At 43.3% G+C, this 106,478-nt stretch overlaps 3 protein-coding genes and 1 long non-coding RNA gene across 17 annotated transcripts; 2 read left to right on the top strand and 2 right to left on the bottom strand.

Annotated features, from left to right (window-relative positions):
• Positions 1-946: 946 nt before the first annotated feature.
• On the bottom strand, positions 947-26,167 carry LOC102936608 (fibrinogen-like protein 1). 2 transcript variants are annotated; one of them, XM_027830233.3, is made up of 8 exons: positions 26,025-26,167; positions 15,360-15,444; positions 11,392-11,602; positions 10,304-10,463; positions 7,121-7,218; positions 6,936-7,024; positions 2,694-2,884; positions 947-2,102 (listed from the first exon to the last, which is right to left on the bottom strand). In XM_027830233.3, exons 1-8 carry the CDS (start codon positions 26,048-26,050, stop codon positions 1,922-1,924), a joined length of 1,041 nt encoding a protein of 346 aa, XP_027686034.1. In that variant the 5' UTR covers positions 26,051-26,167; the 3' UTR covers positions 947-1,921. The 2 variants fall into 2 exon arrangements, with proteins under 2 accessions (XP_027686034.1, XP_043388377.1); XM_043532442.1 differs by lacking the exon at positions 26,025-26,167 and adding an exon at positions 24,685-24,760.
• Positions 26,168-28,993: 2,826 nt separating this feature from the next.
• Positions 28,994-71,110, top strand: LOC102936385 (phosphatidylinositol 3,4,5-trisphosphate 3-phosphatase TPTE2). Of its 10 annotated transcripts, none has more exons than XM_043532402.1 (20): positions 29,120-29,497; positions 33,154-33,244; positions 47,299-47,376; positions 48,875-48,922; positions 49,955-50,116; positions 51,067-51,186; positions 53,892-53,987; positions 56,605-56,704; positions 58,731-58,794; positions 59,830-59,894; positions 60,579-60,639; positions 61,595-61,676; positions 61,772-61,860; positions 63,551-63,612; positions 64,844-64,924; positions 65,888-65,993; positions 66,865-66,962; positions 67,445-67,540; positions 68,162-68,232; positions 70,838-71,110. In XM_043532402.1, exons 2-20 carry the CDS (start codon positions 33,195-33,197, stop codon positions 70,938-70,940), a joined length of 1,632 nt encoding a protein of 543 aa, XP_043388337.1. In that variant the 5' UTR covers positions 29,120-29,497; positions 33,154-33,194; the 3' UTR covers positions 70,941-71,110. The 10 variants fall into 10 exon arrangements, with proteins under 10 accessions (XP_007068117.2, XP_027686024.2, XP_043388368.1 ...); XM_043532409.1 differs by having other exon boundaries at positions 29,121-29,406; positions 53,895-53,987; XM_043532401.1 differs by having other exon boundaries at positions 29,121-29,406.
• Positions 71,111-78,949: 7,839 nt separating this feature from the next.
• On the bottom strand, positions 78,950-99,654 carry SLC25A15 (solute carrier family 25 member 15). 4 transcript variants are annotated; one of them, XM_037892896.2, is made up of 8 exons: positions 99,525-99,654; positions 98,203-98,349; positions 95,817-95,942; positions 91,631-91,889; positions 83,851-83,988; positions 82,770-82,939; positions 80,945-81,103; positions 78,950-79,987 (listed from the first exon to the last, which is right to left on the bottom strand). In XM_037892896.2, exons 3-8 carry the CDS (start codon positions 95,869-95,871, stop codon positions 79,863-79,865), a joined length of 906 nt encoding a protein of 301 aa, XP_037748824.1. In that variant the 5' UTR covers positions 95,872-95,942; positions 98,203-98,349; positions 99,525-99,654; the 3' UTR covers positions 78,950-79,862. The 4 variants fall into 4 exon arrangements, with proteins under 4 accessions (XP_037748824.1, XP_027686031.1, XP_027686032.1 ...); XM_027830230.3 differs by having other exon boundaries at positions 99,085-99,526; XM_027830231.3 differs by lacking the exon at positions 99,525-99,654 and adding an exon at positions 99,060-99,081.
• LOC122463350 lies at positions 83,984-91,636 on the top strand. Its single transcript, XR_006286615.1, has 3 exons — positions 83,984-84,216; positions 85,674-85,928; positions 87,758-91,636. It is a non-coding gene; the product is annotated as an uncharacterized LOC122463350 (long non-coding RNA).
• Positions 99,655-106,478: the final 6,824 nt, after the last annotated feature.

The following is a 106,478-nucleotide window of genomic DNA, read 5'->3' as shown; positions in this document are numbered from 1 at the left end:
CGTGACTTTCTGGGCCAGGATAGCACTGGCTTTTTGGCACTGAAATTGATTTTCAGCTTCTTGATGTGTGCAAGCACCTGCTGGTAGCTTTGTCCTGGAGCATGTCCCCAGCAGGATGTTGCCAAAGCAATAATGTTTATAAGAAGTGCCAGCATCAGCCTGAGTAGATTGGAAGCAATTGTTCCACCTTAACTAGTCTCCATGCCTATACATTGACAGAAGTTTCCTTATTGCTACTGGATTTTGTGCCAAGGGCTACACTGTTATAGGGTTGTACTATATGGTAAATCAGGGTTGGTAGGTGCCACCAGGTTAGCACTGATTTCTTCTGGTAACTTTTCATTTAATAAAATGCTCTAGATACATAATTATGGCCCCGTTGTAAGGCTTACTGGTGTGTAGTACAAATAAAGTGAGTTAGACGAGAGGAAGTTCTGGTGTTGGACTCCACTCCACTCCCTTTGGTGACAAGCATGACTCTCGTTCCAAAGACATAGGTGTAGTTCTCATTTCTTATGGGCACGTGTTACCTCTTGGACCGAGGGCATCCATGCATTCTTCCTGGGCTGCAGCCCTTGAGGCTGTGTCTCACTGGTGCACTAGCACAGTGGGAGCAAAAGTGGACATCGGTCAGCATTTTAACTGATGGGTTGTCTACACTCAAAAGAGGTGCAATGGAGAGCAGGATTTGATCCTTGTGTCTCTAGGCAGATGAGCCATCAGGAAGCAGAGCATGTAAAATTTCACACTGAACATCCAGCTTCCCCAGTGTTGCTTGATTCAAGAAAATTAAGCTTGCCTTATAGGTCCTGAAAATGTGACTAGAACCAGTGATAAAAGTGTGAGTGTAATGTCTTGGAGCATCATCTCTCGCAAACCATTTCTGATTTTCCAACCAAATCTTTGTCCATCTCCCAGTATTGTTTAAGAACAAAAACAATGTAAGTTTCCATTCAAATGATTTTTAATTCACATGTGTACGAATATATAATACAAATTACAATGTGTATTTATCTAAAGGAAAAGTAAAATAAATGGAAAAGAACGCCTAATTTAAAAGAGCATATTTATAATACACAAAGTGTAGGCTCATTTTGCAGCATGGAGGTTAAAGGATTTATGTCAAGCCCAAGTCTTTTGTTACTAACAACTTAAGAGAATTAATTGTTGGCATTACATTTCTTGTTGTTATTCTATACTCATTCATTTGTGCTGTATACTTTTCTCATTTCACTTGGCTAATATAATGAAGTGGAAGTGAACAGTGAACTAGCAGAGAACTTTCTAGTTCTCATTCACTAGCACAAAGTTGTCTGTTGCAGAACACTGACAAGAACATATAAATAAACAAATAGCAACTGAAATAAAGAATTCTCCAGAATACTGAACCTTCATATTAGGCTTTGCAAAGTCCACTTCAAAACAAAATCGAAATCTGAGACCTAGATCTAGCTGACAGCTTTAAGGGCCAAATCCTTATTCCCCTGTTTGTTCTATTTCTGTGTTCTTATATTGCTTACCACATTCACTGACCGTTGAAATCAAAGTGAGAAGAATTTGGCCATTATAAGGTACAAATGGCTAAGAGGAGTAAGGGCCTGATTCTGCAAGGTGCAGAGAGTTTCCTGTGAACTGCTGAGTACTCTCCTCTCCACTAAAGATCGTTGGAAAACAAACTTGTGGCATTTCCATTGGTTTTAGCAAGAATGAGAGACCCTTACATCCTCCATTAGGCCATACGATAGGAGTATTCTAGTACTCTACCCTGGGGATGGATCCTCAAATAATATAAACTGATCAAATGCCAATTACTACAGTGTAACTGTGCTGATTTACACCAGCAGAGGGTTTGGCCCTTGATTTCTAAAATCCTTTCTATCCTGTACTCTCTCTGTCTCCAATGATGTGGATTCTAGCTGTCCTAGCTGCTTTCACCATGTCCACTCCCTACGTCGACAAAAGATGGAAGCCTGATTTTCATGGCTGTGTATTTCAGGGAGTACCACAACCCACGCCAGGTTGACCAAACCACTCCATTGTCATGGCGTCCGGTGTAGTTTCCTGTTTTATAATATTGTCCATTGAGATTTGCTGCATGGCATCTTGTAGGGACAAAAGGGGGTGGAAAAAAGGAGACTCAGTTTAACGTAAGATGGCATTGCATCATTACAGCAAAATACAAAGTATTTTTATTGATATACATTTGAATTCAATGGATCTATGCCAGTTTACACCTGATGAGGACCTGGCTTATAAAGGCTTAATATGAAACAAAGGGCTTAGTCTTACAAACTGTCCACATGCAGAACTATTGACTTCAGTGTGCATTCCCTGCACAGAGGGCCTGTGAGACCAGACCCAGTAATTGCTAACATACCGGTAATACCCACCAATGAAATATAACATCAGTGAAATATAATTATGGCCAACTGTGATAGAAAGCTCAAAAATTAATCACCCCAAACTAGAGAAATGCCCTTAACATACACTCTAACTGCCAAGCTAGAGCCTCAGGCCCTTGGTACACAGGACACTTCTCTTATGCTTTTACTCTGAAAGTCATCATGAAAGCTATTTTAACTTCTCTGTCTTGAATGGTAATGAAAAAACACTGTTGCTGCACATCCACCCACAGCCCTAGTCCCATGTGCGTCACTCTTTGCGTAATGGATACAGTCAACTTCTTCCCATACCTGTTAAACCACCAGCCACACTTGTTCTCTTGTGCACAGTTGCCTGCTAGGAATCTATCATGATCCTTGTCTGATGTGGAGAACGGCATTCCACTGAGAGATGCTGACCACTGCTCTTCAAAGTTACTCCCGCCAGACAGAGCATCACCAGCATTACCAGAATAGGTGCCAACCCATAACCTGTAATTGTCCTGCAAGAGTTAAATGTAAACATTTCTCTGTTAGCAGCAGCCTTTTATTTCTTTTTGAAAGCTCATGATTGTTTTCTGCAATATACTGTGGGCCAAATTAATCCCTGGTATAACTCCACTGAAGTCAAAGATGATTTTGGCCTTATGCTTTTTGATATTAGCCCTAGGCCAAAACCCCATCTAATATACCAAATATACTGCCAAGTTGTTCTCCTGCTACTAAAGGCTACAAGTATTATTCTCTTTCAACACCTACATGATACAAATTGGCTGATCCTGGCAGGAATGCCTAGACATTAGAAGAGTGGCTCCAGGGGCAATGGTGGTGAAATACCCCAGACTTCTCATCTTGGAAGATTTCAACATACACACTGACAAAGGCTGCAGATGCAAAAGTCTAAAAATTCATCTCCTCTCTTGCCTCCCTAGGACTTTCACAGATCATCTCTGGTCCAGCCTCACAGCCAGTCATGCTCTGGACCTGATTTGCAGCCTAGATGTCAAGATAGAGGACATCACAACCCAGCCACTGTTTTGGACAACCCATCACCTCATTAGGGCAGTGGCCAGAGAACCTTCCAGCATCTAGGCAACAAGAAAGACCAGTAAGTCTGATTTGACCATAAAAAATCATGGACTCCAACAAATTGCAGAGTTTGCTGAAGGACAACGGCACCCCACGCACAGCACGAGGCGTCAAGGACCTGGTGAACCATTACCATTCTACACTGGCCTTGGCCACTGTTATGCTGGCTTCTATGCAGCCCCTTCCTTCCCATTGCCCACACAGATCTCCTTGGTTTTCTGATACCTTGCAGTGGTTGAAGAGGGGCAGAAACTTGAGTGCCAGTGATGGAAGACAAAGGCTGATTCAGACAGGATGAAATAACAAATTCCTCAAAGCCTGTACTAAGACATGTTGTGCTGCCCATCAGTACCCGGTCCAAGGAAGCTAATGATCCAACCAGCAGATCAAATTTGGTGATGAATCCTGATCACGTGCCACCCGAGGCACGTTGCGCATATGCTAAGAAGAAGAACAGGTCAAGAGAATCTTCCTATCAGTCTCTATTGAGTCTGCCAAATCCTGCCCCAAGGAGTCATCCAGGGTGATAAACCTCTTAGTCAGCTCTGAGTGCCTATAGCCTGCATCAAAACAGAGCACCAAGTATAGCAAAAATCTATCATCCTACTTCTCTGAAAAGATCATACACATTCAGGAAGGCTTCTTAAACAGTATGGATCTACTCTGCCTATACCCACTAACCAACAGCCCTCCTGCATTCCCAGAGTTCAGTACATTCACTCCTGAAGAAGTTATGGACACCTAAAGTAGTCTTGACCCATGCCCCTTCTGGCTTGTGAAAGAAAATCATGAACAATTGGTGCCACTCCTGAACGAAATAGTCAATGTATCATTTAGAGAAAGAATCTTCTCTTCCTCCTTCAAACACACAATAGTCTAACCAACACTGAAGAAACTCACCCCAGATACTTCAGTCTTAGCCATCACCCGGTGTCAAAGCTCCCATTCCTGAGCAAGCTCACAGAGAAGGGTTCAAAAAAGAATTAGATAATTTCATGGAGTGTAGGTCCATCAATGACTATTAGCCAAGATGGTCACAGGTGCTCCGAGTGTCCTAAACCACTGACTGACAGAAACTGGGACTGGAAGACAGGGGATTGATGCACTCAATAATTGCCATGTTCTGATCATTCCCTCTGAAGCATCTGTCACTGGCCACTGTCAGAAGATAGGATAGATGGACCACTGGTCTGATCCTGTATGGCCATTCTTATTCTCTTAAACTAGCAAAAGGCCAACTACAAGCTCATCTAACGGAAGCTAACATTCTACATCCAGCACAATCTGGATTCAGGCCAGGACCTGGAACCAAAACCGCCTTAGTGGCACAGATGGATAATCTCCTGCTGTCGATGGATAGAAGACATATCCGTTCCTATCCTTCTGGACCTCTGCGCAGCATTCAACACATGAGATTCTGCTGACTTGCCTGCGAGAGGTGGCCGGGGTCCAGAGTAATGTGCTAAAATGGTTTGAGTCTTTACTGAGAGGACACACCAAAGAGTAGTGATGGGAAACTGCACTTTATTGATTTGTGTTATGCTGATAGTATGCTCAACATTTTACTGCACCTCCATCACTAGACCACTCACTTGTAGCATCCCACAAGGATCAGTTCTCTCTCCAGTCGTATTCAACATCTATATGCAGTCATACGATATGGACTCAAGTGCCAGCAATATGCATATGACACACAGCTCTATCCTTCACCACAAACGACCACACCACCAAGATGCCCCAGTGGTTGGATGAGATCAGCTCTTGGATGAAAAACAGTTGGCTGAAGCTGAACCCATGCAAGACAGAGGTGATGCTGGTGGGCAGAATAAAGCATTCTGAAGAGTTTGAGCCTTGATGCAATCTCCACTGGTCGAAGATAGACACCCACAACTGTTCAATTCAGTCTATAGTCTAGAAGTTTAGCAAAATCCATTAATAATGCTTTCTACCATCTCCACTTGGGTAGAAACTCCATCCCGTCCTGGCAGATAAAGACCTGGCCTCAGTTGTTCATACCTTTACCACCTCTTGGCTGGATTACAGCAATGCAATATACTTGTTCATGAAGCCTTCAGCATTTGGAAACTTCAGTTAATTCAGAACACTGCAGTGCATCTCCTCAGCACACCAACTACCAAGATCATAGCAAACCTGTCCTTCATTCTCTACCCTGGCTGCTAACAGGAGTTCAAATTAAGTTGAAGGTCTTGATCCTTATGTTCAAAGTGCTCCAAGGTGTGGGCCCAGTATACTTAAAAGATCATATAATGCTCCAGGACAAAAACTGTGGTCTGCAGCTATGCTCCTTTGGCACAACAGAACTCTCAATAATAAGAGTAAATCTTGTCTCTGTGGGAGACAGAGCCTTCTCCATGGGCCAGTCCAAGACTGTGGAATAAACTCCCCTAGGAACTATGGAGCATCACAAACTCACCACCATTCATTCCAACTGCCAGGCACATCTCTTTGATCTTGCCTTCTCTAACATAACGCACAAAACCAGGTATATTTATGTAAAAAAATAAACGGAACCCAAAAATACTCAACAACCACATCCTACCAAAACAAATCACTCCACTGAACATGCTTCTCCCTCTAGGGAGAGGATGGGAAAACAAACAACCCATGATATATGTGTGGCCACGTCGTTTAATGCACCACTGGAAAGTGCTCAGATACTACAGTGATGAACACAGTAGATCCGGAACAAGACTGATAATAGATGTGTAATAATTGTAGGTTCTCTCTTTCATAACATTTGCTTTTATCACTGATTGAAATGGAGTTGTCCAAAACTTTCATAACAAAACTTGAAATGTGGACAGGTTCTCCAGAATGTCTAGTGAGGTTGGCAAAACTTTTGGTGAACTTGGGCCAAGTTACAAGCAAACCTATATCAAACTCCAACAAAACTGAACCAAATCTGGAGTGAACGTTGGCCTATTTCAGGTTTTCAGGTGTGAACCATGCGAAATGTTATGTTTTCATATTCTGACCCCAAACCAGACAAAACTTGGCAGTTTTGGTTGAATTTTGCTTTGAGTTTCTGCAATCATTCAAATCTGAAGCCCAAACAAAACTCACTGGGTAAAAACCTATATGAAATTAACCTTAAAGAAAGATGCACAGTTGAGATGAATCAATGCCCCACATCTGAATACCTCCAAGCTTTGGAAAATTTCAGCTTCTGATCTGCTATCAAGCTTCTCTGCTGTCCCTTCTCTCTATAATGGGCCAAACCAAAATACCGAATCTAACTGCAACTGAACTTTTCAAAAGTTCTCATTTAGGCTCTTTGTGGCTTGGTCCTGTCTCTAGTTGATATGGACCCCTGTGAACAAAATGGATGAGTTTTTCAGAACTTTATTATTAAGATCTCAGCAGGACTCAAGCAGAAGTACTAAAAGTCAAAGAGAACCCTCTCCCTGCAATAACAAACAAATCACTACTGTCTTCATTTCTTACCTGCTCATTCTTGATCTGGAAGTTTTCATAGATTGCATATCGTCTTTCTCCTTGCCAGTCCATCAGGTCAATTTTCAGTGAGTTTTTCTCTGGATTATAATGCAGTATCTTGTTAGATTAGTACTTCACAGTGAACCATACAATGCAACTAGTAAGAAATTGTGCAGATGAAATAATACCCTTACCTCTAACCAGCAGATCATAAATGTGCTCATTGCCCAGCCAGTATTCATCATTCTTGCCCTGGAACTGTCCAAATCCTTGTTTGTAATCAGCCCATTTCCTGAAGCGAGATACAACTATCAATTTCAGTGCTCTATCGAGAATGCTGAAATTAGGGAGTTTGTATCTGACGATCTCAGTCGCCCTATTATTGTGAAATCTCTTGATAAGTGAATCTTTGGCTTTATCTAAAGAAACATTTTTCCTACGTATCCTATTCAAAGCATAAGAGACGACAGATTTATAGCAGCTCATTACAAATAAATACTAAACAATGTTGACTGCTTTACATATTACTCTCACTTGCTCGCAGTGGGTTCAATCCTGCTAACACTGCCAGGTGTAGTGTTTGCAGAATCAGGACAAACGGTACTGGACAAATGGAATGCAGTAGATATCCTAGATTAGTCTTTTAGTAAAGCAGCTGACACTGAGCCTTGCAAAATCTTAATTAAGTAATTAATTCAAATTGTCTCCTTACAAGTTACAAGAATTCTGTCTTGCACTCTCAAGCACCCTGCAAACTCAGGGCTACTATGCAATATAATAATGAATTGAAAACTGGCAAAAAGCTGCAAACAAAAGGTAGTGATGTCTCAAGCTATTATTAATCAATCACATTTATTATGGCAGTGCCTCCGGGCCAATCAGAATTGGGTCCCCATTGTGCTAGGCACCATACAAAGAAAGAAGTAGACAGGCCCTTCCCTGAAGAGTTTATAATCTAAATAGACAAGACAGACACAGGGTAGGGGAAGAAGTAGAACACACAAATGGGGTGATCAGTGTGATGGTGGCAAATGGCATGTTAATCCCACTTTTTGGGGGGGTGAGTGGGCTGAGTTAGGAGTGGATCAGCTAAGTGGAAAGAAAAAGGGCAGGGGAGAAGAGGGTAAGAGAGGGAGGTGAGGAGATTGAGGGGGTATGGGGAATGTTGGAGCCAACAGCCAATCAGCACAGGGCAGAGAAAGTTGGAGTACATTCCAGTTTTGAATGGAGTGTCCAAAGGTCCCAGCTTTGGCTGCTTCTGGTCCCACCACCAGGAGTCTCTGGTCACTTGACAAGGAGGAGGAGAAGCACTGCCTGGATCCTAGTACCCCAAGCGTGTGTATATGTGGGGGTGTCTCCCTGCACAGTTCTTGCTCTGGAGGGGAAACTGGCTGGGGGAAAAGGTGGCCCTGGCGGGGCCTCATTTTACCCCCCTCCCCCAAAGTGCTTCTCTGCTTTGGTGGAGGTATGGGTGGAATACATTGGCCTGTTTTGTATCCATATCCGATTTCAAACCCATGTGTGATTTTCTGTCCACTGTACCCCTATATGTCTTGCAGCTTCACTGCTTGCCTGGCCTGTCCCTCCCTTCAAATATATGTGTTTTTAATTATTTTTCATCAGATTATGTAGGCTGCATTTTTTCAAGATGAATCTCTTTCTGTTACTTTCTGCCCCTGTTTTTTCTCTCTCTAGACTCCTCTGTGTTGTTTCTATATCCCCATCCGTATTCAAAGATCCTTCCAATTTAGTATTCCTTTCAGATTTCATTAACATACTGTTAAGTAGAGCTGGGCAATTTTTTTTCAGCCAATAATTTATTCTCTGAAAAATGCAGTTTTGGGTCGAATTTGGTGAATAATTTCAGCAGAATAAAAATGGAGGGGAAAAAATTCTGAAAAAGTCAAAGTTTCATTTCTACATTATCAATATGAAACATTCTGACTTTTCATTTTGAAATGACATTTAATTGAAATTTAACTAGATTTATCTTAAAAGAGGATGGGTAAAAAAAATCCCAAACCTAAACAAAATATTTTGTTTTAGGACAAAATAACCATTCATTCATGCCCCCTCTCCTCCCCCCCGAAAATTAGTTTTTCATTTTGTCAAGAAAAAAACAAAAAATTGTGATTTGGGTCAACCCGGAATGAAAATATTTTCAGATATTTTGGTTCAGGCATTGAACCAAAACCTCAGCTATCCCTCTAGCTCTACTGTTTATTTCCTCTTCCACATCATGAATGAGGATGTTAAATAAGACTGATCAAAACACCAATCAATGGACCAGTTTGCCAGGTTGAAAGTGGCAGGAGGAAGCTTTTTGGGTAGAAATCTCCATGTAAGAGCCACCTTCCCATGGCTTTAAGCCAAGACAATCTGGACCAGTCTTATTTTGCATCTTCATTAACATTCTGGAAGAGGGAGTAAATAGTACACTGTAATAGTTTTCATGATATGAGAGAGGATATATCATTTAATCGGTTGATAGCAGATGGTGGCAGAATCAAAATCATTACCAGATAATGAAATGTCTCCTATCATAATAACCAAAAAGACTTAAACAGACAAAGACCAACCAATGAAAAAGTATCACAAGTTCATTCTAACTTCATTCTAAATCATTAAAAAGGGCCCGATCCTGCCAGCCCTTACTCCCATGAGTTGTCCTTATTTGTGCAAATAGTTCTAATCAGTAAGGACTAGAACTGAACGAATTTTTTTCAACAAATTGTTTTTCCATTGAAAAGTGAAATTTTTGGTCCCTGAAACTATTAATTGAATTTGGGTTGAATTCGACAAATAGATTTGGTTGAAAACACCTTTTTTTAATGAGTTGAAATGTTCTGTTTTAACTTTTAGAGTCCAAACAGCATTTTGATTTAAAATTTGGCCAATTTCAAAAACAAAATGTAACACAATAAAAAGGGTGAAGTGCACCGGAAACAGCAGAATCAAAACAAAAACTAGGAAAAAAATTCATGTGGAGACAGCCCCAATATTTCGATTGACTCAAAACAAATTGAAAAATTGGAAAACAATAATTCTGAGTTGAGTTGAAATGTTTGTCAATTCAAAATCATATTTTTTGTGTTCTTCAATTGGATGAAAAAATTTGAAAAAATTTTTTTTTGGTTTGAATTGAACCAGAATTTTTTTTTCCAGATTTTTCGGTTCAGCCCCAGAACAGAAAAACTCATTGTTCCCTCATCTCTATGAATGACTAAACACATGAGTGCACATTTGTAGGACTGTAGCCTAAAATAGCAGCCTTTGATAGTAAGGTGCCATCAGAGATTGAATGGAATTTAAAAATCACAGCAATCCTTAAAGGAATAATTTAAATCCCCACTGAAATATTAATTAACAGCACATACCTGTCAAAATTTTCTTTGCCATTACTGCGTCGCTGTATTACAGTCCATCCCCCTCCATCAGACATGTCACAGTACACCAGGAAAGGTTCTCGGTCTGCTCTAGGCCTGATTCGGTAGTATCCATTTTCGATTTTTCTGCTGTTAAACACTGCAGAGCAATCTGAGCAGAATAGTATTGCTTCATAAAACAGTGGTCATGGAAGAGCAAATAGCTGACTGTAGTCAAGAGAAAACATCCATAGAAGTTTGTCTTAGGACAATGATTTCTGGCTCTTCTGTATGGTCCCACCCTGGCTGAGCTGGGGGTTGTATTTGTAAAACAATGTTTAAATATGGTTCTAGCAAAAATTGTAACACAGTTTGGCCAGCCAGGATGCATCTAGATGAGCAAATTTGGGACCCATCTTTTGCAGCCCCACCAATGGTAACAGCAGTAGAAGCTGTAGTGCAGAAAGGACTCAGAAGAATTTACCACCATCATCTCAACCTAAGACAGCATTAACTTAGATTCTTCCCACTGAAGTCCCTGAAATCAGGCCACTGATTTAAGAATTGAAATCAAGATTTCAGACTCTAATTTAAGGCCCCCTAGTTTTGAAAATTTTAGTGTAGGGTGAAAAGATTTGATGTTGTGACAATTGCAAAGCAATATCATTCTGTCATAGCGTGCTTCTGCACTATTGAACTGTTGCACAACAGGAACCATGCCCATGGACCATTGTGCCAGGTGCTGTACAAAAACATTGGGGCAAGGACTGTCTTTCACTAAGAGCTAAGTGGACGAGACGGGCAGAGTGTAGGTGAGGAAGAGAGGTGCAGGGAAATAAAGTGACTTGCCTGAGATGACGCACTAGGTCAGTGGCCTTGGGCCATGGATCTACCCTTAACCCTCCTATGCATATAATAAATAGTACATATTCTAGATTAAGCATTTTTAAAGATATAAACTTCCTGTGTTGATTTTGTTAAGGTAATTGGATAAGATATAAATATGCCTATCTGTTTATAAATGGAATGTTGCAGCAAGAAATAAATATTTTGATATGCTGAAGTGACAGTGTCTATTATATTCTTCCACAACATCCTACCTTGATCGTAGACTATCAAGTTTCCACTAGTTGTGGGTAAAAGTATTTCAGGCTGTATGCTCCTCCTGCCTGAGAAGAACTTGCTCTTTGCTCCATGATAGTTGTTCCCTAAGATGTCCTTCAGCTGTAATTCACACAACTGAAGCAAGTCTTGGAGCAGTTTTAGCCTCTGTTGTAATTTAGTGTTGTCTAACAGGCAGATGTCCTTATCCTAAGGGGGAAAAAAGAGGTATGATGTAATTAAAGTGATAACAACAGGGAGAACGTCTGTAGCTCTTAATGATCCAAACACATACATCTATGTTGAGGAGGCAAGGGGATTCAAATTTAAAACATCTAACTGGGTAAAGAGGGCTATTATTTTTTTGTCTCTAAATCGTTACAGCACAGTCTACATGGCAGATGAATTGAGGCCAATGGGAAGAGTTTTTTGTGCTGATTTTGGCAAAGAGATTCCAGCAGTGCAGCATTAACTTTTTAACTGGCCCATCAGAAAGTGACTTTGGACGACTTGTGCTCAACTCTGCTATCTTTTAATGAAATCAGTGGACTTATTTGCAGAGGAAGGTACTGAGTGGCAAAATCTGGATCTTACAAAGGTCCTGTAAGGATGCAGAATTCTCAGACCTCTTATTGTAAAAGTGAAAGATAAAGGGAAAGAATCCGCTCACAGTTACTCTGGTATAAATCTGCAGTAACGCCATTGAAATCAGTAGTTCCACAGATATCAGTGGAGTTACTCCAGATTTACACTGGCATCACTGAAAGCAGAAACTCACTAGGAAAAACATTTTTTGCGAGAATCAAACCAGAAGCTCATATTGCTATATTCCTTAAGAAGTCTTAGCCAACTAAAGTGGCAACGGAGTCTTATTTATGTGGATTTGTATAGCCTGAAGTTTGTGTGGAGTAGTGGGCTTGAATGACTTGAAAAATACCAAGTGAAACTGAGTCTAGTTTTGTTTCAAAGCTATGCCAAGCCTTTAGATTTCACCTGAAACCATACATTGATTTAGGTGGGCTAAAAACTTGACGCAGACTCATGTCACAGAAACCACCAGAGAAACCTGTTGATATTGTTGATGACAGAACTACCTTCCTACCACTACCAAAAATGGTTGCTTCAAGTCAGGGCTGAGGCAGAGTGGGGAAGTTTATCCTACCCACTGGGTGCACAAACAGAGGGTTTAAGCCTCCAGTGACATGAATACCCTCTAAGTTCTTGATGTGCCTTCTAGATATCACAAAAGTTTATGAAAAAAACAAATGGTCTAAAGAAGGTAGATCAGGAGCTTCTGCTCTCTTTGTCCCATAACACAAGAACAAGGGGACCTTCAATGAAATTAAAAGATGACGAATTCAGAACTGATAAAAGGAAATTCTTTTTCTCCTGTAATTAGATTACAGAACTCACTGCCACAGGAAGTCATTGGGCCCAAGAATTTAACAAGATTCAAAAAGGGACTGGACATTGATATGAGTGTTAAGACTATTCAGTGTTAGTGCTAACAACATTATGGAAGGGATATTAAACCTCACGCTTCAGGACGTAAACCAATCTCTAACAATTTGAGATCAGGATAAGACCTCGTGTGTGTGTGAGCGGGCAGATCACCCCACATCTGCCTGCTGCAGGGTTCTTACACTTTCCTCTGAAGCATCTGGAGTGGTCACTATCTGAGACAGGGTCCTGATCCAGTCTGGCTATTCCTGTTTCCTATGTAAATTCTCACTCCTGCCACTGGAGGAGCCAGTGGCCAGTCAAGAGGGAATAACCGACAGTTGCTGGCCAACTGTCCTTTCAGAGAATTCCAGGCATGTGAATTTGGACTATGGGCTGGACGACAGAGTAATATGCTCCCCCTGTTGACGTTGCCTTGAGTAAGAGACAGCAAATTGTTCCGAGACCGTCTGTGAGGTGACATTTACTATTTTGTAAGGAAAATTTACTGTACACAAAGGTCAAATGTAGAGGCTGGCTATGCTCAGGTCCTTTCTTGTTTTCCTTATTATTCACATTGCAGTTGCACCCACCGGGGAGAGGTGCCATCCAAACACAGAAGCAGGCAAAGAGCCTGGCCCAAACCGTGAACAGTCTAGGAAGATAAAGGACACAAGCAGTTTTTAATTTGCCAGCTAATAGTTTATTTGTGCCAGTCTTAAGTATGTAATGCAGGTGGCGTCATGTGTTTAGTGCTAGTCTAGGACAGCCTTTCTGTGGTTTATTGAAAGCAGGTTGTGAGTACTTAAGGTTCCTATGCCACATTTGGAAGGAAAGCCCTTGGGTTATTTCCACAATACAGTCATTCCTTATTGTGGTCTGTAGGAACGTAACTTGCCGCTTACACTTACCCAGAGACTGCCTGGGCTACCTGTAGCTATGTTTCCTCCTCCTGCCTTTTTACCCCCAGTGGGGAAAAAAAAGAAGTAATCAGTTTGTTCCAGTTGGTTTTCTGTTTCTTCCCTGACCACAGAGCTGTTGTTTACTCTTCAAAAGGCTATTTTCACACTATCCTCAGGAACATCAAGTCAACTTAGTTTATGAAAACAAGCTGTGGTTACTTGTGCCTATTCCAACAGGCCTCCGTTCCAAAACAGGGATTTAAGGGATTGTTTTGAGTTAGAGCCAATAGAATACACATGGAAAGGCAGCATGACAGAGACACAATGTGTTACTTATTTAGATTTTTCTCTCATATTATCATAAAAATGGCAATTTTGACAGTTATTATTTTAAATGCATTTGTTTTCCCTATGTGTGTAAAGACTACTCAAGCGAGTAAGGGCATGCAGGACTAGGCCTGACGTTTTTCTGGAGCTATGATTCATACCACCTTCCAGGATCAGTTCTGATAGCTTTAGTCAGGTTGAATAGTATTTGTCTCCAGACGCAGGGCCATTGAGGCTGCCCATGTAATGCAATACCATTCTGCCCGAGTAAGGGATTCTGAATCTGACCCTAAATGTTATGGAAAGTTAGAGGAGCCTTTCTTGAGCTAAGAAAACACATTTAAAATATTAATGGCCAAACATTCGTATCATAACAAACTAGGTGAGAAAGTACATTCTATGTAAATAACATGCATTCGTCTTTATTGTGGAAAAATCAAAGTCAATGGGAGTTATGGCAACTCATAGGACTGAGCACTTTGTTAGCGGAAATGCTCTGGTATCAGATAATGCTTCCCATTCAAAGCACCTTCCATCTCAAAGCAGTTTCCAAAGAGTTAGCTTCACTAGCCCTCTATCTGTGAGGTAAGGGGATATTGTTATCCCAATTTTACGCTCCGTGAAATTGAGCCACAAAGAGGTGAAGTGATTTGCCTGAGGTCACACGGAGAATACAGGCATGAAGAAAATGCAGATCTGGCAATGCTATTCTGTAACCTTATGGCCATCCTTCCTCTCCAGCTACCTTTATGGAATTTGAATGCTTGGCACTCTGAGAAAAACACTACAAATACATCACTAAATGGGAGTTGCAGGTGCTTCGCACCTCTCACGACTGGGCCCCAAAAGAGCGATTTGTGGATCTCATCTACAAAACTATTCCTCCCTCTGCTTTCAAATACATCCTGAAGACCATCTTCCACTAGTGATGCCTGCAAGAAACTAACTGACTGATTTCTGGCACAGTTGTGGGCATAGTCTATAAATCTTACAATATAATGTCCCCGCACACACCAACCGACCACAGTGAAACCCAACCCCCTATATTATGTAAACACTCTATTATCCGGATGCAGCCAATTCTCACCTGACTGTTTTGCCTGCAGGCTGTAATACCTCCTCCTCCACTCCTATATCCCTCTGTCTGATTTATCTTTTTAGGGAGTGAGTTATTTAGGAGAGAGGCCATGTCTTTTTTTGTGTATTTGCCATACCTAGCACACTGTGGATGCTCCTGGAAACAATCAGTAGTAATCAGCTAACAGGGATGATACAAACTACAGTCAAGTGATACGTACCGAAAGTCTAGGTGCAGGTGAACACAAGTTCACAAGCAGAAGTAGCAACAGCAACCAGGATCTCATTGTATTCATTTCATGTAGCCTGGGGAGAATAATGAATTTACTGTACTATGTGCTTTTTTAACTCCACCAAAAACACAACCACAATTAAGTCCTCATATAAGTGTGACAGGACTTATTAAAGAAGGTACATGAAATGACATGGAGTACAAAATGAAAAGAAGATGCATCTTAGAAAGGGTTGGGACTCACTGGTCCAGACGCAGTGCCATGGGGAGACCTAAGTTTGGGTTCCAAGCTCAGTACCTCCCTGATGGGATGAGTGACATGCTAGCAAGCCCCTCTGGCTCCCACAGACAGGCACATGCACCATTTACAGTACATGTCATTTTACTGGTAATAGCTCTTTATAGAGTTCCTTACAAACTAGTTGGCTGAAATCTTGTAGTCAGGCAAAACTTTCATTAACTTCACTGGGTTTTGCTGGAGTAAAGACGGCAAGATTTGGCCTTATATTCCATATACACTTCACCCACCACTGAAATGCAGTTCAGCTCTGAGGTGGGGAACAGCAGTCAGACAAGCAACTGGTGCACCTTCCTGCCAAAGGGGGCAGGGAGGGATACATTTGGGCAGGGCCCCAGGGTGAAGCCTCAGCTCTGACAAATTGTGCCAAGGCTGTTCAGTTACCACACTGAGCAGACAAGACAGTGTGGTAACTAAAGTCTCATCTGAAATAAATGTAAACAGATTAAAGTCAAGCACATGGAGATGAACATGAGTCAAATGGCAAAACTGTCCACAATGCTTTGCATAACAACATTTTGTATAAATAAAAAAGCAAATATGCAAAAACAACAAAAAACCCAACCCCTCCCCCAACATCTTAAACCCCATAGTTTTCCACAACTGTGGAAATTTAAATTGATAAAAATTGGGAGGGGGGGGGAATGCTTAACACCCATAATTCTGCACAATTGTGAAAAGTTAAATAAATAAAATAAATGCTTAAAAATAAACATCAATATTATTCATTGAAATTATAAAAACATAACAATAAAATTCTGCCAAACCTAAAAATATATCCGATGAAGTGAGCTGTAGCTCACAAAAGCTTATGCTCAAATATATTTGTTAGTCTCTAAGGTGCCACAAGTCCTCCTTTTCTTTTTGTGGATACAGACTAACACGGCTGCTACTCTGAAACTGGCATTAAACAGTTGCTCAAATCCTAATCATTTGGCTTGATTGTTACCTAATGTTAATCCTACTTGTTCCGAGTATGAGGAGACTAAAATCATGTTTATATCAGTGATGTTCCTTAAAAGGGAAAGGTTCCATTACCATGCATCATTATTCACATTATTTAACTATGAAATGCAATAAAGAATGATTTGTTTAAGCATTTAAATGAATCACTGAAGCTAACTTTCCCCATGGGTGTTCCCCTACAACAGCGTTTCCCAAACTTGTGTTCCACGGAACACTGGTGTTCCACACGATGTGAGTAGGTGTTCCACGAAAGAATCTAGAATTTAATTTTAACTCTTGCACTTGATTTTTGTACTACTTTATATGCGCTTTCCAGTTAGAAATTGTTAGTTCAAGTTATTTTAAATTTGTATTTTTGCTTTGTTTTATAAAATAAAATATATTTGAGCATAAATAACGCAATTTTTTATTTGAAAACCAAACGACTACAAAATAATATTACTAAGTGTTCCGTAATAGGCTAAAAAGTGTTCCGTGGCCAAAAAAGTTTGGAAAACACTGCCCTACAAATTTAATACAGCCATGCTAATTACAATAAATTCCATAAGATAGTATGAAGGCAGACTTTTGGACTCAGTGTTTATTTGCATTGTTGTTTAATTTGGTTTATGTCTAAAAAAATAGAAAACAGAAATTCGAATGCCAAAGGACAGGAAATCTGAACTGGAGAGTAGAAAATGAGGATATTAAGCAAGATTCTATTACACTGAAGCCTCAGAAGGGTTGTGGTTGTGTAACTAACCTCAAAATGGGAAGATTGGGTTTCTAGTTAACAAAAACAAGAAGGTTTGTGATGAATGGAGCAAAAAATAATAGAGACAGGCCACTCCCTCTGCATTATGGCCAAATGATTAATATTTATTTTCAGGAGAATAGGAGGAATTCTCCATTTTACAAGGCAATTGTTTGGTCACTCGAGAGGATAGCTAATGAGGCCAAATGACAAGTCATTCAGTCTCTGCATAGCCCCCATATTATTACTGAAAAAAATCCTGTTACAAAAGTGCAATAATACCATTTTATTAATAAAAATAGCGTTCCCCTTTCTCCTCTAACAGATCAGCACTCTGCACCCATTTCTCAGCCACAAATATTATTTATTATCAAATTAATGCTTTTCCTTCCGCTTTGGAGGTAGCCCTGTTTTAATAGCCAGTTTTTTAAACTTTGAAATTAAATGAACGAAACTTCTTCTCCTCCTCTCTTTTCGCTTTCTGGGTTCTACCCTGCAGAGTGCTTCACTTTCTTCCCCAGCCCTCACTGACTTCAAAAAGCCCAGCTCTTCAAAGGTATTTAGACTCCTAACTTCCATTGAAATCAGTGGAAGTTAAGTGCCTAAATACCTTTGTGAATCTGGCCAAAGAGGCTAAGCTAATGGTTCCCAGATGTTGAATTATTAGCATTCCTGACTTTTCATCTGTTAACAATCTCTCTTTTTAGTTAGATCTAGTCAGCCAATACTTACAATTGCTGTTCTCGCCTATTGCTTGTTGATGTCAATGGGGCTGCCTGGGTGTAACCGAGAGCACAATCTTAAGAGTCACACATTACCCAACTCCTTTTAAAAACATACACACAAATAAAGGCCACCATCTTGCAGGTACGTAAGCACATGCTTAACTTTACATGTGTGAATAGGGCCTTTGGAGCCAATTAAACTATTCCTGTGTATAAAGTTCAGTATGTGCATACGTGCTTGCAGGATCAGGGTTTAATATCCTATCCCTTCCTGAAGGACACTCCAAGCCCTTCACAGAACCCAAAAGTCTCTGATCTTTGTACTTTCTCCCCTTCTCTACTTCCCTGTCTGCACAGGGCTCCCACCTCTGCTAGCCTGACAATTGGCTTGAGACCCACAATCAGATGCTCCCACAGAGGATCTTAGTGTGCTTCCAACAGACGCTTGGTTTGGTCTCTAAAAGCTGCCATTTATTAGCCCTGGGACAAATCGTGACCTCCTAGTTGACTTTTAACCCCCTCCTTATTGAGGCAAAACTCATGCGGAAGTGTGAGACTAGTCTAGACTGGGTAGATAAGTCATGTTTGAAAACATGTTAACTCTTCCCTATGCAGGAGTCTAGGGTTGATCGTGACCAGCTAATAGGCTTTTAAACATGACCTGCTCTGTCTACACTAGGTTCCAACGCTCAGAATCTCAAAGGGGTTTATGAATCTCTCTCTCATTGAAATCAATGGGAGTTAAGCACCTAAGTACCATCTGGGCCCAAGTCATGTTTATAATCATATTAGTTAAAAGATATTTGTTTAGACATTTTCAGACATGACTTATTTTCCCAGTTTAGACAAAACCTTAGGGATAGCAGAGATGTGAGGCAAGGACCTGGTGTGGAGATCACGTGAAGCAGATGTAGCAGAAGAGTGTGTCTGTGTACAGCTCCATTTGGCTTCTACTTAAAAATAATTGAGTCATCTTAAGCAAATATGAACATTGCGTTTTCTCTAATGATACCTCCTCACAGATGTTGAAATCCCTTGACAGCACGTTAGCAAAAGCATTTTCTTTTCCAGGAATATGTATGGCGGATACATGAACTGCAATATTAATGCCCATTCAGCTTTTTAGAATGAGGTCAGATTCACTCTTTGTAAAATGTTCAGCCCTACAGTCATATTGTCTGCAAATATTAACTGTTTTACACATTGCCCCCATTTTTACATCACTTCCAGGGGGACTCAGAAGAACCAGCTGTTCCTACCTCTGCCACTCATGTTCTGGGTGACCATGGATAAGTCACTTCATCTCTCTAGGCCTCAGTTTCACCCTCTGTAAAATGGGGATAATGATACTGCCCTCTTTAGTAAAGTGCTTTGTGATCTACACCTGAAAAGTGCTGCGTAAAGCACTGCACACTTTTTTTTGGAGGTATGTATTATTATTGGTATTTGTAAATATATGCACAGTATCTTGCATGTTTGATTTGTTGCTAGTAAACTGGATTTTCATGAACTGCATGTGACTGGTTCCCCCCGCATGGTGCCCCCTGGAAGGGAGGTACAGCTGAGCCCTCTGTCTCACTCTGATTCCCCCTTGCACTGTGATGTTGTGACAAGCTGCGAAGCCCTCCAGGCTTACGCTGACACCAACATCCACTGGCAGGGACCACACCCAGCTTTGTTCATGAATGCTCTGGTCAGCCACTCATGAGCCCATAATAGAGAAGCTACAGCCAAAATGCTCCCAGGGCTGGCTCAAGGCACCAGCAAAACAAGCAGGTGCTTGGGGTGGCACATTTCTAGGGGCGGCATTTGAGCGCTGGCCATACCGCCCCTAGAAATGTGCCCCAGCCGCCCCAGCTCGCCTCCGCTCCGCCTGCTCCCCTGAGCGTGCTACCGCCACTCCGCTTCTCCCCCCTCCCTCCCAGGCTTGCCGCACACAAAACAGCTGTTAAGCCAGGGAGGGAGGGAGGAGAAGCCACGCGGTGGCACCCTTGGGGGAGGTGAAGCAGAGGCGAGCTTAGGTGGGGAGCGGTTCCTCTACCCGCCCCGTTACTTCCTGAGCTCCCCCTCCTCCCCTCGCTCACCTCCGCTCCGTCTGCTCCTCTGAACGCGCTGCCTCTCCCTCGCCTGAGAGGGAGGGGGGAGAACTGGAGCAGTGATGAGCTAGGGCGGGGAGCCGCAGGAAGCAATGCAGGGATGGTGGGGGAATGCAGCATGCCCGGGGGAGGAGGTGGGGCCGGGGATTTGGGGAAGGGGCAGAGTTGGGGCGGCCAAAATTTTTTTTGCTTGGGGCGGCAAAAATCCTAGAGCCAGCCCTGCCAGCTCCCCAGCCTAAGACCCCAGAGCTGTACCACCCTGCCCTGGTCAAAACCCAACCACTATGAATTTATTACCCAGTCCGCCACTTCTACAAAGGAAAGTGGACAAGCACCAACTCTTGCTCATGAGCTGAGATTTATCCCCTTTGCACTGCATGCAATACACAGTGTTTTAGGTAAAATATTAAATAGATTTATTAGCTACAGAAGGATAGCTTTTAAGTGATTATAAGTGATAGCAAACAGATCAAAGTAGATTACTGTAAGAAATAAAACAAAACGCAAACTAAGCCTACAATATTAGATAGGATGAATCATGGTCTCTCACCTTGACTGATCATACAAGCAGTCCACCAAGTTTCCATGCACAGGCTAGAAATCCCTTTAGCCTGGGACCAGGACTTCATTTCCCCCCCAGTTCAGTCCTTTTCCTCTGATACTTTCAGGTGTGTCGTTGTAGAGAGAGTGAGGTCCCCTCATAATGTCATTTCTCCCTTTTATATCTTCTTCCAACTTGCTGGAAAGTTCTTTTGCTGTGACCTGGGTCAAGCAGCCTCCATTGTGTAGTGCTATCTCTGAGTGGTTTCTATTGTACGCTGTTCCTGGGGTAATCCTTATGCTTGTGTGCATTTCCTCAACAAGCCATTAACATTGTTTGGCCTTTCTATTGTTGTACCTGAAGGGCGGCTTGTGATTGTTCTCAGCCTCACAACATGTTTCAGTAGCACATACACAGCCAAACCTCATAGCTTCACCTACAATGGTAGCACATACAATCCAACGAGATATTAATATCTAGCTGATCAAGATTTTTACAGTGATACCTTACAAGGCACACTTCGTACAAAACATATCCTAATTACGTGACAGTAGTGAATAAGGGGGTGCCAGGGTGTCCACTGCAATTAGGACCGATTCACTTCAAATGGTCCCTGAATTTGCAGAGGAGTATATAGCCAAGGCTTCACAAAGCACTTTGAGGCATATATTGGAGAACCTCATTTGAGGCTTCAGAGAAATTAGCTTCAACAACAAGTCCTGGTGAACCCATTTTTAATTCTGCCCTTGATTTAAAAAAAAAAAAAAAAGATAAAAATCAGGTAAAATTGGAAACTGTGATTTTAAGCATTAAAAACCAAAATGTATGCATTAGAGGCCCACAGTTTGCTAAAAAGGAATAGCCAGAATAATTTAGGCACAAAGGAAATGCAATGATAGGAAAAAGGTGCTAGGTTACAATATTTCAATAATGTTCAAAAGAGTAAACCCAGGTCACTCTGACAGTTTAGCTACTGTGTATGTAGCATATGGGACTCTAAGGGGTTGTTGTCACAAATTTAATTAGAGTGTAAGTATCTCAGGGCAAGGATCATGGACCTGGTTCAGATCTCACTTACATCAGGGAAAATCAGGAGTAGCTGCATTGAAATAATAGATTCATAGCTTATAAGGGACCATTGTGTTCATATAGTCTAACCTCCAGGCCATAGGACTTGGAACTAGAGCATATATTTTAGAAAAACATCCAATCTTGATTTAAAAATTCCCAGTGATGTAGAATCCACCAAAACCCTTGGTAAGTTGTTCCTATGGTTAACTACCTTCACTGTTAAAAATGTACACCTTATTTAGAGTCTGAATTTGCCTACCTTCAACTTCCAGCAATTGGGTTGTATTATACCTTTGTGTCTACACTGAAGAGTTCTCAATTATCAAATTTCTGCTCCCTATTTACCACTCCCCCTAACTTTGTATCATCTGCAAACTTTATCAGTGCTGATTTTATGTTTTACTCCAGGCCACTGATAAAAATGTTAAACAGTGTAGGGCTAAGAACTGATCCCTGTGGGACCCCATTGGAAACACACCTGCTTGATGATGATTTGCCACTTACAGTTTCATTTTGAGATCTATCCAGTGATGTAATAAGGCCATAGAGGGCCTTGGTGCAAGAATAGGTTAAGGGCCCCTTTCTAATTCCAGAACCTAAAATTTTGCTTATGTCCAACATGCCAGCTCCAACCTACCCTCCCCCGCAATATTCCCCATTCCCTCATAAACCCCACAACTCACCCCACCAGCCTCAAAATCCCCCACTTACTCCAACTGCTTACCCCCACAGTCCCCCAACACTCCCTACTCACCCCATAGCCCACCAACAACTTGCTCCCAGCCCCTCACCCATTGACCTCCAGACCTTCCTGGCCACTCACTGGCAGCCCACCGGCTAACTGCTCCACTCCCATCCCCAGCTAGGATGGCTCTGCCTGATCCTCACTGCTCAGAGGCTCGGCTCGCTCCCATCGCCCATCCTGTGTGCACAAGGAGTGGGCCAAATTCAAGTGGAGAATGGTATTGCAACCTGGCACATGGGGTTGCAGCACTGCTCAGGTTTGGCTCAGCCCCCTCCATCTGGCAGAGAGGTGGGAGGGCCAAAGAGGAGTGAGTCGCACTGAATGAGTGGTATCACAGCAGGTAAAGAGTACCCCCACAGTCCTGTGAGCCATGGCACTACTGTGCCACTTGCACCATTAGAGCTAAACACTGCACTTATCCGTTAGCCAGCTTCTAATCTATTTATTGCGTGCCAGCCTTGCTAGTTTCTTAATCAGAATGTTGTGTGGTACCAAGATAAATGCCTTACAGATGTCTAAATATATTACATCAACATATTGCCTTTATCAACCAAACTTGTAATCTCATGAAAAAAAGATACTAAATTAGTTTGACAAAATCTGTTTCCATAAGTCCATGTTGATTAGCATTAATTATATTAATTTAATTATTTAATAATAAAGTTATTGTATCAACTATTCCACCATTCTGCTTGAGACCAACATCAGGCTGACATGCCTATAATTACCCAGGTCATCCCATTTACCCTTTTTATATATTAGCACAACATTAGCTTTCTTCCAGTCCTGTGGAACTTCCCCACTGTTTCAAAACATTGAAAATTAACAATAATGATACAGTGAGGTCCTTGGCCAGTTTTTTTAAAACTCTCAGATACAAATTATCCTGACCTGCTGATTTTAAAATGTAGAATATTCATAGCTGTTTTTTAACAGTCACCTGAGTTACTGTTGGAATCATATGTGTAAATCTGTGGAACAGGGGGCATTGTCCCCCCAGACTGCAAGCCTCAGGTAGGCTGCTCCTCCCCCCCTACCCCCCAGTTCCATTGGGCTGATTGAAACTGCCTTCCCAAATATAGAATTGAAACTACGCCTATGGAAAGTGTTTTATCATCATCATCTAATATGAATACACCATCCCACTTTTTCCCCAAGTACAGAACAGAAATATTTCTTGAATGCTTCTGCCTTTTCTGCATGATCATTTCTGTCTAGTAATGTACCACTGTCAATTCACACTGCTTAAAACGGCTTTGAGATCAGAACTAGACTCATGTCTTTTTAAATGGCTGTAAAACAGTACTGCCAACTTCAGGATGAATTGGACTTCGAAAAATAATAAGATCAGCATAAAAATCTCATTTAGAACCCTCAAAATTAAGCATTTATGGTTCTATTTATTTGCTTTCTATGTTCTGACACTTTAGGATACACTCGGGTCATGGTTTCAAGCCTTCCTCCACAAACGTGAAGGTTAGATACGTACTTTTATTTAAAAAATGAAAGCTAAGATTCTAATATAATCACTTGCCTTCAGGAGCTGGGGCTTGTCGAGGTTCCTTCCCCACTCTGAACTCTAGGGTACAGATATGGGGACCTGCATGAAAAAACCCCTAAGCTTATTTTTACCAGCTTAGGTTAAAACTTCCCCAAGGTACAAACTATTTTACCTTTTGTCCCTGGACTTTATTGCTGCCACCACCAAGCGTCGAACAAATATAACAGGGAAAAAGCCCACTTGGAAACGTCTTTCCCCAAAAATCTCCCCAAGCCCTACACCCCCTTTCCTGGGGAAGACTTGATAAAAATCCTCACCAATTTGCATAGGTGAACACAGACCCAAACCCTTAGATCTTAAGAACAATGAAAAAGCAATCAGGTTCTTAAAAGAAGAATTTTAATTGAAGAAAAAGTAAAAGAATCACCTCTGTAAAATCAGGATGGTAAATACCTTACAGGGTAATCAGATTTAAAACATAGAGAATCCCTCTAGGCAAAACCTTAAGTTACAAAAAGACACAGAAACAGGAATATACATTTCATCCAGCACAACTTATTTTATCAGCCATTTAAACAAAACAGAAACTAACACATATCTAACTAGATTGCTTATTAACCCTTTACAGGAGTTCTGACCTGCATTCCTGCTCTGGTCCTGGCAAAAAAAAAAAACAGAGAGAGAGAACCCTTTGTTCCCCCCACCCCCAGCTTTGAAAGTATCTTGTCTCCTCATTGGTCATTTTGGTCAGGTGCCAGCGAGGTTGTCTCAGCTTCTTAATCCTTTACAGGTGAAAGGGTTTTTCCTCTGGCCAGGAGGGATTTAAAGGTGTTTACCCTTCCCTTTATTTTTATGACAGGGCTTTAAGAAAATACACCAAGTCTTTTGAGTCTCATGATAAACCATGAGAGCTGGCAACACTGGTAAAGCATAGACAGTGCTGTACAGTTAGTAATAATAAAAGTACTAGTAATTAGAATTAGGCCCAAGCCACAAAAGTCAGCCCTGGATACATATTTTGAACAATGAAAAGTCAGAGGTGTTCTGATCTCAGATTTTGGTTCAAGTCCACTTCTATTATGTAGGAAGCATATCTGGTTGGTTTACGGCTCCTTTATGCCTGCAGAACTGGTGTAAAAGACAACAGAGAATCAGATCCACCGGCCTTTCAAGTTGTTCCCTCACCCTTGCTACTTGTATATTCTGAGCACAATGATTCAGTGGGAAAAGTCAGCATCTGAATTGAACCATGCATCGCAAAATATCACATTCCTACTTTGTTACACAAGGAATACAGAACGGGAAATCAAGCTACTGCATTTACACACTCTCCTCTAAATGGTTTCCTTCTGATCCTGAATACATTCCACACACATAATCCCCTGCTGAAATGAATCCATATTGTGTGTCCCACAAGGACTGCAGGATTCATTTCAGGGAAAAAAACCCTAGCACATGTAAAAGCTTTTATCATCAAAAGGGTAAATGTAAAAGCTCATCCTCATCTTGCTAGTTTCCAAAAATGTCTAGCTGTTTCTTAAACACATTTACTTATTTATTTAATTCATTTGTTTTATTGACCTTACATAAGTTACAATTTACTACTTATTGATCTTAATAGTGGCTTATTCCATACATTCATTACACTTAGCCTGGATGTGGTCTGTTTACCTCCCCAATGCAGTCTCATACGTACCTCTCTGCTTTAACTCTTGGCTGCAGTAAGCCTAATCCAATGTATCAAACCAAATGAAACCCAACAGAACCACGGTTTTGTTGTTTGGTTAGTACTGGAATTTATGAAAAGTTTAAGGAATTTATGTTATCAGGTATAAATATAGTAACTATAATGCAGAGAGCCAGCTTTCATAGGAAGATCATTTACTAGGACTACGCAAAAGGAAAACTGACTGAGAAAGGGGGAAAAACACATTTTAAAAGATACCATTATGGGTTATAGGTGTAAAATATACCTTACCTTCCATTTGTTTCAGTTTCATGCATAAAAGTGCTCCAAATTCTGAGTATTCATCAAAGGGGTTTTGTTTCGTTTTTAGAAAACAATGATTCCTGCCATTTCATCACTGAGAAATTTACAACTAAACAAACAAACTCAAACACTGTGACCACCTCTTGGACAAGACCTACTAAAGCACACTTGGAGCTCCCTCTGCTGGGCCATGCAGCTGCAGTGAACACTGCTTTGGGAGTTGTGCTGAAATCATGAGTGATGTTGAGACACAAAAGGAAGGCTATTTTTTAATGACAAATCATTGCAAAAGTTACAGTTGTGGAAAAAACCCACACAGTGTTGCTAATTTCAGCTCTCTTTGTAATAAAGACATTTTCAAATGACAGTTGGGTGCCAAACTCCTTCTTTGAAAATCTCCCTCTAAAAACAAGGCAGAAGTTGCCGAGTGGAAAAGGACTGAATCAGTAGAGAAAACATTTCAAGTGTCAGAGGCCCAGATCCCTAAATACCTTTGGGGATCTGAGCCAGACACCCTTACAGTCTGTGGAAAACAAGAACAAAATCTACAAAAATATAATCCAGGGTGTTCTTTTAGTAAAAGGTACCAACTAAAATAAGCAGTGACAAATTAACAAGGCTAATCACCCAGGCCCAGCTGATTAAAAATGCTAAGGCTTTGTCTACACAGATATATTTTTCAGTATAATCTAAGATGTGAATTTAAACCAGAATAGTTATACCTGTATAAGATCCATGTGAACAGTCCTATTCTGGTATAAGATTGCCCTTTTTTTGTTTGTTTATTTTATGTCACTTGGGAAGGGATTTAAGATAAACTGAAAAAAGGCAATCCTATACTGGAGCAAGAGTGTCCACATGGGAGTTTTACCAGTATAACGGGTAAAGCTTTCCCATATAGATAAGGCCTTAAGATCATCAAAAAAGTAGTTGTTTTTCTTAACTAGGAGGTAAATATTGAACTACTCAAATTAGAATATTGTTAATTAACCTTAATCTTAAATGGTGATATTGTGCTTGGTACTGTTGAGGCACAAAATAACCCAAAACACCTTGCCTCAGAGTTTACAATCAAAGGCCCAACGCCTGCAAAGATGTATGTGTGTGCTTAACTTTACACACTATGTGTTATATATTGTGAGCAGTCAGTCCCATGTACACACCGCGAGTCATTGCATTGGCTTCAATGGGATGACTCACACTCACAGTACAGAAAGTTAAGGGTATGTCTACACTTAAAACATTATAGCGGCACCACAGCACACTTTTGTAGCACTTCAGTGTGTAGACACTCGCTATAGCAACAGGTGGGATTCCTCCATCCCTGTAGTTAGTCCCCCTCACCAAGCGGCGGTAAGGCCAATGGAAGAATTCGATTGTGTGGATTTTTCACACCCCTGATATAGCTGTGTCAATGCCACCCCTAAGTATCTGCATAAGGCTTTTCAGGATCGAGGCCTATATAGACAAACACCACAAACTGGACAGAAAGTGCACTGGGATGGCCGAAGAGCAGATATATACAGTGCATAGATTTACAGAAACAAATCAGAGAGAGGATGACAGCATTTTTACAGATGTGTATTAGCAGTGAAGGGCTTACATAATGATAACTTGTAATAATGCATCCAAAGCGATTCAAAATCATCTTAGATGGCAAGGTGACAGGAACCATAAAAGAAGATAGGTCCTTGGCACGTGGACCCTTATTTTGCACTGTTATGCATGTGTATGGACCCCTGTGTGCCCACAAGCCCCATTGACTTCAATAGGACTTCATGCAGGTGGAGGGGTCTGCCTGCATGCATCACATTACAGGACTGGGGCCTTATAGAGCACCACATTTTCAAACTGCTGTGCCATATTAATTAACGAATCCTATAATAAGCCAATAGTTTAGAAGAAGGCCCCAACTGAATGTGATAGGTATGAATTTATTGCAATCATTATTGACTTAGGACAAGATCCTGGAAGTACCCATGTGCTTAGTTTTCCTGACATGTTCACCCTCATTAAAGCCAGTGGCAGCTGGATCAGGTCCTTAAGCAATAGTGATTTCCAGGCTGGGCATTTCCTGGCCCATTTCTGTCCAACTGGAATAGCTGAGGGGTGAAAACTGCTAGCCCTTTACCTAGGCCCTCATGCTGCAAAGGTTTATGCATATACACAGTTTTATCCAGGTGACTATAATCCCTCCAAAGGAGCCTTTACATTGAAAAGACTTCAAAGGGCTAGTTGTGTAAATAAGGTTTCATGAGTGTTTGCGGGAGCAGGGTCCTGCTAGAGCCTGGAACTGTTGTTATAAATGAACTGTGACACCTTTAAGATGGGAAGGGACACAGCACTCATTGGCACTGTACTAAGCGCGCTGAGATCCAAGTATGACGAATGCGATGCACGAACTACTCATTCTTCTGCTAAAAGAAAAGGAGTACTTGTGGCACCTTAGAGACTAACCAATTTATCTGAGCATAAGCTTTCGTGAGCTACAGCTCACTTCATCGGATGCATACTGTGGAAAGTGTAGAAGATCTTTTATACACACAAAGCATGAAAAAATACCTCCCCCACCCCACTCTCCTGCTGGCAATAGCTTATCTAAACTGACCACTCTCCTCACAATGTGCATGATAATCAAGTTGGGCCATTTCCAGCACAAATCCAGGTTTTCTCACCCAGTATGCATCCGATGAAGTGAGCTGTAGCTCAGGAAAGCTTATGCTCAAATAAATTGGTTAGTCTCTAAAGTGCCACAAGTCCTCCTTTTCTTTTTGCGAATACAGACTAACAGGGCTGTTACTCTGAAACCTGCCATTCTTCTGCTCTGAGGGGTCAGGGACCTGCCTGTTGCCACGCGGCCACGGTGCTCCCTTCAAGGAGACGTCTGTGCTGCCCGAGTGGCCGCTCAGCTCCTGCCTGGGATTGCAACCGGCCAGCACTTCGCCGACCTCCCCTGAGCCGCCGGCAGGGCGTGAGCAGCAATGATGGGGATCAGGTGTGGAGCTGGAGCGGGTGGCTTTGCCCCCCGCAGTACAAGGATCAATCAGCGCCGCCTGCTCCCCGCGGTAATGCCATAAAGCCGCGAGGGCGAAGCCGCTGCTGCTGAGCTGCACTAAAGGGACAGAGCTGGAGCGACAGTCGGGAGGAACTTTTTTTTTTTTTTTTTAAAGCGTAGGAAGTTTAAACACAAACCCGCCCTGCTGAGTCTGCAAAGCGCGGAGAGGGCCAGGGAGGGGAGCCTGTGCCTGAGCTAAACTTTGAGCCAGTCACAAGACTTCCCAGCTCTCTGGCCGCGGGGTAGGGGGAGTCGGGTTCCTCGCCTGAGTCGCCCCGGGAGCCAGCTGCACAGAGCCCCGCCTGCAGAGGACCGGTAAGGGGGACACGTGCGGGAGAGGGGCTTCCCCAGAGCCAGCAGGCGCAAGAGGCTTTGAGCCCCTGGCCCCCAGCGGCCTTGGGGGGAGGTGAGACGCCGTCTGATGGAGACAATCAAAACGATTTCCTCTTGGGTTCTTCCTGACCCAGCCTGCTGCTGCGGGAGTTAATGATCTGCAGCCGCCGCAGATGTGCCTGCCGCGGGATCTGCGTGTGTGGCGAAACCCGCATTCCTCCCCTTGCTACGTGCATCACTTCCTCCGTTCTCTGCTCTCTTGGCTTGTCTAGTGTCCCAGGCACACAGCTGTGGCGCTACAGACACAAACTGCTGCCTGCCTGCTCTGGGGCTGCAGGATGTCAATGAGCTGTGCAGGGCGGCCCTGGGGCTCCTTTCATTCCCGCTGGGGATGGAGTAGGCCCCTGGTATAGTGAGAATTTGGGGAATGTGCTGATTGATTTAAAATCTTCTTTGACATCTTTCCTCTCTCGTTCTTGACTGGGAGGAATGGAGAACTAACCCCTAAATCTCTTCCAGAGCGCTTGTCTTATCTGCGCTTCTGTTGATGCATCGCCCAAGCATTACACTCTCCTGGTTAGGCCAGCTTCTGTGAAGTAACACACATGGCTCACGTCAATAAATAGCTGATGTGCTGGACTCTGGGCTTCCAGTAACCAAATCCGAATCCCATTTGCAAGTGAGGGAAGAGACCGCTAGGCTCTCTCACATGGGCAGTACATTTCCCTTGCTAATGTGTCAGACACAAGGCACAGCATTGTTAGCCCACACAAATGTCACGATCTTTATTACAGTCTAGGAAAGAGACTACATTGCATTGGGGGAGGGATAGCTCAGTGGTTTGAGCATTGGCCTGCTTGGGGCAAAATTTGGGGATTGGCCCTGCTTTGAGCAGGGGGTTGGACTAGATGACCTCCTGAGGTCCCTTCCAACCCTGATATTCTATGAAGGGAGGGTTGAGAGGAGACGCGCACTTGCTTAAGAAGCTAAACAGCGCTGTAGTTCAAGCAGACTAAAACCATCCCACCAACATTGCCTGGTGCTGCTTAAACTTTCTAAAATGGACTCTTCCTTCTATACCGAAATCTCACCGACCTTGATTTGCTTTACACCCCTTTTGCATTGGGCACCTCTGACTGCCCAATAGTTTGACCAGTGAAGCGAGGGAAAGTACTCCAGTTGTGTTGAAGTAGCTATTAATCTTCCTATGCCCTCATTAACTCCTGGATCTATCTCCTTTTCTCTTTCTTCCAAGGCCAGCTTGTCTGTCCCCATCCATTCTCATTTGCCAAAGTTGTGCTGTGTGGTCTGAAGTAGTGACAAAGGGTGCAATCCAGGAAGGGGCTTAGGAGCCTGTCCCATTTTTAGGCCCCACTGTGATCCACAAAACTTCTGCTTGTGTAGGTGCCTATATTTTTACCTTTCGCTAGGTGCACTGCAGTCTCTCTTTAGGCACCTGTCTCCTGCCTGATCATGCCTGAGCGATCTACAAACTGGAGAAGGCAGATGTACAGCCACCTAGGTTGTGTCTGGGGCCTGATCTAGTAGGTGTGCTCAGAGGCCACCTACCAGATCAGACCCCTCAGAAAAGTTCATACAAAACAGCTGGTGGTGGGAAGGAAAAGGAGGCAGAGGAGAAGAGCCTTCTTTTTTAACTTTTGGCATAGGATACTCCCCTAGGCTATAGGAGATTCTGATGTGGGGCTCTCGCTATCTCTCCTACTGAAGGTGTTCCACTGTAATTAAATAATTAATATTTCATTATTCAATTAGGCCAGTGAAAGTGAGTGACTGTGTCCCAGAAGTTGAGGCAGTGACCTGAAAGGTGGCAGGTGCCTGGTCTAATCCCTTTCCCTTCAGGAGGAGAGGGAACTTAACCGGGGATCTCCCATATCGTGGGTGAGTCCCCCTATGCACTAGGCTCAAGGTTGTAAGGGAGGCCTGCTGTTGCTGTTTCAGGCTCCGCATGCATATCTTCCCCTGGTGCCTGTCTCTGTGAGGGGGGTGTGGCTTAACACATTGGCTAGCTTAGGTGGCTCCCCACCTAGCGTGCTGGTTTTGTGGATCACAGTCTCTGGTACTAATCTCTCCCCATTCGTTGTATAGGAAATTAAGTGCCTAACTCAGGCTTTATGGATCAGTGTTGTTCCTGTGATTGGTGGCTGGTTTTTTTTTTTTTTTTTTTTTTTCTTTTTCCCCCTAGGCACCTAAAAGCTAGGGGCCATGATGCTCAGCATCACAATGGCTAAGTCCCTTTGTGGATCTGGGCCAAAGTCCTCACAGTGGTCCACTTTGAAACTACATCTCCATTCCCTTGAAATACAAATACTCAATTTAATATTGCTTTAAACATGCTCTGAAGTAGCTCCACACTTCATAGATATTAACATCATTAATGGAAAACATGGTCTCTAGTTTTCTTAGGTTGTACTTGGGCAGTAGTCCATGATGGGTTTAAGGAGTAAACCAGAAATTCTAATATAAATTGGGTGCTTTTGGAATATATTTGACCTTTATTTTTAGGATTTCTGGGTCACTTTGAGATGAGAAACACTTAAGTCTGTACTAGCTTTTTCCATGCTCTATATCTGGGATAGTCAACCTGTGGTGGAGCCATATGCAGCTCTTCAGAAGTTAATATGTGGCTCCTTGTATAGGCACCAACTTTCCAGTGTGCTGGGGGGGGCTCACTGCTCAACCCCTGGCTCTGCCACAGGCCCAGCCCCCACTCCACCCCTTCCTGCCCCCTCCCCTGAGCCCGCCGTGTCCTCACTCCTTGCCCAGAGCCTCCTGCATGCCACAAAACAGCTGATCAGGAGGTACGGGGAGGGAGAGGAGCAATTGGCGGAGCTGCTGGTGGGGTGGGAGAAGCTGGGAGCGGGTGGTGGGAGCTGCTGGGGGGGGCTGCTGACATATTACTGTGGCTGTTTGGCAATGTATATTGGTAAATTCTGGCTCCTTCTCAGGCTCAGGTTGGCCACCCCTGCATTATATGGTTTAAAGGAAAAGATGGATAAAACATCTGCCATTTGGGGTAGATACAAGCCCGATGGAATGCTTTAAAATTACTTAACTTTGGAATACAGCAGAACCTCAGTTACAAACACCAGAGTTATGAACTGATTGGCTAACCACATCTCATTTGGAACATGAAGTACAGTACACAATCAGGCAGCACAGACAACAAAAAGCAAGCACAGTACTGTGTTTAAATCTAAACTTTACTAAAGATTTTTTTTTTAAATGACAAGGCAAGGAAACTTTCTGTGCTTGTTTCGCTTAAATTAAGATGGCTAAAAGCAGCATTTTTCTTCTGCATAGTAAAGTTTCGAAGCTGTATTAAGTCAGTGTTCACTTGTGAACTTTTCAAAGAACAACCGTAATGTTTTGTTCAGGGTTACGAACAACCTCCATTCCCGAGGTGCTCATAACACTGAGGTTCTACTGTATTAGACCCCGGTTCAGCAAGGTATTTGTGCGTGTAGGTAACTCTCTAAGCACATCAGGGGAGGTACTCATGCTTAGTTAGGCAGGCGCTGAGTACTTTCTGAATTAGGGTTGTAAACCTATGTAAATTCAGGAATGAAGTAGGAGCTTTTTCTGAATGTTTAGATTAATTAACCTTGTATGTGAAACTCCTCTAATGGATACTAGTGCATATCTGCTGTACTACTTCAAATGTCTTAATCTAAAACATTTTGAAGAAATAACCTGTTTTCCTTTTACTAGATGCATTCTCTTTAAGAGCAACAGAACTAGAAAGAGCAAAAATGACAACTGTGAGATATGAACAGGGGTCGGAACTGCCAGAAGCTGATGGGTGAGTAGTCCACCAGAAACGTAACCAGTAGTAATTACAGAACTTAATAACAGTGTATAACCTCTTGTCTCTCCATTTTAGGGTTTTCTTAATGCTCATCAATATGGTATGTAAGCACTTCCAGGTGGAAATAAGTTTGTATTTGAAATCTCTGAATTTAAGGGGAGGCTGCTGCAGTTATATATACAGTATATAATTTTACTATACAAAGTGTGTGTTTTCATGAGGAGTAGAGTGGGAAGTTTGGGGAAAACATACTTAAAATTGCCAATTTACATAACACATAGAATCATAGAACTGGAAGGGACCTCAAGAGGTCATCTAGTCCAGTCTCCTGCACTCGTGGCAGGACTAAGTATTATAAGAAGTATAGAAGTACATAAAGATTTAAGAATCAGAACTGAAGGGTATTCATATGAGTATAAGAAGAGATTCTGTTGGGAAGGATATAGTATAGCAAGATCCCCATGCCTGTCACAGACTAATTCCATCTTAGGTGGCTTTCTTGCATTTGTCTAGCTACTGAACCAAAAAACTATGGAGAAATTAAGTCTATTGGATGTGAAAAGACTAAACTCTCATCCAGTAACACTGATGCCATCTACTAAAGCTATGATAGCAGTTGATCTGGAATTTCTACTTTACTGCATAGTAAATTAGGACGGGCAGCCAGCTTAACTCTGAACTTCCGTGCTTCAGTACATTGGAGATGGTTTTGCTCCTTAGCCTTCCATTCCCAAAGATGTTCCTATCCCTGATGGAGTTTAAACAAAACTGTAAAGGGAGCTTTTCAGAAGCAGCCAGTTCTACTTCAACTTTTAAGAGTTGCTCTGTAGGCTAGAACAAGGCCCATTGTGGGACCAGTGAAAAGGTTGCTTCCACTACACTTGTAAATACATGGGAAGATTATATGCTCTCTTGCGTACCTGTGGCACCATAGCCCTGATTTTAGCAAAGCATTAAACCTTGGAGGGGATCCACAAAAAGACTTGGGTGTTGCAACTTCTAGGTGCCTAGAAAATCACAAGAACAGCACTGCAATCTACAAAGCTGAGTTAGGCACCTAGGCTCTCTATACAATGTGGTGGAGATGATCCACAACAGCCAGCATGCTAAGCATGGAGCTTCCTAAGCTAGCCAATGGGGAAATGCGGCTGAAGGGTGTGTGAAGCCTTGCCTTTCTTGAGATAGATACCTATCTCTACTTAGGTTTCAGAGTGGTAGCTGTGTTCGTCTGTATCAGCAAAAACAACAAGGAGTCCTTGTGGTACCTTAGAGACTAACACCATTTATTTGGGCATAAGCTTTCGTTGGCTAAAACCCACTTCATTAGATGCATCTGATGAAATGGGTTATATCCCACAAAAGCTTATGCCCAAATAAATTGTTAGTCTCTAAGGTGCCACAAGGACTGCTCGTTCCATCTCTGCTTAGTGATGGATGAACAGGAACCAGCCACCTGAGGAGCATTTCTTTTGGGAATGAGTTAGGTGCTTGCCTGGCTCCGCACAGAACAGTGGATTTGGAGCAGGGAGGAGGTGGTGCAGCTGCCACTCAACATTGTAATGTTTAGCCCAGTGGTTAGGGCACCCACCTGGGATGTGGGTGACCCCAGGTTCAGTCCCACCTCTCTGCCAGAAAGGGAGAGGACTTGAATGGTGTCTCCCATCTCTCACGACTGTGCTCTAACCACTAATCAGTCTCTCCTGTTGAAGGGGTTCCAGTGTGTGGAAATAGTCACTGGGCAAGAGGGTGTGGCAATGACTCCACAATCCAGTGGTTGGGGCATCTGTCTGGGATGTAGGAGACCCTGGGTCCAGGCCCCCTACTCAGTCACTTTCATTATTTATCCATTATTGAAGAGCTTCAACAGGAGAGATGCAGGAGCCCCACATCAGAATATCCCATAGTTCAGAGGTTAGAGCACTTTGACCCTTTTGGGGTTACCCAGAGGAGCCTTGTCTGTGCCCTTGGGGGTGGGGGGGGGAACTTGCTCAACACTACCAGCAACACCAGTGCCCCACTCTGGGCTCTGCAAGGCCTGCTGTTTCCATCTACAAGCTAGCAACTTGCATGCCCCAGCACTTAAGCTCCCTCTGTGAGTCCTTTGGGGCCTAGCCAAGAGACCCTAAAGCTAAAAACCCAGTCCCTGGAAAAATCATGGAGCAGGTCCTCAAGGAATCAATTCTGAAGCACTTAGAGGAGAGGAAAGTGATAAGGAACAGTCAGCATGGATTCACCAAGGGCAAGTCATGCCTGACTAATCTAATTGCCTTCTATGACAAGATAACTGGCTCTGTGGATGAGGGGAAAGCGGTGGACATGTTGTTCCTTGACTTTAGCAAAGCTTTTGACACGGTCTCCCACAGTATTCTTGCCAGCAAGTTAAAGAAGTATGGGCTGGATGAATGGACTATAAGGTGGATAGAAAGCTGACTAGATTGTCGGGCTCAACGGGTAGTGATCAATGGCTCCATGTCTAGTTGGCAGCCGGTATCAAGTGGAGTGCCCCAAGGGTCGGTCCTGTGGCCAGTTTTGTTCAATATCTTCATAAATGATCTGGAGGATGGTGTGGATTGCACCCTCAGCAAGTTTGCAGATGACCCTAAACTGGGAGGAGAGGTAGATATGCTGGAGGGTAGGAATAGGATACAGAGGGCCCTAGACAAATTGGAGGATTGGGCCAAAAGAAATCTGAAGTTCAACAAGGACAAGTGCAGAGTCCTGCACTTAGGACGGAAGAATCCCATGCCCCGCTACAGACTAGAGACCAAATGGCTCGGCAGCAGTTCTGCAGAAAAGGACCTAGGGGTTACAGTGGTCGAGAAGCTGGATATGAGGCAACAGTGTGCCCTTGTTGCCAAGAAGGCCAATGGCATTTTGGGACGTATAAGTAGGGGCATTGCCAGCAGATCGAGGGATGTGATCGTTCCCCTCTATTCGACACTGGTGAGGCCTCATCTGGAGTACTGTGTCCAGTTTTGGGCCCCACGCTACAAGAAGGATGTGGAAAAATTGGAAAACATCCAGTGGAGGGCAACAAAAATGATTAGGGGACTGGAACACATGACTTATGAGGAGAGGCTGAGCAAACTGGGATTGTTTAGTCTGTGGAAGAGAAGAATGAGGGGGGATTTGATAGCTGCTTTCAACTACCTGAAAGGGGGTTCCAAAGAGGATGGATCTAGACTGTTCTCAGTGGCAGCTGATGACAGAACAAGGAGTAATGGTCTCAAGTTGCAGTGGGGGAGATTTAGGTTGGATATTAGGAAAAACTTTTTCACTAGGAGGGTGATGAAACACTGGACTACGTTACCTAGGGAGGTGGTGGAATCTCCTTCCTTAGATATTTTTAAGGTCAGGCTTGACAAAGCCCTGGCTGGGATGATTTAGTTGGGGATTGGTCCTGCTTTGAGCAGGGGGTTGGACTAGATGACCTCCTGAGGTCCCTTCCAACCCTGATATTCTATGATTCTAAATCTATATGGCAATAGTTAACTCCCAGTGTTCTGCTTTGGCTCCAGGGACAGATCCCTCCAACCTGTCTCTACATCCCACTCGAGTGCCCAGTCCCTCAACTTCTGGACCCTCACAATGCACACAGATTGGCTGCCTCTGTGGAAGCAGTGCCCCTCGTTCACTAGCTTCACCTCAGTTCAACACTGTCCTTAGCACGCAGCACTTAGTTGTGTTTTATAATAAAACTAAATAGAAGTTTATTTGACAAAGCTTAAGATAAAAGTTTCAAATAGAAGCAAGTGTAAGGACTGGAAACATATGGTTACAGATAAGGCAAACATAAAAGGCACTCTAGAGCCTATACTAACTAATTAATAAGGTATTTCTCACCCACCGTCAATCCATACAGCACTTCTCCAGTCGAGAGAGCTGGGATACATCTTTCATGTGTAGGGTGACCAGACATCCCGATATTAAGTTTTTTCTTTGTCTTATATAAGCAACTATATTTCCTCCCTGCATCCCCTTTTCTCCCTCCCCCCATATGCTCTTTTCTCCAATTTTGCAGTTCCAGACTGTCTCATTTAATAACAAGGGTGTTTTGTTACCTTCAGTTCACCCCAATGGTTCCTTCCTTCACGGTCTTTCTCTTGGGCTCTTTTGTGCTGTGTAAAGGCCAATGCCCGCACCTTGTCTAGACATCCCACAATAACCATGACAAACTGTGTTAATAGCTTTTGGCAGAGACCCCATGTAGCCTCCCTCTCACTTTGTTGAAATATTGCGAAGATGGTGATCACAGGGGAAACACACCAGTCTAGGCAAGTCCCTGAGCACACCTACCAGATTGGGCCCCGCACATGAGTTAGGTAGGTAAATGCCTGTATTCTCTGGCTTGGTTTGTAAGTCGCTCTGTGGTTTAGGCAGGAGGTAGGCACCTGGATGCCTGGAGTGAGGCAGCTGGGCACATGCTCAGAGGCAGAAACATACGTTCCTGAGAGACTTTTACTGCAAAACTTTAGGTGCTGAGCAAGTTTATGCATCTATAGGGTTCAGCAGGAGTTTTGTGGATCCAAAACTGGGATTTAGGTGCCTACATCTGGAGCTTAGGCACCTAAGTGCCTTTGTGGATCTTGAGCTATGCATATGCTTAAGTAGGGTGATCAGGTGTCCAGTTTTGGACCAGGACACCTGGTGGAAAAGAAATCCTGACAGCTCCAGTCCGCATCGCTGACCAGGCTGTTGAATGTCCAGTTTGTGGCACCACAGCAGGGCTGGCAGGCTCACTTCTAGTGCCGTGCAGCTCCTGAATCCAGAAGCAGCTGGCATGTTCAGCTCCTAGCTTTAGGGGCTGCTGGGGGGTGGATGGGGGTCTATGCTGCCCTGCCTGTGGGCGCAGCTCCCATTGGCTGGGTCAGGGCAGGGGAGGAACTAGTCTGTGAGAGCTCAGCAGGCAGCTGTTGAGGGCTTGTGTGGCCTGCACCTCTCCTACTGCTGCCCGGTCCTCTTCTCCTTGTGCTTCTCATGTGGCTGGGCTTGAGCTGTGGCATGTGTCCTGCTGCGAACCGCAGGCTGTTGCCCTGTTGCTGGCACCCAGGAGTTGGAGGTATGTGTATTCCCATCTCAGATTGCTGGGAATGGGGCTGCACCCGCATCATTGCATCCCTCCATGTCCCAATCCCCCTGCACCCCCATCCTTGCATCCCTCCCCCATCCCATCTTGCCCCCACACCTACTCATCCCAGCCCTGTACTCCTTACAGTGCTCTCCCATCCTTCCTCTTCTCCTCCCAAAGCTGCTACCCCCACCCCCTGAACCCCATTCACCTCCATACACGACTGCACTTCCATTATGTCCCTGTACACCCCTGTATCCCCCACATCCTCATGCACTTGTAGCCTTCTGCATCCCCCTGCATCCCCATCTGCCTCACATACCTCCTAACCCTCACCCTGCTCTTGTCCTTGGCCTTTTTCCCTCCCCATCCTCTCTCCTCCACCCCATCCCCCATCTTTCCCTTCCAGCCCATCCAGAAAGGGAGAATTTAGGCAGCCCCTGGAAAAGTGTATGAAAGTCTCTGCATAGGCAAGTGTGCATGTGTGCATTGTATGCATGTAAGAGACTGTGCCTTTGTGTAGGAAGGTGGGTGTATTGCTGTATGTGTGTATACCTTTGTGTGAATAACATTTGCAGCCTAACTCTGACTTGTATTCCTTTTGCTGGCTTGCACGCACACAAATTGAGGACATGAAATGTATGTATTCATTTCATAAGCCTTTAAAAGAAAAGGGAACTGGGAGCTGCGGGGGGCCGTGCTTGCGGACGGTCAACATAAACAAAATGCCTCGCAGCCTGCCAGTGGATTACCCTGATGGGCTGCATGACAAAGGTTGCCAGCCCCTGTTCTACAGATTATTTTATAGGTATCTGGACAGGTGTGCATTTCTGCAGTTGTGCTCTGGATTTGTATTTGGGAGTGGGCCTTTAATGGACCCATTGCAGCTTTGATAGTGATAATGTGTGGTCCTACTTCCACACACCATTACAATAGCTTTAGTGAACAAAAACCACGGAGCGATTAAGAAAAACGGGAAGAGGGAAGGGAAAGAATCATGAAAACCTTTGAAATTTTTTTAAAAATTTTTTATAATTACCCTTGACTATTTTGCTGCCAGCTCTAGCATCCTATAACCAATAAAACCTGAACATAGCAGAAGACATCTGTCAAAGCAATAAATATGCCTGCTTGGGCCTTGCAGTGAAAATGAGCATGTGAGAGGGTGAGGGAGAGGGGATGGTGGGGGAGGGGGGGGTTTGGGGAAAGGGTGAGGCAGTGGGTGGGGCAAGGGTGTTCAGTTTTCTGGGGTTAGAAAGTTGGCAACCCTATGCTTAATCAACTTGATTTGGGACCTACATAAAAAGGGCATGTAGCAAGATTAATGGCCTACCAGAGGTATCTTGTCACAGTATTAGACAATATTTTTTTAAAACTTTGTCCATCCTTTGCTGTGATATTTAAGCATATGACATATATGTAAATGTATAGGCACAAGACATGCATCGAACTTTCCACAATGGGATGCAAACAGCCCCTATACCAACTTTAAATTAACAGCACAAATGCTCATAAATGGAAAACTCTAAACAATTTTAAACCCCCACAAATAAAACTAAATTACCTATTCCTGACTGGATACTAAATTGTATGATAGCCAAAGACATTTTTGACTGTAGTTGAATGTGTTCTGATTGTCAGCTCTTTCATGTCTATTTTACTGCCATTTTCCCATTAATAAAATGGTGGTAACTTAAACAGTATTGCTAACCCCTTAGATCTTAATCCATCCTGTGCTTTGCTGCACATTGGGCTACCCACATTTGCCATCCTTGCCTATCAACTGCCTGTTCCTCCAAATCTTCCCATTTCACGCTGAGGTGCTAGGAGTCCAGAAATCATGACCCTGAAGAAGAGCTCTGTGTAAGCTCAAAAGCTCTCTATCACCAACAGAAGTTGGTGCGAAAATATCTTTTATTGGACCCACCTTGTCTCTTAAATCAAACTTTTAAATAAATTGGAGGGTTTTTTGCCTTTGTCTTTTGATCATTGAGGTTCACATCTTCAGTCTTCACAACTGTGAGGGCTACAAAGTACTTAAAATAAATGCTGAGACTGTTTAATGACATGATGCAGGAACTGGGGCTTTGAGAACAGTGCCACAAACAGCTAGACTTGTAATAAAATCATAGGCGTTGGAAAAACTGCTTAAACAAAACAGATACTTGGATCTGGGTCTAGCCAGAAAGGATTAAGTCAGTTTAAGGTAGTGCACTAACTCCAATGAATTAACAGCAAACACTCCAAAAATATGTTTGCTGCAACACATTGTGTGTTTATACACTACAAATGTAAACATGATTGGTGGCTGTTTTTTTAAAATGCTGCATTCCAGGCAACGCTGCTGCAAAGCACCCTGGTCTGACAACTTACTATACAAAGATGTAGAGTTAAGCAGAGCTTGAAAATTGCATGACTGTATTATACAATGGCAAAACTGGGTTCTGCATAAAGTTATGCATTTCTTAACCTTTGAAATTCCTGACTTGAGCATTAAATGTTAAGGCTATTCTGTCTTTGTGTGTCTGTTTTATTAAAGTTTCTGTTCAGAAGGAAGTAATAAAATGGACCATTCAGAAAAGATCTTTAGGGAGGTTAAAAAGTACTACTCTAGCACTAGTTTGATTAGTGCTCTTCCTGTCTTTCCCTTTCCTGTTTTGGTATCCTGTTCTGCACAGAAACGTTTCTGTGCTACAATTTTTCTGATGCAAGTGCTCATGCACTTTCCACAGTTCCTTCCTGTAACAAGAACTAGGCATTTTGACTGGATGAAATAGTTCTGCATCTAGGCAATGCCAACGCTTTCTGAGCATGTACTCTGTACTAAAATGGTTCTAAACTGGTTCCTGGATTGCTTGCAAATGCATATTCTCCAGGAAGCTTAAAAACATTAATTTGAATTCACTTTATGGAGTCTGTTTGGAATGCTACTTCTGAAGATTAATGGTGGCTTCCCTTTTCTGTGAGGCATTAATAATCTAGTGTTATAAGTAATATGAGCAGCTGCAACAATGTATAGTGAGTTATCACTTAATATCTCCATAACACTAATTACTATGTAAAGTGTTAAAATAGTGATACATTAGAAAACTGTGTGGATGTTGTAGTGCCCTTTCTGGAACTGGCTGAAAACGTTATCAATTTTTTTGGTGAAATTTCACAACCATCTATTTTCTTACCAGGTCTGGCCATCCCTTTAATATGCTTAGGTCCAAAATTACTTGTAGACACTTACTATTGTCTAAACACAAAATATGTGGCTGAAATTTTAGTAAATGATCTGATCTTAATTCTCATTTCTTCTAAACACTCTTGATTCTAAGCTTTTCAGAGCAGCCTGTTCCTTAGGCATTGGGGCAGCAATTAAATGTGTAGTCTTTGCAGTAAATTACTACATCAACTCTTGTCCTAGTAGCTGCCCGTCTTGTGGGGCCTGGGAGTGCACTCTGGTGTGAATCCCTTTTTAAAAGAAATAAAATTGTGCCAAATAGTGTCTTACCTGCATTTCAGGTAAGAAATTGCAGAGACCTAGTATAAATAAACATAAAACAGATCTATGCATGTAGTGGTTCTTCTCCCCTCTCCAGCTCCACTTGTGGGGACCACTGAAGGGGAGGACAGGGTTGATCAAGATAAAGCAACCTAAAGTAAGAATAAGCCATCTGCTTTCCACTCTGCCTAACTCCTGTTTTGAGCCTTTTGGAACAACTCTGATTAGTAGGCAAGTGGACCAAAGTGTGAGCTGGCATTATTGGGCAGCATATCCTTTTCTTAGGGGTGGGCTGTGAAGGAAAAGTACCAGGATAAAATAACGTGAATTCAACAAACTAACTCCCCAAATTCTGATTTGTGATTGATTTACAAGGCCCTTAGTCCCTGACATGTACTGATATACAAGAACTTATTTTGCTAACTTTGAGTGGTTTCATGGCTGATGGACACTTGAAGTCTTTACTGCAAACAATGCTGACCCAGTAAAATGGTAATGGATACATTATTGTATCTTATACACAAGTGGTTCCTTCAGTACTGCAGATGCTTTTTCCTTTGCCAATGGAAATATCTATCTTCACCCTTCTCCCCACAATGGTTCTCTTGGGGTGGCATCCCCAAAGGGACTTAAGTGTCATGACACTCAGTATTGCAATGCTTACGTTTTAGGCACCTAGAAAATCACAGGAACAACATTGTGATCCACAAAGCTTGAGTTAGCCACCTAAGCTCCTGTACACAGCACTGCAGGGGAGAGAGAGGCACCTGAGAGCCTCTCCACAAAGCCAGCATGCTGGATGGGGAGCCACCTAAGCTATCCAGTGGGAGATGAGACAGGCCAACTCATGCAAAATTATCAGGAGAGACAGTTACTAAGTAAAATTAAGCCTCACTCATGACCTTGCAATAGAACTCTCAAGCGTCAGGATTTTTTCCCCTAGCCATGGTGTTTGAGAGCTCTGTCCTGAGATCATGAGTGAGGCTTAATTTTACATAGTATTCACTGTCCATCCAGTGTCAGGCTGACAGCCAGAGCCCTAAGAGCAGCAGAGGTGAGGCTGGGAGGGCTGTACTCTGGCCTGGAGGCTGCTGGGGGGCTGAAGTGAGGATGGGGAGGGTTGATGGGGTGGAGGGGCTGTATTGATGGTGGATTCTGAGCAGATGGGGTGAATGCTGGGAGGGTAAACTGAGTGCAGTAGGGATAGATAGGGCTGGGGGACTGAACTGGCAGGGGCTGAATTGAGGGGGGTCTGGATGAGAGGTCCTGCAGCAGGGGCCAAAATCACCTTATCCAGTACATGTTGGAGAGTGGGTACCACTAATTGTCACATGCCCACACCCTGGAGATGGGCTGAGGAAGTTAAAAAATCAAGACTGACCTAAAAAAGATTAGTGTGTGGTTTTTTTAGATCTCCTGATTCTGGGGAGGGGTCTGACTCATGACATTTGATCTCGTGGTGGTGGTGGTACTGTGACAGGTTGTGTCCTAAGGCCTGCCCCTCTCACATAGGGGCCTCCCTGCAGCTCAGACTTGTCTCTGCTTGTGATTCACGAACCCAGGGTATATAGGTGTTGGGATACCTAAGCTGTGTGTAGGCAGGTGTATTCAGAGACTACCTAATGGATCAGGCACCTCAGGTGAATTCATGTAAAACAGCCAGGCTGGTGCAGAATGGGGAAGGGAAGGAGGAATCAGCCCTTTTAACCTGTAGTGCAGTGGTTAGGGTACTCACCAGGATCTGGGAGACCCTAGTTCAAGTCCCAGCCCCCTAAGGAGAGGGAGGGATTGGAACAGGGACCAGCCACCTCTCAGGTGAGTGCCCTACCTAATAAGCTATAGATTATTCTGATGTGGGTCTCAATCTCTCCTGTTGAAGTTGTTCTACTTTAAATATTAATTGGGCCACAAAAGCTAGAATTACTCTGACTTAGTGGTTACGGCACTCACCTGCAAGGTGGCAGATCCTGTTCTGATCCCTTCTCCCCTTCAGGTGGCAGGAGGACAGCTTGAACTGGGGGACTCCCACCCGAGTATCTTATCTCCTAGGCTTGTCATCTCACCCCCAGCTGTTTTGTGTGAACTTTCCTGAGGGGACTGATCCAGCAGGCAGCCTCTGAGCACAGCTACTGAATTGGACTCCTCATGCAAACAGTCAAACACCTATTTTCCCTAGTTCATTATTTGCCCTTCGGCATCCAGGCGCCTAGCAGGAGGCAGCAGTTCAGCCACCCAGCAGTAGGAACATAGATGCCTAGGGAACTTCTACTGTAAAAAAAAAAAAAATTAGGCACTAATTGAATTTAGGTGCCTAGGGATTGCAGTGGCACCTGGACAAATGGACTTAGGTGCCTAACTATGTTCATGGATTGTACCCTAGAATTCTGTCATCCTTAAGTAACTCCGTACACTCTCTTGAGACTTAGCATCATGGTCACCATTTTCTGCTGATGTAGGGAAATCTTCTTAGTACTGCTCCTTTTCGGGTACTTCTCAGTGAACGTATGAACACATACCTCTACAGGTTGAGTAGATTGCTTCTGTAATACTCCTGGGCTGAGGATCTAACCTGCCTTGTGCACGTAAAATAAAAAGCAACTCAAATGGTACATAAGGGCCAACCTTAAACTGGCAGGAACTTGGAAATTCAGGGTTAAGGCTTTGCCTACCTGAGTCTCACTGGTTTTAAGAACTGATGTTAATTGGTTTAGTTATGTTAAACCAGTAAGTTTCTCCTGCAAACAAGGCCAGAGTCTGCTATGCTATGCATGTGACTTGTAGAGGTATGTAGGCTTGTCCTATTAATATGTAGGCACAGCTGAATGAGTTTGGATGGAGTAATTTCCTGCACTCTTTAGTTGAAGCTGCTTTTACAGTAGTTGACTTAATATTACAGAGATGTGGGGTCAAATTATACAATATAATAGTACAAGATTCCTCAGATATCAAAACAGAAGCAGTAGACCTCACTTCTAGGGTTCAGCAGTTAGCTTGGTCTGCACAGCCATTTAGTACTTGTTCCCTATGATACGTATATGCTAGGGCAGGGGTCAGCAACCTATGGCACGCGTGCCAAAGATGGCGTGAGAGCTGATTTTAATGGCACGCTGCTGCCTGCTGGGTCCCAGCCACCGGCCCCGCTCAGCCCACTGCCGAACCCAGGCCAGGATCCCGGCAGGCTGCAGCGTGCCATTAAAAATCCTGCCTGCCCTGGCCCACTCTTCACCCTGCCCCTGCGGCGGCCGTGGGGAGAGAAGAAGCTTCGTCCTGCCTGCTGCTGCTGCAGGACAGGCAAGATGCCCCCTCCCCTGCCTCTTCCCCCAGCATGCTGGGTTCCTGCTGCTGATCAGCTGATGGCCCTTGAGCAGGAGGGGGAGAAGCAGAGCGGCAGCATGCTTGCTGCTCTGGGGAGGAGGCAGAGAAGAGGTGGGGGGGGGGGTGGAGTCAGGGCATATCCCCTCCAGCTCCCTGCCGTGAGCTGCTCAGGGCAGGAAGCTAGGAGCATGCCCACACCCCCAGCCCTCTGCCCTGACTCCGGCACCCCCTCACACCGCCCCCAGCCTTGACACCAGCACCCCCACATGTACCCAGCCCCCCCACACCCCCTGACCTGACTCCTGCAACCCCACACATACCTCACCCCCACCCTGAGCACCAAATGGGAACTCCTGCACCCCCCCCATTTCTACCTGCACCCCTCACACCAAATGGGAGCTGCCCAGGTAAGCACTCCACACCCAAACCTCGTGCCCCAACCCTGAGCCCCCTCCCTCATTCTAGCTCCTGGCCACACCCTACACCCCAACCCCCAGCCTGCTCCTTCACCCCCAGCACTGTGCTCCGTGCACTCCCACTCTCAGCTAAGTGCAGACAGAGAGGAAGAGAATGGGCTAGAACCAGGGAGAAGGTAGGTACCCACTCTATGTGGGCAGGGCCGGGATCCCAGACCGGCAGCGGGCTGAACAGAGCCGGCAGCCGGGACCCTGGCTGGCAGGAGCCAGCGGACGGAACCCCAGACCAGCAGCAGGCTGAGCCGCTCAGCCCGCTGCTGGTCTGGGGTCCCGGCCGCCAGCCCCGCTCAGCCTGCTGCCGGTCTGGGGTTCTGGCTGCCAGCCCCTTGCCAGCCAGGGTCCAGGCCACAGGCCCTGCTCAGCCTGCTGCCGGCCTAGGTGAACAGAACCCCAGGCTGGCAGCAGGCTGAGTGGGCCAGCGGCGTAAGATCAGCATTTTAATTTAATTTTTTAAATGAAGCTTCTTAAACATCTTGAAAATCTTGTTTACTTTACATACAACAATAGTTTAGTTATATAATATATAGACTTATAGAGAGAGACCGTCTAAAAATGTTAAAATGTATTACTGGCACGCAAAACCTTAAATTAAAGTGAATAAATGAAGACTCAGCACACACTTCTGAAAGGTTGCTGACCTCTGTTCTAGGGAATAGATTTTGAAAGCTGCTCACTTGAAATACTGGCGAGAGATTGCCATCTAGCAGCACTATCTCAGTCTTTAGTGACCTCCCCTGAGACTCTGTATCATCAAACTTCTAGATTAAAACAAAATTGAAGTATTCAGTGGGGAGGAGGGAGACTATTTTGATCTCTTAATGCATGTTTTATAGGATCCTTCACTATTTTTCAATTCTGAAATAGTCTTTCAGATGGAACAACTCTGCCTCTAATGTTGTCTTAGCCACATGTGCTAAACTGCTAACTTAGCCTAGTAAAGTCCCTTTGGTTAAAGTGATGCTCAGTGAAGAGGTAAGATCTCACCAAATGCCGATGCCAGCCCTTCTCATTTTGTCTTTTGCTGTGAGCAGCACTCAAGCAGGTGTAGTCCTAATATCCTTGTTTGGGGGAAAAGTGTGTGTGAGGTGCTGGCTGGTCCCAGCACACAAGACTGACTGCCACACTTGAGACTACCCTTAAAAAAAGAGACCATTTTTAAAAAAAATCCTCAGCTCACCCTGGCCTACAGATCCCAGGAGATTTCCCCTTTGCCTTTGTCAGTTGTTCCTGCTTCAGGACTTATGGCAGGATTCTTTTGTGCTCTGAGCACTACTTTTCAGGGCTGCCTCTCCCAGGAAATTTCCTGCTTCTGGAGCATTGCCCCTTCCTTACTGAGTTTTGCACACACTCTAACCCAGTGATTCTTAAACTTTTGTATTGGTGACCTCTTTCACACAGCAAGTTGGAGTGTAACCCCTTCCTAAACACATTTTTAAAATATATTTTACGCTATTATAAATGCTGTCAGCAAAGCAGGGCTTGGGGTGGAGGCTGACAGCTCATAGACCCCCTCTCCTCCCTGTAATAACCTCATAACCCCCTGAGGGGTCACAACCTCCAGTTTAAGAACCCCTGCTCTAGCCCCTGGTGGTGTCCCAGCTCTTACTTGACCTGAGTGGAGCACCCCTTCTAGTGCACAGGAGCTGAACATGCAGGGCAGCCATCCTATGACCTAGTCTGATTTGTCATTTTTTGGCAGCTTTCAAAAGACAGGGGAGCCAAGCATAAAGATTGATGATGGCTGCATTGAGGATAATGAACCAGACACTTGCTCCCGGTAAGTTAAAGTTGTTCTAATCTTTGCTGGGCAAAATAAACTGTCTAGTGCAGTTTCCCAAGCCAAAATTGAGAAGGAAGCATGGCTTGCTGAAATGTCGAAAAGGAGCTCAGTAGGTCATTGCTTAGAAAGGAAACCTAATGTCATAGATTCAGAAGACTTTGCTATGTATTTGCTTTCAATCTTATTTGTTTTTATAAAGCATGTAGCTTGTCTGGCTCGGAGTCCACCTTCTAGAGAAATCAAGAATATTCCTTCTGGCAAGCTAATTGGTCTGAAATACATGAAGTACAAATACCTACTGACAAACCATGTCTGAGATTTACAATATTATCAACGACTCTAGAGTTTCAAAAATGTGCATTGCGAACATAAAATACTCTGATCTGGACAGATTCTGCATTCAGTCTTGGAGAATGTACAGAAGAAAGAACAAAGCAAAGCTTATTCAGCTAGGAGCTTTGTCCAATGTGGCAATTCAGAAAAGTGAAAAATCTATTTTAAGTATGACAATGGATCCTGAATTCATTTAAACTCCTTGATCTCTTTAGTGGCTTTTAATAGCAGAAGTATGCATTGCAAGTCTGATGCTTCCAGTGTAACTCCATTCATAACACCAGAGTAATGCAACAGAGAATCAGGACCTTACAGTTGTAGTGAGTTATGGGGGAAGGAAAACTAAAATTTGCTGACTAATTTTTCCACTTTTAGTCCAAAGATTAAAAGTTACTTGTACCATTTGAATACGTGAACTTTTGTTTGGAGAGGAACAAGTTGAGCTGAATGCAATGTTGGCATCTTTAGTGCCATTGTACAAAGGTAGAAGACCCTTCTTTCAGGCTGAGGTTTGGCTAGATTCAAATATCAGTTGCTGTCACTTTGGCTCAGTGTGTACATGGGATGGCCTTAGTAGCATCTTCAGCTCAATTACAATTTACCATCTGTAATAACTTTACAATCTGCAATTAAAGGCTTCTAACAAAATTTTTGTACCAACTGTTAATCTCAATCACTAGTGTGTGTGTGTATATACACACATCTTTCAAAACCTAGCATGAAAGGAAAGTGTATAGAACATTCAAGCAAAATAGAAGGGGATAAAGCTGCATTTCTGTGTGTGAACACACTTAGGTTTTATGGTCCAAGAGGTGTCATCCTCTTTGACACCTTTGTTACTTGTCACCAGTTGACAGAAAGATTACGTAAAAACAAGGAGTCTGGTGGCGCCTTAAAGACTAACAGATGTATTTTGGGCATAAGCTTTTGTGCATTTAAAAAAAACCCACTTCAGATGCAAAGATTACATGTTTATCTAGGACTCTATGCTATCATATTTTCATACCCATTCTCCAAGTATATCTGTAAGTATCTCTTAAAATTCAGCAAAGGTGCAGGCAAGTTTGCAATAACAAATCTTAAATGTAATTTTTAATCAATGCTTAAGTCTACCATTGCATCTGATAGTCACTGACTTTAGACTCTATTCCTCTTTTAACAGTACTATTAAGAAAAAGATTTCTCCATTTGTGATGTCATTTGGATTCAGGTATGTGTGGATATATACATAACCTGTATGCAGCCACGGATTTTGATAGGAGATATAAATAAAGTAGAACATATTTAACTAAACTTTCTAGTCAGTTTGCTACAAAGTAGTAACTTCCAAACGATCTTTTTTGTTTTTGTTCCTTTGAAAAGCACTGGGCTCTACAGAGTACATTGAGGAGCTTTTATAAAGCAAACTCGCTTTGCATTGTGAAGGGAAATCTAATGCACAGCAACGTCAGATCTCTTTAGGATTTATAGAGACAATTCTAGGTATCATTGTAGATGACTGAAATGTAAGCAAAATATAATGTTCTATTGCTTTGTTATTGGTATGGTGCAGAGGCTCCTAATTCATCACCTGGACTAGAGGTGGTCCTTGGAGAGCTAGCTGGTCACATGGTAGTGGCTCTGCTTGTTTCTAAAGCTAAACTGTATTGATATAGCAAAAATATACTATGTTACAGCAACTGCTGTAGTTACTACAAGGACATTATTCAGCCTGATTGGGAGGGAAGGTGGTGCATGCTGTAACAGTTTGAGCAGTCTTTATAGAATACATGTTTAAAGCTGGCATGTTGACAGGAATATGAAGCAGCTTTGAGGTTGCTGGACACAGAACTTGTGTTTCTCTTGGCTCTTAGCCTAACACCACCCGCTAGTATGGTCCCACAGGTTATCCTTGCATCCTGGCATGGGTTAAATTGCCACAGCGTGGTTGGCCATGCCCTCTTGGCAGCTACAGTGTGAATGAAGGCTTGTGCAGCCTTCAGAGGGTGCTGCATTTCCCAACAGGCTTAGCAAATATGTCTCCCTCTTTGTTTTAAGAGGAAAAGTAGTTACTAAAACATATATCTGGGGAACATGAATTCAGAACAGGCATAAAATAAGGGAATACTAGACTTCTTTACAAAAGTGGCTTTCATTTTGAAAATTGTGAGCAACTGACTTTGTGCACATCAAGCAATGAGAAGTGTAATACTTTCGTACTTTCCCTCTTGAGAGATGACTTTTTTGTTTTTTTGTTTCGTAGAGTATTTGGTGTTGTACTCATCTTTGTGGACATTGCTCTTGTGATTGTGGACCTAGCTATTAGTGACAAGGAAAAGAGCATAAGAGAGACCCTGGAAGGCGTTTCCTTGGCAATAGCGCTCTTCTTTCTCGTGGATGTTCTCCTGCGAGTGTTTGTTGAGGGGTAAGGTTAATGCCCAAGGGCCTGAAAATTCAGCAAGACATCTTCGTATAGGGACACCTTAAAAATGTACTCTGACTTCTAAAGAATCTGCACAGTGGATATGTGGTGGCTGACTCTGAATTCACTTACGCTGGGGTAACCACCAGTGCAGTTACTCCTGACTCACCAGTGTGAGAATCAGTCCTGTGAAGTTCCCAGTGCTGGTCCCTAACACTGGCTAGTCACTCATTATGTGCAATGACTAGCACTCTTAGGCATCAGTTTGTTCAGGTAACTGGGAAGCACTGTTCATGAATACTCCTAGCATGACTTTAAGCTCTCTGGGGCTGGGACTGTCTTTGTTCCGTTTGAACAGTTAGTAGCACAATGGAGCATAGCACAATGACTAGGGCTTCTAGGTGCTACTGCAGTAAAATAATAAATGCAGTCTGTGTAGAGAGCAAAATGCTGTAGTACCAGAGTTCTTATATAGGCCCATTAATTCTAAAGGCATTACTCTGGTACTACTCTGCATGAGGATAACAGAAGATAGTCCTAAATGGACAGAAATAATACAAATACAAACTTCCCTGGCTGTCCAGAAGAGATTTAAAGCATTGCAATTGTAGCATACCCAGTGGTACAGCAGCCTGGTATGTGGGCTGGCTAGTTTTGGTAGGCTTCATAGGAAGAGTGTTTAAGTTGGGATTTGAATGAAGAGGGTAGGAGGGAATTCTTTTCAATTTTCCTTTTAAACTGGTATATGTGACTTGGTGTTAAGTGGAGTCAGCGGTTTGTAAAGGATTGATAAAAATCTGTTTTACTCTTATTGGAGTAACAAACAGGCTATTGAGGACCAATTCATCCATGAGCAATGCTTTGTAGGAATATGAAATATACACTTCTCATAGTACTTTTAGATATTTCCCCCCCCTTAATTTTGTCTCTGCTTCCCTTCTTTTGTATTTCAGCTTCAACAATTATTTCAAGTCCAAACTGAATGTTTTAGATGCGGTGATTGTCGTGGGCACCCTGTTGATTAATATGGTGTATTCTTTCTCCGACTTCAGTGGTGCAGACAAGATCCCAAGGTAAGAAGTGTGTGATCTAATTGCTTAGAAATGTGAATATTATTTCTCTTTATAAATCCTTCTAAAACTTGCTAGTGTCTGGCACTTCTGGTTTTTGAAGGGAGTATAGGGAAGAACCCTGAACACCTGAATGTTTGTTTATAAAATGTTATAGCCAAATTACCCACCTAAGCTGTGTCTCAGTCTACACTGCTGTACACACACACACATGCTAGCAGTGGCATGTGGAGTACTATGTACTCCACATGCCACTGTAAATGTAAGTAGTGTGTGTTAAAAATGATTTCTCTCTGGTGTTATGCAACACCTGTGACCTCCAAAGCACTCTGGCTCCCAGCAAAGAAAGTTTTACGGGGTCCACTCACAAATTTTTCCAACACTGCAAAAAACCTGTTAGAGATGAGGTAGAGTGCCGTATATACCTGAACCCTATGATGGTGCACTCTATATGCTTTTATGAAAATATGCTAATGAGTGTGAATGTAATGTAGCTGGAAAATGCTTCATGCAAAAGGTCTCTTGTAAGGTATCATTACAAAGCTTATAATCTACGGAGTGTGTTCATCCTATTTGTATAAATGTATCTGAAACTAGAAATATGAAATGTAACTCTGAGGTCCTATTGTAATTTATGCAAAGTGTGAGCCATTAATGGTGGCTTGGAATCTTGATGGTTCCCATTAACCAGGACACTTGGTTGTAAATGGTTCTGTTTACTTGTAAGTCTTCCTGTATAAGTGTGTGCTGGCAAGTGGGTAATGAAGTCTTACAGTGACATGTGATCATGTAGTCTGAACTGGAATCCATCTTTAACCTGGTCCTTTTCCATTTAGAAGGAGGGGTGGGAACCCAGAGAGGGACAAAGGATTCCTGCCCTGTGCAAAAGATATATAAGGGGGTAGAACAGAACAAAGGGGGCTGCAGTCATGAGAAATCCCCTAGCTACCACCTGAGCTGGAGCAAGGACTGTACCAGGGGAAAGGATTGGGCCCAGACTAGGGAGGTGTCTAGGCTGTGAAAGAAGCTTATTGAAACATCTGAGGGTGAGATTTTATCTGTATTCAGCTCCTCACTGTATTAGGCTTACACTTGCATGTGGGGGTTTTTTTGGCTTGGTAATTTTTGTCTGTCATTACTTAGAATCACTTAAATCCTATTGTTTGTATTTAAAAGCACTTTTTACTTACTCTGGGTTAATTAATACCTGGGGGGATGGCAAACAGCTGTGCATATCTCGATCAGTGTTATAGAGGGCAAACTATTTGAGTTTACCCTATATAAGCTTTATACAGTGTAAAACAGATTTTATTTGGGGTTTGGACCCCTTTGGGAGCTGGGTGTCTGAGTGCTGGAGACAGGAACACTTCTTAAGCTTTTTTCTTTTTTTTTTTCCAATTAAGCCTGCAGCTTGTGGTGGTTCAGACTTGGATCTATGTTTGCAGCAGGCAAGTGTCTGGCTCAAACAAGGCAAGATACTGAAGTCCCAAGCTGACAGGGAAAACTGGCTCAGAGGTAGTCTAGGCACATCAGGTGGCATTCCCAAAGGAGTTTCTGTGACCCAACCCATCACACCCTCATGGCTCTCCACATCAGTGGTCTCCAAAGTGGGGTTCACACACCCCAGGGGGTATGCAAGACCATCCCTGGGGGTGCACAGCAGGAGGAGTGCCGCTGAAGGCTCTCCCTGCTCCGTCTTCAGCAGCAGCTCAGCTCTCCTTGCTCTGTCTTCGGCGGCAGCTCTTCTTCATTTTTGCTTCCCTAGAGCTGGCCCTGGGGGTACGCAATCCAAAAAGTTTGGAGACCACTGCTCTACACAACCAAGCAGTGCCTTCCAGGTCTACATTGCTATTATTTTTTTTTTTTTTTTTTTTTTGAAATGCTCAGTAGTGGTGAAAGGCTCTGGTAGTGGCAAGGCAGTGGAGCCTTTCACCATGGCATGTGGCTACACATATAGTGCCTGTACTTGACACACTGTAAGTGTAGACATAGCCTTACTCAGCAAAACTTGTCTTAAAAGTAAACAGAAATCAGAGCTAGTAGTAAACTAGAAACCTTACATTTACAACTGATTGGAGGAAGGATTAACTCCTGCTTCTTTAAAAACTAAAGCAAGTTAAAAGTATTAGAATAATGTGTGTGATATCATACTTGGCAGATCTGAAAACTTCAGCATCAAAAAACAGAGCACTTCCAGCTACAGCTGGCAGGGGATTTTTGTTGAACAATTGTCAAACTAACAATCTGTAGAAATCAAATTTGTGGGAAAGGGGTCTGTTTCAATGAACCATTTGTTGAGAAGGTTTCTCAAGTTCAGTGGGAAAGGGGAAGAAAATGATTGTTACTCTCCTGTTAGAGCTGTTCTACTTTGCATACAATAAATACTCACTGGGCCAGAGAAATTGTCTTGGTAGCCTGGTAGTTTAAGGATTTGCCTCTGATGTGGGAAATTCAGGTTCGAGTCTTGTTCACCTCAGGCAGAGCAGGGACTTGAACATGGATCCCACACATCTCAGGTGAGTGCCCTAACTATTGGGCTATTGGCTAGCATAGGCTCTGTAGTGTAGACATAGCTTATGTGAAGTTTTTTCCCTGTCCCCTGGGGGCTATACCAGCATAGTTATGCCAACATGGGCTCTGTGCTGTAGACAACCCAAGACCAGGATCTTGGGTTGTAGACCCCTATGTACTAACAGTGATTACTTCAGCAGGCCCAACATAAGTTCATTATCTGCAGTTCTGACCTTCGGGAGCTGTGACCAGTGGTATATACAGAATGACCATGCAGCCTTTTCTAAAACCAGGTATTGTTTTAACAGTAGGAACACCGCATAGTGTAAGAATAAGGATTTTAAAACCATCTATAAGCTCTAGGGAGACAGCTACTATTTCTCTCTCCCAACCCAACATGTTAGCCAGGTAGGCCCATCTTCTTCGGTCTCTTTGCAGAACCTTTCTGTCAACCTGTTTCTCCCATCAGTCCTGGACAACTGACCCTCCCACTTCCGGAAAGACTCTTTACCTAAAACTTACACTACATATAGCTATGTCAGTTAGCTATAGCTGTGTTGGTCCCAGGATCTGAGCAAGACAAGGTGGGTGAGGTAATATCTTTTATTGGACCACCTTCTGGTGGCGAGAGCTCTGTGTGGCTCAAAAGCTTCTCTTGCCACCAGAAGGTGGTCCAATAAAAGATATTACCTCACCCACATTGTCTTGCTCAGATCCTAGGACCAACACAGCTATAGATCTCACCAACAGAAGATGGTCCAATAAAAGATATTACCTCACCCACCTTGTGTCTCTGACATATCTGTCAGTTAAGAGTATGGGTTTGTTTGTTTTTTTTAAATGGACATAACTATGTCAACATAAGCTATATCTACACTAGGGCTTATAGTGGCATAAAGACCTTTTGCTGGTATAGCTTATGTCTCTTGGGGAAATAGTATAAGCTATTCCAGCAAAAGCAGTTGTATACTGATATAAACTGTATCTACACTAGAGGGTTTGCTGACATAGCTATCCCAGCAAAACTTTTCTCCTGTAGACAAGGCCTCAGGATGTCCTTCTGATTTTTAGGCTCCCATCCCTGGCCAAAAAGTCTTATGACTATGCTGGAGCCAAGGGAGGTAGACTCTTCTAGTTGATAGCCCTTCTCTTAATTACCCTGCAATGTTCTGTCTCCTTTCCCACTCCTCCAGGTGCCTTATCTCTAGTCACTGTTTTATTTCCTGCTTGTTTTTCCTAACAGCGCCTTTTGATTTAACTGCACGTAGTCAAATAGAGAACATCCCTTACTGTAACTGGACAATCATAAATTAATACAGAGCAGTCCCATGTCCTTCACACAACTGAGTACTTTGGTTATGCTCTAGGTAATCTCATCCCGTATAGGACAAGGCATTTTCTGGGATGGCATTTTGGGTATGTCTACCCAGCAGTCGGGAGGTGTGACTGCAGCATGTGTGGGCATGCCTGAGTTAGCCTTGACTGACTTAGCTCACTAAAAATGGCAGTGTAGCACAGGCAGTGGCATGGGCTAAGGGTCTGACTACAATCCTGTGTGGAACCCCAGGTACATAGCCAGGCAGCTAGCCTATGCTACCTTGGCTACACTGCTGTTTTTAGCAAGATAGCTCAAGGAAGGCTAGCTTGGGTACAGCTACATGGGCTAGAGTGACTGGAGAATAGGCATACCTTAAGGCAGGGGTTCCCAAAACTTGGTTCACAGCTTGTTCAGGGTAAGCTCCTGGCAGGCCGTGAGACACTTCGTTTACCTGAGCGTCCGCAGGTATGGCCACTCGCAGCTCCCACTGGCCACGGTTTGCTGTTCCTGGCCAATGGGAGCTGCGGGAAGAGGTGGCCTGGCCCACTCCACTTCCCCACAACTCCCAGTGGCCAGGAACAGCAAACCGTGGCCAGTGGGAGCTGCGAGTGGCCATACCTGCGGACGCTCAGGTAAGCAAAGTGTCTCACGGCCTGCCAGGAGCTTACCCTGAATAAGCTGTGAACCAAGTTTTGGGAAGCCTTCTAAACAGTAATATGCTTCCCTAAACCACTTGAGTCAGCAGAAAATTCTCTTTCCACTTCAAAACTTTTAACTTCTAAGAATGTCCATTATCTCTAACTGAAATGGATGAGTGATTACGTTTGGGACTCTAGAACTGCTCAGTTTTCCTGAACCTCTTGCATAAAACGCTACACATCCTTGGAGTAAGGAGCCAAAGGTGCACATTTGATGATCTTGACGTCTTCTCAATACCAAGAGCCATTAACATACTCAAATGAGTACAGTGACCTTGTATACCATGGATATAAACTGGGAAACCGGAAGATCCGCAGTGTTATGGCTTGGCTAATATTGTGGAGCTCTTACTATTGCTAAGGGGGATAGGTAGGGTGAGACTATACTTGTTGGCATCACTATGCACAGCGGTGAAGCAATGAAAACTCTTTATCTCCGTAGGTGAATTCCTGGCTGCTTTCATTGTAAGGCCAGTCAGAAAACTTGCAGTTAAACAGTTTGCCATCAGAAAAATGCAATTTTGTTGTAACCACATGATTTTGCAACATTTTGTACTTGGACACAATTTCACTGGGCGGGGGCACAGAAAAGCATTTTGACTATTTAAAAATCCTGTTTTGACACTTTCTGGAATAGAAAATTCCAACTTTTTGATAGAGTTAAAAAACAACTCTAAATGGAAGGTTGAAATCAAAATAAAATACCTTGAAGTTATGAAATCAAAATGTGTTGACCCAAAACAATTTTAACTTTGTTTTTTTCAAAAACAGTTATGTTGGCTTTTTATCCTCATTTGGAACAAAACAAATTTCAATCTTTCAGGCAAAACATAATTTACATCTTCTGCCCAGCTCTATTCCATTGCAAAGCTAACTTCTTCCTCTCTTTGCTAGAATGGTTATCATCCTTCGAGCTTTGAGAATTATCATTCTGATAAGAATATTTCGCCTGGCCTCGCAAAAGAAACAACTAGAAAAGGTGACCAGGAGGATGGTAAGTTATGGTTTTCAAACTCTCCTCATATTCTTAAAGCAATAACAGAGTTCTTCAGCAGTGAAGGGTAGTAATAAGAATTTTCACTTTTGTTCCCATCTCTGCCTGCTTCCCTCCCTTCCATTTATTTCTGTCTTAGTTTATTCTGCACTCTGGTTTCCCTCCCCTCATACCTAACACTGCACAGTTCTCATTCTAAAACAGTCAGAATTGCAGGCCAGCAGACTAGTAACAGGATTCTGCCTCATCCACTAAAGCAATCTGTCCTAGTGATAGGAGCAGGTATTGAATTACAGCATTAGGTAGGTGAGAACCATTTCTGCACTCGGGCAGTGTTTCCACTCTCAATATAAGGTCACATCTTCAAAACACCATTGTCCCACTACAGTAGTGTGGTGGCACTGATGTGATGCCATGACCTACCTGATGCAAATAGCCAATTCTGTCTTGACTTTTTTATATTGAACACACTTGCATGGCAGGGCAGAGAAGAAAATCTGCTGTATCCCATGAATATAGGAATGAGTGGTTACAATTAAAATCAGAGGCAAAAGCTTTTATTATAGTGCATCTTCTGCAGGTATAAACAGAATAGAAACTGTACCTTAAGTTTTTTAGCTTCCTGGTAGCATCTGATATTAAAACTCCATTTCAAAATGTTTAGACATAGCTTTGAATAAAAAGTATTCCTTTTCTTCTCTTTTCTCCTCCCGCAGGACTCTTAATGTAGTGTCAATTTTAACCCAACTTCCATGTGCATTTTTCAGGGAACAAAATCAATACTCCATCAGCATCTTGCTTGTCAAATGTAGACTAACTGAGAAATTTCCAAGATATTCAGATACCTAGAGTTTACCCTGAGGCATCAAAACTTTTTTCTGGAAAAAAGATCTCAAAGACTGTGTGTATGTATGTGTGTATGTGTATATGTGTGTATATATATAATTTGTGTGTATGTGTGAGAGAGAGATCTGTCCCTTACAGCTCAACTTCACTTTAACATCTTAAGTGAGGTATTGCATCCCACTAGGAGTTCAAAGGATTCCCTGGCATCCTTTCGTAAAATAAGAGTAACCCTTGTGATCTGCCTAGTGCTTCTCCCTCTAAGGCCTCACTTGCACATGGGAGTGCAGCCCTGATTAAGCAATTGGTGAAGATGCAACAAAGCTGATCTTCTTCCCCCCTCCCAGTGAAGAATTGAATCATGGGTTAAATGCTACTTTTTAACAAATCAGTAATATGATGCAGCATACAACAGTGTAGACAGTCTCAGCGTGCATTGTCCTGCTAACTAGAATAAGGCCTTGATAAGGTCAGCAGCCCCAGTACAGCTATTGCTGGCTACTGATTACTGGATTGAAATAATTCCTGAGCACAAAGCCTGACTAAAATGCAGTTTCATTTCTGAATTTGTGTGAATGCTGCTGCTGAGTTACCTAGTGTGAGTCACTTGCTAGTCTTAAGCTTGATCTACACTTAAAACTTATACTAGTGTAGTTATGTTGATCAGGGGGCTGGGGGTGGGAACACACCCTAGTGACATAGATATGCTGACAAAACCCCCAGTGTAGACACAACTATGCCAACAGAAATGTGTTTTGGTGGCATAGCTAATGGCCTTTGGGGAGGTGGTGTTCCTACACCAGCAGAAACAACAAGGAGGCTGGTGGCACCTTAAAAACTAACAGATTTATTTGGGCATAAGCTTTCATAGGCTAGAACCCACTTCATCAGATGCACCAGCAGAAAAACTCCTTCTGTTGATTGATGTATGCTGCTTCTAAATGATGGAGTTATGCTGGCTATGTCGACATAAGTTCTACAGTGTGTACATGGCCTAACTATGTACACTTCCACCTGGAGTGGATAGGGAAAGATTGAGGCTCTGCCACTCGTGCTTAGTTACAAGGAGAAACAGTAACCATCTGGACTACTTCAGTACTCACCCTTCTAAAAACTCCCTAATCTTTATGATTCCCTTGACTCTCTCCTTTCTAACTCCTTCATTTGTCTTTTTGACTGACAGGTCTCGGAAAACAAAAGGCGCTATACAAAAGATGGCTTTGACCTGGACCTTACTTATGTTACTGGTTTGTACAATTTTAGAGAACTATTGGTTATTCCAAAGTTAGAGCTGGCTGAAATTTTTCAGCTGAGACTTTTCACTAAAATGCATATTTGGGTCAACACAGTTCATAAGTTTGTCTGTTGGCAAATTGTTTTGGTTGAAAGGAAGAAAATGGAAATTTCAGGTCTTAAGGCTAGATGCACAACAGATTTGGGTGCTGGTCTTACAAAAAGACTGAAGAGGAGGTTGTTGTTTGCCCCCCCCCCCCCCACTTACACCTACTGTATAATTAGTTAGGGTGCTCTCCTGGTATGTGAGAGACCTGCTGTGGAGCAAGGACTTGAACCTGGGTCACCCACATCCCAGGAGAGTGCCCCAACCACAAGCCGTAGTCGTCACCCTGCCCCCACCACAGTTCTTGTGACTCTATGCCTTAACTTGTTGCTTTCGTTTTAAAAATGCCCCAACCATTTTGTTTCAGCTCAAACAATTCTTTCCAATTTCTTTGATTTGCTGAAATGTCCTCACTTGGTTGACTTGAACCAAAATTAAAAAAAACTTTTTTTTTTTTTTTTTGGAACTGCCAGAAAACAAAATTGAATAACTTATTTGCAGACATCCTATAAGTGTCAGCTTGGGGGTGAGGGGAAGGTGCAAAACTAATCCATTGTCTTAAGCAGGTCTTGCTGTGTAGAGAATAGTGATTGGTAACTAGGATTTCCTCTAGGTGGAATATCCATTATTGCAGGGCTGTTAATTTGATAAATATCCTATAATAAAGGACAGACAGTACACTAGCAGAAAATGTACTTCTTTTGTAATTAAAAATTCAAATTTAAAATCTGGGCTACTGTTGATGATACAGGCCACACCACAAACAAGTAGTCATACTGTGTAACTAATTCATAACATTAATGGTACTTCCACTCTCAAAGCCATACTTTTTTTTTGGATAGCTTTTTGTCTTTTTAATGGTGCATAGTAGTTCTTTCAGATTCATCCTCCACTGCCTATTTCCAATTCTTGTGGACTTAACATATACATTTTTCCTCCATAGATCGTATTATTGCAATGTCATTTCCATCATCTGGGAAGCAGTCTTTCTATAGGAATCCTATAAAGGTAAAATATCTCCTAAAATCCCTCCTGCACGTGACTTCAAAACTTAACAGCACTGAATTTGTGTTCCACTTCCAATCCCTTTTCACTAGGTTGAATATGGATCAGATTGGGAATGACTAAACTAGCCTCTGATGGTCTCCAGGAAACCAACTTGTAGTCTGAGGCCAGTACTTAGTTGGCTTATGTCTTGAATCACGAGCATAAAAATTAAGGGTGCAGTCTGCCCATCTTGTCCTTGGGGATTGTACTCTAGCTGCATGATTTGCTACATAAGTGTCCTGAGGTTACCCTCATTTTCTATTATCCATTTAAAGCCTTCCTGAGAAGGTCACTCTTTGCTATCCAGGCTATGTTAAATGGTGATTTATAGAAGAGGCCGTTTTCTCTCTCAAATACAGAATAAGACTAAATGATCACTTAAACTTTACATAGTTCCTAAAATGATTAATTCAGTATAAAAACTGATCGTAGACTGGCTTAGTAGCTAGATGAGAACCTGAACTACTCATTTCTTCTTGTCTCATGGTCTATTGTGAATATAGCCAGCTTCTCCGGTAAGGCAGTATACTGTTTACGTGGCAGTGGAAATGAAGAATAACTAGTGTGTGTATAGTTTAAAAAAAAAAAAAAAAAAAGCAGATGTTTGGAGTTAAATATCTATTTCTTATATCTTATTTCCTTAAGGAAGTTGCAAGATTCTTGGATACAAAACATAAAGACCACTATACAATCTATAACCTTTGCAGTAAGTATATGTAGCTCCTGGCATGCTGGAGGTTGGGTGGTTCCCACAAAGTGCTTCATAGATGTCACTGAAGCTGAATGGTGTAATAGCCTTCTTCAGGCTAAATGAGGGAACAATTAAATGCCCCTTCATTTAGTGATAGCCAAAGCAGTGGAAAACATCCCACTATGGACTGACAAAGTGGCAGCTGGGGATTAACTGCTGCAGCTATGTATCTGAGGGCTTGTCTCAGTTTACAGCACTAAGTCAGAAGCAGCCAAAAAGCATGAAACTAGGAGACAGTATCAAAAAGCATGGGTAGGGTGGCTGTGAGCATTTTGGGCAGAGTGCTGGCTAGAAGGGCATGCTTGGACTTGTGAGAGGCAACTGCCTCCCATTGTTGGATCCTCCTGTGTTCAGGGAAACAGGACTTTGTACATTCTTTGCAGACAAAGAGCATTGCATCCAAAAAAAAAAATGGAAATAACCCTCAAGACCTTAAATATTGGCTAGCCACTTGGCCAAATGGGGGTTACGGACAATCAGATCATGAGAACCAACATCAGTTCAGCCAACCAGTTAAAATAGAGAAGATCAAGCTAAAAGGGTCATGACTTTGAAAACTGGCCTCTCGTTTTTTACCACCACAAATCACTGTTGCAACTGATAGCAGTTGGTGGGAGTCCTTTAGGCCCTCCATGAACTGAGGGTACAAAATTGCAGATGCAAAATAGGAAGCTGGCCTTCGAAGTAAGGCCTGATCCAGATCTGCTTAAATTGAATTGTGAATCTATTCATTCAGTAGCACTGTCCAAAAAAGACTCCAGTAGATAGTCTCAGCTGCTATTCCACCATCTTTAAAACACAGGCAGAGAAAATAGCTTGACTTTAAATAACTAAAATTATAGAGGTAACTTACCAGAACTCTAAACTAGTTTTAATCTGGAGTGTTTGATTTTTTTTTTTTTTTTTGTAGGTGAAAAAGGTTATGACCCTGTGTACTTCCATTACAGGGTGGAGAGAGTCTTTATTGATGACCACAATGTCCCCAGCCTAGAGTAAGTCATATGCTAGTGTTTCTGCAGCCCAACAACAATACTAGGCATAAAACAAGCTCTGACAACGCTGAAATTCATATGCTGTTTTTATCTAGGGACATGCTGAAATTTACTGCCAATGTGCGTGCGTGGATGAAACAGGATGAAAAGAACATCATAGCAATTCACTGTAAAGGAGGCAAGGGTAAGAGAACAAGTACTGTAGCAAAGAAGGGACTGGAAAACATAGGAGTATCCTAATTAAAATGGTGTAAAGCTTAAAGTTTAAAACGCATTCATTTCGTACCTGCCTAAATTTCCAATGCAAGTATTTGATCATGGGATAGCTTAGATTTCCATCCAGTCAAATAACGGGCATGTTAATAACTACTCTGCACTTCATATACCTTTCATCAGAGACTCTCAAACCCTTTACAAAGGATAATTTTCAAAAACACCTAATGTTGGATTGAGATTTATTTACTCAACAGATGGGTCTAACAAATGTTTAAGGCAAAACACTCAGCAAGTGAGTGATTACTTACAAGTGGAAAGCTCATTAGGACAATCTCATCAGTCACCTCTAGGGCTGGACAATACAGCTTCAACCTGCCTTTGTAACACAAACTTATAAATAACATAAAGTTATCCTAGACATGTGTTAGTCTCCCACTTCCATGTTACCTCTCCTCCCCAATCAGTAGTTCAAACCAGTCTCTCTCCACCCCCCCCAAGCTTTAGGGTTACTCTTTTCTTGTTTTCACAGATATGATTCTGCAATTCCTTAAACATAAGTTCTGCTTATGCTGTTAAATGTTAGGCCAGGCTCTTAAAATCCACAGCAGGCTTCTGTGAGACCTAAATATGCCTTTGCTCCCAGTCAAGGGTGCGGGAACAATTTGTATAGTGGGGGTGCTGAGAGCTATTGAACCAAACTGTAAACCCTGTATGTAATGGAATCCACTTCAAGCCAGGAGATGTGGTAGCACCCCTAGTTCCAGCACATAAGTCCTATTTTCAGAAGTGACCTAAGCAGTTAAGGCACTTTTTTGAAAACTTTATTGTATGGTTCACAACATTAAGACCATCAATTTTTTTCAGAAGGGAAGTGGAGCAGAGAGGCTTGCTGCAGTCTAGAGTCACTGGGTATAGAACCCAGATCTTCCCTCTGTACCAGTTCCCAGTCTGCTGCTAGCCACATGCTTCCTATATCCAATTGTTTGCTTTAATAAGTTTGCATATTCAAGGTCTATTGGCATCTTGTATTTGAATTTCTCTTGTACAACTTTAGGCTAAAATTTTGTTCAAAAGCATGTGCCTAAAATTAGGCATCTAAGAGGATAAACTTGTCAAAATAACTGAGCACCTAACAGTTCTCATTGAAATCAGTGAGCTGCGGGGTGCTTGGCACTCTGAAAATCAGACATCTGCTTTTGAAAATGTTGGCTTCAATGTTTTGACCTGTGTGCCTTCATGTGGCAGTTCTCCCCTTGTCAGGACATCCCTGTGGAGAAGTAACACTGTAGAATGACTGGTAGTGTAATCCTGGGGTTTTGAGGTATATTTGGCATCTCAAATTAAACAGAGGTCTGAAAAGTACTGGCCATCTTGCTGTAGTTCATAGTAAAGCTGCAGAGAGGAATTATTGGGAGACATTCTTAAAGGAGTAATTAGAAGAACTAGGAAAATACAAATCTGTAGAAACTGCTTTGCAAAAGCACATCTTATTTTAACTCCGTGTTGAACCCTGTCTAAGATTGTACTCTAGTTTCTACTCTATATATGTATGTGGCTTTTGTCTAGAGTTTAAATTTATATCTTACATGTTGACTGTCATGTATGTCTCAAAATACTGTGATATACCAGTAGTGTGTGTGTTCTCCTTTCTAATACAGGCAGGACTGGAACAATGGTTTGCACTTGGCTCATTGACAGTGACCAGTTTGAGAGTGCAAAGGTATGAGGGAAAAATCTATATTAGCAGTTTCTTAGATTTGCTCTTATGTTAGGCTCCAGAAAGATGAGTCCTCTTCTGACCATGTGTATTGACTAGGGAGAGGCCCTTTACAAAACACATGCCTCATTCTCCATGGAGAGCGTAAGCCACTTCTAAAAGGCGTTGCCAAATGTGGTGGTGATTCATATGGTTAAATGTTCATAATTTGAGGGAATGGAAAATGGCAGTGAGGAAGAATGGGAAGAGACTGACTGGATTATGTTGAGATGATACCAGCCATGGAAGCATTTGATTGGGCTGTCAAAATGACTTTTAAAAAAAAAAAAATCGCCACTTTAAAACCATTTATAACTGGAATTTAAGCTCAATATCTTACTCTAAAGCAAGGCCTGCTCAAAGTTTAGTATCAGATCTTAAAATGACCCATTTATCCCTATTATCATGCACCTGTGTGGAGGGTGGAAGCACACCTCCCTTTAGAACTTGCCATTCTTGAAGATGAACTATACCTCTAAGTGGCAAGTCTCATAATTAAAAGCAGGTCATCTGCTGCTGTAATGCAGCATAGCTGGATTTGTGGCCCTAGTGCATGGATGGCAAAAATATGCTATGTGTATGAATCACCTGCATCTGTATGAGGATCATCAAAATTGATGTACTGGGATAAGCTTCTCTTGTACAAGGTAGTTTTACAGACTTCTCTCCAATATTAGTTTGAATGTCTGTCTGCAAATTGTGGGGGTTTTTGTTGTCGTCTTTCTCCCCTCCCCCCCTTTCAAAAACTGTGTGCTGATTGAGCTTGGTCCCTGGAACCCATCTGTGGTATTTTTCTGGAGTGTGAGGTTTTTATTTGAGGGTGATTGAGACAGATTGGGAGTAAAAAGGAGGGTTTTTAACAAGGTCTGGATTCTCTAAACTTCTGATGGTTGCTTTAGTAAAACCACTTAAATACTGTCATTTTCTGACTAGCAAATTCTTGTCCACCTTGAAACGTCCCCTGTCACAATAGGGATTGACTAGTCCTTGTGTTTCTAGTACCAACTCACTCTAGCTTCCAAAGCAGCTGTTCTCCAACATTGGTTTGGACTCTTTCAAGCCTTTTACCACTGTTCACATCTGATACTTTTGGGTTTTAGTCTTCAGTTATAACTATATAATAGCACAAACTTCATTGTGAACCAGCTGCAAAATTTGTCCTGTTGCTTCATTTGAAACTGACTCTTATATGTAGGAGAGCTTGGACTATTTTGGGGAGAGGCGAACTGATAAAAGTACAAGTTCCAAATTTCAAGGAGTTGAAACACCATCCCAGGTAAGAGCCTAAACAAAGTGAGAAGATTGTGGAGGGTGAGTTAAATCAAAAAGCACATAAAAATCCACTGTGTAATTGTTTAAATGTAATGGATGGAAGAATCAGAATTGAAGTACTTTCCACAGTTCAGTTGAGAACTTCCAAACTTCTGTGCCGTATGTCTGGGTAATGTCCTTTTTAGGAACTTAATGACTTCCCTCTACTAGTTGGGAAGTTCCCCAAAGAGGAGGGCCTTCTCCTGTAGCTCTAACAAATGTGCTTGGCGGGGGTGGGGGGAGGAGAAAAGAGGCACAGAGAGACTTAAATAAAAGTTCAATACCTAGCACTTAATGTTAACCATGTGTTGAACAAATGATGCTCAAAACTAGAGCTAGCTGGAAAACAAATCACTTTTTCTGCAAAAAAAAATTCATTTTTAATTTTTTGTGCTCAACAGGACAAAGTCAAAACAGCATTTTAAAAAAAAGTGGGAAGGGATTTAAAGGAAAAATACCATTTTGGAAGAATGGAAATGGAAGGTTTTTTGCTTTCCAGCTTCCCACCTGGAAGTAAGGCCCTTATCAATTTCATTCACTTTTTGCCTGACTCAAAGTAAATGAAGTTGACAAGGGCCTTCTAGAAGGCCAGACAGTAAGCTGCTGTTTCAAACTCCGATTTCTGAGAAGAGGGCACTGTCCATCAGAAGACTGCTGACCAACTACTCAACACCCACTTAAGGCTTTTGTTGGACAAGTGTTAATACTATTTTACAGATGAGAGTGGGGGAAACTGGCACAGATTGTTACTTCTCCAAGGCCATGCAGAGCAAACTATGGCAAAAATGGGATTGAAATTGTGGAAATTTCTGTCTGTTAGCTTACTTTGCCACTTCTCACTTATCGGTCACTGAAAGCAACAGGGTCTGTCTGTGCCAGATGTGGCGAGGACCATATTTAACATAGGCAGCTTTATTTTGCATTGCAGAGTAGGTATGTTGGGTATTATGAGATCCTGAAGAACAAGTATAACTTGAAACTCCCACCGGAGAGACGCCTCAAAATAAAGAACATCAAAATCTACTCTATTAATGGTAAGAATTAATACAAATTACATGGACACTTTAGTATTTTTTTTTTTCTGCCCTGGTTTCGGCATATTTTCCAGGTCACTTTTTTATTTCAATTCTGTATTCCTACATCTATATTGAGTGCACTACAGACACCTTACTGGGGTCAGAATTACTAGAATAAGTGTGTTTAAAAAAAAAGAGTGGTGAGATGTGCCTTGCTGTTTCATGAAGCCAGATAAAACATAATGAAATTCTATATAAATATAAACTCAAGTTCTTTGTAACTCAGTTGCAAGCAAAATGAACACCTTCTGTGACCGTGCCCTTTTAAAATGGATTCTTTCTGCCTGTTTGTTTTCAGTGATGGTTTATTCCCTCCAACTGGCATTAGAACGGGGAGGGGGACTGTGAGATGCATGCATTTAGGGACTAGAATTCTTCAGCCGATAAGTGACCGTGATATATCTGGCATGGATCAAATGCTTTCAAGTGTGCTTCTGAGTCTGATATCTGAACAGCCTTTGCAGAGAAGCCAAGAACTGAAGTTCAGGTGCCCACCCCTGAGGAACCTTACACTGCTGTTGCTCCATGTGTATTCTGTGGCTAGAGGAATTGATTTCCAGGGTGGTTTGTTCAACAAATTCCTATAGATACTTTTCAAAGCATGATTCTCTTATGCCTACTAAGGAAGACTTATTTTGGTTGCCTTTTTTCTACTGTCTTCCAGAAAGTTCCACATAAAAACTACTTTAACACTGAAGAAAGTGAATTTATTATCGTTATAGGACAGTTCATGGGGTTGATTGTATCCTGTTCCATTTAACTACTTATTGTTCCAGCTCTATAATTTAAAGATCAAACCCTGGCATAATACAACTTTGATTCCTTCTAGGAGTTGGAAAAGGCAATGGAAGTGATCTTAAAATACAGATAATTATGAAAAGGAAAGTTGTATTCCATTGTGTTTGTGCCACTCAAGAAAACTGTAGGGTAAGAACTCTAATGGAGGTGTCTGACTAAAATGTCTTCACAATATTGAACTTGAGCACACTTTACTAAATCCATTACATCTGTTGGTTTTCATGGGAAAATATTGGATGTAAAATTTCTCACTTTCTGATAAGGAAATTTACCAATACTAGGAATAGAACACTCAGTTTTATTTCCTGCACATCTTTGTGTGACTTGGAGCTCACAAGTTTTTCACAGGACAAAAGGAATGTGGATTTCCCAGGAAACTAATGGGATGATTAGATCAGTTCGTAAAACTGAGTTCCTTGGCAACAGGAGGGCAACAGTCAATCATTTTCCTTATCTTCACTGTAGAGCCTTTAACCATAAGTAATTTGGTATTGTCATATGAGCCACTGTAACTTAGTAGTGGAACACTATTAATTGGCACTGCTAGATTTGTGTGCGTTTTATTTTCAGTTTGAAAAGAGTTACTCCAAACAGTTCTGGTTTTTCTTCAGTTATTTTTTGATGCTGAAAATGACTTTGCAGTAATTGGCTTGGAAGACTGTCCTGTAATAAGCGGTGATGTGAAAGTCAGATTTGAATCTCAAACTGTAAGTATAGTGGAATAAAAACTGCATATTTCTGGTACACTTCCAACTTTGAGATGTAAGATATGTATGCGTCTGTTGGTATTGTAAATAATTGGCATCCATGTGAAAACTCCCTGTGTAGGACAAGTCTTGCCTTGATTCAAAAGTATTTCCTCTGAAGGTAGACCCTTCAGAGCAAGTACTTGCAAATGTGCAAGTACAAGTGTTCAGCACTTTCTCCATGACCTTGTGCTGTGACACATCTAGTAACTTCAGACTATGTACTGTAGCTCCTAAGTCTACTCTCAAGGCCAGGAGGCACACGGGCAATTCCTGCGCTTGTTGTAACTTGCTTTGGCGATCTCATTTGTTGCTTTCTTCTTCACAGTGTAATGAAGGCAACGCACAGACCTGCATCCTCTTTCATTGACCTGACTGTAAAATTCCAGCTAAAGTTAATTATGTGAGACTGTTTTGATGTGGGTGATCAGCAACAGCCCCTCATCAAGTTTTCAGGGTTGCGTGTTCCTGTCTGTTCTGCCAAGGAACAAGCATAGTTTAGTACAGCACAGATTGATTCTTAACCTTTTTTTTAAAAGCAAATATATAAAATATCCTAAACACAATTTTGCTTATCTTTAGGATCTTCCAAAAGGCTATGACAACTGCCCATTCTTCTTCTGGTTCAACACCTCTTTTATAGAAAATAACAGGTAAGATGTAATACACCAGGACAATCAGAGTGGCAAGTCCATAATGCTGCTATTTTCAGTGTGTGAACAAATCTTAATAGATTTATGGAGAATGTTAAACATCCAGAAGAATGAAACGTCTACTTCAAAACCTTCAAGAAGAGGTCCCCAAACTGTGGGGTGTGCCCCCCCAGGGGTGTGTGGAGGAACATCCAGCGGGGGGAGGAGAATGTGGCAGGGCCTGGGCCAGCCCGCACAGAAGGCAAGGAAGGCGCATCCCCCAGCCCTGCTCTGGTCCTGTCCCCAGCTCCGTGCCAGCCCCCAGCCTCAGCTGTGGCTCCATTCCCAGCCCAGGGGCAAGGCTAGTGGAGCCATACCTGGTCACAGGCCTGGCTGTTGGCCCCACTCCCAGCCTTGGTCCCTGGCCACAGCCCAGCTCCCTTACCCTTGGCTGCACCCCCCCTCCCCCCCAAATCCGAGCTGTGGCCCTGCTCCCAGCACCCAGGGGCCCACAGATGGGTAAGGGGGGGGGTGCAACCTTCAAAAGTTTGGGGACCGCTGCCTTGGAGTTTAACCCTTTGATAGGTAATAACAGTGCAATAAGTTGGAAAACTGCAGTGTTTGGCCTTAAACCATGATTTGGGAACAAACTCTCAGCATTTTGTTGGCGTAATGCAAGGTGTACTAGACAGATCTGAAGAGATCCTTACCTTAAATAGCATCGTCTAAGTCTCATGCAAATCCAGGAAACTGATCTTTGTAGCATTCCACATGACTAAGTATTGAAGCTGAATGTTCAGTTTAAAACAAACTGTAACTCCTTTTGTGTGCGCTGCTTTCCTTAATTATCTCAAATGTGATAGTGGGGACCTTGTCTTCATACTTTGTATAGCATCAGTATTTAGGTGCTTTCCACACAAATATTGGAGCCTTAGCATGCTCTTGGCAAATGCTTCTAACTTAGGCAAGGTCTCTAGTGAGCACTACCAGAGGCTTAAGGTCAACTTACAGTTTGCCACCATGGTGGCAAACTTGGGAGTGAAGGCTTTGGGGAAAACTGTCTTGTCTCCATTCCCTGCACATGGAAGCTGGTGGTCATCTGCGCCATATATACACCAGTGATTCTTAAACATGACAGGTATGATTTAAACAAAAAGAAAAGGAGTACTTGTGGCACCTTAGACTAACCAATTTATTTGAGCACAAGCTTTCGTGAGCTACAGCTCACTTCATTGGATGCAAGTGAGCTGTAGCTCACGAAAGCTTATGCTCAAATAAATTGGTTAGTCTAAGGTGCCACAAGTACTCCTTTTCTCTTTGCGAATACAGACTAAAACGGCTGCTACTCTGAAACCTATGATTTAAACAATAGCTGCACTAGGGCTTATTACCCTCAATAGGCAATAATTACTGTTAACAGATTTTAGAAGTATTTAATAATGGTGCTCTTCCTTTTGTGAAGTGAGGTGAACTGAAATGTCCTTTCCTTACCATTACACAATCTAAATATTTCATGGACTATGGCAGGGTAAGGGTAAATCTGTCCTTTCTATTGTCTGTACATTAGACACCATAAAACCCACTGGGGAGTTGGTATGCTCCTCCAGTTATGTCTTGAGCTACCTGAACTACTTGAGATGATGTAGACACCTACCAGAACACCTTTCTCTTGGCTGGGGGAAGACACACATGTCCCTCTGGCACACTGGTGTGAAATGCTTGTGTGTGCTTAAATCTTAGTGCTGTCACTAATCAGGGATTTCTGGCAGTAGAGATTGCACTTGCAGTGCAGTGTAATGTCTACTGTCCAGCTAAACAAATGCTTGTTTGGCACTCTTCAGTAAAATGTCTAATAAAACACAACAGTGGGAAGGAAACCTAAGATGCGTCCTTGAGGGATTATCAGCCATGAAAAGAGTTGATGATATAAGGATAGGTGATCCTGGTTAAAAGGATATTTTTAAACCCTTTCATGGCTTGATTAAATGAAAAGCTAAAAATGATCATGGCTGCAGAAACAGAGCTGAAAACTTAGTTTGGATTTACCACCACAGGGGTGAGGTAAGAGAAGCACTCATGCTCTTTCAAATGAGGTTCAAATCCTCAAATATCTAAGTCACTGTCCCATAGAGCTCTTCCAAATTTGGGATAAATCATGTATCTGCAGCTGCTTTTTTTTCTTGTGACATTGGAGGAGTTAAATTTTATTGTATCAATTTCTTTTTTAGTGATCACCAAAAAGCAACGTGATACTTGGGCAAAAATTTTGACCCTGAACTTGCAACTGGTTCCCATTTATCCCCAAATAGGCTGGTGCTTGTCATAAAGTACCAGCCATAAAGCTAATAGTCACCTTGCTAATAGGATTGTTTGTATAGTTCAGTTTATGGCTGAACTTGGTTTTCTCTCACCTGTCTTAACCATGGAATGTTTGTCTAAATGGTGTAATGCATTTGGTTAGCCAACTCTTTAGTGTGTGGAAGTAAACCAAAAATATTCAAAACCTGAAACAAATTCTTAGCTCTCATGTTTCACTTCCTTTTCAAGCCTACTTTCATACCATACATAAGAAGGCAGCATGTTTGAACTGTAGAATAACTAAACAGATGACCATTCTATTTTCCAGGCTTTACCTTCCTAGAAATGAGTTGGATAATCCTCATAAATCAAAAATGTGGAAAATCTACAGGGAGAAGTTTGCTGTGGAGTTGAACTTTGTAGAACCATAATGAGAAGTTGTCAGCATTTGTTTAAAAAGAATTGATGTTCTTTCCCTCAAAGAATCATGGTTGGTCTTCACCAATATAGTGGCATTTTCTGAGTCTCCTTCATGTAATTCTTGGTGTGTTTGTATGGAGATACGGTATCTCAAAATTAAATGTTGAAACAAGGAAAAATACCTCTGGTATGCACTGTCATGTATAGTTTCTTAGAGTGGCATTCTCTGAAGAATTTAATGTGTTCAACACATTTGTACTATGCATAATGCCAAAACTGAATTTCTTGATCTGAGCACATTCCAGTGCTCAATTTTTTTTACAGTATCCACATTTATGAATTAAAAACAAAATCCAGAGTTCAAACTCTACACTACCCTAAGCATGCATACTGCTCTACAATCAGTCTTACACAAAATTAAATATAAAATATCAGTGTTATCCTGATAGCTGAGGAACCCTGCAAAAACATGAGACTGTTATCCCCTACAAATGTCTGGAAAACAGCCTTTGTAATAAAGGAAAACCCAAAGCTGTTGAACTGATCTCTGTAGGGTTTTAACTAAACACATGACAAAATAAACAAGGGCCCTCACAACTTAAGGGGGCGAAGGTGATGTTGGATCTCAAATACATTCTTTCCCACCAAATGAGCTAGCAACTAGTGCACTATGTGCTGATACAAAAACTAAATCTGAATTTTCTCAGGCCAACTCAATACCCAGAGCAAGGTGGTCTCTCTATCTGGCACAGGCCCCAAGGAGCTGGTAGGGAAAAGAGAGGCTAGATATGTCAACTCTGGCTGTGCTGGCCAAATGTAACTAGAGACCAAGCTCTTACAAACACCTCACTTCCCCTCTCTGACAGGGAGGTATGGCCTACTGTCTTGGACAGTAACTTATGTGTTTCTGATGGTGTTGGGTTTTGGAGTTTGAAGTGTTTAAAAAGCTTCCATCCTTTTCAAGTTTGAGACGCTCCCTGCTTTCATTTTTAGCTAATTCTTTAACTAAACACATTCTCAGAAGCAGCTGTTGAGCAGGAGAATGTGCCTCTACAAAGCTTGCTGCATCAGTCCTCCCTTCATTTGAGTGTCAGCTTTATGCTCTCTGAGCTCATGAAAACCAGTCTTAAGCATCACATAAGCCTTTAAGCTGATTGTATCAAGGGTTAGGGTTAGTGCCATAGCAATATGGGCCTTGTAGGTGAAGCATTTTTTTTTTTTAAACATGCCATTGGAGCTGAAATCTGAGGAAAGCTTTTGATAGCATCCTCAGTTTGAGATTCAAAGTGCCTATAGGTACTAACAGTGTGATGCAAATATCCCTTTTGATGGGAAAACTGAAGCAGAGGTTGAGTAAGCTGTCAAAGGCTACTGCTGTCAGTCAGGATTAGAACCTGACAGGGTGGGCAACATGGTCAAGAGGGCACCATGTGGCAGCACAGAGGTGCATGTGATGTTGGTATAGTCAAAACTGCTCCTGGCTGGCAGGGAAGCACCCAGATTTTTCCCTGCTTCCTCCCACTGCAGGAACATGGGACACCACCACCCCAACAATTCTCTGTGTTCTGGGGGGTGGAACAAAGAGCAACAGCAAGGGCTCTGTGTAGCCAGATCACTTTCCCCACCTGGGCTGTGCTATGAAACAAGCACTAGGAGCTACTGCCCTGCCCTTATTCAACCCAGGTGGGGAAACTGACCTGGCTGCAGAGAGCACTGATGTTGCTCCTTGGTCCCCCATTCGAGGGGGATAGGGAGGATCAGTTCCAGGGGGAAGGAGTGGCTGGCACTGCTGCTCATTCTGCATCCAGGTCAGTTTCCCCATGGGGGTGTAGGAGGGCAGTAGAGGGGCTAGGAGGGCAGGAGAGGGTGAAGGGGTTAGGGACAAAGGGGGACAGTGCTGGAGTTAGGGGTGAAGGTGGAACCTGGGGAGCCCAAAAGGGCCTGGGGCAATGGGAGGGGCAGCACCAAAATACAAGTTCATCCAGGGCACCTTTCCTTAAGGCTAGCCCTGGAACCTAATCTTGTGCTTGCTTGTGGTGTGCTTTCCACCAGTGATGCTTTAAAGTAAAGTATAGGGGCTGTTGGAGGTGAAGGACACAATCATGTAAAGAAATGACCACTAAGCAATTGTAAGAGAAACAGTTGAGGTTGTCCCTAGACAGCAAACAGCCCTTTCTTGCATTTTTCTAAGTGGAAGTAAGGCTATGGAAGCCTCATATTTCCTGGACATCAGTTAATCTGGCTTTTAAATTTCTGTATATGGTACAGAAATGGAAGTTCGAAGAGACTTAATGTTAGTGCTGATCTTTTTGCATGGCAGAAGTCTTTGATATTGTGACTCAAGCAGCAGGGCTGGACACAGCTACAGAAGTTTTAGAAAGACACGTGTGAAATCCAGCAAGGTAGACTCAACAAGGGCCACTTCTCTCAGCCTAACCACTGAAGTGCCCAGGGGAAGATGAGGTGAACTATTTGGTAAGTGTTGAAAGACAAGGTTTATGGAAGACCTACAGCATTCCTACAAATTCAAGGCAGGAGCTTTCACTGGGATATTTAGTGTGAGAACACTGGGCATTACAGCAATCTAGGGGATAAACCTGCTTTCATAATAGTAAAACTCTAGAACTAATGTAGTTTAGATTCTTAGTAGTCTGACACTTACTAGCCAGCTAAATGGATTATCTTCTATTCTGACTTGTGATCACAGTTTATGCTAAACTTGGTCCTGGCTATATGTAGGAGTAAAACGAATCATTGGTGTTCTCCAGTACTTTCCTGTACCCTTGAGTAATAACTCATGACAGTGCAATTAACTTCAAAAAACTTTATTCAAATTTATAATTCCCAAAAGTCACATTCAGCCACTGATTGGACCTTGTAGGCAATGAGGTAGCTGTAGCTTCTACATGTTAAATGGTGACAGGTTTTTTTTTTGAGAAAGGGAAATAACTTCTGAAAGTGTTTGATATCTGCAGACACCCAAATATAGACCTTAAGCCTTAATATAGAAAATGCAGTACTAGGTCTAGTTATTGGTAGCTAGATCTGTACTAAGGACATAGGTCTTAACTCCACTGTTCACCTTGAAGGGCAGTTCACTTTTGAACAGTGATTAAAGTAGCTTAATACTTGCTGTCATAACTGCAGAACCCATATAGTGATTGGAAAGTGAGTTGAGCTCTATTTGAGGAAGGGTATAGCCCTTTTGCCTGTACAAGTACACTGAAGGCTTAATGTTAATGTTTTCAGGAGAAGAACCTGTTCCAAAAAAGTTGGTCTCTTCTGGGCAGGAAAGATTCAGAATCCATTGGGCATTCTACAAGGCATTTTGAGCTGTGAATGAAACCAGATTCTGAAGCTTTGGTAAAGTGAAAAAGATGGTCAGTAGTGCAAGGAGGGGTGAGTAGAAAAGCTAGCCTGCAGAATCTCCTCAGTGGTGCAGGAGCCAAATCTACCTGACTTCTAATCTCAACTGACTTTCCCATGCTGGCCGTTGCAGTAAGCCATCTTTACTTACAAAGCAAACTTGACCTGGCAGTCAGATGCACACAGTGTTCAGTGATGCCATTTCTAGTTACTTAAAGTTGAGGATTAAATGAGCTCTCTCAAATCAGGCTGCAGCGATGGGTGCTACAGGAAGCTATGTAGTATAATGGCTATTTAAATTACTTGACTTAATTTGCTACAGGTAAGGCTCCAGCTTGTCTAGAGGCCAGGTAAGCCACACTTAGGGTAGGCAACTACTGTTTTGGTCAAAAGAGTAGATCATAGTTTTTCAATTGGAAAAGCAGATTTTAATACTTACTGAAGATGGTGGTCGTGTTCGACAATTCTACTTGCTACTTCCAACTGGAAGATGCACTTAAGTGCCCCCCATCCATGCCTGAGACCCAAAATGTGCAAACAGTTGTCAGTGTTAGAGGTGCTTTTAAAAGGAATGTGTGAAGTCGGGGAGAAAGGAGGGAAGAGCAGCAGTCTCCTCTTGGCTTGCACTACTGACTGTCTTTTTCACTTTACCAAAGCTTCAGAATCTGGTTTCATTCACAGCTCAAAATGCCTTGTAGAATGCCCAATGGATTCTGAATCTTTCCTGCCCAGAAGAGACCAACTTTTTTGGAACAGGTTCTTCTCCTGAAAACATTAACATTAAATGGAACTAAAACACCTGTTGGCCACTTTGAAAGTAAAACTGCCTGATATATAACTGGAATTTAACCTAGCTGCAGTATATTTTACTAATCTCAGCTCTTAATATTTTAAAACCTACTTTAACTGGTGTTCTGTGGACATTAACTCAAACTGCCTGACTATTCTGACAAACTTGTAATTCACTTTAAAAGTGAAATCAACCTTGTCCCTAGTGCTAGGGGCACAAGGACTACTTGTAATAAGGGGACAACTAACTTCCAGGTATAAAGGACTCTTTCCTTACCAGCCAGTGTACATTCTCTCATATCATGTTCACCCAAATTAGACTAAGCATGAGCACTGCACTGATGAAGGTTTTTCTGCCTTATCAGTTTAACTGAATTGTAGAAGAGCTGGAAAAATTTACAAGTCTTTACCTCTACTTAAACTTATCCTAGAAAACATTTTTCTCAATTATTAACTAGAAATCCACAACACAGATTAAAGGATCTGTCATTTAAGTTTTTAATTTGAGCTGTAAGCATTAGACACAGGGCTCTGAGTATATTTTAGTTTCACTGACTGCATAAATAATTTAATTGGGGCTCCAGTATGAGCATTTGTAAATTAAATCCAACATTTTATTTCCATGAATAGTTGGTAACACTACTGCTAGAATATTCAGGAAGATAAAGACCAAAGGAATTATGACTAAATACAGGTACAGAGTTGAAACAGCTGCAGTATTCATACTGCTAAATGGAAGTGGTAGTACATAGTTCACACACTGATTTTGTATTAGTCCAACTGAAAACATGCTTTGAAATAGCTTAGTGTCAGCTTCAGTAACTTGACTGTAGTAAAAAGTCTTTGAAAATCCTGCTTCTGCTACACCTATGGCTTGATTTACATCAACTATTGCAAATACAGCTGAAGTTATTTTTAAAAAGGGCAATACTACACCATACAGGACAATTATTACTGACTGAATTAAATCTTATTTTCACTCTTCCACCTGCTATGCAATTAACCTAGATGCTACCAAGCCAGCTTTCAGCACCTGACTTTCAGTACTATTACTGTTTTTTCAAATTAAAATGTACAAGATCTGACAACTACCTTGTAACTTGCATACCATTTTTATGGTTTGACATTATTCCTATATACACTATGCAAGAGATTAACAAAAGTGACTCCAAGTAGCACTGAACTATCTTACATTACAGCAGAACAGTATTAAAAAAACAAAAAAAGGCAGCTTCAGTTTACTTCTCATGGTGCTCTTTCCTGTGAGAGGGTGCAAAGGGAAGACTTGCCCAGAATGTGACTGGGACCAGAGAAGAGGAAGGAATGCCTTGCACTGGTAAACAAACACTCATCTTCCCCCCCCGGCCCCCCCCCCCGCCCCCAAGAAGCAGCTCTATCACCAAGATAGGCTACAGCGGGCTATGGGGTGGGGCTGGGAGGTTTGAGGTGCAGGAGGGCACTCCGGGCTTGGCTTAAGGGGTTTGGAGAGTGGGAGGGGAATCAGGGCAGGGGCGAGGGGAGACTCTCAGGGGGTGTAGGCTCCGAGCGGCACTTACCTCAAGCGGCTCCCCTGCAGCTCTTATTGGAGTGCGTAGAAGCTGGAGCAGGGCCATGCCACAGCTTCCAGGAGCCACATGGTATGCCCCCCCCCCCAACCCAGCACCCCAGCTGGAGCAGGGCCAAGCTGTGTGATGTGGCCCCCCGACCCAGAGCAGGGCCGAGTTGCATGGTCCAGCCCCCACAACCCAGCACCCCCGGCTGGAATGGGGCCAAGCTGCTGGTGCGGCCCCCAACCCAGCGCCTCAGGCAGAGCTCCAGAGCAGGGCCAAGCTGCTGGTGCGGCCCCCAACCCAGCGCCTCAGGCAGAGCTCCAGAGCAGGACCGAGCCACATGGTGCAGCTCACAGGCCCAGCTTAAAACGGTTTGTGGGCTGGATCCGGCCCATGGGCCATAGTTTGCCCACCCCTGGGCTATAGCTACCCTCACTCTAGCCAAAATGTGAGTGTCCATGAGCATTTGTAAAAGGCTCCAATGACAAGGTGGCGAAAGCATTCCCCTTTGGTAAACACAAAAGCTAACTGGCAGCTATTTTAAGGCCACAGCCTCAAAGAATCTCGGACTTCCACAATGGTAGCAAATATTTAAGGGTATCTACTTCCTTTCCTAACCCACTGCATCTGGCCCCAAATCTTGTTCCTTTTGGATTATGATGGCTGAAGTATTACCATTCCTCCAACCATCATTGTGATCAAAGTATGGAGCAGGCAGCAGACTGGTACGTGTCCTCCACTGAGGCGCCCCCGGGGGGGTGGGGGGGGCAGGGGAAGAGGGCTCAGTGCACTGCCCTCGCCTGCAGGTAACCCCCCCCCCACAGATCCTATTGGCTGGGAACCACAGCCAATGGGAGCTTCAGGGGTGGTACCCACAGGCAAGGGCAATGCATGGCAGGGCCACCTGCCCCCCTACCAAGAGCCACTGCCAGACATGCTGGCCCCTTCTGGCAGTGGCACAGGGCCAGGGCACACAGGGAGCCTGCCTTAGCCCTGCTGCGTGCCACTGCCACCCTGGAGCCACTTGAGGTAAGTGGAGCCGGAGACCAAACCCCTCCTGCACCCCCAACCCTGAAACCCTTCCTGCACCCTAACCCCCTACCTTGAGCCCCTTCCTGCACACTGCACCCTCTCCCACACCCCACATTCCTTCCCGCACCCCAGCCCTACATTCATGGCCCTGCATACAATTTCCCCACCCAGATGTGGCCCTCAGGCCAAAAAGTTTGCGCACCCCTGTCCCAAACTATATCCTCCCACAGTTTTGGTCTTCTTCCTACTAGTTTCTACACCCTGACGGTCAAGGGTGGGGGTTTTTTTGGTGTTTTTTAAATCCATCTACCAATTAAAATTTATGCTGGCCTTCTACTCTTTTCTGGCTTCCTGCCCTTTCAACACAGGCATGTGACCACTGAAGGCAGCCTTTAACCTAGATTATTTTGTAAGATGACCAAGAAAGAGGCCAATGGGGAGAGATTGCACTGATTATTCTTGGTCATTGCACAATACCTGAACTTTCTTCTTACTTGGTTCAAGCAATATGAGTAGTAGCAACAATCGGTATTGAGGTGACAGGGTGCAACCCAGGCCCCATGGACATATGGAAAGGATCAAGGGGTAGTTGGTATTACTCTAGGCATTTGGGTTCTCTGGACATTCCCTTGTCTAAGATGAGTAGTAGTAAGACACCACCCTGCTGGCAACCTGTTGGGCCTACATACTGTGATGTGTATATTAGACCAGTGGCTCTCAACCTTTCCAGACTACTGTGCCCCTTGCAGGAGTCTGATTTGTCTTGTGTACCCCAAGTTTCACCTCACTTAAAACTACTTGCTTACAAAATCAGACATAAAAATACAAAAATGTCAGTGTCACTCTATTACTGAATAATTGCTGACTTTCTCCTTTTTACCATATAATATAAAAAAAATCAATTGTAATATAAATATTGCACTTCCATTTCAGTGTATAGTATATAGAGTAGTATAAACAAGTCATTGTATGAGATTTTAGTTTGTACTGACTTCACTAGTGCTTTTTATGTAGCCTGTTGTAAAACTAGGCAAATATTTAAATGAGCTGATTACCCCTGGGGATACGCAGAGGTCTTCCGGGGGTACATGTACCCCTGGTTGAGAACCACTGTATTAGACATCTACAAGTAGACCCTTTCCTAAAAGTGTCAAAGATGGTAGCTAGTACTGGACATACCCTGCTTGCAAACCTACAGGAGGAGGCTACCTAGAGACATCAGTTAAAACAGAAAAGGAAGGGGTGGTAAAGAGAGAAATGAGGTATTAGGCTTGCAAGACCCATTCTGCTCCAGTTACTTTAATGTTTTCACATTACTGGTGAAACTACTGAAGGCAGAGTTAATGAATTTGTACAATTTTAACACTACTAAAATAGTGTAAGTATTAGCCATGCATTGCTTAAACTAAACACTTCAGGAAACTAAACCTCCCTCTTCTACCTTTCCTTGTGTATTAAAGTACTTGAAGAAACAGTAGTCTAACAGTCTCTTACAAAGAGGTGAAACGGCTGTAAAATGTAAGCAGCTTACTGTTTCCATTGAATACTCTTACTAAGGGCTCACCTACACATGAAAGTGAATCCAAAATAACGTACGGTGTGAATTTAGAGCAGACTGACTATTCCTGATAGGCTGTCTAAAGTGGATTAAAATAATTTGGAATGAGATTTATTCCAGAATAAGAGTATCCACAGATGAAACTATTCAAGAGTAACTCCCTGGGTAGACAAGCCCTAAAATTGATAATGAAAAGAGTAGCACTACTTTTACTAATGCACCAGTGCCGTGTGGCCTTGAATCAGTTGCGTTTGCTAACAATGAAAAAGGGAAATTCAGGCTTCTTGTACCATGGCTGTTACAGAACTAGATTTTTAAAATTTGAGATTAACTCTCTTAACTGAAAGATCACTGCCCTTTACACTGAGTACCGCTTCCATCAGGGCAACATAATTATATCTCTTGAGCAGCACAATAGGTGGAAAGAACGTTAACACGTCTCCATCCTCCCTTAAAAAAAAAAACAAACCTGTAAAAACAAATACAAGGTCTACAAAACCATTTACTTTAAAAAGATTTTTTAAAATCCTAAATTGACTGAGTTTCTCAAATCATGATGTCATCCTATTGGTTTTGTATCCATTCAAGCCCTACAGTTCTTTTTAAAAAGGTTAACCTAAACCTGCTGCTGGAAGATTTCAGTACATGTCAACCTGTTCCATCATCATCTTGCGGCTGTACTCATAGGCAAGGAATAGTGCACCATTGGCTGGGAATGCACGAATTAAAGTAGGCTTTAGTCCAGAATACAAAGCAAATACTCCTGCAAAATGAAACATGAACGGATTAGAAATATGCATGTTAAACTCTTAAAAGACTAATCAGCAGTAGTTCTGATGCTCTACTCTCTAGAAGTCATGCAGAGGAACTTAAAACAATTATGTTAATTAGAAGAATCAGGAAGCAGAGAGTAGAACTCATTGAGACAGGAAGTTGTTGAGGCCAACAACTCAAGAGTCAAGAAGAGACTGGACATCTATACGGATAAATATCCAGAGTCATCTTAATAACATTTTAGAAGGGATATTAAACCTTGGGCTTCAGGCCATCTAACTATTAGCGATTCGGAAAAGACGCAATATGGGGGGCAGCTGGCTCCACATCTTCCTGCTTCAGGGTTCTAATACTTTCCTCTGAAGCATCTGGTGCTATCCACTTTCAGATACACCATCTTGGACCTGACGGACCTTGGATCTGATCCAGTATGGCAATTTCTACTTTCCTAGTCAACTGAGCATCTTTTATAGATGTACAAATTACCGTTTCTTATAAATTCTTCAAAAATAGATAGATTCACCACAAATTTGATCTATTTCTAGTACCTGCTTGGAGTTTCAATGTTTAAATGACAAGTTAGCCATTGCAGGACAGTAGGGTGCATTTACTCATCTGTCTTTAACAGGTAAGATACTACAGTAAGTACTAAGTGATTGCCCTCTAAAGTACAACTGAGTGTAGTAGATGCATTAAGTCTGAATCTGTGAAACTAGTTATGTTAGCATAAAGATTTTTTAGTTTTTAGCATCATTTCCCCGGTCTCTAAAGGTGGCGATGGGAGAATTTCACGAGAAAAATAATTTGTGGTCTGCAGAAAAGGGAATAGTGTAATTAATTCCCCTTAACTTCTTAACAAACTAGGTTTCAGAATAGATTTTTCATAGTGGAGTGAAAAGTTTTCACAGATGAGCCTGCAGGTTCAGTTTGTATTGGATATGCTTACCTTCATTTCGCAAAATATTTGCAAATGTTCCCATGAAGCCCGCCTGTTTTCCAGACATGGAAAGAACCTGAATTCTAGATTTGACACAGTCCACAGGATAAACAGCAATCCACAAGCAGATGCCTCCAAAACCACCACTCACCATCAAAGGAATAGGGCCTAAAAACATGAAATAAGCTTTTATACACTGTGCAAACTAACTCCCAAATCTGATGGTTCTATTTTAGAATAATGTGAAATTATTTTAGAATAAATGTGAAAACAAGGAAGTTTATGAAGAGGTGGCCATCTTTCTGTGTGATAAGCTTGCACGTATCATAGGTATAAGATTAAACGAAGTGGTTGTGGATTTCTAAAGAGTCCAGCCTCCTAATGCCACAAGCATATTTAGAATAAGAGTTTCAAAGTTTTACTATGTAGACAAACCTTCAACACAAAGTCTAGTTTAGGAAAGCAGGTTTCTTTAAAAGATTTTGTAACATAGGGAGAGATATACCATTATGCTCTCTCAATTCCTTCTAAATTTACATATTCTTAGTTCAGAAGTGCAACTCGCCTGCCAGGCCTTTAAGTTCACCCTGGAATGTATGGTTCAGGCCATGACAAGAAAAAAAAAAGAAAAAAAAAAGGGGGGGGGGAGGGTGCCAGAATTTAATTAATACTTAAGACAAAATATCTCACTTCTGCTGCCATTACTGGATTGGCTCTGCAGCGCTAGCACAAGTAAAAAGGTTGTAAAAACTTCTTGAGTAAAGCCAGCAGTTATGACTCTGAATATACACAGGGGAGTGTCTATTGAGTGAGACCGCAGTGTTACAAACCCAGTCAATTTTCAAAATGCAACCACATTTTGCTCTTATGATCAGATTTTATGAAAATTCTGTAACAACAGTGGCCAAAAAAAGCAAGAACCTTTAACTACTAAAAAACAAACTACTAAAAGCAAAAAGCAAGTCCCTTCAAACGTTGGTATCTTGCATTTTAATAGCCAGATAGACCCAATGGTTTCCTATCTTCAATATCCCTCTTTGAAAGTGCATATGAAGTTAGAACATAAAAACAGCCATACTGGTTCAGACCAAAGGTCCATCTAGCCCAGTATCCTGTCTTCTGACAGTGGCCAATGCCAGGTGCTTCAGATGGAATGAACAGGCAATCATCAAGTGACCCATCCCCTGTCGCCCATTACCAGCTCCTGGCAAACAGAGGCTGACACTTCAGAGCATGGAAGGAGCATTGTCCAAAATAAGGAATGCAAGAGTTCCAAGAGTTTGTGTTCATACTGGAATGATACAGAAAATTACATTTCACATTCTGCAATACTAACATTTGAATCCTAAACAACCAGATAGCCCTTACGTACTATAAATAGGACTGACAGAACAGCCTATTAATGAGGTTGCCCAACATTTCCCATGATAAGACTCTGCTTTCAGTTGCTTATAATTTGCCAAACTGTGAACAACTTTGCTGCAATAAACAGTTTGGTGGTGCACCATGTAGTGTTGAACATTAAACAGTTTTTGCACAATTATCCTCTCCTGATCAGGTAACTCATACATCAGCTAAATAAGTGTACAAAAACAAGATGATGCATGTCAAATCGGAAAATGGTTGGTTTGAGCAGTTCTTTACAGTCATAAACAGGAATAGTGTTGGTTTTGCTCCCACATCGCTATTCTACAGGGCCACATTTTTTTGGTGCAGAGATACAGTAAGTGCATAAGGTATAATTAGCATTGCCAGAGAGATTTTGAGAGGAGCAGTATGCTACTTTCTGTAGTGAGAGACTACCTTTCCCACATACCCACAAGCTGGCACATACCTAGTTGATCTTTTGGTCTCTCCGCTGCAAAAAATGTCCGACTCAGTTCATAGCCTCCAAAGAAGAAGAAATAACCTGGGACTTCCCGAAGTAAAGTGCTTGACAGACCATGGTAGAACCCGAGTGGGCCATCCTTTTGAATAACACTTTTCATTACTGACCAAACTGTACTGATAGAGGGGTTGAAACAATTAACAATACTTAGCACTTAACACATATTGATCTGCAACATCCTATGAGTAAATACCTTAAACATTACCCCCATTTTACAGATGGGGAAATAGAGGCCAAATAATGAATCAATTGCAAGGCAAGAATTAGAATTGAGGAATTCTTGGCTCTAATCATTTGGTTTTGCTGCAGACCTGAGACAGGAGCAGGGGTAGCAATTAAGGGTATGTCTTTGCTACAGGGTTAACCCAGGTGATTGGCACCCAGAAGTGAGCACCTGGGTTAGTTTAGCTCAAGTGTGAGCAGCCACACTACAAAGCCCTACTCTGGTTACAGCATCCTCAGTGGAGCTGCACTCTGTGTGGGGCTAGTACCTCTGGAGGCATATCCCCTGGTTCTTTGTGCTGCAGTAAACTGAACTGCTCTGATTCTTTCCCAGTGAATTGTGGGAGCACTTGTCTGTCCTTCTGAGTGCCATACAAGGAAATGTGGGAATGCAGTGGAGGACTACTGCCACTCAAGTGACTTAGCACATATCGTCACTGCAAAGCGAGCAGGTTACTAGCCTGAGTGAAAGCCTCGCTTGGCTTTTAGCCTACAGCCACAGATGAACCAGCTAACCCAGGTTGAAAGCACCACTAAACTCAGGTCAGAGGGCTGTTTCTGTGGACGGGGAGGGAAGGAGGTAGGGGAGTTAAGGGAAACACTTTAGTAACAGCCTGAGTTAACTCTGCAGTGAAGACATACCCTAAGTTAGCATTCCCCAGGAATGTATTCTGACAATCAGTAGCACACCCTTTGTGCAATTAATAGCACAGTACAAGCTAGACCTTACGTGTGCTAGGATGGACTTTTAAAATAGGTATAACATCAACAGATTTCAGTGGTATTGAGCAAATTACATACTTACTTGTGTCCTTGTGCTATCTTTCCAGATAATTGCATTTCATGCATGGTCTGCAACCGACACTTCACCAGCTCTGTGGGACATAGGACCAGGGCAGCAAATGCAGAAGCAAAAGAGCCTGAAGCTGCATTCTGCAGATCACTGCAACAAAGAAACTACAATTGATACTTGGGCACTGCTCTACAGTCACAAGATGGGTGCTCTTGCAGTAGGCTATTTCCTAAAAGCTTTATCAAATAAAGAAAAACTGAACAAGAGTGCAAAAAAGGAAAAGCAATCATTTAAAAGAGGTGACCAACTTAACACCTAGCTCCAGCCATCTTCATATACAACTCAAATAAGTTCTTCTCCTTCAACAGCTATATAAATGTAAGTATATTATAATCTTTCCCATTTCTCTGACGAAAAAGCACAACCAATTTGATGAATCAAATAAGACCTGAAGTGAACTTCATCCAGACCATACCACACAATCCATTGTCTACAGCCAAGCTCTACAATACAACCGCATTTGCTTCAACCCCTCAGACAGAGACAAACACCTACAAGATCTCTATCAAGCATTCTTACAACTACAATACCCACCTGCTGAAGTAAAGAAACAGACTGCCAGAGCCAGAAGAGTACCCAGAAGTCATCTACTACAGGACAGGCCCAACAAAGAAAATAACAGAACACCACTAGCCATCACCTTCAGCCCCCAACTAAAACCTCTCCAATGCATCAAGGATCTAAAACCTATCCTGAAGGACGACCCATCACTCTCACAGATCTTGGGAGACAGGCCAGTCCTTGCTTACAGACAGCCCCCCAACCTGAAGCAAATACTCACCAGCAACCACACACCACACAACAGAACCACTAACCCAGGAACCTATCCTTGCAACAAAGCCCATTGCCAACTGTGTCCACATATCTATTCAGGGGACATCATCATAGTGCCTAATCACATAAGCCACACTATCAGAGGCTCGTTCACCTGCACATCTACCAATGTGATATTTGCCATCATGTGCCAGCAATGCCCCTCTGCCATGTATAGAATCATAGAATATCAGGGTTGGAAGGGACCTCAGGAGGTCATCTAGTCCGACCCCCTGCTCAAAGCAGGACCAATCCCCAATTTTTGCCACAGATCCCTAAATGGCCCCCTCAAGAATCAAACTCACAATCCTGGGTTTAGCAGGCCAATGCTCAAACCACTGAGCTATCCCTCCCCCGCATTACATGTACATTGGTCAAACTGGACAGTCTCTACGTAAAAGAATAAATGGACACAGATCAGACATCAAGAATTAAAACATTCAAAAACCAGTTGGAGAACACTTCAATCTCTTTGGTCACTCGATTACAGACCTAAAAGTTGCAATTCTTCAACAAAAATACTTCAAAAACAGACTCCGAGAGACTGCTGAATTGGAATTAATTTGCAAACTGGATACAATTAACTTAGGCTTGAATAGAGACTGGGAGTGGATGGGTCATTACACAAAGTAAAACTATTTCCCCATGTTTATTTACCCCCCCTCACCTCCCCACTGTTCCTCAGATGTTCTTGTCAACTGCTAGAAATGGCCCACCTTGATTATCACTACAAAAGGTTCCCCCCGCCCCCCACTCTTCTGCTGGTAATAGCTCACCTTACCTGATCAATCTTGTTACAGTGTGTATGGTAACACCCACTGTTTCATGTTCTCTGTGTATATAAATCTCCCCACTGTATTTTCCACAGTATGCATCCCATGAAGTGAGCTGTAGCTCATGCTCAAATAAATTGGTTAGTCTCTAAGGTGCCACAAGTCCTCCTTTTTTTTTTGCAAATACAGACTAACATGGCTGCTACTCTGAAACCTGACATTCAAGACTGTATGGCTTCATTAACCCATGGTATCACAAGGCCACAGCTTCTTTACCAGTTTTTTTGCCAGTGCCTCTATAAAGATAGCTGGCACCACACCAACATGTCCCTGTGATCAACAAAGGATCATGCGCTCAGAGAACAGCTCCTACTCTAACAATTGTAGCGCATGCAGTGGAGTGGACCTGTGCAACACACCTCAAAGAACAGTAGTCACGGAAAGGTTAGTAACTGTTTGGTTTTTTTGTTTGTTTAAAATTAGGTCACTACAGAGCCTCAGACTTTGGTGTCTTCAAGTGGGAGTTCTGTGGTGGAGCAAAATGAGTAGGATGATCTAAAAAAGGAAAAGGAGTACTTGTGGCACCTTAGAGACTAACAAATTTATTTGAGCATAAGCTTTCATGAGCTACAGCTCACTTCATCAGCTGTAGCTCACGAAAGTTTATGCTCAAATAAATTTGTTAGTCTCTAAGGTGCCACAAGTACTCCTTTTCTTTTTGCGAATACAGACTAACACGGCTGCTACTCTGAAACCTGTCAGGATGATCTAAGATACTCTTCCCTCCTTCCAGAGTTTGGATGAGTGACATGGCAGAGAAATTAGGTACAATGTAGACCATGGCTGAGCTGCTCTGCCGAGCCTCTAATGGGGTGCAGTACAGAACTCACAGACAGGGTGTGGGCATGAGGGATAGACTTATGATGGCTTTCTGCCACCTTTGTGTCCCCCCAATCTTGGGATGCTCCCAGAACTGGTGAATCCCCTGGAGTAACACAATCCCAGATTCCCAGCGCTCTGTAATTTACAGCAGCTTCCACAGGCTGTCTGTCCCCAACATGCCCCCACAGCAAGGCTTGCAATGGGGTCCTCTGAAGGCAATCTTACGACAGTCTTCCACAATGCCTTCAGTGGGAGAAATCCTCCTGTCATTGCAACCTTTGGTTCTGGGGCCCTTTTATGCTGCTCTGGTCCTTTTACCGGGTGTGAAGGTGCTGGAGTAGGGGTTTACCATCTCCTGTTTTTTGTGTATTACTGCAAGGATTTTATTTTGATCTTTAAAAATAGCAAAATCCTCACACATTCTTTAGAAATCTGAAAGTTCCATGTTTTCCCTGCCACCCAATCCATCTGTCTCATGATGACAAATTGTACTTTTGAAGCTATTTAAAAGGCTGGAACCTCTGTTCGTTATATCTAAGATCTTCACAAATACTTTTAAACACTGTGAAAGCCAGTGTCTTCATAATTTAGCTCATCTATGGCTTTTATTAGACACTCCATGAGCCTGTTGACCGAATGCAACCCAAGAGTTGGTTACTCAGTACCCTAACCAGGAATGGAAAAACATTTGATCCTAGGAAAGTGGTGGTGGTGGTGGGGGGAGAGAGAGTGTATAATTTGACCATATTAATGTTCTAAACTAGTGTATCTTAAATTATGTAGTAAGTGCCAGAGTGCTGCCTAAGCAGAATGTTTTTGGTTTTCTAAATATGCATTGATGCAGTTTTTTCTGAATCTATGAAAAGAGCAGAAGTGCCTTGTTGGGAAATTAAATGGACCACGCGATTTTTAAATATACTGAGGAGTCTTACTTCCATTTAATTTTGGCATCTGTTTAAGAAACTAGGCTGTGAAAAGTAAGTGCTTCAATTAGGGTGAATACTGAGCATTTTTAACATGCTACAAAAAAAGTCTTTAAAACCAACAATGCTAGATTCAAGTGTATTTAAGTAGTATTATCATTTCATTTACTGTTAAGCTGAGAGTATATATGGCGGAGTTGAGAATTATTTAAGGAAGCAAGTTCACTGCCAAAGTTGAGCCAAAACTCTGTTTTTTGTTTAAATTCAGTTAAATGGAGATTTTTCTGGCTTTAGAGTACAGTGACTTAACCCCTAGTATCTTGATTAGGATACTACAGTCAGTCTATAGAATGAGAGGCTTCCAATTTTATCAGGGAATTTTAAAGTTTTAGCTTCCCTTGTGCATGTGTTGTGCCCCTGGTACCTCTGCATTATGACAGTCTCTAATTATGTGCTATTTTTGCCCAGAGGTTTCCTGCCTCATTCAATGCACAGGATCAACCTGTTCTGGAGATGACTCAAGGCTGTCAAGTGAAGGAGGCTGTTTGACGTAGGACCCTACTTCATTTGTTGCAGAAGTAGGAAGGTGTGTGGTTAATGAGCCAGGAGATTGCAAGAAGAGACTTGATTGTCTCATCGTTAAGGGAGTTCTACAGAATGCATCCGATGAAGTGAGCTGTAGCTCACAAAAGTTTATGCTCAAATAAATTGGTCAGTCTCTAAGGTGCCACAAGTCCTCCTTTTCTTTTTGCGGATACAGACGAACATGGCTGCTACTCTGAAACCTACAGATCTGGAGAACTGGCTTCGATCCTTGGTTTTGTCACGGAGTTTGTGTGTGTGATGCTGTGTAAGTCTCTCAAGTGGCCACTAGTTGCGTTCTCCTCATTTTCCGGGTACCTGACCTGAGACCCTGGGGTCTGATTTCCAGAAGTGCTGAGCACTCACAGCTGCACAGAGGTCAAGGGGAGCTGAGCTCTGGATATTATAATGCTAGGTACTTTGAGGAAACAATCACATCCTAGATGATTCAAATTGGGCCCCCAAAACTAGCAGATACTTCTGAACATACTTCTGTGCCTCAGCTCCCCACCAGTGACACGAGGATACTACCACCCTCTTGCAACACCGAGGTGTTGTGAAGATTAATTAAAAATAGTATGTGAGTGCTTCAATAACACTTGGGGAGAGGATAATAGAAATGTTTGTGATAACCTTCTGTCTTTAGAGCAGAGTTTGAGTAGCATGCAATAAATAAGGCAGGGGGCCATACATTGAACAGTGAGGCTAAAACAAAATAATGAATACCTGCTCATTCTGTGAGCATTATGGTTCTTGTGCACTGAATGAGGCAGGCACCTTTGGGGGAGGGGGGGAAGGAGGGGAGCACAAAGTATGTAATCATGTAATTAAAGACTGTACCTCTGCTTTATGGTTCAAGGGACACAAGTTAAGTCTAGAGAGGTAACCTAATTTTAGCAATTCTTAATTCTTGCATGCTTGACTTTAACTATGCAGTGTGGCTTTTACTAGGGGAACCATAACTCAGTTTTCTGACTCTTCTGTGTAACTTCACTCTTGTAAAGATATCACATTAGTGTTTTTATGTCTCCTGCAAGGGAAAAGGTGATTTAATAGTCATAGCAGAAGAGTGAGAATTAGCAGATCTTTCTAGCATTGGCTCTGCCACAGACTCCCTGCAGCAAGGGCCAAGTAACTTCATCTCAGTTTTATCATCTCAGAACAGGGACAATGCCTACCTCACACAGATGTTGCAAAGCTTAATGCATTGTGTTTGGAAAGTGATCTGAGATCTTCAAAAGGGAGATGCTGCAAGTCTGAAATAATGCAAAGTTACACGTTGTATCACTGTCAATAGCGAGGGCTAGCACAGCTCTAGCTATATTGAGACAAAAACTACCTAATGCAAACAAGTCCCCCTTAGTATATTTACTAGCTACTTACATAGGAATCAGAAGCAATGAACCCAGCGTACAGGACCTTTCAATTAATGTTTCAGGTATTGTACACAGCATATTAGGAAAATCCAACAAAGGCATTGTATTTACATACATGTGCAAACACAAGGCACAACTGGAGGAAGAGTGAGTCTATTTTCTATAAGTTGTAAGTTAAGGTTGCAAAGAGATGAAATTGGGAGCATAAGCACGGTGGCTCTTTCAGTCTGCAGTTAATCATTCTTTAGTTTAATCAAATACTATTTTAGGATCATAATTTAGCAAACAGTTATCACTGAGGGAATTTGACACTTATCCTTTGTTGATAGGGACTTAGGAATACTTAAGACAAAAAATCCTTATCCCCTTCTATTCCTAACAAACCCCCAACAGACCTCTTTGGCATGTGTTCTTTCAACTGGAAAACACATTTTTCCTCTTGCTGCTGTGATAGCCACACTATAACCATGTCTCAAAGCTAAACGGTGTGAATCTACCACACAGGCTAGATAAACCCCATCACTTCATGTAAATTAAAGTACATCTGTGTGTATAAACTACTTTTAAAAATTAAGTTAAAATTAGAAGCATAGATGTTTATTTTGGGAAACTCACAGACCACAAAATACCTGTGTAGGAGGGTATATACACTCTGATCAGAGTGTAAGAAACCAAAAGTTAACCTCAGTTTGTTACTTTTCATGTTCCCTCTTCAGTTCAACAGAAAATGAGATAACTATGACTGTTGGAACACTAAGGCAGACCGCCTCTTGAATTGTATGTCTGAGGGCAGAGCAAACTTGGTGGATGGCCCTTAAGTCTGGAATTCAATCCCTTCACAGTGGTCCAACAGAAAATTTGCTAATCTGCAGGGCACACTGCAAGGCCTCTCTGTTTAACCAGGCTTTTTCCAATAGGCTGTCTAATGGAGTTTGTTTGGCAAGGCACAGGTGTGCGTTATTTGTATTACATTAGTTAACAGGGGCTTTAGGAATGTATTATGATTGGGCTGTAAATGCAACTAGATAATAGCAATAGGGAAATCTTATAAATGTAAAAAAGCAGAATTCAAGGAGAAGTCTGTCTGGCAAGAGTTTGAACCTGTGCCATTTTTTGGTATCACTGTACTGCTCAGTACTACAATCTCACTCTTTACTGGTTGTGGCTGGTTTTTTTTTGAGGGGTAAAGTTAATAGTACCATTCTGTATTTAGTACAACACCCCAGGGAATAAAAGCAGATTGATAAATGCACTTTGTTGTTGGAGGCACTTGGCTTTGGTATCACTATGTGCTCTAGTCACCTGTCCCATTACATATTCATCTGCTCTCCAATTAACCCATAATTTCTTCATAGTTAGTGTTCTCTTTAGTTATTTCAAAATCCATTCTGACTAGTTATATACTAAACAGACTATCACCTAGAGCAAACTGACCTGGTGTTCAGAGGAGATGAGATATGGGGTAAGACTAGAATATTTAAACATTGTGATCACTTCTAAAATACACTACATCACTAGGGGCTAAAAAAGTAAATTTCCTCCACCTTCTCATTCTGGTAATTATAAGTATATACAGATGGAATGCAGTCAATAAAATTGGTCTTTAAACTGCCTGAAGCTAAGCACATTCTCATATCCTTAAACCAAAGTTTGATCCACAAGTGTCTGGGTTCATTTCCTAAAACCTGACAGGAAAGAAAGATACCATTTACCCACACACAACACTGATTTTTCACGTTTTACTTTCAATAACTTGAAAATATTAGAGGGGAGACCTAGTTTGCAGAATCACAACCAAGAGCTTCCCCCTTTTTGATGGCAAATTAGTGAAGCCGGAACACAGTTATAACGAGTAAGTGAATGTTATTCAGCATCATCATTGCTCTGGAGGGAACGACAGTTGGGACAGTGCTGAGTCACCGCATAAACCACCTGAGCCATCACTGATATCCGTCCATGGAGCAGTGCAGACAATGAAGATGCAGCCTCTCTTAATGATGCACGAGTTACAGCCGCCAATGCTCCAGTAGTTTCATACCCTTTCCTTCACAAATACTACAGCATGGGATTTAAGAAAGATGCTTACAGAATTCTCCTCCTTCCCAAAACAAATCATGGTGTTTGGAAGAACCAACACATTTCACATCTGGGTTTTTTGGCAATGGGCACACCCCATACAGACCAGCCATCTGTTCTTATGAAAAATGTACCATTATTACACAAGATCTTGTCTCGGCAATTAAGTTAGCACTTGCACAGTGACAAAATGGCACCCCGGATAAGGGCAAAGAGATTGCACTTCATTTTAAAATACAGCACATTAGTATTTACTCTTGACTGCTAGTTGTACAATATTCTGGAGATTACAATTTCTGTTACTAACCTCAGTTTTGCCTTCCTGTCTAATCCAACAATGCCCCTCACAATCTGCTGGCAAAACCCATAGCACATGAATAGGACTGAGTTTTCTGCTATGTTGGCTACAAGTGCCGGGGTGGTCCCTTTGTAGAACCCTCGCAATCCAACTTGTTTATATGTCTTCACAATACATTCAATGAGTCCTTTATACATGCTGGGAAACGTCTGCATCTTCACCTTAGCTGTATCAAAGGGCTGGCCAGTTAGCACACATGCAGTCCCACCTGAGGAAATAAGAATATCAATATTCAACAGCCCCTTACTGATCATGTGAAAAAAAAAAAACCTCAACATAAAACGAAGAAAAAACAAACAAGCAATATGGAGAAAGGGACAAATTCACTACTGGCATAATTAGGCCTAACTCAATCAACTTTGGTGACACCAATGACGACACTGGCTCTTGCAACATTAAGTTACAGAAGTACCAAATGAAAAAGATCAATGCTCGATTTACAACAGTTAGACATTCGTTCATAACACAAGGCAATCAATTCATACATTGACTAGATGATGAAATAAGAGTTATCAGTGGAATTAACATTCTCTGTTTATTAGGCAGTCACCTCATCAGATGAAGGATGAGTAGATTTTAATGAATGATGTGAAGAGATTATGCAAGAAACTAAAGAAGCTGAATGTGTGAATCTAGGGTGACTGTGATTGTCCCTATAAAATTGGGACAATCACGATTTTGGGGGCTTTTTCTTATATAGGCTCCTATTACCCCCTACCCCATCCCAATTTTTTACACTTGCTATCTGGTCACCCTATGTGAATCCAGCACCTTTAGTTGTTTCTGAAGCAGGGAGAAGGTACATTTTGTTTTGAAGGGGTGATTCTCATTAGTACCCACACTCTGAGTGGAGCCAGTTTGTATTATACTGCTGCTGCTCTTGTGTTATGGGGTGAGCCAGAGGAACTCCAATCTGAGCTCCCACACTGTTTCATTTTCCTCCCAGATCAGGTGATTGCAGGCTACACAGCTAACCACGCTTGGAAGCAGGATATGACACTTCCTGTACTCACTAGGGGAAGGATTAACTAAGGACAGCAAAAGCTGGCAGGGGCAGATGTGGCTCCCTGTTGAGAGAGCTGGGGCAGGTGCCTGTGATGGGCTCTGCTGAAGCCCCCCGAGGCAGTCTAGGGTGAGGGTGGGGAAAGAGCAGCCAAGAGTCTGGAGAGAAACTGGGGATGGCTCCTCACTGAAAGGGAGCCAGGAATGTTGTCTGGAAGTAGGTTGGCTGATGACTGCTGGAAGAGGCCAGGGAGAAGGCTTCTTTGGAGAGAAGTGAAAGTAGGAAATGGCATTGGGAATCTGAAGCTGAGGAACTGAGTTGAGGGTGGATGGCTGATACAGGGTCCCAGGGCCAGAGCCCAGAGTTGGAGGTGGTGTAGGAACTCCTGTGACCAAGGGGCAATGAATTTGTGAGCCCTCAGATAAGAGGCAGAGGTCCAAGTTAATTCCCTCTTGACCAAGGGCTGAAAGACTTTAGGAAACCCTTGCCAACTAGGAAAACCCTACTTACCAACAGGGAAGACTTAGATGCCGAAGCCATGGATAGCTTGGGCACTGCTATAAGGGAAGAAGTCCTATTCAACCAAGGAGAAGGACTTGTGTGTCACACACCTCCTACACAGGACTGTGGCCTACTGAAGGTAAAAGTACTTGTTTACTTTTGTTTAGAATTTATTTACCCCAGAAGAGGACGACTTGTTTTGGCCAGAGGGCCAAGTTACTCCAGCAGCCAGGCAAGACATCTCCAGAGAGGAATCTGAAGCCTGGCCACACGCTTAACAAGGGACTGGCTAATTGAATCCCTACAACATCTTCTGTTAATTGGTTTGCTAGCCTAGGATGCTGTAAAGTCAGCTTCTGTTGAATGGCAAAGATCCAGCTGCAGCACAGCAGTAGGAACCAACATAAAACAAGAGCAAGGCATACATAGTGAGCTTGCAGCAAGAGGGAGAAAACATAAAGGAGACCTTTAAAAATGCTAGAAGATGAGGATAGAAAGGAAGATTAACAGCAGCCTATTAGAACAAAGGAGGAGGATTTTACAGCTAATCGAGTAAGCAAAGCAAGAACAATCTCTTTATATAGGATTTCAAGTATCAAAGTGATAGAGACGTTTAAAGGCTTTCGCTTCTTCATGCTGTTTGAAGTTAATATTTGAGTTGCAACCAAAAGAGGAAATAGAGCAAAGAACTATAATCTACCTTTAAACCTGTTTACTGACAGAAAATAGGCAGGTTTCCCTGAATAGTGGATGTAATGGGGGTGGGGAGGGGAGATGGGGGGAGAAATGCCATCAGCTTTGGCACATCTCTTTAAATGAAAACTAGGTTTCCTAGCCCTCATGAGAGCCAAGATGACACTGTATTGGCTTTCACTGACAAAGTTATCTTTGTGAGGACTGACTGCTGTGATACTGACTAGAGGTTAGTTTTTGCTGCTGCTATTTCAACCCTGTGAGCATCGGTGAAGCGGACCAAAAAACCAAAACCAAAACAAAACAGTGATTTCACTGTACTATTGTTTGGGACAGCAGCAGATCTTGCTTGTGAATCGCTACAATAAGGACCCAAAAGCAAGGTAGAAGAAATAGCAGAAATAGGCTGCTCTGGGATGGTGATGAGGTAACAGGGGAAATAAATAGAAGGCTCCTTCTCCTTTCCATCAGCCAGAATTGGCCTTTGTGTGGAAATCTTCAAGTCTGTCACATACTGAATAGCCACAGGCCAATATAAAACAAGTATACCTGGGCCGAGTCAAGGGACAACAGCCTGGTAGAAACTCTGGCAACCTTCTTATAGGTGTTACCCCTGGATAATGGTAGCTGCACCCTCTTTTCCCTCCACATGCCATCATCTTTCACACTGACCTCTGGATTTAGACCTTGGATCATAGGTGTCTTGTAACATTTGAGTCATGGCTAATATTCTTGGATCCATAGCACAAATACAGGGAACATTCCTAGAACACTAACTGTGTATATCTACACAGCAACTCGACACCCACGGTTGGCCCATGCCAGCCGACTTGGACTGTGGGGCTGTTTCATTACTGTATAAACTTCTGGGCTCAGGCTGGAGGTCAAGGCTAGCTGGGGGGTTTTCTTTGCTGTGTAGACATACCCTGAATTAGCTGTATTAGAATATGCAAGAGATGTGATTAGATGGCTAATGTGTTGAATTTGTTAGTAGTAGAGCACCAGCAGCAGTGTTAGGCACTGTACATAGATATGTATTTTCCATCCTCTTTGTAGAGCTCAACTTAAAGTTAATTTCTCCTGATGTTTCATCCTTACCAACCATATTTTAGGTGATGAGAGAAATTGATATTTTCATTTGTAGCTAAGTGGAGGAACAACTTAAGTGAACTGCTGACCTTATGTTACATTATTCTGAATACCATAATGTTTCCTCATCTTCCAAAGAGACTTTCTGAATGTTGGTTAAAGAGATAACCCTTCAGATAGCTTTCTGCCCCTTTCAATTAGAGAGAGTTTTTAGGACTGAAGCATTATCTCGACTACTTTGCTTGCACATGGTGTTTGCCTTCATTGCAAAACTTTACTTGTGACTGACATTTTGAAACTCATGTGAGCATGAAAATACACATTAGATGTACTCAAACCTACTCTTAGAAAATCATTAGTCTAAAAGAGGTTACATATTTACTTGTTGGCATTGGTTCAGTGGAATGATATTAACCTATCAGATGTTTGCAACACTGGGCTAGGTCAGTTAGTTCTCTCCTTCATCTCAACATCTTACTTCAAATGTGGAAGATGTGCCTCTTGTAAAGATTTTCAATTATTAACAGTGCCAATATGACAAATCGTCATCATTTAGCAATCAGATTATTGTCTTTACGCTTGTGAGGAGACTTACTTTAAGAGCACAAGCTTTTTTGCATCAGAGTCTCAAACTTTGAAAACAGAAAGAAAAGGAGTACTTGTGCCACCTTAGAGACGAACAAATTTATTTGAGCATCCAACGAAGTGAGCTGTAGCTCATGAAAGCTTATGCTCAAATAAATTGGTTAGTCTCTAAGGTGCCACAAGTACTCCTTTTCTTTTTGCGAATACAGACTAACACGGCTGCTACTCTGAAACCTTTGAAAACAGAGTTTTCTCCAGTATTACCTGCTGCACCTGCTGTGAGGTCAATGGCAGCTTGAATGGCGGGATTTGTCCTCATGTTTCACACTTGCTTATTGGTTGCTATGGAATAGATCTCCAGTGACAGGTTAGATGTCGTGATATGTATACCTAAGGTGGAAAAGGAAAAAAAGTTAGAACTACTTTCTACAGATCACCCATTATGCCCATATATCCACTTCTATTTATCTTCTCTTAAATCAAGAGTTCTATGGCAGAGAAAAGATGGTCCAATGGTTAGAGCCCTAGACTGGTACTTGGAAACCCAGGTTCAATTCCCTGCTCTACCAAAGATTTCCTGTGTGACCCTGGCCACATTACCTAGTCCCTCTGTGCCTCACTTCCCCATTTTACAAATGGGAAGAATAGTACCTTTCTACTTCAGAGGGATGCATTAAGATAACTGCACTAAAGATCATGAGGAACTAAGGTACTAGAGTGGAAGCCATATAAATACCTAAGACAGATATCAGTATCACAAAGGATGACAGGAATATGTAGAAAATATCTGGAAAGGGGTTTGGTTGCCTTGTATTCCCAATATAAGTCTTTTTAATGGAAGCCCCAGGTTCAATTTACAGAATGCCGCCCAGTGTGGATTTTATTTGGTTTTGTCTCTCAGGAAGGTGGTTGGCACAATAAATACCCTACAAGGGCAATGTTTTCAAATAAAGCACCACTCATTAAAATAAATCCGCAGATCAGTGCAAAGGTTATTTCATGAGGGGAAAGGTTTTGTTTTGGGCAACAGAACCAAGTTAGAAAACTAATATTAAAGACTTAAACTAGTTTGAAATTCAAAGATCTACATGCATGGGTAGATAATGCATGTAGCATTATCTTTTTGGTACTTGTATCAGCATGGTACTTTTTAAAAATGAGATAAGGAGAGTGAGCAGTTGTACTAGCAGAGTATCCCCTTTCTTACATTAATTTTTAATTTTTTCAAGTAAAGGGGAAATCCACAGAAGAATTAAAACATTCCTAATATGTACTGTATAAATATTTCATCCAAAGTGTTTTGGGGGATAACTGATAAAGAAATGAGAGGGAAAGCAACTCACAGTATGCAGGGTGGGATACATTCTGACAAGGAAGTTGTAAGAACAGTTGTACTGCATCCTTTCTAAAGTTCTGTGATGGACAGACATGGGTTTATAAGAAACATTTTGAAAGGTCTGTTCCTACATGCCTGTTTACCACTTTGACAGCAGAAAAACTGTGTGCCAAATAGTTATTTACACTTATGAAAGTGCTGACTCTTTCCATTCTGGAAAGGTCTGGCATGTACTAGACTGAATATAATGGGATAAAAAAAAGTCAGCCATTACTAGTACATACTGTATTTCTGAATTATATTTAAAGATTTGAAAGGTATTATTCCCAATAGCATAGTTAACTAGCTACTATTATTTCAAGATAAAAAGGCTCCAAAATTGTTACACTTAATTATCCTGAAATTAATGTCATTACTGTCCTCAAAGCACTTTGTGATTTAGCCCCTTTGATCTTGGAGAAGAGCAAAAGAAAAAAAAAAAAAATCAAAGAGACTAAAGAGTCTGTGAATGAAGGGAATCACTATGAAGTAGTGAGTCTCTCATTGCAGTGGAACTTGCATTATTGCTACACTGCACTAAATGTAAAGGAAACCATACACTGAATATATGCTCATTTCCATTCCATCCTGCTGATGAGATTTATCACACACTGGGAAAGTGAAGGCAAAACAAGGAAGAGTTTTTCAAAGAAAGTACTCTGACCAACACAAGTACCCAGCCACAGCACTAGATTTAAGATTATATAATTAAATCTAACCCATCATTTATTGCAGGGGTAGTCAATAGGCAGATTGCGGGCCAAATCCAAACTGCCAGATGCTTTTGAGCAGACCCTGAAATCTTTTTATTTTTTTAAATTTCTTTGGATTCTGGACCTTCACTATACCTTGACTGAGAAATTTGGATCGTGACAAAAAATAATTGACCACCATTTATAATCCTGTAGATTTCTCTGAATTTACAATAATAAATAAGTGACTAAAAGTCAAATGATTGTTAAAATAGCAATCACTCATTCATATTACAAATCCAAAGAAATCCAGGAGTCATGTAAGAGATCTTCAGGACATTTACATTTAACAATTCTGTTACCTAAAACAGTGTCTTCCATCCAAGGACCTCAAAGGACTCTCCAAATACTGAATGATTAAGCCACAAGACCCTCCTGCAAAATAAGGACTAATGCCCTACTTCAGAGACCAGAAAGACGGGGCATGACTTTTGACTTGCTTAAGGACACAGCAGGCCAATGACCAAAGTAGAATTTGAATACAAGGGCCATAAAAGTGCCATTTCTTGGCTGGGGCTCTTACCGTTCACCCTAATAACGGACTTGTTTTTTCATTGTCCGAATGCAAGCTTTGAGAAGAGTAGAAGCATAAGCCTGAGGCTGTCCTACTGTTTCAATTTAGGTAGGAGAAGTTCGTATCCATGTCTCTGCAAGCTCTTTCCTGCACTACCTGTTAATTAAAAAAAAATTCAAGTCATGCACATTACATGAATAAAACAGAGGAAGGAAACTTCCTTCAGAGCTTGTGATCTAAGGGAAGGTGGGAGAGTGTTAGGCTATGTCTACATTGAAAATGCTACCCCAGATCAGCTGTGCCACTGTAGCACTTCAGGATTGACACTTAGTGACAGGAGAGGTTCTCCCAACAGCCTTGCTAATCCACCTCCCCAAGAGGCAGTAGCTAAGTCAACAGAAGAATTCTTCCATCAACCTAGCACTGTCTACCTGGGGACTTAGGTCAGCTTACTTTTTTTTTTTTAAAAAACAAGCTTTTACTAGTTATGGGCACATCTCTATCTTCCATGAATATTCTAGCCAGTACACATTTCTAAGCAAATGTTGTAGAATATACACTGAAAGCAAACTGGGCATTTGTAATCACCACTATTTACATCAGAAGCACAATGCTAAGGGACACTCTCAAATTAAAAAGAAGAGGAGGACTTGTGCACCTTAGAGACTAACCAATTTATTTGAGCGTAAACTTTCGTGAGCTACAGCTCACTTCATCGGATGCTGTAGCTCCCAAAAGCTTATGCTCAAATAAATTGGTTAGTCTCTAAGGTGCCACAAGTCCTCCTCTTCTTTTTGCGGATACAGACCAACACGGCTGCTACGCTGAACTCTCAGACTCAGACACCCCCAATTTCTAATACACACAACGATCTGCTTGTAAGCGACAGACCAGGCACTGCTGGCTGAAGCCAGGCCGGTGGGAACAAGGAAGGGCCTTGAGAAGCAAGCCGGTTTGCCGACAGGTCACAAACAGAAGGGACCAAACGTGTCCAGGCAGTCAGCGGCCAGCTCTAACGGGGTTGAGCGGTGGCAAGTCCATTGAATGAACTTCACGGGCACACGTCCCTGCCACAGAGGCGATGGCCCGCACTGGAAACAACAGCGCCTCGGACCGAGCGCCGCAGCCGGCTTCTCGCCACGGGTCCGTGACCCTCGCTCCGCGGGGGGCAGCTCGCGAGCCAGGCTGCAGCGAGGATTCCCCGCGCCTCCCGCACCGCGTGCCGGGCAGCTGCTCGCGGCTCCGCGCTGCAGCCGCACCGGCGGCTGCGGATCGCGCAGGCTGGAGCCGCTCTGGCTCCAGCCCGCCCCTGCGGGCCCCAGCAGCGGCACCTAGGGCGGGGGGTTGTTGGTGGTTCCGGAGGCCCCGCGGCAGACACGTGCGCAAAGGAGGAGCCGGCTGCCAGCGCCTTCCCCGGCTCGGCTCGGCTCGGCTCCCCCAGCCCCCGCCACTCACCCAGCGCCCGACACCCGTCGCACCGCCTGGCCCCGCCGCCAATATATAGCCGGGCCGCGGGAGGCGGGGCCCAGCCCGGCTCGGAGCGCCCCGCCCCAGGCCAGGGAAGCGGAACTAGTCAGGGCCCCCCCGCAGGGACCCTGCCGAGCGGTCGCGGCAGCGCCCCCTTGCGCCCCCCACCCCGGCGGCGCGGCCTGGGAGGGAGAAAGCGGAGGCGCGGAGTGTGCGTGAGAGAGAGACGGGGTGACTCCCGGGGGTGGGGGACGGTTGTCGGGGGGACGGGTGGGGGTTGGGGAGAGTGGGGGGCTGTGGAGGGACGGGTGGGGGTTGGGGAGAGCAGGGGGCTGTGGGGCTTGGGGAGAGTGGGGGGGCTGTGGGGGGACGGGCCGTGGTTGGGGAGAGTGGGGGGCTGTGGGGGGACGGGTGGGGGTTGAGGAGAGCAGGGGTTTTCGGGGGGACGGGTGAGGATTGGGGAGAGTGGGGGTTTTCGGGGGGACGGGTGGGGGTTGAGGAGAGCAGGGGTTTTCGGGGGGACGGGTGGGGGTTGGGGAGAGTGGGGGGCTGTGGGGGGACGGGTGGGGGTTGAGGAGAGCGGGGGTTTTCGGGGGGACGGGTGAGGATTGGGGAGAGTGGGGGGTTGTGGGGGGACGGGGGGGTTGAGGAGAGCAGGGGTTTTTGGGGGGATGGGTGGGGGTTAGGGAGAGTGAGGGGCTGTGGGGGGACGGGTGGGGGTTGGGGAGAGCAGGGGGCTGTGGGGGGACGGGTGGTGGTTGAGGAGAGCAGGGGTTTTCGGGGGGACGGGTGAGGATTGGGGAGAGTGGGGGGTTGTGGGGGGACGGGTGGGGGTTGAGGAGAGCAGGGGTTTTTGGGGGGACGGGTGAGGATTGGGGAGAGTGGGGGGTTGTGGGGGGACGGGTGGGGGTTGAGGAGAGCAGGGGTTTTCGGGGGGACGGGTGAGGATTGGGGAGAGTGGGGGGTTGTGGGGGGACGGGTGGGGGTTGAGGAGAGCAGGGGTTTTCGGGGGGACGGGTGAGGATTGGGGAGAGTGAGGGGCTGTGGGGGGACGGGTGGGGGTTGAGGAGAGCGGGGGTTTTCAGGGGGACGGGTGAGGATTGGGGAGAGTGGGGGGTTGTGGGGGGACGGGGGGTTTGAGGAGAGCAGGGGTTTTCGGGGGGATGGGTGGGGGTTAGGGAGAGTGAGGGGCTGTGGGGGGACGGGGGGGGTTGGGGAGAGCAGGGGGCTGTGGGGGGACGGGTGGGGGTTGAGGAGAGCAGGGGTTTTCGGGGGGACAGGTGGGGGTTAGGGAGAGTGAGGGGCTGTGGGGGGACAGGTGGGGGTTGAGGAGAGCAGGGGTTTTTGGGGGGCTGGGTGGGGGTTGGGGAGAGTAGGGGGCTGTAGGGGGACGGGTGGGGATTGAGGAGAGCAGGGGTTTTCGGGGAGACGGGTGGGGGTTGAGGAGAGCAGGGGTTTTCGGGGGGACGGGTGGGGGTTGGGAAGAGCAGGGGTTTTCGGGGGGACGGGTGGGGGTTGAGGAGAATAGGGGTTTTCGGGGGGACGGGTGGGGGTTGGGGCAGCGGGGGGGCTGTCTGGGGGCGGGTTGGGGTTGGGGAGAGTGGGGGGCTGTCAGGAGGATGTGTGGGGGTTCCTGGGAGAGCAGGGGCTGTTGGGGGGACGGGTGGCGTTGGAGAGAGCAGGGAGCTATCAGGGTGGGTAGGTGGGGTATTACGGGGAAAGCAGGGGCTGTCAGAGGGTCGGGTGTGGTGTTGCAGAGAGTGGGGGCTGTTGGGGAGGAGAGTGGGGTATAGCAGAGGGAGTGGAGGATTGTTGCAGGGAACAGGTTAGGCCTTGGGGAGAGCGAGGGTTGGGTGGGGCATTGTAGGGGGAATGGGAGGTGTTGGGGGAATGGATGTAGCACTGGTGGGGAATAGGGACTGTTCCGGAGATAGATGGGGCATTGGAGTGAGCAGTGGGTTATTGGGATGGATGGGGAACATGGGGCTGTTGGGGGATGGTAGGGGATTTCTGGGGGGATAGTGGGGGAGCAGTGGGATGGAGGCCAGGTGGATATGTGATGGGGAAAGTGGGATGAATGTATCATGAGGGTTGAGAGCACTGCAGGGAAGCAATGGGGAGGTATAGTGGGGGGAATGGGGTGTGTGTGATGGATATTAGGAGGAAAGAGAGTGGGCTAGTGGGATGTTTCTTTGCTTGTTAAAAGGGCAAAGGCCTTGCTATAGCCAGCTCACTTTTATGAGCACTCAAGTGTCATGGAAATAATGGGAGAATATCAAAGGTGCCGTCATGAACAGACTGGATCCCCAGAGCCAAAAGTCAGTGGAGCTCTGCATGGGGGCAAGGGTCTGCCTGCATTGATCCAACAGCAGGACTGGAACAATGGTCTTTTTCTCAGAGCAGTGACTGGTGACAAAGGTAGACCAAATAAGCAGTCTGAACATCGCAGCAGCCAGCATCTCCCTGCTGCCATATCGCAAGAAGCCGCACCTGTTTTACCTAATCTGAAAATTGTTCCCTGCACTCTGCACAGAGTCCACTTTCTTGCTAAGGAATCTTTAATTACGGGCAATAAACAAAAATTCACAGCCTGTGACCTGTCCCTGACTTATATTTTATGCCCCTGACTAAAATCTTGGGAGGTCTAGGGCAGAGGGCGGCCGGGGAGTGCTGCGGGTGCTCTGAGGGGATGTGTCGGTGCGCGGCCTGGGACCCCTGCTGGTGCTGTGGGAGGGGTGGCGGGGCACAGCCTGGGACCCCTGCCATCAGTGAAATGTAGTTTTACTTCATGGAGGCATTTAGTCAGAAAATTACATACCCTTTGATTATAAATTACAATATGTACTTACAAATGGATCAAAACAGAACTTTAATGGCCTGATCCTTCAATTATAGCTATAGGGAGACCCTTTGAAATCAGTGGGGCTCTGTGCAGAGAGCCACCTGTGCAGATCCAGTTGCAAGATGGAGTTTAAAATCATAAGAACGGTCAAACTGGGTCAGACCAAAGGTCCATCTAGCCCAGTATCCTGTCTTCCAACAGTGGCCAATGCCATGTACCCCATGAGCGGCGGGCCAGAGCGCTGGCAGCGCAGCGCACTGAGGCTGGGGGGGAGGGGCCTGGACTAGCCCCCCGGTAGGGAGCTCAGGGGCCAGGTAGGACGGTCCCGTGGGCCAGATGTGGCCACGGGCCATAGTTTGCCCACCTCTGATCTATAACCTACCCTGCACCAACTCTTGACATCACTATGAGATATCACACTCAGATGTCACTCCCAGTAGACTGTGCTAAAATTCATAATGTGATTATCTTTCTTTTTAATTAGAAGTGAAATAATTAACAAGATTGATGTCTATACTGACATCATTAGGCTTCAGAATGAACACCTCACGCTGGTATCCTATACCTCACAGAAAGATGGAAGAGCAGCAGCTGCACTGGTTTGAACTTCAAAATACATCATGAGCCATTGTACCTAAACAGGCTAATGCTCCTGGGAGATGCCACGTGCCTGCAGCCCTCCTAAGCTGCCCAGGTGTGTGCTTTCATTCAGGCATGCACACCCACTTCCACATGTGGTGGCTTAAGGCCATAATCTTGTCCAAAAAGTAAAACTGACCAATGCTAATTTTGTTGCCCAAGTTGAGTGAAGTGTAATAAATTAGCATCATAAATGCCAGAAAGAGAAGTAGACATTTATTTGTCCTTCAGTGTTAATCTATTCTATGCCTTTGATAACATAATTATGGATGATTTTAAATATGATTGTTACCTTAACATTCTTTTAAAATAATGTGAGTATTCCTCTAAATATCAAAACTATTAATGAAAAACAGAACAGAATATAAACAATTACATTAAACACTTTGTTAAGTATGAAGTGATTTTTGGTCCTTAAACTGAGAATATTTTGCTGAAACAATGTTAAAGTTTAGGTCCAATGAGCTAATTATTGTTCCAAAGTAGGAGTTATTATTCAGTCAGAAACTATTTTGGATTGTTTCCCTCTGACTTGCTGTAGGGTGGTGGTGCTGTTAGAAAAATTCGTTGATTGAAAATTATCTAGCCTCTGCTGCTAATGAAGCTTGTGACTTAGAATTAAACTACAGGCTGTCTGCAGTCACCGTGTGTCTTGTGTCAAATGTTAACACCATGCCTTGATTACTGCAGGATATACATTATATGTTAATGCACAGAGGTAACATTCTCTGTGTAGCCCATAAGGTGTGCTCTGCAGATGCTTGGACCATGTACAAAAGATTTAGAAATCAAATATACTGTCCTTGAAACAGAATAGTAAATTGTTTGCTGTTAGTTAATGTATTTGTGTAGTGCAATACTGTAACGTCAGTGCTGCCACTGTGCAGCTAATGACATTATTTGCATTCTCCTCTCTGAAAAATGCAAAAAAAAAATGCATATTAAAGGTGACCTGGAAACTTTAAAAACCATAGAGCTTATGCCCTTTTTTTGGTTTCTTTATAATGTATGAATGCCTGAAAGGTTTAGACAATTAAAAAGGAGTGGGACTGTATTTTTTTTAAACCTGAAAAGTATCAACTCTGTCTTCAGTGGAAGTCTCCCTGGAAGGGTCCAGAGAAGTGGAGGGAAAGCCTTAGCCCTTAATCGAAAATGATAAATCTTTAACAAAAACAGCTTTTTTCCAACAATTTTGAATAAAAATATGCTTCCCCTCTCAGCCAGTTTTCACTTTTTTGGTACCTATGATGTAAACCTGGTAGGTCTTTAGTTGTCCACAGAGTCTTCCAGGAAAAACAGGGTAGTCAGGCTGTGAATGGGTGAACAGTCTCTGCATGCCCCTCTTGGACGCTGGAGCTATGCCCCATCTTAATTTCCCCAAGTGGAACAACAATAGATTTCAGACTTACCTGTCCTGAGGCAAGGAGAAGCTGACACACATTAACAAAAATACCATCTCCTTTTAATCAGTCTTCAGTTCAGGAATCCTTACAACATGGAGCTCTCTCTCTCTCTGCTCCATTTTCTGTTCCTGTTTATATGGCCCAGACGTTATGTTGGATCATATTAAAGAAGTTCTGTATTAAAAGCACAAATGAGTTTGATTCCCCTTGCGCCCCTGCCACCCACAGTCCCGGCCACCTGCCCCTCTGCTGCCCAGGGACTCTGCTGCTGGCCCTGGGTCCCGCTCAGCTACTGGCCCTGGGTCCCGGTTGGCTGCTAGCCCTGCACCCGAGGGCTCTGCTGCCAGCCTGGGGTCCCACTCGGCCACCAGCCCTGGGGGTTCCTCTGCTGGCCACCAGGTCCCGCCCAGCCACTGGGTCTGGAGTCCTGGACACAGCCCCATGCCCAGGGTTCCGCACCTGCCCCTAACTGTGACCCCAGCCTCCACCATCTTACCCCAGTCTGCGTCCTCCCATCACAGAGCCACGGCCCTGCTCCCAGCCCCAGCTCTAGGGGGTGGTGAGGGGCGCAGACAGGGGTAAGAGGGCTGCACCCCCACTCCAAAAACTGTTCCAGCACCACTGCCTTTGGTCATTTTTGTCGCTTGCCTCGGGATCCTTTCCAGTTTCTTTACATCCTTTATATACAGCAGAGGTGGGCAAACTACCGTCCATGGGCCACATTTGGCTCGCAGAACCATCCTGCCTGGCCCCTGAACTCCCGGACAGGGAGGCTACCCCCGGCCTCTCCCCCACCAGCGCTCTGGGTAGTGTGGCTGGCTCCAGCTGGGCCGTGCGGCTGCAGGCTCCTGCCGCTCTGCATGGCATGGTAAGGGGGCTGGGGGGGGAGGGTTTGGATAAGGGGCAGGGGGTTCTGGGGGGGCAGTCAGGGAACAGGGAGGGTTGGATAGGCGTGGGAGTTGGGGGGGCTATCAGGAGGTGGCGGTGTGGATAGGGGTTGCGGCAGTCAGGGGACAGGGAGCAGGGGGGTTGTAAAGGGGGTGGGGTCCTGGGGGGGCGGTTAGGGGCAGGGGGTCCCGGGAGGGGGCGGTCAGGGGACAAGGAGCGGGCGGGGGGGGGTTGGATGGGTCAGGGGTTCTGAGGGGGGCAGTCAGGGGGCAGGAAGTGGGAGGGGCGGATAGGGGGGTGAGGACCAAGCTGTTTGGGGAGGCACAGCCTTCCTTACCCGGCCCTCCATATAGTTTCATAACCCTGATGTGGCCCTCGGGCCAAAAAGTTTGCCCACTCCTGCTATACAGTGATGACTAAAATTGCACACAGTACTCCAACTGAGCACTAACCAGCGCTGAGTACAGCAGTACTATCACCTCCTGTGACATGCGTGCTCTGCCTCTGTTAATGCAACGCAAAACTGCATTTGCTTTTTTTGTAACAGCAAGGCAGCATCCTTTCCCCCTTTCTCACACAAGGTGTATGGGGTGGGGCAATCTTTTGGGGAACACAAAACAAACAACCCAAACCTTTCATGCTTTCTTTACAGTAATTTAAAGCTGCCTTTCCCTGGATCAGCTCTGCACAGAAGGGCGGCATTGTAAACGCTTCAGCTCTATCCCAGGATGGATCCTGAGAAGGAACGATTGTACTCATACACCAGAGGGATTAAATGGAGTCCATAGAGTTTCTGTTGAATCAATGAATTTCTATGTATACAGTTTGCACCCAGGATATGATATAGTTCTGTGAATTTGTCTATGTTAAGTACCATTCATTAATGTCATACTCCAGAGTATTTCGTGCTATAGAATGAATCCTACACTTATGAGAGGCATGGAAATCTAATTTAATGTTACCCAGCTCAGATACCTGAATAGGTTTTCAGGAACCCTTTAAAATAAGTATATATGGTTTGCTCAGAGCCAGTGAAGTATCTATTT

The sequence above is a fragment of the Chelonia mydas genome, chromosome 1 (genome assembly GCF_015237465.2).
Source record: "Chelonia mydas isolate rCheMyd1 chromosome 1, rCheMyd1.pri.v2, whole genome shotgun sequence".
NCBI lineage: Eukaryota > Metazoa > Chordata > Testudines > Cheloniidae > Chelonia > Chelonia mydas.
The sequence above is the reverse complement of the archived record's forward strand: the minus strand, read 5'-3'. Positions and strand labels throughout refer to the sequence as shown.

Bases quoted from the DNA above. Each gene is read 5' to 3' on its own strand.
- LOC102936608 (XM_027830233.3), bottom strand. From the start codon at position 26,050: ATGCATGAAACTGAAACAAATGGAAG. The intron at 15,445-26,024 runs GTAAGGTATATT...TATTCTCCCCAG, and splicing joins GAAACTGAAACAAATGGAAG to GCTACATGAAATGAATACAA. The intron at 10,464-11,391 runs GTAGGATGTTGT...TATTCTGCTCAG, and splicing joins CTTGATAGTCTACGATCAAG to ATTGCTCTGCAGTGTTTAAC.
- LOC102936385 (XM_043532402.1), top strand. From the start codon at position 33,195: ATGACAACTGTGAGATATGAACAGGGGTCGGAACTGCCAGAAGCTGAT. The intron at 53,988-56,604 runs GTATTGTTTTAA...TCTCTTTGCTAG, and splicing joins GCAGCCTTTTCTAAAACCAG to AATGGTTATCATCCTTCGAG. The intron at 64,925-65,887 runs GTAAGAGCCTAA...TTTGCATTGCAG, and splicing joins GAGTTGAAACACCATCCCAG to AGTAGGTATGTTGGGTATTA.
- SLC25A15 (XM_037892896.2), bottom strand. From the start codon at position 95,871: ATGAGGACAAATCCCGCCATTCAAGCTGCCATTGACCTCACAGCAGGT. The intron at 83,989-91,630 runs GTTAGTAACAGA...TCTTTGTTGCAG, and splicing joins GACAGGAAGGCAAAACTGAG to TGATCTGCAGAATGCAGCTT. The intron at 79,988-80,944 runs GTAAGCATATCC...TTCATTTTGCAG, and splicing joins AAATATTTTGCGAAATGAAG to GAGTATTTGCTTTGTATTCT.